Below are 124,285 nucleotides of genomic sequence, written 5' to 3'. Positions count from 1 at the left end.
TCAGCTTAATTACCCATTAGGCAAATTTTCATTCGTATTTCAAATACTTATGTTTTAATTGGTATGGCAGTATGATACGAGATTTCTGTGGTCTACGAAAGAAGGCAGAGCTTATACTGGTCTATCTCCATACTCCACCTTGCATTATAATGTAGCCTATTCTTTTTTTTTATAACTGAAGGTGTTTGCTTATTCTAAATACAAGTGAACAAATAATAGCTCTTCAGATCAATAAAGTTGATTCCTATATAACTTTCTATCATTCAGTTGAATACTAAGGATCTGTCGCTTACAACTAAATGTTCAATTTACCAACATTTAGAAAAAATTAAGTTACATTACGAGGTGTCTAGCAACATTTTGGATCGTTGAAAACAGATATAGAATGAGTGTTCATAGACCTGGTTATGTTTTATCTTTATTTGTCAACAACCTAACACATTAACCCATGCGAAAAGAGTGCGAATGAAAGGAGACATGGGGTCTCCGTTAATGAGAAAGCAACCTAACGATACAAATAACTCGACCAAAAGATATCGAATGAAAACATAGTCTCCAATAGTAAACAGATGTCTACTAGTAAACAACATGTCCAACTCTAAATCGTCCCGAGTCTATAAACGTTGCGAATAATTTAAACAGAAACGATCAAAGATCTGCCATAAACACACATTCTCAAAATAATGTAAACAAGAGTGCACACGCTGAATTGTCATGAGGGGGCGGACAGGGGGTACCTTTCTCCTTTCTCCCGCCCCTCTTCTCCTTTCTCCCGCCCCTCTTATCCTTTCTCCCGCCCCTCTTCTCTTGTCTCCCACTCTAAGTAATGAAAAACTAATGTATAGGAAGCTCATTTTAAAAGAAATCGATCAAATGTCTTGTTTTTATGGCTCGTCTCCGTCTTGTCCTTTCACGAGATAGAAGTGTTGTTTCTTCTGCTTCAAGAATCTCAATAAATTTTTCACTAAATGTTAAGATTTCTGTTTGCAATGAATTTGTAAGTCTGATGCACGCCGTTTCTCGATGATTTTTTTTTCAAAATAGAAATCCAAATTATAGAATCCGCATGATAATGTTTGAAAATACGGGGAATTGTTGTGCCACTATTAGTGCAATTTCGTTAAGAAACCCATTAGTTTTAAAATGGTTGCTAAAAACGCTGCTTGCAAAATAGAAAAATAGAATTCATTTGGAAAAGAATAGTTATACGGATACAATTTAGCGAAAATGCATAGCACAAGCAGCCGTGGAAATTCAGACAGAAAATGGTTTGTTGGAATGGAATTAACAAAGAAGAATAATTGTCTCTGAACTTGGTTATTTTGCCGCACAACATTTTCTATGTTCCAAGTGTAGCCAGTTTCTGAACATTATTGGACTGTACAGAAAATATGGTTCCGGAAGCTTGTCATGATAAAATAAATTGCCAACACTGTAATCGTATAAGCGCTAAGCATAGTTTACACAGGACAGCAACACCAGAATGAGGCAAAAGTTAACAAAGGCTTGACATTTTGGGATGTCAACACTTAATGTGCACCCGATGAGCCGAAATAAAATTAGATCTGTCAGATCCCGTTACATATTTTTCTTTCAATTCGGTATTTCAAAACAAATTATTTTTCGAAATTTACAAACACACGATTCATTAAAAAAACAGTGGCCAACAATAAATGAATAATCGGTGCTTTGATGAAGTTTAATCCAAAAAAGCGCTCCGAACGCAAAAAAATAAATTAAAGAGATACTTTTGTTTACATGCATATAGTCCGCAACTACGCACACAGCTCACACGTTTACATCATACAGAGTAAATGCTATATTAAAAATATGTATTATTTTATTTATCACTTTTACAACTGATGGAATGTTTTTATAAATAACCTTTTTTGATAGCTGCATTAAATTAATTGTGTCTTTTAGACACAACTAATTCAAATTGTATTGTATCGTCCTGATAATGCCTGAAATATTTGCCACCGGACAATTTGCAACCTCAAATCAATCAATTCAAACTACTTGAAAATCACAGTGTACTTAATCAAATTTTTAAAGCACTTTACCCTTGCATGAAAGTAGAGTGGCATTACCTTTGTCTAGTTTGATAGGGTTAAGTTGAAGGTATGTTTTTTTCTAAGCTGAATGTGCACCCAGTTACATGTAGGTCGAAATAAAATTAAATCAGTAAAATTGATAAGAAATTTACGAAACCGGACAGGGGAAATTACAACAAAATAACAAACACCATTCAGATCCCATTACAAATTTTTTCAATACCTCGGAGTAAAAAATAACGTTACTCTACATTCAGTAACGTCATCCCTTTTCTGTCAAAATGATTGCATATCAGTCAATTTTGAAGCAATTTGTCTAAAAAAAAGGTTTTGATATGTGTTTGATTTGATTTATGTGTTGTTAACGCCATTTTTAAGTACCGCTTTTGAGCTATAATTTTAGTGGCGGCAAGTTTTGATTGGTGGAGGAAGCCGGAGTGCCCGGAGAAAACCACCGACCTTCGATAGGAAAACGGACACTCCTAGTCAATTAAGATTGGAGTCGAGTGCACCCGCATGAGCGGGATTCGAAACTCACAACTTCAGTGTTTACTGGCTAGTGATTACAGTAGCAACTACTTAGACCACTTGACCGAGTCTCCTTTTTGACATGTGTCTCTATACATATAAAAAAGAAGATGTGATGTGATTGCCAATGAGACAACTCTTCACGAGAGACTTAATGACATAGAAATTAACAACTATGGATAATCGTATGGCCTTCAGCAATGAGCAAAGCCCTTTCCGCATACTCAGCTAACGGGAAAACTAACGGCCTTATTACTGTACAAAAAATGAACCAAAAACAAAAATGTAACACAGCAACAAATAACAACCACTGAATGACAGGCTCCTGACTAGGAACAGACACATGCATACAGAATGTGGTGTGTTAAACATATTAGCGGGATTCCCAACCTCCCCCTAACCTGGGACATTGGTGTAACAGTACAACATAAGAACGAACTATAAGAATCAGTTAAAAAGGCTTAACTCATCAGATGGATACAAATAGAAATACATATAACAATAAATTGCTTCGCCGAGCGCAGCTGGATACGACCGCAGAGGTCCAACCCTGAACAGTTGGGGCAAAAATGGAAACAATATTCGCGCTTGATACAGGTCTGAATTTGGATTGTAATTAAAAATATTTGACACATAATAGGTTTCTGACACAGAATAACTGTAGTCGAAGAACTTAGAATTGGTTATATGTTTTGAATTTATATGCAATTTTTTGCTATTGTGCAATACACTATGATGTTGCGAATTGACCCCTCCCCCTTTTTTTCGCCCCCCCCTTTTTTTACCCTCAAGATATGGTCACTAGTAATCTGAATTAAAATTTCCAATGGAATTTGTATCCATAATTACCCATTTAAACACATCATAAAAGTCTTAAAATAGAAAATGACATACATAATCATGGCTAAAATTAATTAATAGTAACTTCTAAATATAAATTGACAGCTAATCACATCAAGACAATACAACATTTCTTTATACATAATTTAAAAGCAGTGTAAGGGAGGTAATCCAAACATACACAACATTGTACTTTAAATGTGTTTGGATTATTTCCCTTACACTGCTTTTAAATTGTCCATTAACCAGGAAACCCTTGTTTTCCCCCTTTTTTGCCCCTAATTCCTAAACGGTTTGAGCCATAACCCCCCAAAATTAATCCTAACCATTCCTTTATGGTATGGAAACTTGTGGTATAATTTCAGAGACATTTAATTAACCGTTCCACAAGTTATTATCTGGAAACTATTGGACTGTACAGAAAATATGGTTCCGGAAGCTTGTATAAAATAAATTGCCAACACTGTAATCGTATAAGCGCTAAGCGTAGTTTACACAGGACAGCAACACCAGAATGAGGCAAAAGTTAACAAAGGCTAATTCCTAAACTGTTAAGACTAAAATCCCCAAAATCAATCCCAACCTTCCTTTTGTGGTTATAAACCTTGTGTTTTAATTTCATAGTTTCTATTTACTCATACTAAAGTTATTGTCCGGAAACCAAATGTCTTCGGACAACGACGACGACGACGACGTGATACCAATATACGACCGCAAATTTTTTTGCGGTCGTATAAAAACATAGAATGGACGTGGCCGGGTACTTGTACATCACAACAACACAAAGACACCATGTACAGATCTGAGAGTACTCACAGTTACTGACAGCTAGTTCAAAGCCACTTACAGCTAATAAAACAAAATCAAGCATCTAAGACTAAATTATCATCAGTACACATTCAACATCCAATGGAATTAGTGTAAAGATGTCACAAACAGCAGAGAAAAACATGTCCTTGTGCAATGCCACGATATAGGACATGCATCGTTGCATTGCACATGGTCATGTTTTCCTCTGCTGTTTATGACATCTTTACACGACCTGTATCGTTGCATTGCACAAGATCGTGATTTTCTCTGCTGTTTATGACATCTTTAAACTAAATCCATTGGATGTTGAATGTGTACTGAATGATAATTTTGAGGTATCGACAGATTGAAGATCCATGTAGACTCAGTATAATATCCTGGACATTGTTAGTCTTTAGTCTTTCTCCGAATATAAGATTAAGAGATCGTAATGAATGAGTGACGACGCTCAGAGTATTTATGAGGTCGTTTTCGTTACTACGACATTTATTAGCACTTTCATGAAGCTTTTTATTAACTAATTTAATAAAATACTTGTTTTCCAGCTCACTTTAATTAACTTTTATATACATTTTGTACATTTTTGTCTCCCTTTTCAATTCCTTTTCTCCTTTCTCCTGCCCCTTCTCTCCTTTCTCCCGCCCCTCTCTCCTATCTCCCGCCCGTGCTCTCCTTTCTCCCACCCCCTCTCTCCCTGTCTCCCTTTACCCTGTCCGCCCCCTCTGTCATGCCTGCTTTACTGACCATTGGTTTTATGTTGAAAGTCTTAAAGATAAAGCTTTTACTACAAATATCACATAAACTAAACATTTTTAAAGACACATGACAATGAGGTCAATGTCGTATAAATCCTGTCAGACATACATGTACACCTTATGCTTATGGTAATTGAAAAACAGACCAAAGTACTAAAACTTAACTGACCAATGAACCATGAAAATAAGGTCAAGATCAGACTGACATGTACCTGTTACGATCATTCCATACACCACATATAGTTGACCCACTGCTTATAGTATATGAGAAACAGACATAATCACGTAACTTTAACCTTTATCACTGACTCCTTGAAACGAGGTGGAGGTCAGGTGAACCCTATCTGACGGATACGTAGACGTTACAAGGAACTCCGCCGCCGCCGCCACCGGATAGTCTCGCTTACTGCGACTTTCTTCGCAGGCGAGACAAAAATACACTGAAAAAAAACTAGTGGATTTACTAGATCATCTAGTAACAGAGAAAACGGACTTATACGTTTGTTTGTTATAAATATTTTTTTTCTAATAAAGTTACCAGTCTTTTTAGTTGAATAACAATTCATTCTAGTAAATCTTCTCTCTACAGAGCCAGAGTTACTAAGAACGGCAGTTCAATCGAACATTGTTTGAGATATTAATGCGTACATTTCCAATAAAAGTTAGTTTGGGTAAAGCTCTCAAACAATTGACCTTTCACAAAAAGTACAAAAAGAGCGCAAACTGCTTCTTTCAATCTTTCTATTATTGAAAGATTACATGAAAGATTTGGATTTTTAATCACTGTTGTAAAACGATCGAAAGCCTTTTTAACACAAGAAGTTGATGTGATTTAAATAACTTTGGGTACTGTGTCGAATTTTACCAAATTAGATAAGAAGAATGTTGATTTATTTGGTTTAAAAATGACAGCTGTGACATGTTTAGAATGTTATATAGACAGCACAAATCGAGCATCTCTGTACCAAAATGCCGAAAATATCCGTCCAGTCTAAAGAGTGACGTTAAATCAGTTGCTCCGTGTAGTAAGCGAGTGCCGTGCTCTCTCGCATGTCAAAGAACCAGTGTGACAACTCCCCAAAAGGTCTGTAGTTGGTCTGTTGCAGACCAAAATTTGTTGCTATCACTATACCCTCATGTTCCAGTGGCAGTCCAAATTTTCCGCCCTTCATCGACCTACTTATTGTATTTATTCTTAATTTGCTACCTCCTGAATATGCATGAAGAATTTGCCACTGGACGTTTAACAAACAAAATAAAAAAAGAATACAAAATCCTATTCGTGTATGCATTAATCTATTTTGATTTTTAATTTTTAAACGATTGAATAAAATTAATATTCTTGCAATGTAGGGATGAACAGTGACCAGGGGACTAGAATATGGATTAAACCAGGCCATATACTGAAATAATGGGTCACTCAGCATAAATCAATATGAATTTTATAAAAGAAAGTGTGAACTACTAGTTTATTTTACTTTTTTTTTATACTGGTCATGTTGATTCAAATTACAGAAGCACCATAAATGCATAAGCCTAGTTCTTTATCTCAGAAGGAACAGCTTTTTGTGTCAAGTACATTTAAGACTGTAAAGTCTGTTGACAATTTATGTTAATTGGCAGGGGGGAATTGCCCCTCTTGTAGTCTAACACTGCAAGTAGCTGTAACTTTGATCTTAAAGGGGCCTCTTTCACACAAGGTGCATTATCCACCAGATAGGACAATATCTGATTTATGGCTCAAAAGATATTATATATAAATTTGTGGTAGGGACATTTTCCATGCCTCACTGTATTCAAAAGGGAATTTGCAAAATGAGTCATGTCAACATCATATCCATACTTTACATAATTACTGAGTTTTGTTGTTGATTTCTGACTTACCATTATGTAGGTGGATGTAGCTTATCTAGTACCACATACAGTTGTGTCATAAAACTTTATAATGAAGTTAGTTAAATGAGGCTGTATTATGCACAGGGTTTATTGACTGAGGCTGTGCCTAGCATAAATTTACCTTAATTCCAATTTGATAATAATTCCAAAATAATTTAATACACTGTTTTGTCCAGAATTGGAATTGTTGACACTCACACATCCAGTCATCAGACAGTATTCTCACACATCCAGTCATCAGACAGTATTCTCAAACATCCAGTCATCAGACAGTATTCTCACACATCCAGTCATCAGACAGTATTCTCACACATCCAGTCATCAGACAGTATTCATCACATTATTAGCTGAGTTGGATTTCATTGTATTTTAGCAAAAAAATGTGCAAAAATTTCAGTTTTGCCATTTTTCAAAAATGATTTTATCATTTACTATAATCAAAATATCTTTTAACAAGAGTGCACACGCTGAAATGTCTCGCCTTCTTTACTAACCATTGATATTATGTTGATAGTCCTAAATACAAAGCTTTACTACAAGTAACACATAATCTTAACATGATCCAAGAAAATGAGGTCAAGGTCAGATAAGCCAAACGAGAAATACATGTACATCTTACAATCATTCAATAAACCAAACATAGTTGACCTATTGCTTATAGTTTCTAAGAAACAGTCTTAACCAAGAAAACTTAACATTGACCAATGAATGGTGAAAATGAGGTCAAGGTCAGATGAACCATGCCAGACGGACATGTACACCTTACAATCAATCAATTTAGGCATTAAATATAGTTGACCTATTGCTTATAGTATCTAAGAAACTTAACCATGAAAACTTAACATTGACCAATGAACCATGAAAATGAGGTCAAGGTCAGATGATACCTGCCAGACAGACATATACACCTTACAATCCTTCCATACATCAAATATAGTTGATCTATTGCTTATAGTTGAAGAAAAACAGACCAAAACACAATAAAATGCTTCGCTGGGGCGCAGCTTGATACGACCGCAGAGGTCGAACCCTGAACAGTTGGGGCAAGTATGGACACAACATTCAAGCTTGATACAGCTCTGAATTTGGATTGTTAATAAATATATGACACAGCATAGGTTTCCGACACAGAAAGAATGTGGTCTAAGAACTTGAATTTTTTTAATTTACCTATTATGGTCCAATGTCCAAAATCAAAATACATGGTTAGATTCAGCATATCAAAGAACCCCATATATTCAATTTTTGTTAAAATCAAACAAAGTTTAATTTTGGACCCCAACTTGGACAAACTTGAAAACTGGGCCAATAATCAAAAATCTAAACACATGTTTAGATTCAGCATATCAAAGAACCCCAAGAATTCAATTTTTTGCTAAAATCAAACTAAGTTTAATTTTGGACCCTTTGGACCTTAATGTAGACCAATTTAAAAAACGGGACTTAAAATTAAAAAATCTAAATACACGGTTAGATTTGGAATATCAAAGAACCCCAATAATTCAATTTTTGATGAAATCAAACAAAGTTTAATTTTGGACCCTTTTGACCTCAATATGAACCAATTTGATAGCGGGGCCTACAAATAAAAAATCTCAATTCACGGTTATATTCAGCATATCAAAGAACCCCATATATTCAATTTTTTTTGAAATAAAAAAAAGTTTAATTTTGGACCCCAAGTTGGACCAACTTGAAAACTGGGCCCATAATAAAAAATCTAAACACATGTTTAGATTCAGCATATCTAAGCCCCAAGAATTCAATTTTTGTTAAAATCAAACTAAGTTTAATTTTGGACCCTTTGGACCTCAATGAAGACCAATTTAAAAAAGGGGACCCAAATTAAAAATCTAAAAACACGGTTAGATTTGGCATATCAAAGAACCCGAATGATTCAAGTTTTGATGAAATCAAACAAAGTTTAATTTTGGACCCTTTTGACCTCAATATGAACCAATTTGATAGCGGGGCCCACAAATAATAAATCTAAATACATGGTTAAATTCAGCATATCAAAGAACCTCATATATTCAATTTTTGTTGAAATCAAACAAAGTTTAATTTTGGACCCCAATTTGGACCAACTTGAAAACTGGGCCCATAATCAAAAATCTAAATACATGTTTAGATTCAGCATATCAAAGAACCCCATATATTCAATTTTTGTTGAAATCAAACAAAGTTTAAATACTGGACCCTATCTTGGACCAACTTGAAAACTAGGCCCATAATCAAAAATCTAAACACATGTTTAGATTCAGCATATCAAAGAACCCCAAGAATTCAATTTTTGTTAAAATCAAACTAAGTTTAATTTTGGACCCTTTGGACCTTAATGTAGACCAATTTAAAAAACAGGACCCAAAATAAAAAATCTAAATACACAGTAAGATTTGGAATATCAAAGAACCCCAATAATTCAATTTTAGATGAAATCAAACAAAGTTTAATTTTGGACCCTTTTGACCTCAATATGAACCAATTTGATAACGGGGTCCACAAATAAAAAATCTATATACATGGTTAGATTCAGCATATCAAAGAACCCCATATATTCAATTTTTGTTGAAAGCAAACAAAGTTTAATTTTGGACCCCAATTTGGACCAACTTGAAAACTGGGCCCATAATCAAAAATCTAAATACATGTTTAGATTCAGCATATCAAAGAACCCCATATATTCAATTTTTGTTGAAATCAAACAAAGTTTAAATACTGGACCCTATCTTGGACCAACTTGAAAACTAGGCCCATAATCAAAAATTTAAACACATGTTTAGATTCAGCATATCAAAGAACCCCAAGAATTCAATTTTTGTTAAAATCAAACTAAGTTTAATTTTGGACCCTTTGGACCTTAATGTAGACCAATTTAAAAAACAGGACCCAAAATAAAAAATCTAAATACACAGTTAGATTTGGAATATCAAAGAACCCCAATAATTCAATTTTAGATGAAATCAAACAAAGTTTAATTTTGGACCCTTTTGACCTCAATATGAACCAAATTGATAACGGGGTCCACAAATAAAAAATCTAAATACATGGTTAGATTCAGCATATCAAAGAACCCCATATATTCAATTTTTGTTGAAATCAAACAAAGTTTAATTTTGGACCCCAATTTGGACCAACTTGAAAACTTGGCCAAAAATCAAAAATCTACATACATGTTTAGATTCAGCATATCAAAGAACCTCATATATTCAATTTTTGCTAAAATCAAACAAAGTTTAATTTTGGACCCTTTGGACCTTAATGTAGACCAATTTGAAAACTGGACCCAAAATTTAAAATCTAAATACACTGTTAGATTCGGCATAACAAATAAATAAATGTGATCAAAGATTTTACAAATCTAATGCGCCATACTGTGCAATTAAAGATTACTTCTTGAAATTTTTCAATTTTTGAAATTTGAAAAAAAAAATAATATTTGAAGAATAATTCTTTTAATTTCTGAAATCTGAAATGAGAAAAAATTGACCCCCCACAATTTCTTTTTATCCCCCCCCCTTTTTTCCCCAAAAAAATTCTTTCCCTCAAGATATGGTCATAATCTCAATTCAAATTTCCAATGGAGTTGGCAACCATAATTACCCATTTAAATTTACCATAGTGCTAACTTAATCTTTTTTATAATAGAATTAAAAATATAGTGTCAAATCTTTCATATGGATTTTTTTGTAAAAAAAAAAGATGCAACATTTGCAGATATTTTTACTGGTCTTCCTTTATAAATATGCATTTCTTTAAACATAATTTAAAAGCAGTGTAAGGGAAGTAACCAAAACGTTCTATTTGGATTACCTCCCTTACACTGTTTTAAATTATCTTTATTTTTCATTAACCATTACTTTATACATAATTTAAAAGCAGTGTAAGGGAGATAATTTCAATGATGTATTTGATTTATCTCCCTTACACTGCTTTAAATTATGTTTTGTACTAAAGTATTTGTCCATTAACCAGGACAACCTTGTTTTTCCCCCTTTTTTGCCCCTAATTCCTAAACGGTTTGAGCCATAACCCTCCAAAGCAAATCCTAACCATCCCTTTGTGGTATGGAAACTTGTAGTATAATTTCAGAGAGATCCATACACCGTTCCACAGTTATTGTCTGGAAACTAGAAAATGCTTATTTTTGGCCCCTAATTCCTTAACTGTTTGTACCATAACCCCCAAAATCAATCCCAACCTTCCTTTTGTGGTATTTAACCTTATGGTCAAATTTCAAAAAGATCCATTCACTTAAACTAAAGTTAAAGTGCAAAAACCAATGTGTCTTTGGACGACGACGCCAGACGACGACGACGCCAACGTCATACCAATATAAGACCACAAAATTTTTTTGCGGTCGTATAAAAACTTAACACTGAGAAATGAACAGTGAAAATGAGGTCAAGGTCACATAAAACCTGTGAGACTGACATGTACATCATAAAATATTTCCATACACCATTTATAGTTGACCTATTGCATATAGTATTAGAAAAAAAGACCAAAACTCAAAAACTTAACTTTGACCACTGAACCATGAAAATGAGGTCAAGGTCAGATAATACCTACCAGTTGGACATGTACACCTAACAATCATTCCATATACCAAATACAGTAGACCTACTGCTTATAGTATCTGATATTTGGACTTGACCACGAAAACTTAACCTTGTTCACTGATCCATGAAATGAGGTCGAGGTCAAATGAAAATTGTCTGACGGGCATAAGGACCTTGCAAGGTACACACATACTAAATATAGTTATCCTATTACTCATAATAAGAAAGAAATTAACATTACAAAAAATGTTGACTTTTTTTTCAAGTTGTCACTGAACCATGAAAATGAGGTCAAGGACAATGGACATATGACAGACGGAAACTTCGTAACATAAGGCATTTATATACAAAGTATGAAGCATCCAGGTCTTCTAGCTTCTAAAATATAAAGCTTTTAAGAAGTTAGCTAACGCCACCGCCGCCACCTGATTACTATCCCTATGTCAAGCTTTCTGCAACAAAAGTCACAGGCTCGACAAAAATGTACAATAGTAATTTTGTAGTCCTGTACAGAAATTGCAAATGAAGACCCCATCAGACATCAAACATGAACCCTGATCCCAAAAAAGAGAAAATCTGACAAAAAGATTATAACTGTGAATATTTAAGTTATATTTTTCTATAGTGCTTACCAAGTTACAACTATGATAGTTAATCACCAATTTGCCCAATTGGGATCATCTGAAGAGATCAACCAGGGTTTATGGACATTGATTTTTTTTTTAGAAAAAACTACAAATTTTCTACAAATTTGTTTCAACATTTGTTATTACTCCTGTCCTCTTTGGGATAAGGTCGTGGTTAATGTTTTAATTCAAAGTTGTGATTTAATGTTGTGATTTAATGTTGTGGTTCAATGTTGTGATTTAATGTTGTGATTTAGTGTTGTGATTTAATGTTGTGGTTTAATGTTGATATCTAATGTTGTGGTTTAATGCAGTGATTTTATTTTGTGGTTTAATGTTCATTTTTCTATGTTTATTTGTTATTTTTGGTTGTAACTCATTGTTGTTGCAGTAGATATCTCTTTACATTTACCCAGTACATGAACTAGCTTTATTTTAACTTTGGCCTCAAAAGACATCAGATTATAACGATTCTTTATTACACATTTCATCAACAATAACAAATAATTAAAATGCTTTTTAAATTTGAAGTCTTACAAAGACTTAGGTTAGTATCCATGTTAAAACATAAATGATATACATGTACATAAATTCATATCTGACATAGAGATATGATAGTGAAAAAGAATACAATTCAAATGGCAAACTAACAATCTTATTTTGACTTTAATTCAATATAATTTAATTTTGAATGTAACGCATCTTCTGATTGGCTGACGTTGTTTTGTTTATCAGCTCATAGACATAATTTTGTCATGTGACCGTGGCGTCATCAACGTTTTTTCATGGTTTTCTCCGGTTTAAAATGAAATTTAGAATTAAAGAATAAGAAATGACTGTAATATTTTTTCTGTCTATTCGAAATAACATAAAAATGTGGTGCACACTTTAAAATAACCCGCTAAGCAGGTTATTCAGTGTGCACTACATTTTTGATGTTATTTCTTCATAGACAGAAAAAATATTACAGTCATTCCTTAAATGTTATTTAGAAGAGAGTATAAACATAATTAAACTTAACTGAAAGCTCCAATGGGAATACAGTACAAAACAGGTCCCAGTTATATTAATAAACCTATATTTAAACTTTTTATTTCAAAACATGGAACTACTGGTCATAATAGATTTGACTTGCAGAAATAAGATCAGAACAATTTTAGTAATGTCAACACTGCATATCTGCAGACTGAAAGGTCATCAAAGATGTCATCTTATAATTAGACATTACAAAATTTTCAAAAATAGATGGGTTTTAATGTGTCAGATGTAATTTGAATTTGAGTTATTTCCCTTGGCTGCTATGTCGGAGGTGTAACTTATGTATTTTCTTATTTGACTAACCAAATTGAAACAAGTCTTACTAGATCATAGTGATGAATCAAACAAAGCTTAAAGAAATCAAAATTGTTCAGAAAACAACATTTTCTAAAGTCTAAAAGTCAGTATAACAAGTTAGATTTGGCTGATTTATGAAGGAATTTGTGGACATTTACCCTTCAACAATAACAAGCTCTGGGTGTGGGATTTTTTTTTAGGGCTGTTTTCTGCTATTTGGTTGGGTTGTTGTCTCTTTGACGCATTCCCCGTTTCCATCCTCAATTTTATTTACCTCAATGAGACATTGACCAAATAAAACAAAAAAAAAACATTTGGTCTTTTTAATGCCATTTTGGGAAGTTTACACCAAAACAAGGTAAGTTAATAACTTTGGCAACTCTGCAATATTTCCTTTTACCAGACCTAAAGGAATGATAGAAACATGAAAAAAACATACAAAATCTGGATTTCTACTAGTGTACAGGTTTAAGCCTTTTCAACTTTCACTGTACTCGTAAAACCTCGTTCATTGAAAATATTTTCTGAGCAATGTTTTCTCTATTATCGTTTGCAATGTTTCTTTAATGGAATAAGTCTCTTGACAACAAAAATCATATATATATATAAAAAAAAGCTTAAAAATATAATACCATATATTTGTATAAAAATAAGTGCCATTATATGTTAATTCATGTAAGAATTAATAGTATTCTATTAAACACGAATCTTATAAAAATTCTACCTTTTTTTTGCTCGCTTTGAAGTCATTTTTATATCTCAAATAAAAAATGGAGAATACTAACTTTGTAGAAAAAGGAAGTTAATTAACAATGAAATGATACAAAAAATCCAAATATTGCATAACATCAACAAATACAAAAATATATAAAATTCCAATTCAGGTAAAAAGAAACATGTATAACAAGAAAATATAAAATAATTAGAGGCATTTAGAAGAATAAAATATATGAGCTACAACAGTTAGAGAATATCAAAACATAAAAGATAACAAGCAGCACTCTTTATTTCAGAAATAAAACATTTCAGAAAAAAGTCTGGAGTCTTTAGGTTAGTAAAAATACAAAATGACTCACTCTGGATTCATTTATTTCCATGGATACCAATTTTATTGGCTTAAGGAAAACAGAATTTTTAGTTTATACTTGATTTTATGGTTTTTAAAAATTCAATGTACAATGTATCAACGAAATCTATGAAAATTAAAACCCCATGAAATAAAATGAATCCTCCTAAGTATACTATTCAAAATTATTGTATTGTCATGTATAAAATTCCTATCACACGTTTTTCAATAAATACTCATTAACTAATTAAACCCCTACAAAAGTAAAATAACATAAGAGAGAAATTATCAGTCTATCTCCCATTTTTATCTTTATCAATCAGAAATACACTATTTTTTTGGGGGTTCTTTTTTAACGATTTCAAATCCAATGTACATATATATATGCATCTTACAAACACACTATGTCATGGCAAATTTTCAGGCAAATGAAATTTATAACAATTTTAGTAAAGGATAATTCTCTTTGGTCGGGTTGTTGTCTCTTTGACATATTCCCCATTTCCATTCTCAATTTAATTATTTATATTTTTCGGTGTACGGATCCTACCGACTAATTAACAGTTCCTGTCGGTAAATAGTTAGGCCTCTAGTCTACATATTGAACAAAATTTCAAAAATACTGTATGGACATATGTAAATTAAATGAATATGTATGTTGTTTCAATGAGTTATCCTTTTGATCCAAAAGACATGTCCTCTCTACATTAATATACATGCATATCCATTTCAAATAAATGCATAGTGAATTTCATTCAGCGGCAATTTCTTGAAGTTGTGGCGATTGACTTGAATCTAGGGAAATCTGACTGGCATTGATAGGAGTTTCTGCTTGGATTGGAGTTCCATCAGTCCTACTACCTGTGTCATGTCGAGAAGTTGTCCTAGATGTTGACCCCTGATCCCCTATTCGACCTTCCTCAGCATTGGTATTGGAAGATGATGTTGGTGTATTAGAATATTGGTCTATAGATATACCAGGGCCATCAGGTGGTATAAATCCAACAAGATTTGGTCTACCATCCCTGAAAAAAATATTATTAATTAATTAGACAAAACGTCTCAAAAATTATTTTTAATCATCTTTTTAAGTTTGAAATTTGATGTATTTTCAACTGTGTTCATGCAGGTCAATGAATTAAACAATTTTAATATTTTTCTGCTGGCATTAAATGCCAATTTATACAATTATCTTTATTTTGGTTGATAAACTTTTTTATCTATGAAAATAGTGAGAATGTATTGATTTCCATATTTAGTAAACCTCAAAATCTGTGTCAAAACCCTAATTTGGCATATGTTTTAAAACTTTATATCATAATGCACATGCAAACTTAAGTTTCAAGATGAGACAACAATTTCATAGACAGGAATATTCTTTTCTGCTTCTGTTTTTTTTTTTTGGCATCTGTCCTGTGTGCTTTACTGGTCTTGTGTAGTTAAACAAATATGTATATTTTAACATTTTCTTTAGCAGTTTCATTAATTTATCGACATTTCCTTAATTTACATACTGTACAGGAGGAAGTCCGACTTTCTTGTAATGTTGCCATCCCTTAAGGAAATCAGCACTGATTTTACTGTTCTTGGTATAATGCAGTAATATCCTCATTAAATATGGATCTGCTCTACATCTAGCAAAAATAAATAACATGTCATAAAAGACAACTACAATACTATTCCAACACAACCTCAAACTAAAATTCACTGGTATGAATGCTTTAAAAAAACAAATGATGCATATAGACAATAGTTGCAGATAAATCTATTATAACAATATGACATATGTGGAAAAAACAATAAAGATAAAATGTTATGCAGAACAAAAAATCTTACAAGTTACTTGCTATCTCTTAAGCCTCCTTTCCATTACAAAAAAAAAAATCAGCTTATATGACAAATTTAAATTTAAATTTTCAAAAAATAAAGTTTGGTTTTAACTGTTTTGTTTTACTTCTTAGTTCCAGAAGTATTTTTTTTCAGATTTATCATTCTGTTGTATGATTGTATGTGAGATAAATCCAAAGCTATGGCAGGTATCTTACCTGTTCTGAATTTGTCTTTCTGCTGTATGATTGGATGAAAGATATCCCCAAAGCACCGGCTGCTATCTTACCTGTTCAGATTTTTCTTTCCTTGCATGATTGTTTGAGAGATGATCCAAAAGCTATGGAAGGTATTTTTCTTGTTCAGAATTTGTCTTCTGCTAGAGATATCCACAAAATATTGCCAGCTATCTTACCTGTTCAGATTAAAGATTGAGATATATCCAAAATGACGGACGCTATCTTACCTATTCAAAATTTGTCTTTCACCAGCATGATTGAAAGAAAGATATCCCAAAGCTATGGAAGCACATCCTCTGATTTGTTCAGCCGGAGACAGAAGCTGTAGACAGAGGAGATTTACAGCATCTATAGAAACAATGGCAGCAGGTACTCCTGAAAAATATTTTTAAACATATAAACACAGACAAGACAAAAGCTAAGCCTTATTTATGCACTCATGTAGGGATATATACGTCAAGATTATCCATTTCATATCAAGAATTATGTTTAGAATAAAAAGAAATGTTGTGAGTAATATAAAGTAGAAAACAATTTTTTTTTAAATAATACATGTATATGTAAATACACTATAAATAGCAATATTAATATGTAAACTGATGGATATAACTATCTTAATGATTGAAGTTCAAGACCTACAAGCAAAACTTATAAAAGTTGCTAAAGTGAAAATTAGATTTAAATATTGTTGAATTTTGTTGGTACTAATTAGGAAGAATGAAGTAAAAAAATGTCATTGTCTGAAATCTCCATGTTTTTTAAGAAAATAAAAATATCTTGAAGACAGTGTTCCAAGCATAAAATGGTTGCCAAGGCAACCTGAATGCATTTGAACTGTCCTGGATAGGGAGTGAGATAAGAATTATCAGTCATATACACCACAATTGTTCTGTTTTGAAAAACTGACATAAGATAAGATATTTAACCAAATCTGATGGTTGTCTAAGTAAGCTGATTTCACATTGTGAACAGGACTTTTAAACATTTTTATCAGTTATTCAATGGTTTCAGTGATTAAATATTTACTTGGACAGGATCTAATAAAAATGTTGATAACCAACTCTTATGGAATAGATAAAATTGAGAATGGAAATGGAAATGGGGAAGTTGTCAAAGAGACAACAACCTGCCAAAAGAGCAGAAAACAGCCCAAGGCCACCAATTAGTCTTCAATGCAGCAAGAAAATCGCTCATCACTAGACAGGTTTCAGTTGGCCCCTAAACCATTATGTGTTTAGGGAAATGGACGCCACACTAAACTCCAAAACATATAAATGAATTAAAATTAAAAAACACACAAGACTAACAAGGGCTAGAGCTTACTGACTTGGGAGAGAATAGATCAAGTATTTGAAAGTAAAAAAATGGATACAGATGCTTTGTATATAAGATACTTTGTATATAAGAAAATTTATATATATCTATGGAAAAAAATTTAAAATAAATACATTACTAAAAAGCATAAATAATCGCTGTTTATGTATTACAGATATGTTTATGTAAATGAATATAAGTTTTTATTTATAAATGTTTTTTAGTTTTATTTAACCAATTTAGAAATTACTTTACTTAAGGTAAATTGTGATGTCACTTAGTTTCTGAGAACTGAATAATTTCAGAAGCCAAAAAAACTATGAAATGTAGGTTAGATTCCCTCTATTTATGAGAGGCTGTTGTACTTCCAGAGGGAGATTTAGATGGGACCAAGCCCCCACCCCCTTTAATAGAGCTACATATATACATATATGGTTAATTCATAAAATTTTTACATGTCCCATTCCAAACATTGTCTAGTTTGGGGGCCACCTTTTTCAAAATCCTGGATCCACATCTGACTTCCCCAGATATATCACTGCACTAAATATCAATAGATTCCTTTGGAATTTTACCTCAACTTTCTCTGATCTAGCTGTATATATATATATATATATATATGGATAATTAGCATGTTCCAGAGAGGTATACAGCCAGTAGAAAAATAAATTGAAATTGGTACTCCAGGAATTTATTCGCATAGCAACAATTTAAACCAATTTTACATCAAGCTTCTATAGCCTGCTGTACTAGTCGTTTGCTACTTAAGGAGGGAAATGATAACATTAAATGGAAGTTTTGTTTTTATTTCAACTTATTTCTATTTTTACTATTTACCAGAACGTTTTCCCGTGAATCCATAATTGATAGCATCCTTGCTAAAATGGGACAAACATTGAGAAGATCTAGTTTTCAGTGTTTACAGGGGAGGTAATATTTTGTCACTAGACTTCCCACTGAACTAATTAACCTTATCATCAAACTTTACCTACATCACAAAAACATCCAATATAGGTCAATGTGTCATAATTGTTGGTGTCTTAAATTAATTTATATGATTGTAAGTCACTTTATATCTTTTAAAATCTGATGTTTTGAAACTTTAAAGCTAGTGAACCCTGGAATATGGGGCATGTGATTATTGTCTGATAATACATGGTCAGTCATTTTAAGATGCACCTTTCAATATTTTTGGCATATTTTAAAAATCATATTTGCCAGTTATCTATAGATTTTTAATGACACAAAACAAACTTTCAAAGTTATCAATAAAATTCAATTAATTAGTTACAATTAGACAATTATTTTTGGGACTTCAATGACAGAGAGTCTTCAATTTTGATATAGTATTATTGGTCAAGATTGTGAATTTTGATTAAAGATGGTACATAATTTAAAAGCAATATGTTTGCCGATGTTCAAATGGTGAATGCAACCAACTAAGTGAACTACAAGCATTGAGACTGAAAAGACTATATGGCAAAGTATATCAATTATAAATGATGTGTGTATATATTTATCTATTGTACTAAATGAACAAAAATACTCTAATTACATGAAGACTTTTTGTCCAAACATTATGGAATTTTGTTATTTAAGGCCTCCACAAATGAATTCATTCTTTTCTTACTTTCTAAAAATGAATTGTTGGTCAGTCAGAATAAGTTTTTATATCGTTTTATTATTTTACTTTTTTTTTTATTATTCTTAACAAGTTACATGATATGTAAATTTGCCAGCATATCCACCTTTAATTTGATCTTATTTCAAGAACATGCTTGAAAATCCCCCCCCCCCCCCCCACACACACACTTTTACATTACCTAATTCATGAAGAAGGAAAAAAGGATTAACTTGAGAGCTTAAAGCCATATATTGTTTATCAGGCCTAAAATAACTCAAAAAGCTGTTCTTTTTGAAAATTTTGAAAATGATAAAAAGTTTTTAGACTTGTTATCAACTATTGATGCACTGCCTAACAATTATTCCCAGTGCTAAATTTAAATTATTGATTTGTGACTGGCTGGATATCTCATAAAAACTTTATATAAAGCACCTAAGTTGATTAAATTTATGAATGAGTATGTAATTGAATGTTTTGTTCAAATATAATGCATTCAGACAAAAAATGTTACATGCAAATATCAAATGTAACGCTAGTAATTAAGGAATAACTAAATCAATGAAGCCTTTAAAGTATTGTTATAACTCTGTTTAAATATTTGAATACACATTTGAATCTATGGCTAATCATTAACAGTGGTATCTAAAGCTTTATTCATAGTTATAAAAATACACAAAATAAGCATTGCTAGTATAATAAATAAGGCGTGATTTTGTAAAAAAAAAAAAAGAATAAATATTTGTTTTAGCATTTTAATTAATTATTTTTCATTTAGTTTATGCCTTTTTCATGCGTCCAAATGAAATATGTGAAATGTTCATTAGCAATGTCAAGGGGTGATCCAGGGTTTTGAAGAAACAGGGGGCATGATTGGTTGTTCTTTGTTTTTGTTGTCATAATGTTGCTGCCCCATTGACATATACCACAAATCTTCCTTATTCTTACACATTAAGAATGTTTTGAGTTTAGCTATTTCCTTTAATAATTTCCTGAAATATTCCTGATGTTTAAATAAAAATGTTAAAAAAATTCTAAAATGATGCATAAAGTATGGATTTTTTTTTTTCATATTTCTTTACAACATAAGATTAATAAATGTCTTGTAGACATCAAGTAAAATTCCACTATTTAAAAATATCAGTCTTAAAAAGCTTGTCAAAAATAGTTAACTTCTACAAAATATAAAATATTTAATTTGTTATATGATTGCATATAATTTATATATTTAAAAACATACCCCTCTCATACTCTAAAAAAGAAGACTCTATCACTATAGATCTTGTAGGTAATTAACAAATATGAAGATGAAAAAAATTAAGAACTGTGCTTTATATTTCTTATCTTAAGGGGTAGATCTAGCAACTATTGAAAAAGGAGAGGGGTCTATCATAGGAAAAGGGGTTTAAAGGTTAAACAATTATTTTATGTTAATTTTTACATGCTTTAACAAATTTGAGGAACCAAACCAGCCATTGAACCATGAAGATTACAGAGTTATCATATAACATTCCACCCTTTTTTTACAATTAAAGTCCCATAACTCTAAAATGACAATTCAAATAAAAACAATTGTCAGAAAAAAAACCGGGATATTTTCATTTCTATATTCAATCTTATTAAAGTGCATATAATCTTTTTAGTTAACATCACAAATATTCAGTGTTCATAGAGCTTTTTTAAAAATATATCATGAATGGCCTTAAATATTCTGGCAATTTTTTTAACAGGGAATATCCCAAAAATTTATAATCACAAGCTTATAAGGAATCGATAATGTTAATCAGAGCTAAAGAGGAATCTAATTTCCAAGTTGAATATCTTTAACAATTAAAATGTAACCAAAAAACAGATTATAACAATAGGAAAGATAATCCGTCTGAAACCATATAATTTTAACATACTAAGGATAATCCAATATATAACATTGCAGTACATATTATAATTGCTATGGACAAATGCCAAACTTTTCACCTCAGACATTGTAAACAAATTTCATAACTCCACAAGTTTGTTGTACTACATGTTTTTGTACTATCAATAAATACTGACTGCAGTAAGAGCATAATTTTATCTAAACTTGCAAATGTACTTTCTACAATTTAGGATCATTGTCCACTAAAATACATGCAATAGTTTAGACTTAGCTTACATTGTATGAAAAACTTTTAAAATGACAAGAAAATTTACCCAAAACTTTCATTTTTTTTTTAGCAGAATTGTACTGTAATCCTTGGAATGTTGCCATTAACTTTTTGTTACTTTCTTCATTCCATAAGAAATATTATGACGCTAAATTGTTTGTTAACTTTTTATTTTCATGGATCCCTTAAATTTATTTAATACCCTCATATAACTATATATATTTCATGCATTCATTGTTTAACTTCAACCCAATATATCTTAAATTCAACGCCCATCCCCCAAACAAAATTCATGATTACCGTAAAATGTGTTTTTAAAAACAAAATTACCATTCAAATTAATTAGTTACCTGCTCTTGTGTGTGATAATCTAGCAATGCAATCACATGCTAATGATATTGTCTCATTGGACATGGAGTCTTGAAGTATATCGACTATAAGTTTAATTCCAGCAGCAGACGACAAGGCCTGTTCCTCATCTGGTATTATTCTTGCTAATACTACAACCTGAAAATATTTTTGTTTTAATAATTACAATGAAGATGAAATTGATGATGATAGATGGCTGTTTAACGTCCAGTGGTAAGTTAAATGCATATCCAATATGACTCTTGCTTTGTACTAGACCAACAAGCTGAATTAACAAGATAACAGCCTGCAAGAAGATATGTCACCTTACCTAGACACAATACTGGACTCTGTGCCAACCAGTCTTTACTTATACTCCTAAATTTGTGCATAGCAAGAAGCAGCAAATACCAATTTTCAAGCTTTGGTTTGACCCAGCCGAGGATGAAACTCTCAACCCAGTGGCGGATCACGGGGATGGTGGTATAGAGGGCTCACACCCTAAACACACCTTTGGTAATTGTACAAAAAAAATGGATTTTAGGTATAATCAATATATGTTTTATGCATGTTATTTTCATGGTGAGATTTTTAAACGACTATTCACAGACTTGATAACAATCTGTCAACATTCTCCTAAAATGTATTCTCCTAGCAAATAACAAAATCAATGAAAACTGTTTTTATTCTCCTTATGATATCAAATCTAATTTCCTTATCTTATTAAGCGACAACATTTTTCTTTTCAAGAGAAGAAAACATCAATAAGTTCTTTAAATAACTTGCTTCCAGTTCTATCAGTCTGATATTTTGTCGTATTTTTTTTTTTTTTATCTTTTAGTAAATTTAAATGAAATTGTTTCAAAGAAGGCTCAAACTTTGAAAACAATAGATCTAAGCCCAAAGATAAAAACTATATTGAAGACCTTAATAATATTGGAAACAGTATTGCCGATCAATAGAAACAATAAAACATTTCCTGTACAGAATCATTTACTGACAGTTTTGTCAATAAGTAATTAGGATATCAAAGAAATAAAACTGTTATTATTTCTAAATGATAAAATTGGTTGTTGAAGCATTCAAATTAATCTTTTTTCAACAGATTTTTTTACAGCTGCAAATCTATTACTAGGATCCTAGTAACAGACTTCAGGTAAAATAGATACAAGTCAAAATTAAAAACATTATCTGTGCTTTTAAACAGCAAACTTGAGTTGATTACTGTTTAACCATGTTTAACACTGGCAAATATAGGCTATATTTCAAACATTGGTTTGATTTTGTATTAGTTGTAACCAATCATATTGTAAAAATTAACCTTGTATCTTTTTAATCATTGCAATTGATGAAACAAACTTGAAACTATTTTTTCAGTGTTCAAGGGATATAACTCAGAAAAATGAATGTATTTACCTTGCATCTTTTTCATTTATAATTGGAATGTATTAAATGACATGCTCGTCCTTAGTAGGGAAAAACATTTTGATTTTTGAAAAGTCAAAATACTTTCAGACTAGCAAACTTTATTTCATTTTGTTTCCAGATTTTTATACAGAACCCCAGTAATTTGTAAAAATTGATTAAAGATTTGCATCTTTAAAAAACAGTTTTATTTCTTCAAACATCCTTTCTTTTTAATGAATCCTTTGACTGAATGACACTTTTACTGATATCAGAAAGTCAGTAGCATTAAAATAATTTTCTCAAGAAAACATGTGAAAATTTGATGGAGGTAAAATTGAAAGAACTATAATCCAAAGTGGCATGATCAAAGTGGTTGTAAAGATCTATACCTGAAAGGCTGCTAGACATCTGTACATCTCATCATTAGACTGTAAAAATGGTGCAAAACAGTTAAATCTAACACCACCCTGATCTGCTATCTCCTTCTGTTCAGCAATGTTATTGTAGGCAAATGTGGCAAGAGCTAGCCCTGCTAACAGTCGTACCATTGGGTCAGATGAGTACATCAACTTGAGGATTCTGACATAACTAAACTCTGGGTATTTCTTTATTTCATCTAACACTGGCTGATTACCTAAATAGTAATATTTTACCAATCATTTAGAAAAGTAAGTACTAATAATTTACTAGTAAACTGACTGAATACTGTGGATTCATTCAAGTGGGATACCAATTTTCTTGTATTTCGTGGGTAGAGGCAATAAAACCACAAATTTAAATGTTCAATGAATTATAAATTTTCTATAGGCTTGTATACAGACTTTGGCAATTACATGAAATCAACAATCCACTAAAATAAAAGAATCTGTAGTAACATGTTAATGTGTATAAGATTCGTAATATTACCATCACTTATTTTGTGTTATCCTTTGTTCTTGTCCTGAATGTGCATGAAATATTTGCCACTGGATTTTAAACAGAAGAAAAATCAATACATAATATTCAAACTCTTATCCTATTCCTAACCTTTCTAGATTATGAAAATTACAAATACAGTGTATATGATTTTTTCAGCAAATATCATAAAATGTTCCAGGGGAGTCATTATGATTTCAGATTTAACACAACTTGAGTGTTGAAAATTGTTGTATAGCTAGGGTACTGCTGGCAATTCCCAACCTGCTCATAATTGGAGCCATCAAGTGTCACCTGTAATTGTTCACATCTTTGTGGATGGACGAATGGATGTCTAATGTTCAATGACAAATTAAATCCATATTATGGACAAGAACATGTTGATATGATAATATGAGCCCAGTGCTTTGTAATAGACTGACAAGCTGAGCTGGATTTTTTAATGTGCTAATTCACAAGATAACAGTTCACAGGGAGACAAGTAACCCTACCTGCACACATTATTCTTACTTTGATTGACCAATCTTGGCTCTTAATCCTAAACGCTGCGTCCTTAGGGGAGAAGCAGCAAATACCAATTTTCAAGTCTTTAGTTTAACAAGGCCTGGGGATTAAACCAAGCAAACTTCCATTCTTGAGGCGAGTATACTACAAAAAGACCAGTGACGTGGTACTTCACATCTTTGTACTTTTGGTCTTTAATGGATAGTTGTCTCATTGGCAATCAAACATCATCTCATTATCTTATAAATAAGCAACCAAAATCTAGCTATTTAACCTTGCTGTTGATCTCAGTCTCACTAAATATCAAACAAGACAAAAACTTTTCCAGAGCTATTTTTGTTTAGATTTATCTGAGTGTTTAAAGTCATCACATTTGATCTAGCCTAAATTTGTAAGTTTTCTGTACATGAAAAACTCTGGAGAATCTTATAAAAATTATACATTGTGACATTGTGTCATTGTCATATATTAGCAAGAACTTATTTGGTTAAAGCACATTGAGGAAATAAGTAGATTTTTGGAAAGATTTATGAAAATATATCTATAATCAATACTGTCTGACAACACATTTAATCAGCCCCAATAAAGTCTTTATAAAGTATATGATTTTTAAACTGCATAAAATTGCATGCAATAAAAATTGTTAAACCACAGCATGAGACCAATGGTGCACATAAAATACAAATTTATATACTATCAATATTGACTTTCTCAAGATCAATAAACTTTTGGATGTTGCTCAACTTTACTGACAATCACTTTACAAACCTGGATAAAATTGTAATTGAAAAAGATTTACAAAGTTTATTGAGAAAAGTGTTCAAGTGTTCAAGTCCTTTTAACCTTCTCTCAGTAAATGACTGTATAAAGAAAGATTTATTAAAGTTGAGATAAAAGCCAAATTTTTAAATATGCTTATGCATAAAAATATTGAATTTCTCATGCAGTTTTAAAATTGAGCTGAGTACAAAATAAATTAAAATCATTTATAAATAATTAGGACTGTAGAATTGTGAATTTATTCTATAAAGAAATGGAAATGTTTATTGAAATCATATTATGTCAATGTGCATTTATGTGTAAACTTTGTTTGCTCCAAGTAAACCAAGCATAGTATACAACCTACCATAGCAAATTACTTTTCATACATTACATTTTAGATTACAAAATGCTATCATAAGTCAGCAAAAACTGAAAGAAGCTTATTCTGGCTTTAAAGGCATTTTTACCCTTTTCTTTATTATGATGTATCCAATTATTTTGGTCTGTCTGCTTAATTTTATAAGGTCAATACCCTTACACTGACAATATCTAAAACCCTGTTGTCACTATTAAAGTTAACTTGGTGAAATTTTCTTTGACCAGGTAAACTTGGTCCAACTCATCTGTTGTCACTATCAAAGTTTTTCATCAAATATTTGGTCAAAGAAAAAACTGCACTGTGATTTGATAAATGCTGTCCAAGTCCATCCAAGTTTCATGAAAAAAAGGATGAGATTTTATTCCATCTAAGTCTGTCTTAGTTTTTGATAAAAGTTTTCTTTGATGGTTGTCACTGTAAAAAAAATCCACCAAATACTTTGGCCAAGAAAACTTGTACAAGAAAACATTGATAGTGATAATGGGTCTGGAGATGATGACCTGCCCAACACATCCTAAGTCAAAGACTGATATCTTATTATGAAAAATGTTTCCATAGAATTACCATGAAAAGGCTGTATCTAAAAAGTAGTTAACATCTCATTCACAAATCAAAAGTATAATAATAAGTATCTTTGGTAGGAAAACATGATATATACTGTAAATTCAGAAATTAATGCGATGTTTTTATTATTGCATAAAATGCGACAGGGTTATAATCGCAATAATTTAAACTCGCATTTTGAAATTTTTTATATGAATTAAACAGGATTTTTCTCAATATCGCAAAAATTAAAATCGCATTTTAGTCTAAAATGACAAAATCACAACAATAAATGCACGCAATAATTTCTGAATTTACAGTATTTAATTGTTGAGAGTAGAGAAACATTGTATTGCACCAGATTTAGTGGTGGAATCTGTTTCTCTAATGATTTTTAGACGATATGCAGACAAACATTATCCTTCTTTTCCAGCGATCTGCAAAAAAAGATGTGCTCTTTCTATGTAACGTCATCAGGCATGGTCAACTTTTTAGTGACGTCACAATTGAAGTTCAGAGGAAACAAGAAAATTTGACGTCATAATTGAATTTGGACCAATGAAGAACTGAGAATCAAACAAACCACATGTTGATTAAATAAAAATAATCAACAGGTCTGGAATAGGATTAATTGGCTAAGAAAAAGAGAAATATATATACATGTATCTGTAACAGGACAAGACTAAAATCTTTGAAGAGTCAGTTTAACCAAGCTTATAATCTAACTTCTTAGTTATCAAGTTGAAATTAACGTATTTTCACTGTAGTTTTGGTAAAAGAATTATGAAAAACAAAAATTTGTCAGACACATCCCCATCCTAGGGTAGTGGAGCTGCCAGATTATTAATGCCACTGCATGAGCCCCAAAATATAATGGAAAAAAAACATGAAGTGCTTTCAAAAGTTTATGCAGGCAATAAAGAAAAGATTTTTTTTTTAAATTTCAACGGCTATGGGTGTCGGTTGGTAAATCTAGATATGAAATACCTTTATCAGAACACTATTGTTGTAAAAATTTTGAAAGAGTATTAAATGCAGGGACAATGAGACTATACAACTAATCTGAGGAGTAACCATGGTAACGTTGGTATATTTCTCAACTTGTCCACTGAAGGCAAAAGCTGACATGACTCCAACATGTCTCTTTGGACCAGAAAAGCTAAACAATCCACAATGGCCTAAATATTGCAGGTTGTAACAAAAAACTATTGGCACTATGACATTGAAGAAAGATTCAAAGGTAAAAAATCAAAGGGATAAGATGTGCAAAACAATTTGACAATCTTTTTTGCTGGAAAATATTCAATACAAATGCTTTTGATTATTTTCTACCCCACTTGATTGAAATATTTATCTGGATTACCAATTTTTAATCAAAGATAAAGCTTGCTTTGAAAGGTTGACAGGTTTGACTTTTAAAGAGAAAATATGAAATCATTTGAACGAACATTAAATGTGGGCTACAGTTCACACCAACCTTTCACAATTTGTCAAATTAATATAAATGCCATTTTATTTATGCTAAAAAAATCGTTTTGTTCCTGCATTCAATGCAACATCACATTTAGAGGTATTAATTTTGAAATATATTTGGTAACCAGTGTTTAAATTGGTATTTCATTAGTTTTTTATTCTAACACAAGATTTATTTAAAGCACCTATAATTTGAATGTACCAAATTTAACTCTACAAATTTCTTCAAGCTTTATTTTACAACGCTTTATATTAAACTTAGTAAAAATTCAATGCAAAAGACATGCATTCCTTCCACCTTGGTGACACTGTCAAACTGAACTTATTCTCTGTGAAATTATCCATATCCTTACGAAAAACATGCAGATGTTCTCCATCCATGTGCAAATAAATGTATCTGTCACCAACCATGCTTTAAAGTTTTTACCTTTACTGGAAAATAACATTGTAGATTTAATATTGCTACAGTGCCAGTTCATCTAAAACATATATACAATGTATTCTGACTTATGGATTAACTGGAAAAGGGAACACGTCATTGCATGCAATATATTTGATCACAAATTCATGTTTTACATCATTTAGTTTATTACTAGCTATAATTCATTGTCTCCAGCAAAACTTCAAATTTTGCATCATATTTGTTCACTCTATCCAGGGATTTTACTCTCACAAGCATTCTTCCACATAAAACTTTCTATCTATGCTTCATGATACAATTTCACAACCAACACAGTGAAATTAATGTGAAATGATTTTGCTATACTACCCAGAAACATTAGGCAAATAGTTTTCGACTGAAGAAGGCCTGTCAGACCCATACATCTGAAACAAGTCTAATAACATAACAATTGTGACTGACTGTTCCTTAAAGGATGTTTAAAACAAGGATATACACTACTTTATAATTAACTAACTGACTAATTTCCGATTCTTCATTTCTAAAATCAAAGTTAACTCACCTAATGATACTGCCGCCAGCGTTAAAGCTGATTCAATCTGAATCTCTTCAGATCTTGAATGAATCATTAAAGCTACTAAAGATTTGATTCCTGTCAACTGTAATATCATGTTTTGATTTTTCTTGTGTGTCACATATCCTACTCCTAAACACAAGTAACGTATGGTCTTGATAACACTCAACACTATGTACTCCTTGTCTGATCCTAAATGCTTCCGTAATGGAGTAATACCATTTGAAGCAGATATTTCAGACTGGAAATTTAATGGTCCCTGAGCTAATATTCCAAGACATTCTGAACCCATATAATGTAAATTGTCTGACAGTGTATTGCAAAACTGAACTAATAAATTTACTCCAATCTTTTCAGCAATGTACCGCTTTACGTCAAACTCTGTTCCCGCCAATGCCCACAAAGCAAGAGCAGTTTTTTCCTGAACCTGCTCTGCTCTACTGTCTTTTAATAGTTTCAACAAAAGTTCTGGTATTTTCTCAGAAACAATGATTTTTTGAGTATCTGGATTGTTATTTGCTAATTTATGAATAGCTTCCACGGCGGTTGTTTGAACGTCTTTATTTTTCAGTCGTGTAAGTGTAACAATATGAACTGTCACCCCAAGACTAACAAACATGTTTTGATTGTTTTGATCATCATTTGCAATTTTTCCAACTGCTCTTGCTAGAGCGTGTAATAATTCTCTTTCTCGATTTTCTTCCAAAAGAGTAACAATCTGCTGCATACAACCTTGGGCATTACCAATCTGTGATTGATATTTGTTATCAGCTTCTGCTAAATTTCCAAGACAATCCGTAACTGGAATCAACACTTCAGGATTGTGAATTGTTTGCAAAACTTTCACAAGACTTGGTATTCCATTGTTCTGTGTAATGGGTTCAGCAAAGGAAGGAATAGGGGCTAATTCTCTGAGAATTTCTGCTGAAAGCTGTACAACAAAATGGTTGTTTGACTTAAGTAATTTGATAAATACTGGAATTCCCCCAGAGCTTGCTACCTGTTCTTTGACTTCATTCCGTTCAATGATATTCAGCAAAGTTCTGAAAGCTGGTATCTTTGCTTCATCACTAATGGAGCTTTTGGCAACCTTGACAATAGTAGTTACACCACCATGATTATAAAATGGCTCCCATTTTGGATTAATACCATCTTGTTTGCTACCAAGGGTTAAAATTTCCAGGCATTTTCCAGCAGACTCCGCTTCTTCCTCACTTTCTGAGCTCAAAAATCTTATGATATTCTTCCATACTGGTATCTGAGGATGTTCCAGTTTGATCAGGTATTCTAGCATCTCAATGTACTGTTTGAGTGCACATAGTTCAACTGCTCCATGATTATGAGTATTGATGACATCAACCTTTGCTCCTGCTTTCATCAGATGCTCAACAGCTTCAATCTTGTTACCATCTATGGCACATAAAAATGGGGTCATGTGAAGTTCATCTCTGGTTTCTAACTCTATAAACTCTTGATCCTCACTCAGGAAGAAATCTATTGACTTAAGAAAACCTCTGTGGGCAGCATTATGGATTGCTGCCCAACCATTGGATTCAAACTCGTCAGCCATTCTCTTTTTTCTGCTTCGTCAACAATGTCCTATAATTCTGAAACGAAAGATTATCTATTTATTTCAACCAATGTACAATTGTGTAAGATTTCCTGTGATGGTATGTCACAAGGAATATATGTGTAACAAAGAGATCATGTATAATCTAGCCAGTTCTAATGCTATTTCTATTATATCTATAAATTAATTATAAACATGGGATACTATTTCATTTGGATGACTATTGAACATTAAATTTTAATACAAAATTTCCTTATTTTCTATTCATTAAATGATAAGGGAATTTTACTTTGGGTTACCTACCATAGCTTAAATCAATCTAACTGACTTGCTTCAATCATAATACATACAACCTTTCCATATGGTGGAATAAATTTGAATTGATTGAATGACATTTTGTCCAGTCTTGATGTTTACAATTAATCAAATTTAGATGAATTCAATAAATGTGCCATCTATTATAAATTTAGAACATGTACTTAAGGTACTTTTTGAATATTTACTAATTCAAGAAATTCCTTTTTTTACAGAATAAACAGTTAAATATGACCTAAGATTTCTAGTACCTTAGTTTTGAATTATTATATTTCCAATAATGTGAATCAGTGCAAAAAAAAAAAAAACAAGAAAAAATTTCAAAGATTACATTTTTTAAAAGAATACTTAATAATCTCAATCATAATATTAGTTTCTGATATTTTATTACAGGTACATGTATACAGATGTCAACTCAATAAAATGCTAAAGTTGATAATTTATGGATATAAGTCCTTTGGAAATTGAAGTTTAAAACATATATATCAAAGTTGAATAAAAATATGTCACCATAATTAATCTATTCCAGAAATTTGGGGTTCAAAATGGAAATATCTTATGCAGGTTTTATAGAGTAGGTAGATCATAGTTAAACGGCTAATTTCTTTTTTTAGGTTTCAGGTAATAAAACAAAATGGAAATAGATATTCTTGTTTTCTTGCATTTTTACAAAATAAGGTAAAATTTGGATGACTTGCAGAAATGTTAAATTCTATCAAATCAACTTTATTTCCTCCTCCACATCTTGGCTAAATCACTATCGAAGATGATCCCTCTTTGAATTGCCCATGTTAATCCTTAAATTATCTCTCCTGACAAAATCACAGATTCTTTAATTCATTAATATGTAAGTAAATATAGATAATTTTTCCGAGTTTCTACAATATTGAGATCAAATGTTTTAAACTTATGCATATCTAAGGAAATTATGATTAATTCTTGGTTTTGTCATGGATTTATTCAGTAAAATCTTGCTATATAAATCCTTGGATTTTTTATTGTTTGAAAATTTTAAAAACATACAAGACTGTCACAGTGTGACTTATTAAAAAAGTAACAAAAAGGATGCCCCTTTTTCTCAACTTATCGTTACTTATCTACTTTTAGATTCTAAATGTAAAAATCTATTACATGATACACAACTAAGACAACTTCACAAGACTGGTTGAAATCTGATTCCAAGGCTAAGCTAGCCTAGTGGATTGAATCTAGCATGTAACAAAGGGGAAAACCCTTAGAACTTTGGAAAAATTTCACCTGAATAGCATTTAATGTAAAATTTTATACAAAAAACACAACAAGGCATAAAACAAATAAGTATTTATAGTTTGGCTAAAATCAATTCAGTTATTTGTGAGAGGAGGTTTTCGCTATACAACCCCCAAAAGGAAAATGTCCACAAATGAACTATTAATTTAGGCCTTGTTCAATGTATACAGACACGTTTATAATAAATAAAATTGCTCTAATTGTTTAGTTAAATATACATGTATATAGAGTACATGTAGTCTATTGACAAAACTGAATACTTCCCTAAACAAATATTCCTTTTTATTGATTGGTATCATCTTACTATTTTCAAGTATTTATACATTTTTATGTGCAATATCTATTGGAACACAGTGGCCAGACAATTTGAACAAAATTGGTACCATAATAAGGTTTCTTATTAAAGAGTTCATAGTCACAACATTAGTTATAATCAAATCATATAAATTAATATTTCTAAGGGACATAACTCTTTTTAAAATGGTTGATCAGCACTGATTTTCAAATTTGTCCAACGACATTTGCTGATATAAACCTATGATACAAGTTTTATTAAAATCTGACAAGAATTGTACATGTGAGAGCACTAACAAGATGGGACGGAGAGAATCAGATCAAAGACGGACAGACTGAGGCCCGGTATTTCTGTTCGTTGCAACATGTTGCACAAGGATGCATGTACAATAAGACTACATATAGAGGTAGTAATATAATTTTGGCTGAATTCCATTCAGTAGCTTCTTAGATGTAGATTGGATGTAATATTATGAGACAATGGGAGTGTGTTGATATAATTTATTATTTGTTAATATTTTTTTTAAAGACATCTCTTGAATCTACCAGCAAAGTGTTTTATCAAAACATTAACCATGGACCTTTTGAAATCATATTTTCAAAATGTTTACCTTAAACTCGAGTGAACATTTTAAAATCCTTATTTTTTCTTCTTTAATCCAACAATTTTGATGAACATTTTGAACCTTTATTAAATCATATTTGACAAAAGACTTTACATATCTTCAATTCACTTTGTTATAAATCTTTCAAAGGGATATATATACATATAAGTTAAGACGAAAACTAAACAAAGCTTTAAATAAGTATAATTCTATATATGTACATATTCATTAGAACAATAATCAGCTGCTTTTTAAATACCATAGTTTTACAATTGATTTTAAACCCTGTGTGATATAATCTATGAAATTCAAAAGAATTACTTGAAATGCCCTTTGTTCTTCACTAAAATGCATATGTAATGGCAGACAAATCCATGAGTTCAAATATATGCGTTTGTTCCAAAAATCTTATCAATTATTGACAATTTTTTACCCATCTTTTCATTTAATGCATGAAAAAATATTGTTACATTGTAGATTGATTTTGTATTAAATAACATGTGCATGTATCACATGGTTTTAAAAAACACACAAAACTTTAAATGATTTCAAAATAAAAAGCCGTCAAATGAATGTATGACTTTGAAAATAAATAGCTCTGCCATGAGTGCATGATACATCCGTCGCTTTTTCAACGAATAAAGTTCCATAACTCCTCAATGTCATACAAGAAATTTATAAAAAAAAACTAAAGGGAGCTTATTCAAATAGATATAAACCAGTCACCAAAGTTTCATAAAAACTGCTCAAAGCATTTTTGAGATATTGTCCGAAAACTGGAAAATTCCCCCTTTTTTATTAATAAAATTTCCGTAACTTGGAAACGTAAAATCTAAAATTTATAAAAATTCAAAGGAAGGATATGTCAACAGATATAAACAATTCACCAAAGTTTCATGAAAATTGGTAAAAGCGTTTTTCAGTTAATGTCCAACATGTTGACGACAGATGGACAATGGTATACCATAATACGTCCAGTAAACGGGCGTATAAAAAGTACTACAGAAATAGTTGTCAACAAATCATAAAAGTCTTACAAACTTAAGCGCTTAACCAAAAAATTCTTTTCAGTTTTATCTTATACAAGATCCTTATCCATATTAATGCAAAAAAAATACAGCTAACTCTAAAATTAAATAGAAAAGCCATTTTCTTCTACCTTTGATCTAGCTTCAGATCTAAAATATGACTGAATGTGAAGTTGCCATCTATTAAAATTGAATTTTCCCCTACTGTTCCAATTGAGCTTTCTTAAATTTTAACAGATTTAGGAAATTGAGTATGTAAATTAAATTTGTAAAAGCGATAGTCATTCATTCCAAATTATTGACAAACAATTTATGAAGAGTTTTGGTAGCCGATAGATTTGTTCAAACCTTTTTATATTAACTTTGGTACTAAAATTGATCTTTGTTCGTGTCTCAATTCATTTAAATAGCTATTAAAAAATATGCATTAAACTTATAGCCAAAAATTTTATCAGAGCTGCTAATACAAGTACAAAAATGTTGTTGTAGATTTGAACATTTCAAAATTTTATTTTGATAAATAAGTCTAATTCATGTACATTATTTAGTAGGATTCATAAATAAGCATAATCTTTTTGATAATTCTATTTATTTTGTATTGTACTTGATAGTCTGTACTGTCAGCCACTAGTCTGATGCCCCAGACTAGTAAAATTTTATTCAGACTAGTAAACTTTTTGCAAAACTTTTAGAAACATAAGGAAAGTGTCTGAATATTTGTCTTCTGACTAGTACAACAAATGTAGTTGCAAAAGATTTTGATGCAGATTGCTATAAGCAGTATTACGTTTGGAATAAAGAATATATATACATGTATTATATGGCTTGCAAGAATAATAAAATCAAATTGCATAATTGATATACAATACCATACATCTCCTTTTATTCATAAAGGTAGTCATTGCGCTTTATTTTTGATACCTACCTAGTTCATTGTTGTGAGCTTTTTCTACAGTTTCTGTTTTGTGTTTTCTATCTTTTTTTTTCAAAGAAGGTTTGGCAATACATGTATCAAATATGCTACCAAAAAGCCTTGTTCTAAGCTGTCTGCAGGAACTCAATCTAGAGTGACAAATTTCAGGACCATCCTAGAAGTCCATCTACTTTAACCTATATGTATGAAACATTAACCACTGGACCCTCAGAAAATAAGCAATACAATTAATATGCAATTGCCTAACTCAAGAATTACAATACCCATTAACTTAAGTGCATATAGTACACTTACCATTTAAAACTTCCACCCTAGGCCCTAGACCTCTCCTGTCTGGCAGTAAAACCCTAATGCTAAAATAGGGCTTCCATTTGGTTGAGCCATATAAGTTAAATAGGCAGGCACATTCGGTTGGAATGTGTACATTAAATCTGTTGCCCAGTATGGGAGATTGCAGGGCTCTTTACAAGTTAACGAACACTTGCATTAACTCTCTGAATGGTCCGTAGGTGACCTGTTGCAAAAATTTCTGCATGCCCGGCTATCCATTCAACAAACCCTCATTTTCCAATCTGTGGCAATCCAAATTTCCCATCTTTCATCCTGGACACACTTCCTTGTAGAACCTACCTATTGTTATAATCGTTAATTTGTTCTTGTCCTGAATGTGCATGAAATATTTGCCACTGGACATGAAGGAAAGAATGGTTCCCTTTTCAAGGTAATTTGAAGATATGCACTACTGTTAATCTTTATATTGTGACAGACCGAGAAAAGTTCTCTTCTTGTTTAATGGGAGTTAAAAGCAGAGTGTTAAAAAAGATTTGTTTTTAGAAGATGCTTGATGCAATGCTCCAAGACATACAACACAAATGCATCTTAAATAACACTGTTAATAATTTCTAATAGTCATTATTTTGTTTGCAGTTTATTTACATAAAGTCACACTCTGTTTATTCTTACCGTTAATAGAAAGTAGTGTATCCATTCCAAAGTGTGACAAACACCACTGTTGAAAGTGATAATTCACTGTAGGTGTGTAGTATTCATTTTACTTGCATGCTTCGTGTGCTAGAAAATACTGCAATACGATTGGTTGCTAAGCGCGCACTTGTTAATCGGAAATACTAATTGTTCAAGGGCGATAACTCAAAAAATAATTCTAGCCCGAGAGGCGAAAAATATGGGACATTCACCTAAGTTGATAGTTTTTGATTTAGGTAATAGAGATAATTTTGTAGATTAATTCTTATAAGTCATCTACGAAAAACAACAACACTGTTATTGTGTGATACCTTTTCCAGAAAGACTAGCTATTGAGAAAATAAATGAAAAGGAACATTATGACGTGTACAAGTTAATTTAGGTCAATTCGACACCTGGTCAAATCGCACCTAATCTTATTTTATGCCTTTTTTTTATGTCTGTCTTTTTTTTGGGAAAAAGGTTTTTTTTGGTTGGAGGGGGGGGAGTTGATTGATTTTTTGTACGAAGAATTATATTTTTGAAAGATGCCATTAAACATAAATTTGAAATTTAACATGCCATTTAACATAGTTTTGGTTCATATTTTTGTGGTTTTCTAAAAATTTTGAATTTCACTTCTAAACACATGAAATAGTTGCTCTTCTTCCAGTAAGAGGCCACTGTCACCTGGTTGATTATCCTGCCACATTTTTGCTTAGTTGATATTATTCTTAAACTTGTATTGTACCTTCTTATAATTTCCTAAAATAATTAAATTGAGTACATTGTTAAAAAACATCACATGTAATAAAGCAAGAATGAATAAACATGTTTGTTGTTTTTTTTCAAAAAGCAAAAATAAAAAAAATAATGAAGCCAAGGTTTTGACTAATTATCCAACTTGTGGATTGTCAATCATAAATATATAATAAATTTAGCAAGTTAGATTTGAAGAAATCAAAACTTTTTAGAAAACTTTCTAAAGTTTAGCAGTCAGCGTAACAAGTTGAATTTATGTGATTTAGGAAGGAATTTTCGCACGTGCATGTAGACATCCAACATGACAACAAAGGGAAATGCTCAAACTTTGTCAATCGTAAGCTACACTGTATCTGTAGACAATTTTCTTGAATAAATAGATTACTCATGAAACTATTGATTTCATCATGTAATTGAATTTTCACACCTTGGTAGTTGTAGTTGGATTATTGCTTAATCACATTACAGTGCAACTATTGGTTTCATAAAATAAACTAGTCCAAATAATTTTGACGTCTTAAAAGGCTATTTTATTTATTTTTTTGCTTTGACGCCTTCCTTATGGAATTTTCTCCTTATTATATAAATATATTATAAATATTAATCCCAGCTGCATGTAGGATGGTCCTCTATAAATGCTAATTGAATCCAAAAGCAAGGGACATAAGTGGTCGAGTTGTCTAAGTAGTTTATCAGATGCAGATCCAGGATTTTGAAAAAGGGGACTAGACAAAATTTGTAGTGGAAGTGGTAAAAAGTCTGGATTAACCATAAATAAAGCTCTGTAAAGGGGGGGGGCAGGCACCCCCTAAATCTGCCCCTGTTCATCTACGGTATCTCTAGCCTGTCAACACTGAGGTTGTAAGTTTGAACCCTGTACATGGCAGGTGCGTTCCTCTCCAATCTTAATTGACTAAGATTGTCATTTTTAGTGCAGAAGGACATGGTTCTCTTCGCAGTCTTCGGTAACTTTTGCTTCCTCCACAAATAAAATCTGGCAGCCACAATATAGCCCATAGTGCTAAAAGAGAATTTAAACACCAATCAATTAATCCATAATTAAAGATGCTCATAACTGTGAAACATATTTTAACATGGGAGACAATGGAGATTCACCCAAACATCTTCTCATCAGTCAGGGGACTTATTGAAATAAGTGATTTTTAAATCACTAATTTAAGTAGCAAATTCAAAGTTTTGTCACAAATTGTGATTTTGTAGTTTTACCAAAATTTTAAACACATAGGTTTAGATAATATCTTTTCATTAGTAAAATTGAAAAAAATGAACTTTTTGTTTCTTTTAAGCAGCAAGGTTTATGCCTTTGATGCAATCATTTAGCTGCAAATTCTATTTTAGTTGAAAAAATGCTATAAAAATGGCTTAACATGATGAACTGATACTTTCTTAACAGATTTTTCCAAGTAGTGGGAGTATTTTTCCTGTAAAATTCAAGGTTTCATCTTATAGATTATGTAATAAAATTCTACTGTTCGCAATCAAAATTTCACTGTTCGGGGGTGTTGAAATTAGTGGGGGGGGGGGGGGGGGGGGGGTTTATTAAAATAATGATACTTAAAGAAGTGATTTTTTGGAAGGAAATTAAGGTATGATACTTAAACAAGTGATTTTTATGTCATTATCCTAGATTTAGTACAAGGTCATCACCTGACATGACCCGGTCATCCTAGCAACACAGATGTTGGTTCTGATAATTTTATCAACATAATTAGTCCCTGGATCATTAGTATTCTATATTTAAAGCTACAATAAAATTAAATCACTTAGTCTAGTGATTAATTTGTACTACTTAAATAGATGATTATTAAAGAAAGACAACTCTTACTTCTAACCTTTATGGACATAATGTTACTTGAATCAGTGATTTAGAAAATCACTCATTTAAGTAAGTCCCCTGACTGATCATGTATCATTGATTTAAGTTATGTGTAAATGGTCTAATGATAGACCAAAGAATCATCAAGTTTGTGCTTTTAGTGCTGATCCAAAATCCAAAATGACGACCACTGAGGTAGTTTGTGAATTATTCTGGAATGAATATGATATGACTGTTTACCATTAAAATAGTTATGTATGTACTGTGTTACAGGTACTTGTTCCAGTTTGAATGATTGTTAGTCTTAGAACTTATTTTAAACTAACTCACTGTTTATCTATATATAACATAATTTTTCTTTGTCACTCTGATAATTATTTCCTTGTAGTAACAGCAAATTCAAATTCAAATATTTATTATTCTATGTAAGGTCCCAGGAGGGACATTTACAAGCAACAGTTGTAAATCAGATGTAAGCAGCAATCATGATACATTATGTAGTATGACATAAAGTGACAGAAATTGTAAAGATACAGTACATAATAAGTACAATTGGATTGTTATGTCCAATGATGGTCCGAGTACACAGTTATTTCGTAGTGCATTTCTTTTAGACAATAAATGGAAATTAAAAAAATCCCACCTGCGCTTTCTCAATAATATTTTTACAGTGTGTTGTACTACTTTTGGGACAAATTATATCAAAATTATAGAAAACTTCATCGGCTCTAACTCAAAATATGGACAATTTCATGCTAAGGGGGTCTTCAAATCTTTTGACAGCTTCCGATGTGCTAATTTTTAACATTTTTCAGCTGTACCAAATCACTACTTTACTTTAAAATTCATGACCCAAATTTTTTTACAGTGTCATTTCACCCCCCTACTTACTATTTGAGTCATAAAACATGGAGAAATAAATTCGGAAGGTGTATAAAAAAAATCGACAAGTAACACACTGTCCACACTAGGGACTATATTCGTGGACAACGAAAATCAAAGGACGATAACTGTGTACCCGGACCTAATAGGGTAGAAAAAGTTGACCAATCTTAATGAAACTTGGTATGACTAAAGCTTATTAAATTATAAGACTGCTTACAAAGTTTCATGGCAATAGGATATATATTATAGACAATATGACTAATTCTATATTGAACTTTGAGTGTTAAATTTAGACGTTAAAATTGAAAATTTTCAACTATCAACAATTGAGGCTTAAAAAATTAAAATATTGCAAAAAAATACTTTTGAAATGCCTTAATATATAATATATTATGTATTAAAAGCAATAGAGTACTCATTTGATTCATCAGACTTATCATAATTATTAAAAAGTCAAATTTATATGAGCCTGTGGCTAAAAATGGAGGTTTTCCAATGAAGGGGGGCCTTACATGAAGATGTAATATTTTCCAGCAATTTTAAATTTGTAAAGCTTTTTGGTTATAAATAATCCTTACATATGTATTTAATGTACTTTAAATAGAAAGAAAACTTACAAATAACATATCACATTAGCTTAAAAGGGTCTTAGGCCAAGTAAGACTGAAAATAATTTAGGGTCAATTTAGGCCGTATCACATATTTACATTTAAAAATGCATATTGAAGCTATATGAAATAAAATTTTGTGTCTTTTCTATCATTTCTATACTCAGGTGACATGATACAATAAATCTGAGCACAAAAAGACTCTTGCATTCAACTTTTTTTGCAGACAGTATGGTCTGATACAAAGATTTTTCACTTTTTAGTGAAAAACATGCATGCAATTTTAGTCTCAACAGGCTTATATTTGAACCACTTGCTATCCTACAGAAGAAAAGAAAGGTATTTTGTGACATAAAACAGGTACAAAAGACATTGTTAAGTGCTTTTTATACAAATTTAGTGAGGTCTTTATAATGGACTTCAACTTTTATGTTCCAAGCTCCTCACATTTAACTTGATCCAAACAGGGCGTTAGACGATGATCATATATACAACACATTTTGCGCATATTGTCTGAGATAATCTTCTTTTCTGTAGATTCAGAGTTCACAAATGAGTAATACAACTGGATTGAAACATAGAAACACAAATATTGACACATAAAAACCTGTCAGATAGAAAGTCAGAATGTCACTTATGCATCAAAATTGAAAAAGCTATGAAATGCTTATTTTGACCATAAAATGCCAAAATTGGTCATTTTTGCAGAAATTCTATCAAATAAAAGTTTAAATCCTTTAGTTTTATGCTATTTGATAAATTGACACCATCAAATCATTCAGGGATGTTGCCAAAGTACAGATTCTATATTTCCTGATTTCACCTCTTAGGTCCGAGTACACAGTTATTTCGTAGTGCATTTCTTTTAGACAATAAATGGAAATTAAAAAAATCCCACCTGCGCTTTCTCAATAATATTTTTACAGTGTGTTGTACTACTTTTGGGACAAATTATATCAAAATTATAGAAAACTTCATCGGCTCTAACTCAAAATATGGACAATTTCATGCTAAGGGGGTCTTCAAATCTTTTGACAGCTTCCGATGTGCTAATTTTTAACATTTTTCAGCTGTACCAAATCACTACTTTACTTTAAAATTCATGACCCAAATTTTTTTACAGTGTCATTTCACCCCCCTACTTACTATTTGAGTCATAAAACATGGAGAAATAAATTCGGAAGGTGTATAAAAAAAATCGACAAGTAACACACTGTCCACACTAGGGACTATATTCGTGGACAACGAAAATCAAAGGACGATAACTGTGTACCCGGACCTGATGGGTTCACATCAACATCATTATCATTGGAGATTTTTACCTGTGATTCAATTTTTTCATCCCTCATCAAATCAGAAACAGAAGAAACAAAGAAAAAAAAAACTTTTCACTTTATTTGTCATATTATCTGTTCAATGACTTTTGTCTTTCAGATTATACACTATGGCCTTTTTGGGTTGATACACATGTAGATCCTCCTTTTAAAATGCACAGGTAATTATTTATAAACACTTTTCCTTTGAAATAATGAATTTGAGAATGGAATATTATTATGCTTCTTTGATATGCTATTACAGCCAATACAGGAATTTTGTTACTATTGTTTGAGTAATAAAAAAGCTTTTAAAAATAGAATTATTTGAATTTTACATACATCAATTTTGTTTTAGAATATAAAAGAAGAAGGTTCAAAGTGTCAGTTTTCAAATCAAAATTAATTTTAGTGTGTGCCCAAAGAAACTGATAGCGTGTGTATACTATTCTTTTAAAACTTAAATGTATTTGACTTTTTAAAAGAAAATTGATGAAATTACCATCATTTTATAGACAGATTTAAAGATAACTGAATAAAAAAAAAAATACTCATTTTGTTTTTCTTGATCTTGAAATGACACTTGGTTTGCTAAAAGTAATAAAACTTTGAGTGAACTTTCATATTAAGAGGACACTACAAAATAATAAATGAAATTAAAAATTGCTAATTTAAACTCACTGAGCAAAAATTTTGTATTTAAGCTTTTGTCATCAGTTTGTGATCCCTTGTCTGTTTAATGATAGCTATTTCAAACAATTTTTGCTTGGAAAAAGTTATTTCTCAAATTATCAAAGTTTAATTAAAACAATGTGTATAATACATGGAAAGGATAATAGGAATTACAGATTACAACAGACCACTCCAACTACCATGGGCCTCGGTGGCTGAGTGGTCTTAGTAGTGGAATTTACTGTATCACTAACCTGTCAACACTGAAGTTGTGAGTTCTAATCCTGCACATGGCAGGTGAGCTCAACTCCAATCTTAATTGACTAAGATTATGAGTTTTCCTACTGAAGGTCAGTTGTTCTCTTCAGGCACTCCCCTTCCTCCACCAATAAAAACTGACTGCCACGAAATAGCACAATAGTGCTGAAAGTGGCATTAAACACCAATCAATCAATCACCAACTACCAACACCTAACTCCTCTGAAAAATGGTCTAGATAGTCGGACTTGGTTCAGACACAAAATGTGATGGGGTTAAACCACTAGCTAACCCACCAAAAATTTTCAATTGACCAGTATTGACCACTTGAGGATTATTGACTGGGAGGTAAATACATTTTTTGTACTGGTAATTTCTGGGGCAAAATTAACTACCCAACCTTGTTTTTGTCTTGCCTTGACAGAGTCAAAAAGCGAGACATAGGTATGCTGTTTCCGGCGTCGGTGGTGGCGTCAACAATGTATTAGTTTGTGATTAGGTCTAGTTCTTGGTGAACCACTAGTGGTAGGTCAATGATATTTGGTATGCAGTTGTATTAGCATTGGCACATCTCATTACCATGGAGATTATTTGGCCCGCCCCCTCAGTCAAGGTCTATTGACTTTGAAACTTTGCTTAGTTTACATGTATTAGTTTGTGATTAGGTCAGTTTATGAGGAACCAATAGTGGTAAGTCTATGATATTTGGTATGCAGTTGTATTAACATTGGCACATCTCATTACCATGGAGATTATTTAGCCCTACTCCATTAGTCAAGGTCTATTGACTTTGAAACTTTGCTTAGTTTACATGTATTAGTTTGTGATTAGGTCAGTTTATGGGGAACCACTAGTGGTAGGTCAATGATATTTGGTATGCAGTTGTATAAGCATTGGCATGTCTCATTTCCATGGAGATTATTTGGCCCCGCCCTCTCATTCAGGGTCTATTGACTTTGAAACTTTTGCTTAGTTTTCATGTATTAGTTTGTAATTAGGTCAGTTTAAGGGTAACTGTTAGTGGTAGGTCAATGATAATTGGTATGCAGTTGTATAAGCATTAGCACATCTCATTTCCATGGAGAATATTTGGTCCTTACCTTTCAGTCATGGTCTATTGACTTTGAAACTTTTGCTTAGTTTACATGTATTGGTTTGTGATTAGGTCAGTTTAAGATGAACCACTAAGGTTAAGTCAATGATATTCGGTATGCAAATGTATTAGCATTTGCAAGTTTCATTTCCATGGAGATTATATAACCCCACCCCCTAATTATGGTTCATTGACTTTGAAACTTTTACATAGTTTACAAGTTAATGTTTGTGTTTAGGTTTGTTTAAAGGGAACGACTTATGAAAAGTCAATGGTATTTGGTTTGCAGTTGTATTAGCATTGGCACATCTCATTTCCATGGAGATTGTTTAGCCCTGTACCTTCAGTCATGGTTCATTGACTTTGAATATTTGCATAACTTACATGTATTGCTATTTTAATTTCAACATTTGAATTATCAAAATAACAAATAGGCGAGACATATTTCTGTGTTAACAGTTTATTACTACAAATAGAACATAGGGTTAAATCACAATTTGTGATTATTTTCTTTGAAGTGCTGGTTATTTTTAGATTAGACCTTACATGATAGAACACTGAGAAATCTTCAATAAATTCGTAAATAACTACATTTCAAATGCAACATTAAATCAAACTGACTTGTTGCGGACAAAATGTGTATATGCATTGATGAGGCCTTCCAGTGCAGAACACAGTATTGTTATTTTTTTTTACCAGATACCAGCTAGTTGAGCAATAAAGGCTCCCTCATTGCCTCTATTTTTTACAAGTAGATGAAGATGAATTAACTTGAATTTTCAGAAATTATGTAAATTTTTTTTAGTGATGGAAAAGTTTATGACAGATCTGGAACACATGTAAAATATTTTGAAGATGTACCAAAAATTCTCCAGGACTTGAATCAACAGGGATTTCAGCTAGGTATTGCATCAAGGTATTTTAAGTTAAAACAATATTAGGGACTGTCATTCAATAAAGCTGCCAATTTATAGAACTCCAATTAATTAAATTGACAAATCTTCTGTGTTGCAAATTCTATTTGTTTTTGTATGGCCTGCAACAAAAGTGACCTTGACCTAATTTCATGGATCAGTGATCAAGGTTTAAGTTTTTGGGGTCAAGTTCCTATCTCAGATACTGTAAGTACAGGTTTTATCTGACTCTGAATTCATTTTCTTGTTTCATTGCTCAATGTTTAGTTATTTAAAGATACTATAAACAGAAATTGGCTGGTAGGCAGATCTGTAAATTGTTTAATATACCATATACACACTGGGATCCTGATCCACAAATCCACAGAGGGATCTGAATCCCGAAGAGCAATTAATGAAAAGTTTGGCAAAGGTGGGTAGTTAAATCACGATCTGATCCAGATTTTACTTACCCACCGTCATAAACTCTTCATTAATTGCTCCTCTGGATTCTGATCTCTACCTGGTTTCGGATAAGGATACCCAGTGTGATATAAAGCTTTTTTTTACGTTCCTTTTCAATCATGTAAAAAAAACCTAAAAACACAATAATGTTTACTTGGTGCCTTTGTAGATCTTGTTTCAAATAGACCTTATGATTACAGATATATTGATGGAAAAGTTAGTTCCTCAACACTTTTTGGCAAAAAAAATAATTCACAAATTCCTGTGGTTAAAAAGTGTGTGAGTATTATACATAAATAAGAAATATACACAATTTATTAAGGGCAAATGAAATTAAATAATTTGTTTAAGACATCTGAAAAGGAAGATAGTTATTTTACTAAATAATTTATAGACATTTTGTTTTACTTGCAGGACAGCATCCATTGAAGAAGCAAAAGAATTAGTCAAGTTATTTAAATGGGAAAAATATTTCCATTATAGTGAAATATACCCAGGATGTAAACTCAATCATTTTAGGAAGTAAGTTATTGTATCAAATCAAGTTTAGTCTGTCAGTTTGTCTGTTTGCTATCACATATCACATTGTTAATTCCTAGATAGCCACCTCAGTATGATCTCTTTCTAATTTAAATCCAGGTTTACTTTAAAGAGAATCTTGGATGATTTGAATTATCTGAAAGTTGAAAATGGGGATTTAAAGATAGTTTTACTCTTATCAAAATAACATTGGAAAAGTTATTTAGAAATAAGTTCAAAGGAAATACTAGTACTGGTAGTATTTTTTAGGAAGTGCACTTCAATCATTTTATCAATGTGCATCGAGCATCCCGATCTTTAATGATTCAGTCAAGCTTGTGGCTCCAACATGGTCAAATACAACCTGTGAGCTTAGATGGTATTTAGACATTTTTAACACATATCTCTGGTAGTGTTAGTTACAGTAATCAGATCCAGATTACATATCTTAAGATTACACATTTTGTTAAAAACATGTCAGTATGACATACAAAATCATTATATATATTTTAGTTTGTAAATATTACTGTATGCCCCCAAGAACCCTGGAAAGATGCTTTTCATAAAAAAATTCTGTAATACAGCAAACATTAGAAAATTTGTTTAAAGATGCCTTTGCAATTCTCGCATCTTCATAATATGCACAACTGGGCCGAATTTCATTGGCCTGTGACCCATTCATTTGGAGTTTTTGCATTTACAAAAACTATTTCTCAAATTTTGTGATTTTTAAACGAAAAGTACTTTTTTTTTTCCAAAATAAATTGTACCAAAAAATAACAGACACATCTGCATATTTTGCAAAACAATTTTTGAAAATTTCATTGGCCTTCTACCCATACTTTTTTAGTTTTCTATGTTTACAAAAAAAAATGTTGATAGAAAAAGTGAAAACTATAGGGCTCCCTTATCCTCCATGTGGGCTCTTATTATAATATGTCTTTATATAATGCACATCAACTGTGCAAAATTTCATGGGTGTACTACCAATACTTTCGGAGTTTTGTGTTAACACCAAAATTATTTTCTCATAAAAAGTTTTTTTTAAATTAATTAGCCAATTTCTACAAAAAAATAAAAGACACAACTAAATAATATGCACAACAACTATGAACAATTTTAATTGGTGTCCTTCCCATAGTTTTGGAGTTTTTGCATTTACAAAAATTGGTGACAGTCTTTCTTAGAAAAATATTGAAATTATTCAAATACAAAAAAATTAATGATAATGACTAGCAATTCAATTTTATTTTTCTTAAAATAATTTAAAAAGGAACAGGATCTGCTGTCAGTAGTATGCATGTATAGTTTTTATACGCCCGTTTACGGGACGTATTATGGTATACCGTTGTCCGTCTGTCTGTCCGTCCGTCCGTCTGTCCATCTGTCCGTCCGTCGTCAACATGTCGGACATTAACTCAAAAACAATTTAACCAATTTGCATAGAACTTTGGTGAATTGTTTATATCTATTGACGTGAGCTCCCTTTCATTTTTAATAAATTTAAGATTTTACGTATCCGAGTTATGGGGTTTTATTCATTAAAAAAAGGGTGATTTTCAAGTTTTCGGGCAATAACTCAAGAATGCTTTCACCAACTTGCAAGAAATTGTGGTGAATTGTTTATATCTATTGACATGAGCTCCCTGTCGATTTTTGTATATTTTAGATTTGACGTTTCCGAGTTACAGGGTTTTATTCATAAAATAAATTGCTTCGCTGAGCGCAGCTGGATATGACCGCAGATGTCCAACCCTGAAAAGTTGGGCCAAAATGGACACAATATTCACGCTTGATACAGGTCTGAATTTGGATTGTAACTAAATTTTTGACACATAATAGGTTTCTGACACAGAATAACTGTAGTCAAAGAACTTCAAATTGGTTATAAGATTTGAATTTATATTCAATTTATTGCTTTTGTGCAATACACTATGCTGTTGCGAATTGACCACCCCCCCCCCCCTTCCCTTACCAAAACAAATTTATTTTACCCCAGTTTTTTGCTTTTGTGCAATACATTATGCTGTTGAATATTAATCCCCCAAAAAAATATTTGAAGAAATTTTCTTTTAATTTCTGAAATCTGAAATGAGAAAAATTGTCCCCCCTCCAATTTTTTTCACCTCCCCCTTTCCCTTATTCCCCAAAAAAATTCTTTCCCTCAAGATATGGTCAGTATCCCAATTCAAATTTCTAATGCAGTTTGCAACCAAATTTACCCATTTAAGTACATCATAAAAGTTTTAAAATGTAAAATGACATAAATAGTCATGGCTAAAATTAATATTAATTAATAGTAACTGCTAAAAATAAATTTACAGCTAATCACCTCAAGACAATCATCATTTCTTAATACATAATTTACAAGCAGTGTAAGGGAGGTAATCAAACAGTGTTCTTTAATTTGAATTGGATTACCTCCCTTACACTGCTTTTAAATTGTCTCAATTGTCCTTTAACCAGAAAAACCCTTTTTTTTGCCCCTAATTACTAAATGGTTTGAGCCATAACAACCCAAAGTCAATCCTAACCATCCCTTTGTTGTATGGAAGTTTGTGGTATAATTTCAGAGAGATTCATACACTTTAACACAAGTTATTGTCTGGAAACTACAAAAATGCTTATTTGGGCCCCTTTTTTGTCCCCTAATTCCTAAACAGTTGGGACCATAACCCCCAAAATCAATCCCAACCTTCCTTTAGTGGTTATTAACCTTGTGTTAAAATTTTATTGATTTCTATTAACTTATACTAAAGTTATTATCGGGAAACCATCTGTCTTTGGACGACGCTGACGACGACAACGTGATACCAATATACGACCAAAAATTTTTTAATTTTTGCGGTCGTATAAAAAGGGGGATTTCCCAGTTTTGGACAAAAAATCAAAAATGCTTTCAGCAGTTCTTATGAAACTTTGGTGAATTGTTTATATATCTATTGATGTAAGCTCCGTTTAGGATTTTATAAATTTTTCATTTATCATTTCTGAGTTATGGGGTTTTATTCATTAAAAAAGGGGGGATTTTCCAGTTTTTGGACAATAACTCAAAAATGCTGTCAGCAATTCTCATGAAACTTTGGTGAATTGTTTATATCTATTGATGTAAGCTCCCTATAGATTTTCATAAATTTCAAATATGACATTGAGAAGAAATTGAACTTTATTTGTTTATGGTCTGACAACAGATTTACTAAGTATTGCGCAACGGCACAGTGTATTGCACAACAGCAAGAAATCTTTAATTGAATATAAATTCAATTCATATAACCAATTTCAAGTTCTTTGACTTCATTTATTCAGAAACCTATAATATGTCAAATATTTAATAACAATGCAAATTCAGACCTGTATCAAGCTTGAATATTGTGTCCATTTTTGCCCCAACTTTTCAGGGTTGGACCTCTGGGAGCGTATCCAGCTGCGCTCAGCGAAGCAGTTTATTTCAAATATTTTCAGTAATACATAAAAGAGACAAATACATTGTATATACATGTATCTCTTTATTACAGGACCAAACCCTAAGTTCTTTATTAAGTCTCCCAAACGAAGTTTGGGAAGACTTATTGTTTTTGCTCAGTTATTATTATTATTATTCTTCTTCTTCTTCTTCTTCCGCCGCTTTTAAATTTGAACTTGTCCGCACCCGTTCTCCAAAACCGCTCGTCAGATTAACTTAGGGTTTCACAATATGTTAGACTAACATGTCTAGTGGTGCAATCAGGGTTTTGTTTGTGCAATGGGATTTATAAAGGGGTACTTTGAGGGGCAAAAAGAAAAGAGGGTTTTACTATAGAACCCTATGGGATTTTATTTTTTTAAATTTTCAAATGAATATAAATTGAAAACGGTTTGTGATAGACACAATCTTTTTAATTGAAAATGTTCTAAATGATAAAGCCCATTAAATGAAATACAGGGTTAGTCTCCAGGGGTCACCCCCACCCCCAGCCATTTAAGAAAGTTCTAATACCTTGTAAGTGGTCAAGATCCCCCCCCTAAACCATATATATTCTGGTTTGTCATGCTAAGATGGTTTGAATGATATACAGGGTTAGTCCCAGGGGTCATCCCGACCCCCTGCCATTTGAGAAAGTTCCAATATCTTGTAAATGGTCGAGATCCCCACCCCTAAACCATATATATTCTGGTTTGTCATGATAAAGCACATCAAATGTTACACAAGGTTAGTCCCCAGTGGTTACCCCCACCCCCTGCCATTTAAGAAAGTTCTAATATCTTGTAAGTGGTCAAGATCCCCACCCCTAAACCATATATATTCTGGTTTGTCATGCTAAGATGGTTTAAATGATATACAGGGTTAGTCCCCAGGGGTCATCCTGACCCCCTGCCATTTGAGAAAGTTTCTAATATCTTGTAAATGGTCGAGATCCCCACCCCTAAACCATATATATTCTGGTTTGTCATGATAAAGCACATCAAATGAAATACAGGGTTAGTTCCCAGGGGTCACCCCCACCCCCTGCCATTTAAGAAAGTTTTAATATCTTGTAAGTGGTCAAGATCCCCACCCCTAAACCATATATATTCTGGTTTGTCATGCTAAGATGGTTTGAATGATATACAGTGTTAGTACCCAGGGGTCATCCCAACCCCCTGCCATTTGAGAAAGTTTCTAATATCTTGTAAATGGTCGAGATCCCCACCCCTAAACCATATATACTCTGGTTTGTCATGATAAAGCACATCAAATGAAATACAGGGTTAGTCCCCAGGGGTCACCCCCACCCCCTGCCATTTAAGAAAGTTCTAATATCTTCTAAGTGGTCAAGATCCCCACCCCTAAACCATATATATTCTGGTTTGTCATGCGAAGATGGTTTGAATGATATACAGGGTTAGTCCCCAGGGGTCATCCCGACCCCCTGCCATTTGAGAAAGTTCTCATATCTTGTAAATGGTTGAGATCCCCACCCCTAAACCATATATATTCCTATTTGTCATGTCTCGAACATTTGAATGACGTATTTGGTCAGTCCCCAGGGGTTCCCCCACCCCCAATGTTCTAATATCTTGTAAATGGTTGAGATCCCCACCCCTAAACCATATATATTCCTGTTCGTCATGTAATGAACATTTGAATGACGTATAGGGCCAGTCCCCAGGGGTTCCTCCCCACCCCCAATGTTCTAGTATCTTGTAAATGGTCGAGATCCCCACCCCTAAACCATATATATTCTGGTTTGTCATGCCAAGATGATTTGAATGATATACAAGGTTAGTCCCCAGGCATCACTAATGCATATAACTTTACTGGACCAAACCAATTTTCACTGGACGTTGCCCAATGTCAGGTGACCCTGGGTATTACGAATTATGGGAGCTTCGTTTGGGAGACTTCGTAACAGCATCCTGTTACAATCATTTCTTGTTTATTTGGAAACAGATCGTAAAAAGAGTGAAATATAGAGGTTTTGGTCACTAAATATATTTTGCAAAAATTGTAATTACACTTTAAATTGAGGGATGAAAAATTAAGTTGGTGAAAGTTTTATTTAATTGTGTTTTTTTTTCTTTCAGATTTCATGAAAAGAGTGGTTTACCGTATACTGAAATGTTATTTTTTGATGATGAATACAGAAATATAAAAGATGTTGGATCATTAGGTAAATACCAATTCAAATATATATTATTTGTTTAATAGGCAATGGGTTGGATATTTTTAAAGTCTTAGTCAGAAGGACTAGTCCATCTTGATACTTGAGTTGTCCTTCTAAGATGTAAATGGTCCTGTATAATGTTTGTCCAAAGTGGACAAAGTCAGATGGACTATATATTTTTGTGAAAAATATTGTTTCATTAAAAACATGTGTATAATTTTAGACCTTTGAAAATTTGATATTCACTTTGCTTTTTGGACTCTGTAAAGGAGTTGGTTCACTAACTCATAATTTTGGCCCTAAAAATCTGAAAATTTTTAACTGCGATAATGTTTTGAAAACATATATTATAATGTCCAATAGTTTCAGTTAAAAAGATTTTCACCAATTCTTCGTTTATAGTGATGTATTTGTGATGTCATAATTTCTTTAAAACCTGTTTTTTTTGGGGCATAACTTTGCAAAGTTTGACAGTTGGTCACTAACTCATAATTTTGGCCCTAAAAATCTGAAAAATTTTAACTGCGATAATGTTGTGAAAACATATATTATAATGTCCAATAGTTTCAGTTAAAAAGATTTTCACCAATTCTTCGTTTATAGTGATGTATTTGTGATGTCATAATTTCTTTAAAACCTGATTTTTTTTGGGCATAACTTTGCAAAGTTTGACAGTTTTCTGAAAAATTTACAGTGGCGCCACATATAAAATCAAGAAAAACGGTTGATAAAGGTGAAAAACGTTTAGAAAAAAGGTCTTACATGATATTTATTTCTTTTTCAGGCTAATATATTTATAATATATGAAGCAGATATACAATTTTTCTTATTATACTTTCAAAAACAAAACATTTAGCAATACATACAAATTAAATTTACTAAAACGATTGAAGTTTTAAAAATACACGTTTACATGGCTGCTTATTGGGGTTTCAGGCTCTAGTCCTTAACTTTTCTTTAGTAAACAAAGATCACACATCAAAAGACAGTAAATGCATATGTCCGTTTACATTCATATTTCAAACATATTCACAATTGATTATTTGGTATTTTCCATTTAAAATTTTGTATCTAACACTGATATTATTTTTATTGAAACACCTTGCTTGATATAACAATATTAAACAGAGATTTTATGATATTGGTAAATGGTTAGCTACAATTCTGACTGTCCACACTTGCTTTAAATACATAGTATGTTCAGTTTTTGTCTCCCTTTGATGTTTAAAGAGGCGAGACTTGGGTATGCAGGTCCCCATCCCCACAGTCATGGTCTATTGACTTTGAAATTTTTGCATAGTTTACATGTTAAAGGTTGAGATTAGATCAGTTTAAGGGGAACCACTTATGATAAGTCAGTGATATTTGGTATGTAGTTGTATTGCCATTGGCACATCTCATTTCCATGGAGATTATTTGACCCTGCCTCCTCAGTGTAGGTCTATTGACTTATAAACAATTTCATAGTTTAAATGTTAAAATTTGTGATTAGAAAAGTTTAAAAGGAACCACTTATGGTATAGCTAAGATATTTGGTATGCAGTTATATAAGCATTGGCACATCTCGTTTCCATGTCAGATGATATTTTGTCCATGCCCTCACAGTCATGGCCCATTGACTTCGAAACTTTTGCAGTAGTTTACATGTTAAAGTTTGTGAATAGGTCAGTTTATGGGAAATCATTTATGATAAGGCAATGATATTTAGTATGCAGTTGTATTAGCATTGGCATATCTTATATCTCAGAAATTATTTTGCTCTGTTCCATCAAATAATGTATTATATGTCTCTGGTTCCATTGACCCTTGAGTTTTTTCAATAATTTACATGTTATTGCTATTAGAACATTTGCATTTTGCTATCATATCTGTGGGTCAACAGTTTATTCTTTGTAAACATGCTGTTGTTGTATCATACTGCATCTAGCATAGCTCCTTATTTTTTTGGGATGTCCTGTTTGAAATATTATATCTGCTTTTCCTTCATTTCTGAAATAAGGGGAGGTAATTGTATTTCAATTTTTAAATTTAAATCAGTCATAGTTTTGGCTGCTGTAAAAGTTTATTTAATTGTATAAATATAAGTTGTTTTTATATTGTCACATATTGTTGTTTCCCAGAAATTTTCTTCTTTCCAAACCATTTCTAAAATTTAAAATAAACATATGATATATATTTCCAAATGATCTAAGAAGTCAAACTGTATCGCTAGCCTGTCAACACTGAGGTTGTGAGTTCCAATCCTGCACATGGTAGGTGCATTCGACTCTAATTTTAATTAACTAGGATTGTCAGTTTTCCTACCAAAAGTCAGTGGTTCTCTCTCGCTTCCTCCACCAATAAAAACTGACGTCCACAAAATAGCACAATAGTGCTGAAAGTGGCAATTAACAAAAATCAATCAATTTTTCTCCATTGCAAACAAAGGAATTGACATATACTTGTTTTCTGTTTCTAGGTGTTACCTGTATCCATGCTGATAAAGGAGTATCAAGATCTGTTGTGGATGAAGGACTTGGTGCCTTTGCCATGAAGAAATGTTGACACAGTTTCAATTAATCTAGTCTTGACTTATAACTTGCCGAACAAAGCTTTTGTTTTTCTATTTACATACTTTTTTTTATTGAAAATATCAAAAAGTATAATAAAATCCATAAAAATTTGGATCAAGTTATACCAGTTCTCAGGACAAAATTTGGTGATATATATTTAATGCCAGATTTTGATTGGTTGATAGGAGGGAGACAATTTACTCTATCCCATGGCAAACACTCTATTACCCTTCACGGAGACGCTTGATCAAGTGAGTGCTTTAATAAATACGGATGATTGCTATGTACAAGCCGTCACAGTATAAACCTTGGCTTCGCCTCAGTTGACAATGTTTTCTCAGGGTAACAATCTGCTCTATCACCCTCTCAGATATGCGTTATTTATATATAGTCTAGTTTTAAAACCACGACCCTGCCACCTAACCAACATGACTTGTAACTAACTGTAAATAGAACAAAATGATAACAAAACTAACAATAATAGTACTTCAATCAAATAACAGCCTTCACAACATGTTTTAGAAACAAAATTAATTGTCATTACTATGCAGCAAGGGTCTGGAAACGGTCATATTTGCCAGTCATGTCCTAAACTGAAAGCTATATGTCCTAAACAAGTAATTGAGATTTAGGACAAATTTTATGTTTTAACAGAAATAATTTCGGTCATTTCATTGACTCAATGTTTGAAATCAGATTTCTGAATCGCCATTATGCACTTGTGATCACTTGTTTTTGTTTATAATCCCTTTCCTGTAATAAAACTGCCACTCCATTATAGTTTGATAATCCTGAGGGCCCTCTTAATAACTATATTAATGCATCTGGGAACATTGGCTAATGATCGCTAATTACTTTTTACCTATGTTTTTTATTCACACCAGACATTGATCACAAGCTCAGAATAATATCTTAAAGAAATTAAAATTCCGTGACAAGTGTATGCACCATGTAGTTTTACACTGAACATTCAAGGAAAATTTACAAAAAAAAATACTGATTTAGATCCACAAGGTCATTATAAATTGACATTATAATTAAAAAACCTTACAAGAAATTATATTTCTAAGAAACCCATGTTCATATGATTAGTTGATTCAGTAATTTTCAGCCAATATAAGATCTAAGATATATGCTATTGTAGATCAAAGTCTCACGAGATGTGTATTAACTTAGTGTTTATACTAAATACATTTTGTACCGGATTTTATTTATCTATATCTATAACAGAAACAATGATATTACAATGACAATTATATTTTTAAATTTGTTTCATGTATTTGAACATTTTTAATGTGTAACTGTAAATAGTTCATTATTTATTACCATTCTGATATTGAATTCAGACAAAATAAACTTAACTGATTTAAATATTCATTTTTATATGTTTACTGGAAAGTTGTCTCAGTAAACATCATGTAGAGCTCAACTTTTAGCTGGCCATGCCCTATGGGTCAAAGTTTTCTTATATTACCCATGTCTAATAACAAACGTGGATGCCATTACTAATAGAAGCATTTTTGGAAAATAGTCACATTGAAAATAAGATTACATAGAAGAATAACCATGTACCAATGATGTTAGGAGTATGAATAAAAATAATGAAAGAGAAAAAAATTAGTAAAATAAAGGACACAACAGGTTAAATATGATGGTAGTATACCAAAGTTGGTAAAATCTACAAAAATATAGACATAAAATAGTTAGAAGTGAAAGAATTCTGAACAATATAAAAAAGAAGATGTGGTATGATTGCCAATGAGACAACTCTCCACAAGAGACCAAATGACACAGAAAGTAACAACTATAGGTCACCGTACAGCCTTCAACAATGAGCAAAGCCTATACTGCTCAGTCAGCTATAAAAGGTCCCGAAATGACAATGTAAAACAATTCAAACTAGAAAAATAACGGCCTAATTTATGTACAAAAAATGAACGAATAACAAATATGTAACACATAAACAAACGACAACCACTGAATTACAGGCTCCTGACTTGGGACAGGCACATACATACGTCTAGAAGCAATTGATAGACCATTTTTCTCCTGTCATGCCATTCCAAACTCAAATGGACAAAAAATAAGAAAGACTAAACAATAATAAAAAATAAAATTCAGGCTATGAGAAGCCCCTCCACTTTTCCCAAATGTCCTGCTGCCTCCTGCACAAACTATTGCAAAATGGTCAAATCAAGTTGAGTTTTGAGAACAAGAGATGTCTTGGGGGAACAAAATGGAATACATTTATTCCTAAAGGTTATCAATTTAACACATTAAAATCTTTGAATGTTGTCTTCATCTGGAATAACATTATGTTTGTTATCAATAAATTAACACATAACTAAGTGTATATTGCTACATGTATACAGTTATGAACACTTATGGTCATGCTTTTCACAGACTGTTTATGACATTTTTACAGTTTGTTCTTAAGTTGCGCTATTACACCACTGTTCAAGGTTGGGGAACGGTTGAGCATTCATAACAATAAATAACAAGATGTGGTATGAGTGCCAATGAGACAACTATCCATCCAAGTCACAAGTCACCACTGAACAACAGGCTTAGGACAGGTGCATAAAAATGCAGCGGGTTTAAACGTTTTAACAAACATGTTTAATCCTACTATATTCTATATGTGCCTGTCCCAAGTCAGGAGCCTGTTGTTCAGTGGTTGTTGTTGGTTGGTCTCTGTCATATTTGTTTTTCATTTATTGTATTATCATAAATGTGTAAAAAGTTAACAATTATAGGTCAAAGTATGGCCTTCAACACGGAGCCTTGGCTCACACGGAACAGTAAGCTATAAGGCATGGACCATTTGACTTTGGGGGGGGGGGGGGCTGGGTTTTTATATCAAGCCAGATTTTTTTCTTATCATACAAACCGAGCAAGAATATTTTTTTTCAGTCAATCCAAAGCAAGAATATTTTTTTTCAACATCATACATGTCATACTTGCTGAAGATGAAGCCAGAATATTTTTTTAGCAACTGAATAGGCCAGATTATTTTTTTTCAAAAAAACCCAGGCCCCTCTAGAAAGTCAAATGGCCCATGCCTAAAGGGTCCCAAAAAGACTAGTGTAAAACAATTCAAACAGGAAAACCAACGATCTAATCTATATAAAAAATGAGAAACGAGAAACACTTATGAACCACGCCAACAAATGACAACTTCTGAACAACAGGCTCCTGACTTAGGACAGGTGCATAAAAATGCAGCGGGTTTAAACGTTTTAACAGGCGCATGAACAACATGTTTAATCCTACTATATTCTATATGTGCCTGTCCCAAATCAGGAGCCTGTTATTCAGTGGTTGTTGTTGGTTGTTCTCTGTCATATTTGTTTTTCATTTATTGTATTATCATGAATCTGGATAAAGATTTTCTCATTTGAATTGTTTAGATTTTGTCATGTCAGGCCTTTTATAGCTCACTATAAGGCATGAGTTTTGTTCATTGCTGAAGGCCATACTGTGACCAATAGTTGCTTACTTTCACTTTATTTGGTCTCTGGCTGATAGTAGTCTCATTGGCAATCATATCATATCTCCTTATTTTTATATGACAACAAACTTTATCAATATACATATTTAGTACTTATCAGCATCTGTCTTCAAGACTTTTTCTATCAACATAAGCTTCATTCTTACATTTCACTCTTTTCCAACAACATTTTCTCCCCTATTTCAACTAAAGAAGTGGTTTAGTTAAGTTTAATATACTCTTAACCCCTAAGAGGTTTTAAATATTTTTTTTGTCATGCATTCAATGAATGTTAGTGAAATGAACAACAAGTGTTTTAACTGTCATGGCAGAAAATACCTGTCCAATATCTGAACTATTGTAACTGCTTGAGTTGTCTCCCTTGCATAACTTTTAAAATCCATTCTGTTTAATTAATGTCACTTATTATCAAAAATGAAATTCAATGAATACATGACATTTTCATAGATGTGATATAGCTATAGCCATGTTACCTATATATTGTCAAGATAAGTTTTCAGGATTAAATCTGCTCCTTGGTAACTATACATGACCAACAGTATTTAGTTGGTGGATTTGTGTCTAGCATTTACTTTGGTTATCATATAACTTGGACCTTACATTTTAGTGGTTAGGTTAAACTTTTTATATATTCACAAATTATAAAAGATAATTTACCAATATTTTATATGTTGATTTATTATAGGAAGTATCAGGGCACTCTGGAAAGTTCTTTTGACCTTACAGGTGGTACTTACTGTCAAGAGTACATTGATCTTTACAATGGTTCAGTACTTCAGAATACAGTTAATTAACTCTCTTGATTTTAGTATTTATAAAGCCTAACTATTTTTAACATCTTGCTACAGCTATTCCCATGTTTTGCTTATCTGACCCAAAAGGCATTATGAGCTGGCGTTCCTCTTCGTCTGTAGTCATCATCCGTCTCCATTTGTTGTTGTAAGCTTTTACAAAAATCTTCTCTTCATCCACTAGACTGATTTAAACCAAAATTTAACTGAATGATCCTTAAGGTATCTAATACAGAGTTACTAGTGTTTTGTGTTCCTGAAAATCAACAAACATGGCCACTGTGGCTAAAAATAGAACATTATGGTTTATATAGTGCCACTACAAATATTGTTAGATCTTTTTATGTTCAGAGAAGGAAATCAGATATTTTTTTAACCCAAAGCAAGTTACAGAGGAATTTGTGTATAAAGAACTATGCAGTTTAAATACAAGTAAGAGCATGGGCCTAGTTGATTCCAGCAAGGTTTCTTAAGGATGCAGCCCCAATTCTGAAAATACCCATTACTTTCTTGATAAATTAATCTATCTCTGAAGGTACGGTACCTGATGATCTGAAAATGGCTAAGGTCAAGCCCCTTTTTAAGAAAAATGACAGACTTAAGCCTGAAAATTACAGACCTGTTAGCATTTTAAGTATTGTTTCTAAAATTCTAGAAAAAGCTGCCTATAAGCAACTTGAAAAATTTTTGATTTCAAATAATTTATTATTTGAGTTTCAATCAGGATTTAGAAGTTCATATTCAACTGATTCTTGTCTCATTCACTTGATAGATCACATTAAAACTCAAACAGCCAAAGGTCTTTTTACAGGCATGGTCCTTTTAGACCTACAGAAGGCATTTGACACAGTAGATCAAAAAAGATATTATGTGACAAATTAGAAGTAATTGGGGTTAGATCTATACCTTGGTTTGAGTCATATTTGACAAACAGAAAAAAGGTTGTAAGTGTAAATGGGGTGATTTCAGAAGTATGTAATATTACATGTGGTGTCCCACAAGGTAGCTTACTGGGTCCACTATTGTTTTTGATATATGTCAATGATGTTCAAATTAGCATGGACTCAGATTGTAAAGCTTTGATATATGCAGATGATACTGCAATTTTATTTTCCCATATAGACCCTGGGGTCATCTTGCATAAATTATCCAGAATGCTGGAATCATGCCATGATTTGTTAACTGACAATAAATTGTCCCTACATTTGGGAAAGACGCAGAGTATAGTTTTTGGTCCTGGTCGAAAAACTTCGGTCTTTAATACCGGGTGATTTTGCTATCTCCTGTAATGGTATTAATATTGAATCCAAAACTTTTGTAAAATATTTGGGAATAATAATTGATCAGTTTCTAACTGGTGATTTTAATGTCAACTCTATAGTGAAAAAAGTCAATCAAAGGCTTAAATTTTTAAATAGAAACAAAGAGTGTCTAAATTTTCAATCTAGGAAAACATTGTGCTCTTCTCTGATTCAATGTCATTTTGACTATGCATGTGCATGCTGGTATGAAGGTATATCAAAACAAATGAAGAATAAACTTCAGGTGGCACAAAATAAGATTGTAAGATTTATTCTGCAATTACATCCCAGAAAGAGTGTGACATATATTGAATTTAAGAAATTGGGCTTTTTAAGTATTAGTAATAGAGTTAAACAACTAAGACTCAATCATGTTTTCAACATTTTTAACAATATATGCCCAAATTATTTACATACTAATTTTGAAATGAAACATCTTTTAATACAAGATCTAGTAGTAAAAACTTTTATATACCAGGAATTAAAGGGTGTGAATCCGCCACTTTCTTTTATAATAGAATAAAAGACTGGAATTCGTTACCAGACATGATTAAAAGTTGCTCTAAAAAATATAATTTTAAAGTACAAGTGAAAAAGTTTTTGATGGATAAATTTAAATCCATCTTTAATAGTGAATTTGTTTTTTATTAATTATACTGGGGCTTTGACCATTTATCTGTGATAAATTCTAAATGATTTGTGTTTGTATTTTCTATGTGTCAACCCTTGGTGTAAACTGGAAGTCTCGTCATAAAAGGACCCCACTGGAAATAAGTTTTAATAACTTTTGTGGGTCATCCTAATTTAAGATATTAGGCTACAGTGAAAATCTAGTCAATTTAAATTTCATTCATTATTTAATCTAGTCTATGCATATTATCAAAATATGATGAAAATTTTCATAATTTTATTTTTTAAATTAATATTTTTAGTAAACATGTAAATCATTTTAGTGTCTATAAATTATGTCTAGTGCTATATCTGTGTCTTTGTAATATATTGTATCTGTCAAATTCATGCCTTTTTATCTTCAATAAATATATATGGTAAAATGCATTTATCATCTAATATCTTGAAAACCTTAATAGAGAAAATCTGATAAGGCATAAATGCTAAGAATGTCAATATCTACTAACTTTTTATTAAAACTGAAATTATAAAATGATTCCTGAAAGGAGTTCTGGCCATAACATGTCGATTGTTTTGCCTGTTTAATCTTGATAGATAGGTGGAAGCTGTGATGAGCTGACAGTGGCGGATCCAGAACTTTTCATAAGGGGGGCCCGCTGACTGACCTAAGGGGGGGCCCGCTCCAGTCATGCTTCAGTGATTCCCTATATAATCAACCAAATTTTTCCCACGAAAGGGGGGGCGGGCCCCCCAGGCCCCCCCCCCTGGATCCGCCTATGGCTGAATTAATCAAATCTATCAAAATATGAAACTATTGAATGACTTATTATAAGAGTTATTGCCCTTAAATGACTACCGGTATTTTTTTTTCTCACTAATTCAAGTGCATATATCTAGAATATATAATAGATGATCTATAAACAGCAAAAATTATCAGCTGTACGAGATCTTCAAAAACGCCTATATTACTGAAACTATTGTATGACCCCTTATAGAAGTAATTGCCCTTAAAAACTATTGTTTACTTACTTTTCAGTTTTTCTTATTATCTCTAAAACTTTAATAGATGGGAAGAAACTGAAAACCGCAAAAATGATAAGCATTCCAAGATCTACAAATGTGCCAATATGACCAAATCCATTTGATGGCATCGTATATAAATTATTGCCCTTAAACGATGATTTTTGACTCATTTTCGAGTTTTGGCTTATTATTTTAATTTCATCAAGTGGGCGAGCCTCTTGTTGAAATAAATGGATGTTTGTACAATGTTATGGTGTCCTGTAATAAGTTTGCGTATTCCCCTTTAAAATACATCTCTTTTAACTACATTTCCAGTTGATTTCCTTATGCTAATGCTAGTGCGGCATCTTAATTGTTTCATTTAAATGGAAGCCACATCTTCTTCTATACTATATAGTGTTTTCTGAGAAAAAAATTGTTGATTCCTTCCAAATGACTGAAATATGTGTTACTGAACATAAAGTGACCAAACGATTCTCCTGCATTGCAATACTTTAGACTGGCCTATTTGCACAGTAGAACACCCACTCGCTGGTGTGTGGGATATATAAATAGTAATCTGTGTGTTGGCTTTTGTTGCTCTCGTTGTTATTTACCCGCAATCCGTTTTATTCATGTTGGCTATAGGAGCCATGATTTTATTGGGCCTGTTCAATCAAAAGGAGCATGTTGTATCCATTCACCGTGCCTGTAATACTTAAATTCATGTTTTCGTTTTTTTTGTACAATAGATAAAGTATATAAGTATGTTAAAAATTGTATCGAGCAGAATATTAATGCCTTATTTTTTATTTGAACGTCCTATTATCACATGTACTTGGGGACAATCATTTCCGGGAATATAAATATATTGCAATCATTTTCAATAGTATTTGATAAAAACTGCTGTCCGTTTCCGCAGTTTATGCCACCTCTCTAAAATTCTGGGAAAGTTTAACAACAAAACCGTTCATTTTCCACAAAGTTCAGTGGACGCCCTCGGACAACGTGCACACTTACTTAGAATCTAACAAAGCAAGTAATAGCTTTTTCTAAAAAGCTAGCCGTCTCATAACTGATGAAATAGAAAATGTTTTTCCATGCAGAAAAGCATTGTATAGTGAAATACAAAAAATAAACGGAAAATACTAATTTTGAGATTTTCCTATTTCTTTCTTTTGGGGAATCACAGGTACTTATCTCTGATTTTTCCATATATATACCTTAATTAACATTAAATATATATGACATTTTTTGTGAGAGACGAATGCCTGTCGGGGGGTGTATAAACACCGAAAAAAGCAGAGGACACTTACTCAATCATCTGCGTTTACATCTGTATATCGATTAGTTTTTTTTCTCAAAAAGATATGTTATTCATTTACTTCTTCCTAGATCAGTGGTTTGTTTCTTAAACTTTGTGTTAGAAAAGTATGGCCACTTCTGCCTGTATCTGTTGCATTCATTGTAAAAGTCTCCAAAAGTGTACCGAGTGTGAAATGAAGTACAATTTAAACATTAAAGACCACGAAAATATTTTTTCAAAAGATTTTTCACATCTTTTCAAAATGATTCTTAAAACTTATATTGAACAATCTTTTATCTGCCTGAAAAATCCACTCATCAACGTTTTAAGGCTATAGGAAAAAGGAGTAAGTTGGACAAGGCCACAATATTATTAGTATATCGAGCTTAAAATTCAACTTTTGATTGATGGCTGTTATAACAATAAAACATTTCATAAAGTATACAAAAATAATGAATTTTAATGATGTATATTTTCCTTACAATATTATAAGTACCTTAAAGTATTATAGAAGTTAATGATAAAGTGAATTACGAAACAGAAGTGTGAACTTTTTTACGGGAAAGTACAGAATGTTACCAACAGTTAAGATATTAGCCTCGGTGAATTCAAGTTCTGCTAAATAACATTTTGCATTTAGCTACATCTGAAATTTTAAGGTGTTGCATTCAATTTCTTTTTGTAAATAATAATTGTTAATTAATATCTTCGATAGTACAAGTTGATCAAGAAGACACTACGGGTTTTCTCATTGGTGAAGGTGACCTATAATTGATCTTCGTCATTTGAACCCTTTGTAGTTGTCTCATTGGCAAGCATACCACATCTCCTTATTTTGATATGAAGTACCTCTAGGAAACCCGTGATTTTTATCCCCCCCCCCTCCAAAAAAAATAAATAAAATAAAAATGTCACAAAAATATGTATGCTTTTCAAACGTTTAACTCTCATGGTGATTGAGATCAAATATTTTGTCTTCTTCTTTCTCTCAGATTGTCATTAAACTTCTTGGTGTTCTAATATTTATAAATTTATAATACTAGGTTCCAATACGATGGGAATATGTGTGATCCTCATGAACATATGTTCGTCTGACAGTTTGCATATAGTAAAGCTACATTGTAACCTAAAGAAATAACTTTTTGTTCGAGAAAGATTCTTTTCTCGACACTTGAAATAACCTTCAGCTCTGTTCTATAATTCATGTGTGAAGTTGTGGTTTTAGTCTCGCCTGCGACAAAAGTCGTAAAATGCAAGACATAAAGATTACAATCCGGCGGCGTAAACTATATTTGTATAAAACTTTATATTTCAGAAGGTAGAAGACCTGGATGTTTCATATCTTGTATACAGATGTCAAATGTTACAAAGTTTCCATCTGCTTTATGACCATTGTATTTGACCTCATTTTTATGGTTCAGCGACTGCTTAAAAATTTGTATAGTATTTTAGTCCTGTGTACGTTTTTCATTTATTATGAGTAATAAGATAATAATAGTTGGTATATGGAACCCTTGCAAGGTCTACATGTCCGCCAGACATGGTTCACCGTGACATCGATCTCATTTAAAGGATCAGTTATCAAGGTTCCATTTTCCAGATACTATAGGAATGATTGTAACGTGTACATGTCACACTGGCAGGTTTCATCTGACCTTGACCTTATTTTTGTGGATCACTGGTCCACGATGTTAAGGTTTTGTGTTTTAGTGTTTTTCTCATATACTATAAGCAATAGGTCATGCAACTATATTTTGTGAATGGAACAAGTGTGGACACATATCAGTGTGGATAATAATTGTGTATTTTTGATAGTGTTTTGTCCACTGAGTGTATGCAATGATTCTGCCCCACCAGATATTTTCTGATCTTTTTCTATGTCTCTCAAAGAGCCCTATATCAAACTGTGTTCCACAGTGACAGCCATCTTGGATATTTTTAAGATAGGTAGCAAAAGCTCAAAATTAGTAAAGTGCAGTGTGTTATCTCTATCCAATGAAAACAATAAAACATGTTTTGCCAGGCCACTGTGCTTAATCTGTGATCAATACAGATGCGGCTCTGGTATAAATTTACCTACAGAAAGTGCAAACCCTTTCCTTAATATAGAAATAAGGAGATGTGGTATGATTGCCAATGAGACAACTAAGTAAAGTAAAGTAGAAATGTGCTGAAATTTGAGAGAGCTCATTCAGAATTAAAGGATTAAATTTATACACATATATGTTCCTAAATCTTCCTATATTTCACTTCTGCTAAGTTTTTTTGAAAATCAATTAATTACATCTATAAAGGTGTTCTTGAATTTATATTAATATGTCTCGGATAATTTTCCTAAAATATCTAAGTCTTATCTGTTGGTTCATCAAATAGTGTGTTTACAACAGAATCATACTCTGATTGACCAATATTTTAAAAGTGTCTATGGTTACACAGTGAAAATACTAAAAATCGTAAACTTGTAGATATTCTAAAAAAAATAAGTGCTAATTGATATCCTGTTTTATTTATTTGCATTGGAATGATTACAAGGTGTACATATTTGTCTGGAAGGTATCATCTTACTTTAACCTCATTTTCATGGTTCACTGATCAATGTTGAGTTTTTGGTGTTTTTGGACTGTCTTTTTTCATTTATTGTCAGCAATGGGTCATTTATATTTGGTGTGTGACAATAATTGTAAGGTGTACATGTCCATCTAGTAGGTATCTTAGATTTATCTTAAAATCATCAAATCTCAAATTACAAAACGATATCTTGATGATGCATAAATTTCCGTTTGATTAATCTAAAATAATCACAGGGCAACCAACATCGTTATTAGCGTATTAAGCAATCTGTTACCTTGTTGGTATTAAAAACGTCAAAAATCGACGTTTAACAGCTTTTAAAAGTACAATTCGATGACTTTACGTTTATTTCAACGTTTTGTGGTATTTATCACATAGAACACCACTTATGGTCGCCAAAAACATAAAATAAAAAATCTTTATCGTCGATTTTTTTTCACTCGTCCTGAACATGCATGAAATATTTGCCATAGGACGTAAAGAAACCAACAATCAATCAATCGCCGTGTTTTTGTGTGTTTTCTTTACATATATTCACCTATTTTGAAAGAATTCATTCAGTAATATCTTAGATAATAAAAGGACTAATTAAGTTTCAGGCAAACGTTTACCAAAATATGTGGCCTGACCCATATCCTGTACCTTGACCGTAATTCGTTCCCGAGAAATGATTAAAAATATTTATTTTTTACACTTACGCGTTTTATTCCTTCTCAACAGTAACCCGAATAATTCAATCGTTATATTCCACTGCTCTGCGATGGCTATTAACCCTTCGCGAGTGAGATAGTCGATCACCGGGAGGGACTGAATTATTCGGGTTACCTCAACAGATGTTTGTTCTGTTTCTAGAAATAGAAATAGAAATTCTTTAGTTGACCAATTATGCAAAGGACCCCTGTGGGTTTTAAATTTCATACAAGGATTTCAATGATTTTTACACAGAGGCAACGAAAGTAGTTTCGCCAACATGGTTTATCGAAGTGTAAATCTAGGAAAGAAAATCTAACAGACCAATCACATTTATTGATATGCTAATAATATAACAATTATTTAATAATGACGAAAACATAATAGGAGTGCATGTAATTCAAAAACAAACACAAGATATAAAGAGGAAGAAAATAGAATATAAGTGCACAAGTAGATAAGGCTAGCCTGGAGTGAGTGTGTTTGGAATCACAAGATTTACGTACTGTCTATTTACATCAAAATTGTAAGATGACTATTTATAGGAATAATTTTCCTTTATTGACGTTTTTTTATTCTGTGTTTTGTCTATTATTTTGAAAATTATAATAGATAGAGAGAATCTTTCAATCAATTATTATAGCGAAAATGATCACTGAGAAAGCGAAGATCTACAAATAATTCCACATGATTGAAAGCGGCAATTGACCCTTTTTTACCCTTATGTTCTATTTTTGGCCATGTTGGCCATGTTGTTCCGCAGGCGGGCTCATCGCACAAATTCTTTATAGTAGATACCCTTGTTTATTTCTCTCACTTCACTACATTCCAGGCTAACCTTATCTTATATATACTTTTGCACATTATATTCCATTTTCTTCTTCCTTATATCTGTTGTTTGTTTTTGAATTGCATGCACTCCTATTATGTTTTCGTCATTATCAAATAATCCTTAAATTATTAGCATATCAACAAAAGCTTGAATATGATTAGTCTGTTCGATTTTCTTTCCTGGGTTTTACACTTCAATAAACCATATTGCCAAAACTACTTCTGTTAATTTGCCTCTGTGTAAAATATAATCATGGCCGGGCGATACACACGAAGGAAATCGCCGGTCTAAAAAGACTTTAAATAAAAAATAATGAATGATAATGTATCGGTTACGAATTATGATTATTAAACACATTTTGTATGCCCCTTGTCTGTCAGTTCAGTCCAGTCCGTCCGTCGCGTACGTTCCCAAAATTGGTTCCCATTCTCTAACTTTAGTTTGCCTCAACGAAATGTTATAAAACTTATACACTATGCTTATTACCACAAAACACAGATCAAATTTGAAATTGAATGGCGTCACTTCTACCGTTCTTGAGTAATGCCCCTTTATAAATAGACAAAGTGCTAAATCTGTCGTTTCCGTTCTCTACATTTAGTTTGCCTCAACCAAATGTTATTAAACTATTACACAATGTTTATTACTTCAAAACACAGATCAAGTTTGAACTTTTACCGTTCTTGAGTTATGCCTCTTTACAAAAACAAACAATATCCCTAATTAAGTGTCCAATCCCTTTTTCTAAATTTGCAAATAAAATTCGTTAAAACTAAATTGATTATGGCCAAGTTTGTTTCACTTTGGACATTCACAAAAGGTTTAAAAAAGAAGATTTTTGTAAAATTTAATGAACAGCGACGGGCGCAAAGTGAAGAGAAAATCTCACTTAACCCTGTGGGTCAGATGAGCTAAAAATCTGTGATAATAAATTTTAATCCGAAATCACAAATTACCAAAAAAACTGTGATAACGAATTCCACAAATTCGTTATCACGAATATAATCCGTTATAACAAATTGTACAATTCGTTACAACGATTTTAATTCGTTATCACAAATTACAAAAAATTGTGATAACGAATTTAATTCGTAATTACGAATTATAAAATCTGTTATAACGATTTCCAAGGATTTGTATAGTATCACTATACAAATCCTTGCGATTTCCAACAATTCGTAATCAAAAATTTAATCTGTTATAACAAATTATACAATTCGTGAAAACGATTTAAACTCGTAATTTCGAATTCAAATTATATTTTTGGAAGGTCCTAAATGGGCTTCCGTAGCTATCAGTTTAATAAATAACAGTATTTTTTAAATATCTTGTTGGTTTACGGACCAACCGTCAGGTAAACCGGAAATTGTATTTACCTGAAAAGACAGGTACGACAACATAGGTGTGTGTTGTTTTTTTTTTTTTAGGTGGAAAATATATGTTGGCATACATCTTTGTTTGAAAAAAGACAACATGTTCAAGGTATTGCTTCACATAATCTTTATCAGTTTAAATAATTTCTAAAATATAAAAATGAAGGAAAAAAAACAACGATACAAACAAAACGATGACTTCATGCAATTATAGATCAGGGACAGTCTATACAATAGTTAGTATAGACTGTCCATGAATAGATGTACAAAATGAATCAACAGATAAACCCATAGGTTCATACACCCATGATACAATCTATATAAGGATTATTACAGTATGAAATGGTAATGACAGAGGCGGATTTAGGGGAGGGGGGGGGGCCCCCCCTTTTGAGGGAAAAATTTGGTTGATTATATAGGTTTTTCCTGAAGCATGACTGGAGCGGGCCCCCTCTTAGGCAGTCAGTGGGCCCCCACTCATGAAAATTTCTGGATCCACCACTGAATGAAATCAACTTAGGGTCAGAAATCGGCAATACAAAAGTGTTATTTAATAAAGCAAGTTAAAAAAAAACAGTAAAAAAGAGACTAATGCAAGTTTTAAAAAAAACAGTAAAAAAGATACTAATGCAATGAACACAATAAAAAGTCTATTATGTTAAAGACCATAAGGTATAACATTAAGCAAAGATTGATTGATTGATTGGTGTTTAAAGCCACTTTCAAACACTATTGTGCTATTTCATGGCGGTCAGTTTTTATTGGTGGAAGAAGCCAGAGTGCCCCAGAGAATCACATACCTTTGGTAGGAAAACTAACAATTCCAGTCAATTAAGATTGAAGTCCAGTACACAACCTCCATGTTGACTGGCTATTGATACAGTAGTTCGACAACTTAGACCACTCGGCCACTGAGGCTACTCATTAAGCAAAGAAGACAAGTTTGAAACGTATACAAAACATTATTAAGCAAAGAAGACAAGTTTGAAACGTATACAAAACATTATTAAGCAAAGAAGACAAGTTTGAAACGTATACAAAACATTATTAAGCAAAGAAGACAAGTTTGAAACGTATACAAAACATTATTAAGCAAAGAAGACAAGTTTGAAACGTATACAAAACATTAGCATGCACCACAAAATAAAAATCTTTGACCTAAAGTGTTCTATATTAGTAAGCCTGTGTTAAACTTTCAAGAAAATGCTCCAATGTACTTGAAAGTAATTGAAAAGTGATTCATAATCAAAATGTAATTCATTACTTTCAATTACATCATTTTACATGTAACTGAAAATATGTTCAGTTACACATTACCTTAAATTAATTTAAAAATTTGTAATTACAGGTAATTACAATTACATTTTCAATAACCCCAGGTCTGTATAAGATATCTACAGGTAATTACAATTACATTTTCAATTACCCAAGGTCTGTATAAGATATCTACAGGTAATTACAATTACATTTTCAATAACCCCAGGTCTATATAAGATATCTACAGGTAATCACAATTACATTTTCAATTACCCCAGGTCTGTATAAGATATCTACAGGTAATTACAATTACATTTTCAATTACCCCAGGTCTGTATATAATATCTACAGGTAATTACAATTACATTTTCAATAACCCCAGGTCTGTATAAGATATCTTTTATTTTTTATTAGATATCGTTTATATTTTATGAAATTAATAACATATCTTTGTTCTATCAGATTTATTATAAAATTAATAAATTAAGTTTATAAGATGTCTCATAACAGAAAAGAAGATATATTGCACTTTTATAACATATCTTATACAAAATAAAAGATATCTCATAAGATACCTTATAAATAATATACATGTAAGATACATTGTGTATCTTATGAATAATATAAGATATATCTGATATAATCAATGAGATATCTCTTAAGGTTTAGAGAATTTGGTGGTAATGGCAGTTCTGTGCTGGTCTGTTCATTTAATCACAACTTTTTTAGACTGTGATTGAAATCTTGACAAATTGTATATACATTGGTCTATTGTTGAAGACTATTTTGACCTGTAGATGTCTTTTGGTTATTGTATTGTTTGGTTGCTGTCTGATTGACATGAAGGCCTCATCTCCTTTAATTCATAAGTAATTCTTCAAAATGTTGATCACCAATGATTACTTGGTGAATTTTTGCCATGACCTCATAAGGCTTAGGAAACATCTTTTCCCAATAGTAATTTTATGATGGACATTGCAAGTGTTTTTATAGAAAAGATCATATGTATGAATAAAAAGATATGTAGGGTGTATGTCACTGAGACAGCAACCCAATAACACAAAACTAAAAAGACATCTTTAGATCAACATACAGTTTGTGTCTGTACAAAGTCAGGCTATTTGGACCATCTTTTGTACCTTGTTGTTTGAATGTCTAGCTATCTCTAATGAGTCCAGTGTTGGTGGATGTACTGTCCAATATTTTGGTCATTCCTGATATCTTTTTCATGTATGAGGGTCTGGATGGGGGGTCCTTCATTTCTGTATTTCTTTAGTTTTCTAGGCCATTTTTCTCTATTCTTTATACTTTTTGCCCATTTTATTATCTATTCTTTATATTTTAGCACCTCATTATTCTCTATTCTTTATATTTTTGATCCATTTTACTCTATTCTTTATATTTTTTGCCCATTATTCTCTATTCTGTAAACCCCCATCCACACCCTCATGTATTAATCAACAATAGACATGTGTATACAATATGTAAAGCTCTAAATCACTGAGTCTAAAAAAGTTGATTTTTTTATGGAGACTGTTCACTTTATGACACAAACATTTATATATAAAAATAAAGAGGTGTGGTATGATCACCAATGAACAAAGGACAAGGATGCAAGCAACTACAAATCCCAATAAAGCCTTAATTTTTGTATATTTGTTTATTCATTTGTATAGTTCATATGCCTTCAACCTTTGAGGTATAAATGTGCATTTCTTTAATTAAAAAAAAGAATACCACGAAGAAAGCCATACTGTACAGCTGATCTTATCGTTCACTACATCTAATTATTTCATTCAATATTTGGTTGATCTGGTTTGGTCCTTTTGTCCATAATCATGAGCTATATTTTTCTCTTATTTTGACTGACATTTCACTGGTTAAGTTTCACATCAAAGCAAATTTGATTTCAGGAGAGCAGATTACCATCATATCAAATTTTATATATATCTGGGTCCAAGAGTTTGTGTATAAAACACTAAAATCCTTTACTGTACAGTACAACCTGTGACTTCCTCTTAGTTATGTCCACCCTCTTGTATGGTCACCATCGAATGGTGGCCATTTATTGGGGTATTCAATCTTGGGATGTTGGCCATTTATTGGGGTCATAAAAACATAGGTTTATGTTTTATCTAATTATGTTACCTGTTGAAATTAATCAGGGTTGAAGTTTTCAGCTTGTATGTTTCATTAAAATTTACCTGTACAGGTAACTCAGGTTTCTTCTCAAATTGACATTTCACCTTTTCTTGAAAATGTAGAATAGAATGTTTGTTTTAGTCTTTGTTAATTCATATCATTTGTTGATTTTTCTGTCTTTAAATTTACATATTTTCCTTTTTTTCTAATGTTTTTGTTTTTTTATGTTATTATTATTTTTTATTTGTTTTTTTGCTTCTTATTCTTTTAATTTCTTCTTGGAAAGAATCTTGAGTAGAAATGACAAAAATTCAAAGATAAGTTATTGACTAGCATTTGAAAACAAAAGAGAGAATCCTTTAAATAATTATTTTCAGTAAAAAAAAAGTTATTGTACATGATGTACATGGTATTCTATTGTTCGTTTGCATTATTAAATGAATTATTATTACTTATAACTTATAATCATGCAAATGATATGTTTAAAGGAACCATGAAGCAAGTAATTTAACAAGCCAGTTTATTCAAAAATTTAAATTATCAATATCATGAATATCAATCCTTTTACAATAATTTATGTTAACAAAGTTGTACAATCTATTATCATGATTATTATTCAGGAAAACTACAAATATCATTATATGGAATAGGAATAAACTATTTTTGTTTATCTTTGAAATTTTTCAAATCTCAAAATTAGTTTTGCATGAAGAATCACTAAAGAGACTTACAAAGAAATTATTTAAAGAAAAAATTGTCTTGCTTTTTGAAACAATTGTAAACTTATCAAATATGTTATCTTCAGTTTGGCTAATTTTGTCAGTTAAACAGGCAAAATTTGTCTCCAGAAAAAATAAAGTACACTTCTATATAGATTGTGACATTTTTATGGTCTATTAATTAAATCACTTTTTGTTCTGTGTATTATATGGTCGAAACTGCAGGACTGACATATGCATGATACATATTCTTGGTAAACATTTGCAAAGAATATTTCACTCAACTCAGGCCTTTTAGATAAAGTTAATAATTGCAGGGACTTGAATGAATTAGATTCTTTAAAGACCTTGATTAAAAATAAGTTTTAAGAAAAAAAATAAGAATATTTTTGAAAATGAAATAAAAACTTATGATGAAAACAGTAAACTAAAATGCTTCACTAAGTAAAGAATTAGTGGTCATAATTTAGAAATAGAAAATGGTGAATAAAAATTCCTATAAAGGATAGAATTGTTTGTAAAATTAACATAACAACTTAGAGATAATCAATTTGAAAATTGTTTACCTTCTCATAATAATGTCTCTGACCAGTTTATGAATAAAATCTTAACCAAGAACAAAAAGTAAAAGAAATGCTAAACCTCTATAACATGGAACATGTTTCAAATATTGGCTCCTTTATAAAAGAAAGTCATTAGAACTGAGGGCAGAAACCTATCTTTTTTCCATGTGTTTTGATTTCTCATAGAATTGTTATTTCTTTGCATTATAATGTTTGTTTTGGGTTGTTTTTTGTCAGAAACTTGATTAAATTGTAATATGTTTATATGACAATAAAAAAATTATCAAATTTTTCTGTAATGAATATTTTAAATATACATGTATTTATTCAATAGAGAAATAATGAATTGCCTAAATTTTATTTAGAATAAGTCCTAAAGATAGTCTTAAACATTTGTTAAACAATGTTAAATGCAGTAAGTATAAACAGTTTTGATTTTAGAAAATTAATTTGAGAACCCCATTTTCAATGGGAAAAATGGGAAAAGGCAGGCGTTGTGAAAGTTTGCATTATATTAGAAGATGATATTCATTTATTATTCACTTGCCAAAAAATACATATAAAAAATAACTTAAATTGATAGAATTATTTAAAAGTTATAACATCAAAACAAACATTTGCAAAAAGTCATGAGAACATTTTTACAAAAAAAAGTTAGGAAGCTATATGTTCAACTAGTTTTATTATTTCATTTTATTTTAGAATTTTCTTGTCATAATCACAGTTATTAAATTTGACAAACACAAAAAGTCGTATATTTTCCCTGAGACACTTTACCTGTAAGTTATGTAATTTTAACACTTCAATGCAGTCATGATTTCTCATTATCCTTGACTAGTTTTTGATTAATACCTTGTGTATTAATTAAGCAGCAGGGGGTATAATGATGGACATTTAGGGCCATCATGGTGACCATATTTTTTATGGCCACCATTAATAAGATAATGTCACAGGTAGTACTGTAACAATTTAGAATGTAGGGGAAATAAAAAGAAACCTTGACGATTGCTAAGTGTACAAGGATGAGAAGATGAACTTTAAAATATGATCTTCAAAATTTCAACTTTAAGAATCTTTGTATCCTCAAACTTACTGAGTTTGATGATAAATATTGTATTAACATAACTTTACTCTTTACTTTTCAGAACTGTTCAAACTAAATGCAGATGATTACTTTTGTAAAATTCAAATGTTACCTGATTAGCCATCTGTATATCAAGCTTCTCGACTATTATGAGTTATAAAACCAAGATAAAACATTGCTTCATTAAGTTATGGTAAACGAAATCGGTGGCATTGATCCTGGTAGTGTGCCACAGTCCACAACTACCTCAACAACCCAATCACCTCCAGGACCAAACAAACCATTAGACAACGAAAATAGACGATCTACAACAGATACCATTGCAGCCTTAACTGTTGCCATATTATCTGTTATTGTAATTATAACTATTTTATTGCTGGTCAGAGCTATCAGAAAGAGGCGACAGGCTAGACAGGGGAGGGAACTCAATCCAGTTGCAACTATATCTACAGGCGTTATGGGCACAGGTATAGTATAAACAATGTAGCCATTTTAATGTATGAACACAACTTTGGCTCATTTGACTATAACTGAAAAATCTATGGATTTGAAATAGGAGATTTGATGACTTTGAGAAAAAATTAATCATTTTACGTGCTTTCTATAGGAATGTTCACCTATTTTGAAAGAATTCAATTAGTAATTTTTCAGAAAATAAAAGAGATAAATGCATCATTTTTTTCGATTTTCAGATATTATTCAACGAGCCAAAGTTGTACGAAAAATTTACCAAAATCTGTGATAAAGCCCATTTACTGTTCTTTGACCTTAAAGCTACATTTTCACAATTTCATTGCATTAAGGCTCACCCGAAAGAGGAGAATATGTAACACATGTAGGTGATTTGCAAGGATTTCTGTGAACACAAATCTGTGGGTTCACTGCACAGATATTACAATTGTTTCCGGATTATTTTTAATTTCTTATAAGGCAATAAGTAATTTTAAAATTAATTGTCAGAGTGGAGATATACATTGTTGTACTGTACCACAAAAGATAACTGTGGTTGAATCGGTTTCTCTTATGAGGGTCTGGATGGGGTTTACAGAATAGAGAATAATGGGTCAATATTATACTATGTAAAAATAGGGCCAAAAATTAAGAATGGAGAAAAATATGCCCCCCTCCCTCCAAAAAATAAAAAGAATAAAGAATAATTTGGTGCTATAATATAAAGAATAGAGAATAACTGGCAAAATTTTTAAAGAATAGAGAAAAATGGCCTTTAAAAAATTAAAGAATACAGACCCTCCCTAATGTGTATTGGATAATATATAAGCAAAGTTTAAATTTTTTAATAATCTGCCAAAAATATGTGATCTTTCTATATGATGTCACCAGGCATGTTTGAGATTTTCATAGCAGACTATACGATATGGGTTTTTCTCTTTATTGAAGGCCATTACAGTGACCTATAATTGCTTATATCAATGTCATTTTAACTGTGGTGGATAGTTGTCTCATTGGCAATCCTACCACATCTCCTTTTTTTATATGGTCACCTTTTTTGTGATGTCATAATAGCAGATTCAGAGAAAGCAAGAAACTTGGAAGTCATAATTGAATTTTGACCAATGAAGAACCGAGATCATCTTTGATCATAAAAAATAATCAACTGTTCAGGGAAGGTGTAAATCAGTTAAGAATGAGAGAAATTGATTTACAGAATTTCAATTAACAGGTGTAGCAGCTTACAGTAATGCAGCCATGGATTGGGAACCAGTGAACCATGGCCAAGAAATGACAGTTAATCCTTCATCTCAACACAGGAGGTAGCATTGTCTCTCAAGAGTAAGTATTTTCATAAATAATACTAGGAAAAAATGCAACAATATTAATTCAAAAAGTGGGAAGTCCATAAAGCCTGACAAAACCGAATGTTAAGACTTTGTCAACCAACGAAACAAAACCAAATGTTAATTTGTCAACCAATGAACAAATGGAAAACAACTGTAACATTCCTGACTTGGTACAGGCAGTATATCTGTTCTTAAATGAAAAATTCAATGTGGACTTGATGAAGAGTAGAAAATGTTTTCACTGTATCTGGATGTTCACCTCATTCCTTAATGAGAGGAGTACAGAATAGGGTAAATTTACAGAGGGTCTGAGTCACTCAGAAACCGTCTAGTTGAAAGTGTTGTGCTAGGGTTTAATGTGTAACTTCTATTATGTTGTCTGATACGAACATGCAATGCAATATTTATGAAAATTGCGTTTACTGAGGATTTGACAAATATACTATTTTGCTAATTACAAAACTAAAAACTCTTGTAAAAGTGTATTAAATGAGAAATACTATCATATTGGTTTGTGTTCTTAGAAATTTCCCAAAAGAAGTGGTTATTGACTTTGACAAACCATTTCCTAACCCAGAATCTTATTTCAGGTGTTATAGCATTTTCAAAAATGATAGAAATTGGCAATGCTCATTTAAACTCACTTACTGGTAATTGTAATTTATGGTCATTTAAGGGGCACTTAATAACTTTTTTTTTAAAGACTGTCAAATAAAGTTCTGAAGATAAATTTACTTTCTATTTTTAGGTTTTTGAGAAGGTGCTTATTTACAGCTTAGTTGGAATAGAATAGAACAAGGCTAGGATCAAAAGATCTTCATATTTATTCAAAAGCTGATCTCAACCATATATCAGTATTACAGTACACACACACTTTCTTGGTGGTGTATTGAGGAATCTCTGTGAAACAATGATTGGGGTTGATAGTACTTTGATCCGTGGCCATGTCTTATCTAACCTATTGAATAAACAGAGATATTTCAGTGATTTTCACACATGAAATGTCATTTACTAGCAATCACTTTTTTAAAAGTGACTTATAATAAATCATCTTGTGTGTATTGTACATATCACAGAATTGTTTCAGTAATAATTCTTTAATTTTTGTACATTTCTTTGCTTCATGCCTATTCAGTCTATCTTAAAAAAACAACAACAGTGAAGTCAGTGTTTTTCTTTCTGAATAAAAGGCAAGGTATAGAGAATTGATATGTGTTTCATGAACTAACAGTCTTTGTAAGACAGTTATTTAAAAAAGTTATACTTGGACCTTGTAACAAAAAAAAATTCAATTTTTGTTTAAAAATGGAATTGGAAAGAGAATGAGCTTTAATTGGTGATTAATAGAGTTGTTTCCTTTTTACATCTCTCTAATAGCATTGTTAAAATTTCACATGAAAGTCTGTCAGTACTTAAATGTTTTGTATTTTCTGTGCATAATGACCTAAAGTTACTATATGTTCTATTTTCATAATTTGTTATTTTTGTTGTTACAATTTGTACTATATGATGATCATGATGTTGTATAAGTATATAACCATCCATGTTTATATTCCATGTCTGTCAGATGCTTGTTAATAAATTTATATATTATTAACATACTTATTTGTTACTGTTAGAATGTGTTTATTTTTACATTCAATCCCGACAGTATGGTTGCAATTCCCAGTTCAACTCACAGGATTGCTTGGCTTAAGGGTGTCTGTCCTCTTCTTGGAAGTTTTGATGTAAAAAGTATGGAATGACTGACTGCAGATCATAATGGGTTGTGTTTGGACAGTGCAGTTGTTTATAACTTTGTTTATTGTAGTTACATATTGTAATAGAAGCTACACTGACTGCACATGGTAAAAATCTTCATTTAAGGACTAACTCCTATAAAGAGTTGACCAAAAATTTCAGCAATATTGGCTAATTTATTGATCATGCCCTGTAGATCATATTTGCTAATAAAAACTGACCGCCACGAAATAGCCCAAAAGCGGTGCTTAAAAGTGGCGTTAAAACACAAAAAATCAAATCAAATTCATATGGATTTTTTGGTAAAAAAAAAAGATACAACATTTGCAGATATTTTTACTGGTCTTCCTTTATAAATATGCATTTCTTTAAACATAATTTAAAAGCAGTGTAAGGGAGGTAATCAAAACGTATTTGGATTACCTCCCTTACACTGCTTTTAAATTGTCTTAATTGTTCATTAACCATTACTTTATACATAATTTAAAAGCAGTGTAAGGGAGGTAATTCAAATGATGTATTTGAATTACCTCCATTTCACTGCTTTAAATTATGTTTTGTACTAAAGAATTTATCCATTAACCAAGACACCCTTATTTTTCCCCCTAATTCCTAAACGGTTTGAGCCAAAACCCCCCCAAATCAAATCCTAACCATCCCTTTGTGGTGTGGAAACTTGTGGTATAATTTCAGAAAGATCCATACACCGTTCCACAAGTTATTGTCTGGAAACTAGAAAAATGCTTATTTTTGGTATCTTTTTGGCCCCTAATTCCATAACTGTTGGTACCATAACACCCAAAATCAATCCCAACCTTCCTTTTGTGGTATTGAACCTTATGGTAAAATTTCATAGAGATCCATTCACTTAAACTAAAGTTATTGTGCGAAAACCAATGTGTCTTCAGACGACGAAGACGCCAACGTCATACCAAAAAAATTTTGCAGTCGTATAAAAACTTGTCTTTTACCCTATGTTCTATTATAAGCCATGTCAACCATGTTGGTTGGCAGACAGGGTCATCAGACAGTTTTTAAACTAGACATCCAATTGATGATTGTGTCCAAATTTGGTTAAATTTGGCACAGTAGTTTCAGAGAAGATTTTTGAAAAGGTTAATGGATGACAGATGAAAGAAGCCGAGTGATTACAACAGCTGACACTAGCACAAAGGCCAGGTGCGCTTATAAGATATCCAGGGGGCAATTAAAATCACTAGTTAAAGGACAAACAAAACCTTGCCTAAAAGAAAAAAGAATAACACACTAAAGAAAACATAAATTAACCAAAACAAACCTCATTGTCAATCAGTGGGTGATCCAACATGTTAAGCAGTTCCTGCTCCACTAGTAACACTTGTCATGTGGATTATTTTAAAACTGACGAAACATCCTAATCATCAAAAAAAGACTTCAGTGGATGTCTCTTGAAAAATAATTTCAACAAATGTTCTTTGATAAATGGAAATTTCAATAATTTGAATGAATGTTGGCTCATTTATATCTATCACCATGAAGTCGTTTGATTCACATCTTTCCACAAGCAGTATTTTTTTTTCTATTGACAAGTTTTCTCAATTCCAAAACAATACAATGCCGGTTGTAAAATTGTATGAATGTGTATGAAAGGGCATTAAACTCAAAACAAACATAACTTTGAGATGAAGAACAGCAATAAAACCCTTTCCTTTGCTTTCGTTAAATGTGTGAATAATAATACACCACATCCTTTCTTTTCCATTATGTGTTTTTAATATAGAATTTGATTTTGAAACATAGAGCGGTGTATATGTGTGTTATATGAATAAGATTTTTTTGTTTTACAAGTTAACATTTATTTTTAGTGTTATAAATTAGTATATGTTTGTCATTTAACAAATGTGAATAGTCTTTTCTATTATTTTGCAGCTCCAATTCTTTGTCTTCTAGTTTTTTGCAGCACCAATACTTTGTCTTCTACTTTCTAAATTAATAACCTGTCAAAATACATAAAAATAACAAACTAATTTGATAAAAAGAAAATATTTACATGTACTAAAGATAATGACGACAGAATGAAAATGATCTGTCCAATGTAATTGTTTACAGAGATACCATCTACTGACTGCAAAACCATGGAGCTTTAGAAGCTTCAAATACTAAATTTGCTATTGCTTTTATGCTTAAGAAAATGAATCTAAATAGAACTGCAATCTAGAAACATGTTAAGAAAAAATTGACATCTAACAGTCATTAAGAGGTCTCCTAGAACAAGCCATATCCGAAATCTAATATCAAGCTCTAAACAGTGTACCAAATTGGATAAAAAATCAACAAGCATTGCACTGAAACATCAGCCATACAAATTTGTATTTTAAAATAATGATTTTTAAAGAAATTTATCCATGCTTTAAGCAACTACTGTATGAGCATTTGTATACAATATTTTAGTGACATGTTTTCATATAGTTATGTTTTAATGTGCTAGACTGATATAATACAATTAAGAGTTTTTTTCTGGTTTGATTTTGTTTGTTTTTAACTTTATTCCTCCTCCCACTGATCAAGAAAATCAGAAAGAGTTAAGAACTTACAAATAAGGCTACTGTAACATTGCAACATGTTTATTAGCCTGTGTCATCAATGTTTGCCTTATTCTCTTTCCCCGTCTTTCTGTATTTGGTACAGAAGTAAGATCATTGGGGATCAATCAAATTCATTCAAAGCTAATTATAACAGTAGTAATTTTAAGCTTGCCCTAATATTTAATGCCATAATTAAAAGTGGTATAATGACATTTTGATGACTATCTTTGTTTTTTTGTAATTTGAGTTACATGATTTCTATCCCTATAATATTTACCCTTAATCTCCTCGGAGACATGATATATGTTGTTCTTGCTTTACACACAGGAATTGTAATGTATTAATCAATATTTTTAGGTAAGACCCTTACCTGTTGCACCTGACCTTCAGCAATGTTCTTCATTTCTTCTTTCAAATTCTGAGATGTTGGAAGATCCTGAAAATATTTTTGTATGTGTAAGAATGAAAACTCCCTTAAAAAAATTTAACATAATGTGCAAATAAAAAAATCTAAATTTCTGATAAACACAAGTTTGCAAGAATTGCTTTCAAAAACTAATATTGTGTATACTGATACAGGAAAAATTCAAAGGGTTAAATCCTGTAAAAATTATTTACTTGAAATGGCCACTTACACATTATGATAAAATACTGTAAATTCAGAAATTATTGCGTGCATTTATTATTGCGATTTTTGAAGAATGGACAAAAATGCAAGATTAATTATTGCGATTTCAAGAAAATCTGCATAAAGACATATGTACCATGTATCAGAATAAGAGTTCTTATTATTGCTATCCTCACCCAGTCACATTATTCGCAATAATAAAAACCTCACAATAATTTCTGAATTTACAGTACCTACTATGCATAACTGCTTTTAAAGGCATACAGTACAATAGCAGGGGCAGTTAAATTTTATACCATTGCTAATGATAAGATTCCAAAATTCATGCAAATTGGGCTAACCTCATCAAATCAATAACATGAATTTGAAAGCAGTTGCAAAGGAAAACAAATTTACAGTTTATTAAAACATGTACTGTTGAGGCATTAAATTCAAGGCAAATGAAGTCTGTAAAATTTATCAATAACTTCCAATTGTTTACAGTTATTCGTGTAAAGTTTTAATGACAGGAATAGCAGCATGGCGATGTTGTGACATACGTTAGAGCCAAAAAGGAAAATGAGATTGCCATCATTTAAATAAACTAGAATTTCTGTTTTTAGCCAATAAATAAGCACATGGACTCCAAAATTTTAATTTTAATGGAATTTAACTTTCATTTTGGTAAATAGTTTTAAGGCCTATAAACTAAGAAAGACAGTGCAAAAAGCCAGGTGAAATTATCTCTGCCCATGTAAAAGTTGTGCAATTTTTGGGGAAAGGTTTTAAAAAATGTAAATTTGTGTTTTAAGGTGGTACCTAACACTACAGGGAGATAACTCTGTAAAAATCAGCTAAACGTTTTAATCACGTTGTTTTGTTAAGGAAATATTACGCTTCTCAATGATCAAAATTAGTGTTTGTCAAACTGCTATACACAAATGTATAACCAACGAAATTTTTCTGATAAAGTGGTTGGTTCAAATTCTTTGAAATTTTTATATTTTTATCAAAGGGTCAAAGTAAACATTATGTCAAAATTTTATGAAAATTAAACGAGCCAAATTAATTTTAGTCAAGGTGTTGGGTACCACCTTAACCTAAAATATATTGAAATCAGACTGAAATATCTCTTCTGCAATATTACAATCCAAAAAGTTAACACATACCATTAAAATTCTTATTAGTTTCAATGAAAAAAGGACAACAATTCAGAAATATATGACAGTCCCCTGCCATCAAAAAAGTTAATATATTATATTTCAAAACATTATCATATGGGTTCATGTGAATTTGTAATGTGTGGCTTACTGTAGATTCATTCATTTTTATGGATACCAATTTTAGTCAATTAACGAAAAATTGTATTTTCGTGGATACTTGATTGTGTGGGTTTTGCCAAAATAAATAAGATATGGTATGAGTGCCAATGAGACAACTCTTCATCCAAATCACAATGTATAAAAAGTTAACAATTATAGGTCAAAGTACGGCCTTCAACATGGAGCATTGGCTCACACCGAACAGCAAGCTATAAAGGGCCCAAAAATGACTAGTGTAAAACAATTCAAACAGGAAAACCAATGGTCTAATCTATATAAAAAACGAGAAACGAGAAACACCTATGAACCACACTAACAAACGACAACCACTGAACAACAGGCTCCTGACAAAGTCTGCATACAAGCCTATAGATAATTTACTTTTTGTAGAACGTAGACCTTTGTGCTTAAACTATACCCTCTAAATATAATAATGAACCCACAGTGCTACATATATGACATATATCATCAGGCTTTCCAGTATTTCAGAACTTACATATTAGAACTCATTTTCAGCCTACATGTTCTAGTGTCTGTGTAATAACATCCCTAACGAAGCTAATCAGATATTCAAAAGGGTCACCTAACAAAACAGTCTATTCCACATACCATCACAAAAAGTTTAGTAACTTTGAAGAGTTTTGTAGCACACGCCTGATAAATACTGCTATCTTTGTCCACACCTTGTTGTTTTAAAACACTATGCACTATTTCTTGTAGCCTCTGAAATATACAAATAAAAATCATTCAGACAGATCAACAATTGGTTAATTAATAGTATTCATATTATATAGTTTCAATATCATATTTTAATTTTAATTTTGGAACCTCTGGAAAAAGCCATAATGAAATGCACAGCTATTTGAAGGACTGCTGTTAGTAATTATTGTTTAAACATCTAAAATAATGGAAAAGCACAAAAGAGTATCAAAGATAAAATAAATGGACAATGTGTTAATGGGACACAGATGATGCCCCCACTTGCATATAACGTTATAAAGGGGCATAATTGAAAACGGTAAAAGTGATGCCACCCAAATTCAAACTTGGTCTGTGTTTTTTGGTAATTAACATTGTGTACTAGTTTCATAACATTTGATTGAGGTAAACTTAAGTTAGAGATCGGAAACAAAAAATTCAGCAATCTTTCCATTTGTAAAGGGGCATAACTCGAGAACAGTTAAAGTTACACCACCCACATTTGAACGTCATCTGTGTTTTGTGTTAATAAGCATTGTGTATACGTTTCATAGCATTTGGTTAAGGCAAATTAAAGTTAGAGAATGGAAACCAATTTCGAGACTACGTATGGACGGACGGACAAGGTTAACACTTAATGCCTCCTCCAGTGACGGCGGGGGCATAAAAAAAAACCCACCATTTTGATTAAAAGTAGAACTTCAACTAAAACATATGTCTTCTCATCTACACCAATTTTGGGCAGATATTGCTCTGAGAGGAGTATGAGAATAAAAATTTTCACTGGTTAAATACATATCAGTTAAAATATTATGTCTCAGGTTTCCAAAAGGAAGTTCAACCAAATTTCAAATTTCAAAAGTCTCTTAAAGACAAAACGTTTTGGCCTTAACAAAATTTCCTGTTCAACATAAATAACCTTAAGGTCAAAGGTCAAGGTCATATATAGTGATCAGAATAACATGCAACACACTGTCTGAAGATAAGCAAATTCTAAATGTGTTTTTTCAACTTTTTAAAAATCAATGCCCTAGCCCATTGAATTGGGAAATTTGCATGTGAAAAAATTCTGATAAATTTCAACATTTATATTCAATTCGATCATAGTAAAGTTTTCAGTCACTTTGCCATTTTCCTGTGCTTAGCTTCCTCCACTTGAAATCATCAATCACAGCACAAGGCTTCCAAAACGGTCATATATTCCGGACAATTGTATAATGTCCGGTAAAAGTCCGGCTGGGCAAAGCATGAAACGGTCATCTACTTTTTAGTTGTCAAGGCTTTCTTAAGAGACGGTCATTTTAGCATAATTCGCGATCTTTTTGACCCAACCTTTTGCCTTTAACAGCCACACATTTCCGGTCATAAAAGTGACATGATGATTAATTACTATCAAAACAACCCCTACTTCAATACTTTCTAATTTTAATCAAGGCTAATTAGTTGTTGACAGCTGAAATCTACCTGTTCAGGTGACAGGTAAACTATTTCCAGTACCGGACATTGTCTAAATTGATCGGTCTATTCAAAGTTAATTTCTTACATTTCAGCGGTTTCTATCTAATTGATTTAGTCCAAAAGATTGAAATTATAAGAAATACGTTTATAAACATGATTTGATGAAAAATTTAAAAAGGTTTTAAATGAAAAATCGTAAGAACTATGTTGTATGAACTAGAACAAGTGTGTGCGTGTGCGCAGTAGGGAAATTTAATTATGCATCCTACATTTCTTAAAAAATGATAAATATTATCATTGATACCTGTATCTAACGTTCATTTCAAGTATTTTGTTGAAGAAATAACGTGGAAAGAGCTTCTTCACTCAGTTGTGCTTTCAATTTCAATCTGTAAACGTACATGGATTTTACGTATCCGTTTCTGGTCCATGTTTTACCATTGTCAGGTCAACATCCGGTATTAGGAAAATGTGATTTTAAAAACGAAAGTAAAGTTTTTGACAACGTAATTTTGCACAAATAAAGAGTCTAAGGCAATTATGAGCACGCTGATGTGCACACTTCGAATTATGCACTGCCAATTTAACAGTTTACGTCCGAACATCAAATTCACATCAAAGTAAAGTTTAATATTGTTTTTTTTTTAATCTAATGTCAATCATTGGGATGGCCATCTGATTACCATAATTGCCTTTTGTGACTTAGTCTTAAGGGATAAAAATCGGGATAAGATATAAAATGTCCGGCTGGCTCAAATATTTTTTGGAAGCCCAGCCACAGCATCCAGAATTTTATCAGAAAGACCATCTGTCCCCTCATGGAAAACCTCATAAACAAAAAATCTGGATAACTGTTACAGTTTTAATTAATTGAATTATGGACATGAGCCAAGGCTCCGTGTTGAAGGCCGTACTTTGACCTATAATTGTTTACTTTTTACACATTGTGACTTGGATGGAGAGTTGTCTCATTAGCACTCATACCACATCTTCTTATTTCTATGAGTAAGTCAACCTCCACTGAAACTCACGTGGGGGCAAACAAAAATGCTACAGTTATTTATTATTTGATATTATAAATATATACCCTTTTATGCCTTTCAGATCTTGATTCTTTTAGCTTCTGTGAAGTAATAGAATCATCCAGACTAGCTGACATGTTTAATGAATCATTAGCAGATGACAGTGACTTCCTGCCACAGTTCTCTTTTCCTTTCTTTACTATGTGAGCATCACCTACAGAATGTCGTCTCTTGGACCTCTCAGCTTCTGACAGCTTCAGTTTATCTATAGCTGTTGATGGCTTAGCAAAACTGAAATAAAAAAGTGTTATATATGATATTCTCTAATTCTTTGGCAATTCAATCTTTTCTGGCGTGTGGTTGCAGATGATCTCAGTAGATGTTTGGTCAAGTTAAAAGGTTATAACCTATATCAGCTCTCATGATGAATGAGCAGGTGTTAGAAAAATTAACATCTTTATAAAAACTTTTACTATGCCGAAATAGTTCTATTTTCAGAAATTGTTGTTTAAGTTGTTTACTAATACACATAAATATATAGTTCATTAAAAGCAATGTTCTTGATTAAAAGTCATCTTTTATTAATGTTTGCTTCCTATTGATTCAGAAATACACAAACAAAGTGTTTATGCATCAATTTCGTAAGTGTATGACCTAATCAGGAATGTGGAGGCACTCAAAGGGGATTTTTTGGTTTATCAAATATGAAAATTTTTTTGATAATCATTAGAGAAAGAGATTCTTACATAATTACACGTGGATTATCAGATTTATCCAATCTTGATAGTTAAATTATTCAATTTTAAAGTCCTCCCAGAGGCTTTGACTTTAAAATTCAATAATATAACTACCTCAATCCACTGGTACAAATTTAAGAATCCATATTTCTACATTAAATAATAACAAACTTGATAAGTGGACTAAGTGTTTGACTTTTAGGTACTTAAAAGTATCTAAGACCGTCAGAAGCCATTAGTACATGACCTCTAGATTTCTTTTCAATTTTATTGTGTTTTTGGTTGTTATCTGACATTTACCCCACATCTCCTTTATTCACTTCACTGAGGTATCAATAGAGACTGAAATAAACTGTTGACACAGTGATATGTCTCAGCTTTTTGTTATTTTGATAGTAAAATGCATATGTTGAAATTAAAATAGCAATACTTAAACATGTAATACAACTGCATACCAAATATCATTGACCTACCACTAGTGGTTCCCAATTAACTGACCAAATCAGAAACTAATACATGTAAACTAAGCAAAAGTTTCATAGTCAATAGACCATGACTGTGGTGTCGATGCTAAACAATCTCCATGGAAATGAGATGTGCCAATGCTAATACAACTGCATACCAAATATCATTGAACTACCACTAGTGGTTCCAGTGGTTCCCTATATACTGACCTAATCACAAACTAATACATTGTTGATGTCGCCAACACCCAAACAGCATACCTAGGTCTTGCTTTTTGACTTTGTCAAGGTGAGACAAAAAGCAATGCATGGTAAAAATCAAAAGTATAAATTTAGGTTTACTGCATTGGAAATAAATTAGACCTAAAATTAAATGTTTGTGCTGAACCAATGATTACATTTTAAACCATTTGCACATGGACATTAATTTTCACAAAATTTTATGTTTTTCTTTTAAAGTCATTATTTTCCCTCTATTCTCATAATTTGAAAACCAAACACTAGTAGGGTAATAAACATATGTAAACATCATGTACTTAAAAAGAAAAAGAAAAAGAAGTAACAACTTACCTTGTGCTGGGTAAACTTGTATTCAGATCACCTTTGACATTTTTCCTAGGTGACCTTCTAGTTGGAGACAACATATGCTTTGCCTTAGAAACTCCTCGTCTTGGAGATAAGAGAACAGACTTCTTCAATGGTTTCCTTGGTGATAGCAAGCCTCTTCCTGCAGATTTACGAGGTGAAAACAAAGCTCCCTTTGCACATTTTCTTGGAGGTGTAACTTTGCTCACAAAAGATTTTCTTGGAGATTTCCTTGGTAACAGGTCAGCTGGCACTTGTTCTATTCCAATCATACTATCATTACTTTTCTTCTTTGGTAATTTAAACACAGTCGTTGGACCTGATGTCAAGGTTTCAGCTTTTACATGCTTTTCTCTCAATTTGTAGTTTTGAGTTTCCAGCTTTTCTGTCTTTTTGCCTATATTATAACTGAAATAAAATGATACCTTAGCAGACAAATAATTGATGAAATATCTTGATTTGCAGTCATGTGAGGGAACGTTACCAATCGAAAGAAATTCAAATAATCAGGAATATGCTCTGACAGCAATTGTCAAGTGAAAGGGTAAGTTTTTTTGTTTTTGCTGAGTTATTATTGAATCTGTCTTTGTTTTTAAAATGGCCAATAAAATCTTCAATGTGTCCAATCCGGAGCTTTAAACAATACATTTCAATGGACAATGAAATATTTGTGAAAGGTATATTTCTCTGTAAAATGTCTGCCCCAAAAATATTGAAAAATTGGACACACTCCAAAATTTCTTGATATACAATATATGCACATGAAGTTCAGTAGGCATAAAACTAGTAACAGAGCATTAAGTGAAAATTCAGTTCAGTTAAATTCAATCATTAGTGGTCCGAATTGGTTCTGATAAGGACAGACATCATGTAAATAATTGTCAAAAGTAAAGTTAAATGGTACTTTTTTTTCGTCACATTAGAATTAGATAACCACATTGTATTTGAATATTTGCAGGCATCAATTTCTAATTTGATGGTTGCCAATTGACACTTATCATATACTGTCACCATATACTGGGATATCCTAAGTGCAATGATATACTCACTATATGTCAAAGTGGGGCATATAATGACAATCTGGCCAGGATGCTTTCTGCATATCGGTTGAATTTTGCAGTCTAAATGATCGACTTGGATGCTAAAAAATAAACAAAATGCAATAATGATTACTTAGGTTGAATATTTGCCAGCATAAACAGGGCAAATTTTTTTTTTATATCATAGTATTTTTAAAATTAGAATAAACCCCTCTAAAAAAACTGTTTTCTATCACAAAACAACATAACAATTAATCTCACCAAAATACAGAAAAAAATCAACTACTGGAAATTCAGAAATTTATGAATGCATATATCATTATGATTGTTGAACAATTGCCAAAATGTGATACTAATAATTGCGATTTCAGGAAATGTTGCAAGCAAATAATGCTAGCGAAATTCAAATTGCAAGTTTGTTTTTGCAAAACTTATTCAGTCGCAATTTTCACAAAAATAAAAATCATGGCAAAAAATTCTGAATTTACAATAATCTGCTAAATTCAATTTGAAGTAACTTAGACATAATAAAAAGAGCTTTTAAAGTAATAGGATAAAGAAGACACGGAACATTTACCACTGTTATCATATTGAAAAATAATTACCCTTTTTCTAACAGGGGACAACTTTGTTGCTGCTGGATTTCCATCTTGTTGAAAAAGTTTTAGAAACCCAGTAATATCTATGGTAGATGGCACTGTAAATAATAAATCAGAGTAAAAGTTGGTACTATTTATCAGAATGAGGTGGCAAGGTTGCATGGCCATTGGAAAACTTTTCCTAAATATTTTTAGGACAATCAACAGCTTTACTACTCTGTCCTCATTGTTTGGTTTAAATTATTTCTTCAACTATTAACAATTAATAACAAAATGATGAAAAAAATCATTTATTTTACTTTAATTCTAAACTTGTGATATTGACACAAAACAAGTGATATTGAAATAAACAGCTGCGCCATGAGCGCATGATACGCCCGTCCTCTTGTGTGTGAATTTTTATGCAATAATCATAAATAGTTTCTGACATACGGCGCGACATGCGAAAACCCCCCTTTTTTTTTAACAAAAAACTCAATATCTCTAAAATAAAATTTTGAATCAAAACCAAAAAGTATACAGATCTTAAGATTAATATAACTAAGAAGTGTGTAAAGTTTTAAGCAATAATCATAAATTGTTTTTGAGATACGGCGCAACATGTGAAAAACCCCTCCCCCTTTTTTTACAAAATACTCAATAACTCAAAAATAAAATTTTGAATCATCACCAAAAAGTATACAGATCTTAAGATTAATATAACTAAGAAGTGTGTAAAGTTTTAAGCAATAATCATAAATTGTTTTTGAGGTACGGCACGACATGTGAAAATAAACACACACCTGTTTTAGTTACTAAGTCCTGTAACTCAAAAAGTTTTAATCTTATTTTCACCAGAAAGTATACAGATCGTTTGACTATCATAAGAAACAACTATGATATGTTTCATGAAATTTGGATAAGTCGTTCTCAAGTTACGGTGCAACATATTTACGCCGGACAGACAGATGACATTTGTATACCATAATACGTCCAGTCAAAATTTTGACGGGCATATAAAAATTACAGTAATCTTGAAAATTGACAAAAGTTTCAAAGTCAATGAACAATGACCAAGGAGAGCTGGCCGTTTTAATATCCAAGGAGATATTATATGAGATATGCCAATGCTAAATCAACTGTATATCAAATATCATTGACTTAACATTTGTGTTTCCGCATAAAGTGACACAGTTACAAACTTTAACATGTAGACAAAAGTTTCAAAGTCAATAAACCAGGACTGAGGGGGTGGGGCCAAATTATCTCTTATTAAAGAAATGATAAAGGTCATGTGCCAATTTTAAAACAGCTGCATACCAAATATCACTGACCATTAGTGGTTCATCTTTTATCTTAAAGTGACCTAATCACAAACTTGTACATTGTTGACACTGACAATGCCATTCTATCTGTTAAATGTACACTATGAAAGGATTTTCTTTGTCCATACTTACTATCCTCAGATTGAACAGGAGATGACAGGGCCATACTATCTGTTGACTGTAGTCTATTAAATGATTTTCTCTGAGACTCCTGATATACCAATAAACATCTCTCTGACCAAGATGATGGAGATTTCTCTAGCTCTGAAGTAATCCATATGCATAATTGAACACAGTATTGAACAATTTTTCATTAGTATTTGAATTCACTTACTAATGATACAATTCATTTTTTAAGTTATAAATGGACACTGTAACTATTATACTAACTTAGTATAAGTATAGTATAAACTAGATATCATTGAGATGGGAGCCATCTCTGTGGGCCCCGCTATGAATACTGTAAATTCAGAAATTATTGCGTGCATTTATTATTGTGATTTTTCAAGAATGGACAAAAATGCGGGTTTTATTATTGCGATTTCGAAAAAAAGTGCATACAGGTCTATATTTCAGTTATCAAAATGCAAGTTCTTATTATTTCAATACTCACCCAGTCGCATTATTCGCATTAATAAAAACCTCGCAATAATTTCTGAATTTACAGTATATGTGGTAAAAAATTTGTATCTTTATCATTGGACATGGGATTGTCAACTGAAACCGAAATTTATGACCTTGACCTTTGACCTAGGAAGTTGTTCATACATTATGACACACCCTCTGGTGTTGGTTTATATACATGTCAAGTATAAACTTTGAAATCATAATGGTTCTCAAGATATAGAGCGGACACGATCTTTACCATAGGACATGGGGTTGTCAACTAAAACCAAAGTTTTTGACCTTGACCTTTAACCTAGGAAGTTGTACATACATTATGACACACCCTCTGGTGTTGGTTAATATACATGTCAAGTATAAACTTTGAAATCATAACGGTTCTCTAGATATAGAGCAGTCACAATTTGTTAAGGACGGACGGACAGACGGATCATTATAGGGCGTCCGCCAATCGGCGGGGCCCTAATTAAACCAATATAACACTATAGAAACATGATGCGACCACTGTAGCTTGAATATAGAGCAACAATTTTTATTTTAGTAGAAAGTGATGTTGAAGTACAACTTGAAATGGTAGTGTATGAAAGGCACATTTGATGCCTATCTCCATGGTTATGATTTATTCCAATATGTAGAATTCATTGTTGTTGTGCCTTTCAAATTAAGGGCTCAAGAATAGTAGTTATCTTGTGGTAAAAAATGTGAATTTAAAAAGATATATCTAGTTAAAAACAGATCTTGGCGAATAATGTGGGACTGAATATAACTAAAAATTCTATTTATCACATGAAAAGTCATCATAAATGTATTTGTTTCTTCATTTTGAAATGACAATGGTGAACTATTGGACTTTTTCACATGAGGAATTAAAATGATTATCTTCATCATCCTGTCCTTTGAAAAAATTAGAGGAAAATAAAAATCCTTAGAAAACATACATCCTTCGTATATGAACAAACAATCTGCATAATATAAAAAGTTTTAGCTTGATATCTGTAGGAAAAGTAAGCCTGACACATGCATAATTTCACAAATAAATGACCAAGTTTACCATCATGTCATTTGCAGAAAGTTTGACAAAAATTAAAATCCTCATAATATACATAACCTTAGGAGAACCAACCATCTACCCTTATGTGGGAAATACAGAAGGAAATCCTACAGTTCACTCATCTGCTTTGTGTTCTTTTAATTACAATACATTATAGCTCTTGTAAGTTACAAAAACTCTTGTTTGCCTTAATCACCTGAACAAGCCTGAAGTTCTGGGAGAGGTCGTCTTGGAATGCCAGTGACTGGTAGATTTTCTTTTACTTGGTTTAGGAATGTCTTTTGCACTTCATAAAGGAAAGCATGAAGATCATCTAATTTTACAATAGTAGGACTGTCTGAATTCTCTTTATCATCTAAATAAACATTTGAAATACTATTAAATGATATAGTACAATAAAATGTGACATGAGCTACTTCTCTCTTGAACACACACTTGTCTTTTTTCTAAAATGTGACATGAGCTACCTCTTTCTTGAACACACACCTGTCTTTTTCAACTATAATTTTTTGGTAGATATGTTTTTTTGAAATTTTTGTACATTATTTTTATACTTTATTTTTACACATTTCAGAGGTGAGGGAACATCATTTTGAAATGAAATCCTGTAATTTTTGTCTGTTATGAATGACCTCATTAAATGGATTTACATCTTGCCTGAATGTTCACTCCATTCAGAAAAGAAAATTCTTGTTTGTTCAGGTGATAGACAAAATGGTAAGCATTCCAAAAACTTACTATCTGTGGTGTAGAAGGTCCTTGTAAAAAATTGCTGATCTAAACTGGTTGAATCATATAATTTACACATCATGACTAATATAAAAGAAACAAGAACTATGGAACAAATATCTGAGGAGTTGCAAATACAAGGTGAACAGACTGACGCTAACTTTTAGTATGTCCTTTATGACCATTACTGTGCCCCTCATCATAAAAGGAGATGATATAAAATTTACAATTAAGAGGCTGCTGTTCATTGTAATGTACAATTTAAGCTTGATGCAGAATCTTATTCATAAGGAATCAAAGTTTGTAAATATTCTGAACTTTAAATACCTACATATTGTGCCAAAAGTAACAGTTCAGACATCTCATTCTTAGTAAAGTTCCATATAATAACAGTCCAGAATGAAAGAAAATATGAAAGAACTTACTGAGCCATTCTTTTAGCAACTGTACTTGTATATCCTTTAATGAAATCATCATTAGATTCCAGTTTTCTTCAGAAAAAAATGGTAACTCTGATATAAAATCTAAATTGTCATCTACTCCCAGCTCATCAGATGGCAGCAGTGAATTATGGTAAATAAAATCAAACACTTGTCCATTCAGCTCATATGGTGATCTGAGTTGACACATTATAATGTCTTGACTGTCCTCTTTACAATAAGCTTTAAAATGTATGTATTCATGTCCCAGAAGTAGTTCCTCCTCTGGTTCTGTGATGGAAATTTAAGTTTATTACTTACATAGGGCATTTTACCAAAACATATATGAAACATTACTTATGGGTTTAAACAGTTCTCCACTTCAATGATTTAAAAGTGTTCCATTTCACAGCCTCTTATTTTCAAAGTTATATTCATCACAAAATATTAGAAGATATTTATATCTCCATTTTTCTATCAAATACACACATAATTTCAAAGTACTATTTAACTACTTTTCATGCTGGTGATGGAATTGCAAAAAAGTGAAAAATTAGTACATTGTGTACATTCTGTTTAAAGAGAAGTAATTTTGTTTTTAAATTATCAATTTCAACATTAAAGCCTCAGGGAACATACATTATCAAGAATTTTTTTTTAGCTCCTATCAAGAGTAAATCTGACAGTTTGACTTAACATTAACTTTTATCGTTAAAGCTTTATGCAATGTAAGGTTATATCCAGATCTAAGTAATTTACAGAACAGATAGTAAATATGGATAGCTCTACACTATTATTGAAACAATGATTGGGTTCATTTTTTCTCAACTTGCCAAGAGTAATTTTAAGTACACCATACAAAATAATTTATTGAAGGTACTTAATGAGATTTAAAAAAAAATGTACACATGTTTTCAGTAAAATTAAACAAATATTCTATCTATCATAATGTTTTTTTTTAATCTTTAAAAAGTTTCCATCAGCTTGGTATTGTTACCTTGTATAAATGTTATATCTGCAATTATACTCTCTTTCCAAGATGTTGTATTCAGGTATTTCTCTCCACATAACGTCTCTAATACATCACCATGGTAACATAAAAGTCTCATCAAAATTCCACTCTAAAATTAAAATTAAGTTTTGCTACTTCAATGTTGTTATCCAACATTACAACACATTTATCATTCTGATCTAAATGATGTGGTCTATTTATTTATAAGTGATAAGGGGACATAACTCTAGTGTCTAATATCTTAACAGACTATGTCATTAAAATTGATGCATGACGGTAGGACAGGATTAAAAAATAAACCAAAAACTTATCTCCTTTCCATTAAATGTAATTTTGTACACATTATATGAACCTACAACCATAAGTGACCAACATGACCAATGACCCGTGTCTACAAATAAAACTTCCAATTTTCTTTTTGTTGGATTAGCCCTAAATATGCATTTGAAGACGAGCATTCTGAGAGTATTGCATGACAATACATAGTCCCCTACAGGTTAAAAAGCATTGAACTAGAACAACGACCTTGATCTATAACTTGTCATGGAGTTAAACTATATAACTAATATCAAATCAATATCTTCAAGCATGATGAAAAAAGTGTGGAAAACAGATTGTTTGCGTAAATTTTTAAGTCTGAGGAACATAACTCTGCAAAATAATATTCCAAACCAAACAAAATTCTAATTTGATCTGTAATTGTCATGGTAAAACTATATACCAAATATCAAATCAATATCTTCAAGCATAACAAAAAAAGTGTAGAGAACTGATTACTTGCGTGAGTTTTCTAAGTCCACAGATCATAACGCTGCAAAAAAAATCATCCAAACCAAACAAAATTTAAACTTGACCTGTAACTAGTCATGGCTAAACTATTTAACAAACTTCAAATCAATATATTCAAGCACAATGAAAAATATGCGGAAAACTGATTACTTGTCTGAATTTTCAAAGTCCAAGGACCATAACTCTGCACTAACCATCAGACCGCAACAAAATTCAAACTCGATCTGTAACTAGTCACGATAATGCTACATACCAAATATCAAATCAATATCTTCAAGCATGAAGGGAAAAAGAGTTGAAAACTGATTTGCAGGACTGATGGATGGACAGACAGATAGAGTGCAAACCTTAAGTCCCCTTCAACTTCGTCGGTAGGGGACTAAAAAAAACATCATGAATATTCCAATATGAACTACATTGACTCGTGTTTTATTTTTCTCATCCTTAGGTCGCTAGTTATGATATGTCTCACTGATGATCTAACACCATTTTATTTTTACAAAAGATGAGAACAAATGACAGACGTGAAATTTTTTGATGTATACTGCTTCACACCAAATTCCAGCATTTCACATTCCAATTAACTGTACTGCATATTCTGAAATCATTGTAATGCTTTAACTAATGTAAAATTTGAAAAAAGAAGGAACATTGCAATAATTAAAACATAATATATAAATGTTTTGTTGTAAAATACTACTATCGTCTCGTATTGTGTTTTCGACCGTCTTACGTTTTCGGCCTAATTCTACATCCACTTCCCGTATGCTGCGCATGTCCGTGTGACGTCATATTCGGCTGCTATAATTAGTAATAATATCAAATAATACCACGTGGTGGTTAAGATGTTCCAAGTAAAGTAAATGTAATTAAGTATTTACGTTTTATTATTTGATATCACATTTGTGTACCCTTTTACTAATACTATTTTTACCTTCAAAAAGAATCTATAAAAAATAAACAAATATTCTAGAAATATGGCAGGGGGACTTTTTGCACGTGAAGTTTACATCCAGGTCATTAAGTCACATGATTGTCAGGTGGTTAGTTGTAATACTTAAAGTTATTTTTGATACGGAAATCTGCATGATCCTTACAGCTTTTTACTAAAAAAATAAAATATAGATTAATTTTAATTTACAGAAACAACAGTCTGTCAGTGGAAATTACAGACAATACTCACTCCACAATTCCTTCACTAAAGTATTGAACAAAACAATGACTGTATACAAGATCAAACTTGCTTCCAAAGTGCCTCATGTGAAATGTGTACAACTAGTCAAATAAAGATATCAAAATAATATTTTTTATCTTAAAGTTGTATATGTAACCATTTAATTCATAAGTATGATCGCCTCCTAACAATTTAAATAATTTGATACAGACATTTACATCAAATTTTAACCAATTCCGGATTTGTGCGACATGTCATTTCCGACTTTGGACCAGTTTCTTGGATAGGTCGAAAACACAAGACGCTAGTTTTTGTCAACAAACGTGCCATCGATCTAATGAACTCAAATAAAAAAATAATTTAAGATCGAAATATATTTCAGATACAATTATTTTATGCACAAGTATACTAGTGACTCTCAAAATATTAGGCATGTCTATGTTCAAACATATAAAAGGGAAATTCGGAGAAATATGTTAGTAGGTCGAAAATACAATACACGAGGATACAAAATGTATGGAAATTGCTTTAATAAAATCAGCCAAAACCTCCAATCATAGAAAATTCAGAAATTTCGTGCCTTAAAAACTGAATTTACAAAATTATCACATATTCATCAAACAGTGTCAGATTAATTTGAAGGTAATTTGAGGGAAGTTGAATTTTCTGAATGACCCTTGACGATTTTTAGGTTCAAACTGATCAAAAAGAGTCTGCAGATTTTTGAAAACTGAATATTCAGATAAGATTGATTATCGTTTTATCGTCATTATATCATGAGCTCTATAGTAATACAAACCTGAGAAGTTCTGATGTGTTCCATGAATACCATGGCATGTGGATGCTGGTATCTCTGTGTTCTTTAATGTTAAGGAAAAATAGCCAAAATTGAATCTTTTACACACTAAAAATTAAAACTTAAACCCTAAAAATTTTGAAGTAAAAATTGTGTTAACCAAACCCTTCAAGGACTGATGTTTTGTTCAGATAAGATAAGTGTTAGGTTAAAAAATCTTGAAATACTAAAAATTACAGGAAATTTACCAATTTTTACTTGCAGGTTCAATTCTTGTATTAAATTATGAATAAAATCAATAGAATCAGCTAAAGCCTTGTTTGTTTTGAGTTTGTCAAAAAGAAATATAAAAAGAAAATAAACCTGATCTTTGATATACCTATAGTATTGGAGATGTGCTCAAAAAATCACATTACTTATTTTTTTCTTCAATTGAAAAGGAAAATTTTAATATTTCAAGACGATTCTAATTTTTTAAGAGATGACACTAAATTTTATGTTCTGGTACCTAAACAACAACAGGCACAACTTCATCAACATCTAAGTATAAAATGTATAAAGGATACAGATAAAATACATTGGATGTTAACATATAAGGTGGAATACTCTCCAAATCAACCTCATCTAAAACTTCTAACATTCTGCCTAATACAACATCTTCCTTTTCCTGAAGAGCAAATAAATAAGTCTATAAAATAAATAGTTTAAACAGCCAACTAATATTCATCAAATACTGTAAATTCAGAAATTATTGCGTGCATTTATTATTGCGATTTTTCAAGAATGGACAAATTTGTGAGATTTATTATTGCCATATCATGAAAATCTGTGTACAGATATATGTAACAGAGATCAGAATGCGAGTTCTTATTATTGCGATAGTCACCCAGTCGCATTATTCGCATTAATAAAAACCTCGCAATAATTTCTGAATTTACAGTAGTACATGCATGGTTTTGTTCTATTTTCAAGCAGATGTATGTTAGTTGTCTACATTTTGTTTATAGTCTGCATGGAATTCCTGCTTGCTTTTGCAAACTTGAATTAACCATATTTACACTTTGTGTATTTAGCTGAATTTGCTCCGAATGATCCTAGATCTGTCTCTGAATATCCTCCTGACATTTTGCAACAATTATGACATCAACTGCTTTAAATTGTGATGCCAAATTTTGCAGAAAGTTAGTGCTGTCAATTAAAACATACATGGTACCCAGGGAAGGCACTTTAAAATGGGGTAAACGCCTATAGAGGCAAATTAAAATTTCACTTACATTTCCACTATGCAAAAACATAGATGACATCCACCCATAGTTGAGATTAGGAAGTGCCTTCCCCAAGTCCCATGTATGTTTTTATGGAACAGCCCTTATGTGGTTTTAAGTAATGACAGACAAAGGTCTATTAATTTTATTTTTTTTATACATATTCAAGATACAAGGAGAGAAAAAGAGTTTTACTTTGTGTGTTATCAACCTTCCTATTAAATTCAATATAAATTCTAATTGAGTTTTATTAGCCATTATTACCCCTTTCTTGGAATAATTCTGTTTTGTTTGTATTATATTTAGGCAAAAAGACTGAGAACATTATCAAGTTTGATGGAAAAAGTTGTTAAAGTCAATATTTTTAAAAATAAGAGCTGCATGTTTTGTGGGTTTGAAAAAAGAGAGCCTTCAAACCCCAACCAACAGCTTTGTAATTTTTCTTCAATAGCTTCAGATGTTCTTAAAATATAAAAGTCTGGATATTCATCAAACATGTAACACTAAATAGTCCTAAAAACATAAGCTATCTCACTTGTGATCTTGGATGTGTAATTACTGATCTTTCTTTGTACATGCTGCTTTGTCTTAATTCTAAACCAGGCAAAATAAATCCTTTATTGACCTGAAATAAATTTGCTATAAATAAATAAATAACAAGAATGTGTCCATAGTACACGGATGCCCCACTCGCACTATCATTTTCTATGTTCAGTGGACCGTGAAGTTGGGGTCAAAACTATAATTTGGCATTAAAATTAGAAAGATCATATCAAAGGAAACATGTGTACTAAGTTTTAAGTTGATTGGACTTCAACTTCATCAAAAACTACCTTGACCAAAAACTTTAACCTGAAGCGGGACAGACAGACAAACGGACAAACGAATGGACGCACAGACCGAAAAAGGTGGGGCATAAAAACTTTAAAATTTTCAAAAGCAATAAAAAATCTAATACTTAAAGTCAACAAATAAACTTTTCCATAGGTTTTGACTATCCAAAGAAAATATGGAAGCCCAGCTCAAACTCACACCACTTACTTAGAACTTTCCTATTCTAGGATTATACTCGACTGGTTTTGGATAGAGAGGTCAGTGCATTTTTTAATCTGAAAATGATCACATATTCTCAAAATCATCAGTACATATAGTAAAATCAACTGATTTCAGACTTTGAATGATTAACTAAATTTTTCTTTTTCAATCAGACTATGATGACAGTTTTTGAATTATTCCTAGTTAATGAAACATTTTGTTTCTGTCTATTTTATCTCCCTGTTTACAGTTCACAATTGGTTTATAATAAAAGATCTGTGAATACCTACTGTTTTATCAACAACTGATATTTTCCCTCTCCATATGACCTTGTCAGGAAAGTCAAGGTCATCCATCCTACATGTTTGTATACCAGGTATAATATCAGTAAATTCATGGTCTGTGGAGATGTTGTCACCCTGGTAAATGGAGATTACAGCAGTATTATGCCAATCTTTGAATCTTCTTACTGCACCATACAAAGGAAGAAAGCCTTCACAACTGTAAAACACAATCAACAGTCATATCAAATATACATGTAATAACGCAGTTGTTAAGGAGGGATGGACAAGGGGGTCAAATATTCCAACTTCCTTGTCTCTGCGCTTCCATGTTACTAAAATAAAAACCCATAACTCTTAAGTTTCTTTTCTCCAATTGCTATGATATAGCCTTTTTGTGCTGATGCATTGTAAAGCAAACATCAATCAATCTTTTCTCCAAAGTCTGAGTTCCTGTTTTTCAACCTCCTGGTTGTAATTTCAATAAATTCTACCTCCACATTCCATCACTGGTCAAACATGATATTTTAAGAGACCTAAATCATGTAAATATTTTTATATCTTCAACTGACAAAAAAACATATCCTCTTTCTTGACTGAAAAGTATCATAAAACTAACATAAATGTGATAACACGCAACAAATATCATTGTAAAAGATCAAGTTGAAAAAAACCTTGCTAGATCTGAGAAAAAATGATGGCCTATACAGGAAAATCTACCTTTCAAATTGTTTATTCCAACCTTTTTAAGAAGGCATCTAAAATAGTGAAAACATTATTGATTAGCCATTTCAGCTGGGTGTTAAATGCATTTACAATCTCTGCTTCATGAAAAATGTTAAAAGCATCTGGTTCTCAGGAAATCTTGTAATCATTGGATTTGTCTCTGAATAAATGATAAAATAGTTTTGTTCCATTACTGTGGTAACCATACTTAAAATGTTTTATATGACAATAAGTATTTTACCTGCTGTCAAATTCTTCCGGTACGTCAACAAATATATCAATGATACAACCTAAATGGGAAAAAATATAAAAACAAATTTATAGAAATTGGTAAAGGTCTAAATGAACCAAAAGAGTGCCACTAGTGTACTCCTTTTCACATAATATTTTATTAAAATAAACATGTTTGTTGGAAGTTATCGGCGGCATGCCACATACCCCCCTATAAGTATTCGGTAAACTAGAATTTGCTAATCAATGGATGTGAAAACTCTTCACAGTATATAGCATGCTCACATGAAGCTTTCTATCAAATTTCAGGAAGCTCTGACTTGTAGTTCCTGAGAAAATTTCATGGGACAGATGGGCAGATGTAAACCTGTATGCACCCCCCCCCCCCCCCCCTTTTTTTAATCCTTTATAGAGTAGAGGCATTAATATGCCTTATTTGATAACTGTTATTCGGTGCAACCTTTCATTTAAGTGGCATTATTATTTTACTATTTAAATTCTGGATATAATTTGACTATTTCGCTTTTTTTATCCTTCAAAATTTAATAATCTGTGGAACGTTCTTAACATTACATTACACTACAATTAGAAACAACGTACTTGACAACAGAAAGTAGAAATTGAGAAATTTCAATAAAAAACAAATTATATATTGTACTGACTTTGACATAAATGAAATTGTAGAAATACTATGTTAACATTACCTGCAAATGGCATTGAATCAGCAAGTTCATGTAACAAATCACATACTGTTCTCTGTGGTCTGCTAAAAATAGTCAATTTATAGAAATTGTTTTAATTTAAGCGCTAGAGTTGTTCTTGTTGCATTCGTTCTAAATGAGTATACCTGTACATAAGGCTATTAAGAGCTTGCAATATGGCTTGAGCACTTGTCCATCCTTTAAGTGTTCATACTGGCCACTAGAGGTCTATTATTGGAAAATACTGTGGATTCATTTATTTTCGTGGGTAACAATTGAAATGGGTTGAGGAAACATTTGTTTTCGTGGATAAGAGTAGATTTGAACAATTTGTTTTTGTTTGATAGAAGATAAATATGTTACAAGGGAAAGCAGAGGATCTTATTCCCCTGCAGACAGTTATAACCAATAATGATTACAGTGAAACATTTTGTCTGAATTATACAAGTGATTGGTATTTTAACAAGTTTGTTCTAACACAAGAGTTTTTTTGTTAATGTTTCTCTAGTTAACATAAAGTTTAATGTACATTTAACCACAAACCTTTCAACATCATCCTCAGATTCAGTGATTATTGTACTTTCATCACCATTCATATCATTCCATTTGACTCTCTCTCTGTTTTCCTTTACATATAGCTTAATAAAATAAAAAAAAATATAAATAGAACTCAGGTAATTCTTCCCTGCAGAAGTAACAGGTTAATATTTTTTAAGTGTGTACATGCATCTGTGCTCATTTTGTATTACATGCAACTGATAAGCATGCAATTATAAACAGCAAAATAAATGTCATTGGTCAAATCTATCAAAAATTCTTTAATACTCTGAAATGATCAAAATCTACAAACTTTACATAGAATATTGATGACAATGCCAGAAAAGTAAAATCACTGGCTTAACACTTGCAACTGATGTATCAGATGTGATTTTTTTTTAAAACACTTCAATAAATAACTTAAAACATCTGTAAAATAGAAATACCAGGGTAAGGAAGAAAATCCATGTTGTTGTATTTGATATACAAGAATACATACAGACCTATCTACAGACACCCCAAGAGGTAAAGCAACAGCTATCAGCAGGTCAGACATTTGCCATTGTGGGTTGAAACGTCCATCTAATGCAAATGTAAAATAATTCATAGTTGACTTAACTAAGAATGTATTGTTTCACCACAAACATTGTATAATAAATTGCACTAACCTGCTGATTTGATCTTTCTACTTCAATACAACAGATCTTACATTTATCTTTAAATATATCTTTTATCTTTGTTTTCACTTGAGGGTATTGTAATCTGCATTCTTCTGCAAGGAAAACAAATTGATTGGTGAAATATTACTAAAACATTCATAAGGGGTTCCACGGAACCATGTGTCTTGCCTATGATTGCTGCTGTCAGTGTAAAAGTATAATGTTGACTTAAAAAGTGAGTCCATTTATCAGTAAAATACAGATTTTTTTTAAAAATCAGATTATTCTTTAGATGCTATTTCTTGGTCTTGAAGATTAGCTTCTGTCCAAGTTTCATAACAACCCATGAAGGTTTACAAATTTATCATGTTTATTGTGTCAAAATTTTTTAATCCCAGACTGTCTGTAAATGTAAACCAGTCAGGGGCATAACTCAAACAAGTAACTTCCAAATTACCTATACAAGTAATGTTGAAAATGAGGCTATTCTAAAAATTACTTATATACATGTAAGTAACTTTTGTAAAAAATATTTTTATAGGTATCCATTCATACAGATTGTACAGCTTTAACAAATTTTTACAGACATCTGGTTATTTATCCCATACAATACTGAAACTAATCCTCCTGAAACACTAATTGCCCTTCTGAGTAAAAGATTGGTCTCTTGCCACTATTAAAATATCATTTTCCTTGAAATTTTGAAGGTAGACAGATATAAATAGATGGAAACTTGTGATTTAATCAAGACTTGTAGTTATTTATAATTTGCAACCAAAACAATAATATATGTTCCTTGAATAATTGAAATTACTAATTCTTTCAAAGATGTATGAAATAATTAAACAAGTAATATTTTTGTCATTATTTTTAAAGTAACCCATAATCTCTATAATCCTCTCGAATTTAAAAAATTCTTAATTTCATGTAATAAAGTGATGTAAAAAATCATAAAAACTATATTTAATCCATGCTTCTATTGAAATTTAAAATAATTCCATTGAGTAACTTAATAATTTTTCAAAACAAAAATTACCTTTCTAAGAAACTAAAAAAAAAAACTTGTTTAAAGGGGCACTAGCTGTCAAATTCATGTTCACCGATTTGACTCAAATTCTCATATTTGATTTATAACAATGTAAAACATTTATCCAAACTATTAAAAGTCTAAAATAAACAGTTAACAGGACATGGGCATGATAACACGTAGCTTCATTTCGTGTGTATTTAAGTCTAGACGCCATCTAATTAACTATCGAGTTGACCTCCAAAGTGATCCGTTGACCAGTATAAGCGATGTAATCATGAAGGTTTGATAAAGTTATTGATGTCTAAAACAACTTCAACCTCAGACTAAATCTGAATGTTAAATGTAAAAAAACTAAGTCCAGTTATTAGTAAAATACAGAAAAATGAAAATATTTTTTCAAGATTTTGCTCTGGATACTCTTTTTTTGTCATAAAGATGATAAACAAGCTTCTGTCCAAATTTCATAAAATTCCATTTAGGTTTGACCAAGTTATTGATGTCTTTAAAAACTTTAACCATAGACTGAGCCTAAATGCTGCCGACGCCGACAACAGAATCTAGAATCGCTATGTCTCGCTTTCACGAAATAAATTTTGCAGGCTCAACAAAAATAATACCCCACTATATGTATTCCGACAGGTTAACAGGCATTTTTTTTTCATCACTGCAGATGGTAAAATAATCAAACACTTGAATTACATTTGATAATCATCCTTTAAATCACCTGTTGTGTAGATATGTGTACATACTTTATTTTATTGTCCACATCAAATACAAAACAGTTGTTACCTGAATGGGGACATCTCAAACATTATACCAAACTTAGTTCATTTTTTCCTGTACCCTGAATACCGGAAATCTGGTTTAAAACCTAAAAACTGATAAACATTTCCTGAAAACAGTTTTTTTTTTTTTAAATATATACAATTTTATGTAAACTACACATGTATCATGTGTATACCACTGTTTATATATATAATTTGGCTATGTATTTGAAATGATATGATCTTTATATCTCATATTTAATATATCTAGAGGTTGATAAGAAACAAATGTAATTGTGGGCTGTGGTGAATGATTCCTCAACATATCAACAGGTAAGTTAAACCAGTATACTTACCTGAGGAAATCAAGAAAAGACAATAATAAGGCATCTTCACATTTGTGAATTTGGCGGGTTAGACAGGGGAGATAACTGTATGTGTAACCAATACGGGGAAAGATCAGAATATATTCCGTATAAATCATAGATAGATTTATCACAGCTATGTCTTTCCATGTCTGAAAAACATTAAGCTTATGTGGGTTTGGTAATTTCAAGAGATTGTTTCATTTTCAAAAATGTTTGTTTGGTCATTAGACACTTCAAAAAAAAAGTTCTTTAGACTAATATTCTAGCCATTAGTCAGTTTTCTCTATCGAAAAGAGGGGCTCCACTTTTAGTTGGTCTAAGTACTTCATCTACAGTCATCACTAGCCTGTCAATACTGAGGTTGTGAGTTCGAAATCCGCTCATGGCAGCACGCGTTCGACTCCTATCTTAATTGACTATGACTGCCAGTTTCCTGCCGAAAGTTCGTTGGTTCGACTGTGACAACCACTGACGGCGGATACTACTAGCCTTTAACATGTTCAACAGGAACCTAAAGGGGCATTAGCTGTCAAATTCATGTTCACCGATTTAACTCAAATTCTCATATTTGATTTATAACATACTAAAACGTATATCCAAATTACAAAAAGTCTAAAACAAACAATTAGCAGTGCATGGGCTCAATAATATGTATCAACATTTCGTGTGTATTTTTTTGTCTAGACGTCATATAATTAACCATCGAGATGACCTCCGAAGACTACCGACGGTCATATAACTCGATATAAACATACATATAAATACAAATAGATAGCGACCACGTTCAATTGGATTTTTTTTAAGGTCTGTTTGATTTCATATTGTAGGTCAAAAAGTATGTTATCATGGTTTTTACCTGTATAAGAATGTTTTTTTTGTGGATCGAATCAGTCAACCAAAATCCTTGTTTCACTTTCAATGTTGACTCTCTTTTCCTTTTAATAGCTAATTATATGCGTAACCCATGTCCGGCTAAGGGGTTAAATTGAAGGTCACGCGAATACTGATTCAATGAGGTCGAATTATTCACCTGCACGTGAATAATTCTTCAGCAATGTTTCTAAGCTTATTTTGACAAAATTGAACCAAATTGGCTGCTATAAGCGATTCATTATTTCACTTTCATTAATGATTGAACAAAAAAATAATCAAACTTTATAATTTTTTTTTATATCTCGTAGCTAATGCCCCTTTGATATGTGTCAGAAATTTACAACCCACAAGAATGAGCCATCTAAACATTCCCATTAATGTAAGAAAATTAACAATAGGAAAGGAAACTCGCCTTTTTTATCGCAAATTATGGTATGAAGATTATCTTCTTCTTCGTAACAACTTTATAACATTGCAGATTACGTCGTTACGGTACTGGTGGCACCCGTGAGGAGATTGAAAAATAAAAATATATCAGAAAAGTTCAAATGAAATAATTTTACAAGTTTTTATAGCTTTTTATCCGTTGTCAAAGGCTTTTGATATTTTGGTATATTGGTACATCGCCTCTACACAATAAGTTTAACATGGCCTTTGATCTTGATTTTACCTCAAACTCAACTTTTTTACACTTTAGTGCTCTATATCCAAAACGTTTTAAGTCCTATCTTTTCTATCGATTAGCACTCGTGAAGGAGACGACTGATTTAATTCAAAATTTGGTGACTATGTTGAACGCATCTATCCCATCGAACTTGAGATAAAGGATATAAAAGATACAGTTAAGTCTGCCTCATATCTTGACTTACAGCTAGAAATTGACAGTGAGGATCGGCTAAAAACAAAACTTTACGACAAAAGTGATGATTTCAACTTCCCAATTGTGAACTTTTCATTTCTATGTAGCAGCATTCCAACAGCGCCTGCATACGGAGTATGTATCTCCCAGTTGATACGATATTCCAGGGCATGTATTTCCTATCATGATTTCCTTAATAGAGGGTTGCTGCTCACAAGGAAGCTATAAAACCAGGAGTTCCAATTTGTGAAGTTGAATCATCTCTTCGTAAATTTTACGGACCCCATTACGAGTTGGTTGACCGCTGTGGAATATCCGTTTCACAGATGACAACAGATATATATATAAGAAGATGTGGTATGAGTGCCAATGAGACAACTCTCCATCCAAATCAAAATTTATAAAAGTAAAACATTATAAATTTAGATAAAAGTAAACCATTATAAAGATATGTTCCAATTGTCGTAACTACAATCCCGTCCCCTTTCCCCGAATGTAACCTACCGAATTAGACTTACCACCGGGTTTGTACTAACATGAGCAACACGACGGGTGCCACATGTGGAACAGGATCTGTTTACCCTTCCGGAGCACCTGAGATCACCCCCAGGTTTTGGTATGGTTCGTGTTTAGCAGTCTTTAGTTTTCCATGTTGTGTTTTGTGTAATGTTGTTTGTCTGTTGGTATTTTTCATTTTTAGCCATGGCTTGGTCAGTTTATTTTCGACTTATGAGTTAGAATGTCCCTTTGGTATCTTTCGCCTCTCTTTTAGTCTACTAAAGAATTCTAGTTACTGAATATTTGCAAGACATCTTTTTTCAGCAAAATGTATGTAATACACATATCATGGGCATTAATTCACACCCAAAATAAATGTTCTCAATTTTGCAACAAAACCTCTCTCATCGAAATTACAAGCCTTATTACAGTATCAATACTAGATAAATTGCACGGCGAGTGTTCGTATGGAGATTCATCAACAATATGGTACCGCAAAGTACTGACGGACGCGTCAATATGACCATAGATGTAGTACTTTCATCTTTTTATTTTTGTCATAGCTCATTAATAATGATTATTGTTATTGATTTATGAAGCAAAGCTTATTTTCATAGAAATTAATAACTAGAAGCTTCAAGTTGTCTGTATTGCTCACCAGATATTTTTGCAAAAAAAATAAGAATATTATACAACACAATATGAAAAATAAAAATGTGTGTTGAATGGAAGCTATGTGAACCAAAATCGTTATTGCTGATCATTTGGCTGGACCATGTTTCTGTATATCCATTATATTATACTTTGATAGATAACAAGCAGAAATGAAAAAAATAGTTAAAATTGAGATTCAGGGGTACCAAATTGTGTTGTCATGGAATAGAAGTTTTTAATATTATTTCCAAATGGAAGACATATTTTGAAATATTATTTTCACTGGTAGAGATATTACAATATTAGTTTCTTACGGAAAAAACGGTATTGCATAAAAATGCAAATAACTACCGAACTCCAAGGAAAATTCAAAAACGGAAAGCCCCTTATCAAATGGCAAAATCAAAAGCTCAAACGAATGGAAAATGACTATCATATTCCTGACTTGGTACATGCATTTCCTTATGTAGAAAATGGTGGATTAAACCTGGTTTTATAGCTAGCTAAACCTCTCACTTGTATGACAGTCATATAGAATTCCATTATATTGACAACAATGTGTGAGCAAAACAAACAGACATAATATTAGGTAAAAATGTCTAAAATTGGGGAACAGCAGTCAACATTGTGTTATAATCTTGATCTTTATCACTATAAAAACAAATAACTATTTCAACAAAGAAAAACAAAATGACATATCGACACTCTATAGACAAAGTACATAAGCAAAAATGAAATACAAAATAAAAAATGACCATATAATGGTTTACTTTTACAAATTGAGACTTTGATGGAGAGTTGTCTCATTAATACTCATACCACATCTTCTTGTATCTATATAGAACATATTTATTCCAACAGGAACAGATATCATAGCTTTGTTTACAACAAAGTTTCCATACTTATACGTTGCCACTGTAAGGTGTCAATTAACAATTACATTCCAATTGGCTTATTTGTAGCTCTTTTGTCGCTGGTCATGTTTGCTATTCACAGTTTTCCTACTACGAGGATGTTAAATTATATTGAATACGCATGAGGGTCTCGCGCGGTCGCCGGGTTATTCAGTTTTAGTCTAATCTATTATACAGATAGATTTCAAGATGTAAGGTAAAACGCATAAATTGGTCAACAATCATCATTTTGGTGCAGTTAATTCTGAAACAGTCACCTGACAATTTTGGTCACTCTAAATGTTTGTAGATCTTATTTTTTTTTATATCATTTTTACTTTTTATTGATTGATTGCTGTTTTACGCCACTTTCAGCACTAATGGCTATTTCGTGGCAGTCAGTTTTTATTGATGGAGGAAGCTGAAGTAACCGGAGAGAAACACCGACCAATGTTAGGAAAACTGACAACTTTAGTCAATTAAGATCGGAATCGAACGCACCTGCAACGTGCTGGAGTCAACTCACAACATCAATGTTGTCAGGCTAGTGATACAGTAGTTGGACTACTTAGACCACTCGATCACCGAGGCCCCTTTTTGTGCTTTTTACAGTTTCTCTCTATAAACTATATACGAAATAAAATTGAGAATGGAAACGAGGAATGTGTCAAAGAGACAACAACCCGACCAAAGAGCAGAAAACAGCCCAAGGCCGCCAATGGGTCTTCAACACAGCGAGAAAATCCCGCACCCGGAGGCAGTCTTCAGCTGGCCCCTAAATAAAAATGTGTACTAGTTCAGAGAAAATGGACGTCACACTAAACTCATAAACATATAGATGAACCAAAATTAAAAAAAAAACATACAAGAGTAACAAAGGCCAGAGGTTCCTGACTTGGGACAGGCGCAAAAATGCGGCGGGGTCAAACTTGTTTTGTGAAATCTCAACCCTCTCAGTAAAACTCAGTTTAAAGGAAGTCTGAGTCCGATGTTAGAATAGGTAGCTGAAGAAACTAAGCAAAATGACAATGATAACTTAAATTAACAAAGAACTACTAGCAGTTACTGACATGCCAGCTCCAGACCTCAATTAAACTGATTGAAAGATTATGTCTTCATCATGTGAAAAGCAAGCACAATCCCTCCCGTTAGGGGTTTAGTATCATACCATCATAAAATATATGAGAAGAACATAACCCGTATCATGCCAACAACTGGTTTTAGAATAAATGTGTTTATTTCCAATGCAAAGACCCTATGAGTGAATCAATATTTATTCCAAAAATGCCATCTTTAATGACCCGACAACAGTATCGTAACTATATCCCTTCTGAATAAGTCTATTTAAAGGTTTGGTTAGCTTTTAAGGTGAATGACGACATTTTTGTGCTTTGTATAAAATATTACCATAAAAGATTGGATGTGAAATACCTGAACGTATAAGATGTATATACGTTGATTTATATTTACGAATAATGTCCTTGTTCCGATGATAAAATTTAGTAAATGTTTTGTCAAGTTTGTGATATCGAAAACCCTGGTGTAATAATTTTTCTGTTATACAGCAATTTCTTTCGTTAAAATCAAATACGTTGTTACATACACGAGCGAATCGAATAAGTTGAGATATATAAACACAATAAGATGGTGAAAAGGGAACGTCACCATCTAAAAAATGGATAATTAACAATAGGAAATGAAAAATCTTCTCTTTTATCGTAAATTTTGGTATTAAGCTTCCCGTTAAAGGTAAAGATATCAAGATCCAGGAAAGGGCAGTGTTCGTTGTTAGTATTAGCTTTATTCAAAGTCAGTTCAGCAGGATAAATCTCTTTAGTGTACATACTGAAGTCGTCATTATTGAGAGCCAATATATCATCCAAATATCTAAAAGTGTTATTAAATTTTTGTATCAGATGTTGTTGCGATGGGTCTTTGCTGATTTTAGTCAGAAATTGTAACTCGTAACAATACAGAAACAGGTCCGCAATAAGAGGTGCACAGTTAGTCCCCATTGGAAATCCGATAACTTGGCGATATACGGAATCTCCATAGCGAACACAAATGTTATCTAGTAAAAATTCAAGTGCAGTTATCGTATCAAGCAGGTCCAATTGACATAGTTCTTTTGTCTGTTGTTACTAGAAAATGACCTAAAAAAGTTTTAACATGTATATTCGCTTATGTTCATTTAATTAGATATTTAATTTTTTTAATGAGATTATGAGGCAAAGTGGTATATTGGGTAGAAAAATCAAAACTTTGAACACATTCGTATAGTTTCCGTTAAATATGCAACACAATGGGTAACATTTTTTTTTATATATAACAAACTATACATAATTCACCAAGAATAGTAAATACTAAAATAAAAGCCTAAAACAAATGTGACACACGGCAACCAACGACAACCACTGATAAACAGGTTCCTGACTTGGGAAAGGCACATATGGAATGTAGCGGGGTAAAATATGTTTTGAGCACACAACCCCAAAGTTTCCGCAAAGAAAGGTAAACCATCATTCAAGGGCGAACATTGCTATGAAGAGTCAATTGACGATTTCAGCCATGTTGACTTATTTGCAGATCTTACTATTCTGGTCGTTTTTACTATGTAAAATCTTTCTTTATCCATAACAGTTTTCAAGATAGTAACCAAAATCTTTGAAATTTGCTAAATAATTACATTTCGGTGATCTTAACTCCAAATTGGGTTGATTTTATTGGAAATTTCCTGGTAGCCTGATAAAATTTGACCTGCTTAATTTTGCAGTGTCAGTTTTGTTATATAACTGCTTTATTTTTTTCACATTTAAGCAAAAAAATGTAGTTTTACCCCTATGTTCATTTTTTTTTTGAAAAAGCGTCCATGTTTCCTGACAAATCAAATCCCAGATTCAGTTAGATAAAAGATTCCCTGATAAACATTAATAAATTTTGGTAACATTAGAACCAGTTGTTTTCAAAGAAGTGTTTTTAAAGTTTATGACGGACGGGCGGACGACGACGACGGATCACAAGTAATGACAATTGCTGACATGGCCCCCATTTGGCAAGGTGAGCTAAACATATGAAAAGTACAGTTACATGTATTTACATACCAGTTAAGATGTGTTTGGTACGATTGTTTTTGAATTCATAGCATAGTTCGGCTGATAGATACAACAGCAAACTATTCCACGAACTATAAACACACATCAAACATAAAATGTAAATATCTCTTCCAAATTGTTTATCTAAACACAATTTTTAGGAGAGACATTTAACCCATCGAATCGAAATCTAGGATCTATGTTTCACATATAAATCAATAGATTTTGGTTACATATGTTCGCCAACAGAGGAGGATTTAGGGTGGACAGGGGACCCGGACCCCCGTATAGAGCTACATATATGATAAATGCATGGACTTTTCACAATTACCACTCCAGACGTTGTCGATCTATCCCACCTTCCCCCCCCCCCCCCACCCCCACCCCCCACCACCACCATTTTTCAAAATCCTGGATCCGCATCTGGTCAATGCAAAAACATGTAAAATCAGTATGCTTCATTAGAATTGGGTTTAACAATAATGAAATGTGTAGGGCTGAGTAAAAACTCAGTTTTAATTTACGTTTATTGGACCCCCTCCATATTAAAATCATTATAGACTGTTTGATATACAAATTCCATTAGGTTTCATCATCTTTCCCGTTTTTTTTTACCATTTAAATAAACAAAAATTATTACACCTCTTTGGAGTAGGGATTCTACAGGTTTGTAAATATTAGACACACAAGAAAACTGACACACCGAAGAGAGCGAATGGCTGTCAAACGGCAACATAACGAACCGAAGATTAGATGATATACTTCGACTGTCGGATAAGTTATAGATATTTCATATCTTTTGAATAGTTTTGTGGTGTTTCGTAAATTATACCATAGCTTTTGTTGAAACCCCCGGCAATAACCTCACGATACGAAGTCGAGTGAGGTTGCCGAGGGGTTTCAACAAAAAACTATGGTATAATTTACGAAACACCACAAAACTAACCAAAATATATGAAATATCTGTTTTAACCTATTGCATATGTTGTTGTTTAAAAATGTGTATTTCATATATTTTTGTTTATTAACTTTAAAAATAATTTTGATAAGAATCGGTCAAATTTCCCTTTTAGGACCTTACACATTAAGCTCCGCCTACTTTCTAAAATACGCACGGGCTTCTGAAACAGCGGGAAAATCAGTTGGACAGGATTTTTCGACAGCGATGGATGCATATCTACATTGGTGATAGTCTCGTTGCACCAGAGTTATCGTTCTTACTGCGAACAATAACGTCTGGTAGCAATTGTTGAGATATATGTTATATTCATGAGCCTCGACTACGATCTGTAGGTTTTTTCCTAATACGCGATTGGATGGCATTTACATGTTGAATAATAAACTCCTCCCATACTTCAATAACAACAACATAGTCGAAGAGCACATGTATCGTGCTGTTTTATTTTAAAGACGAGAGTTTTATCTTTTATTTAGATGTATTTAGTAATGATTTGTTTTAAAAGGGAGATGAACAAAATATTTTCAATGAATGTGTAAAACTCCTGTTTTTAGATATAAAAGAATCTTAAACAAGGATTTAAAAAATATTTCTATATAAATCTTGGTTAAAAAATAATATATTTTGTTTTTTGGTATAAAAAAAAGCATTATAAATCTCGAATCCATTCTCCACCTTATCAAAAATTAAGATGAATGATCGAACTATTTATTAATAGCAAGTTTTGATTTCAGCTTATTGACACCCCTCTCGGATTTTTTTGTGGGAAAAAATGGGCTGATTATACTAGGGAATCGATAGAGCAGACTGCAGCGGGCCCCTCTTAGGCAGTCAGTGAAAATTTCTAGATACGCCATTGCCACTTCATGTAAAATTACGTACATGCTTTGTTTATTCTATCAACAAAATTGGGTTTTCGTGGGGTGGGTGGTACACGAATCTTTTGTCAGTATCAATACAATAGCGAATATTGTGTTTTAATAGCTTGACAACAACTGAAGCGAGTGCTTTTACTTCCCCCTTTTCTATTTTTCTTTTTTTTTAGTTTGGGAAGTTGATTGATTTGTTGCTCGAAAAATAGTTTATTCATATTCTAGAAGACTGCAAGCTGTATACCAAGCAGCTATATATATTAACAGATTGGTCACTATTGGTATCAAACATATATTAAATGTTTTACATTTGATTTTTTTTTTTTTTCTTTCAAATTTCTAGATTTGTCATGATAATTTGAACGCTGAACCAAGGATTTGTATAGTTACTATACAAATCCTTGGTTAAACCTCATAGATTTAATCATACCTTTATTTAATTTTCAGTTCTGCTCTTATCCTGACACGGTAGAAATTGGACATAACTGCTCAAATTAAACATGATGCTTTTTTGTATATAATCAAGTGAAAATAATCCGACCGGGGAAAATGCATATTTTTCACATTAACATATATATTATAAAGATTTAATACAACTCCTCAATATTGTAAATCTTTAATTTTATGAAGATTTTAATTTTTTTTACTAAATACTAACATTGTCTCGCTGTTTTACACGGCTAATAGTTTCATGCGATGGTAAAGGCCCCTGTCTATTTCTTTGGAAAGAACGAAGGGGCTTTACCATCGCAAGAAACATGCCTTTGTTGCTTCTTGTTGACGGCGTCACTGGTTTTGAAACGAAAAAAGCGCTGTCCATTTGTTTTCATATGTGTGTAGTTATTTTGCAAAAAAAAAAAAAAAAAAAAAAACATACAGAAAAAGTAATTGAAATTTGTCAATGATGACCACGGAGACAGAGTAGGGAATTCATAAACAAGACACATTGGTGGTCTTTGGCTGTTTTATGCTCTTTGGTCGGGTTGTTGTCTCTTTGAAACATTCCCCATTTCCATTCTCAATTTTATAAAAATAAATCAGTATGACTGCTGTGGATAGTAAACTTGAAATTGATAGTAAATAGCAAATACAAGTTATTTGTAGTATATTCATGACACAGAAAAACGGAAAAATTTTGAAATTTTTAGGGAAAAAATTTACGGGTATTGGAAAAAGGGCGGGGGCTAAAAAATTGTCCTGTCCCCAATTACCTATGAAATGACGTGGGTTAAAGCAATTGTAGTCCACCATACGGCCTTCACTGAACAATCGGAGCAAAACCATTTCCGTATAGTCATCTAAACCATGCCTGACATAACCAAATGTATAAAAATTCAAAAGGAAAGACCAACGGCATGATGAATGACAAAATAATAAACGAGAAAAAAATTACAGGGAGCAACCTTCTCCAACTACTGAATTACATGTTCCTAGCTTTCATTAGCTAATGGCGTACATAATCGTGCTGTGGATTGCAAGACACACATATAAGAGCTTATCTAAAAGTGCTGAAGCATCACAAAGTAAGAATAAAATGTAGAAATCAGTTGGAAATTGCTGAACTCGTTAAGATCGACACGATACATAAAAATTCTGCAAGTCATATCATCTAAGTCTAAAGATTAAATTAGTGAAAATTGTTACTGTTGAACAATTAAGAAAACCACACCAGTGTCATTTATCAGCCATTTTTATAGATGAAGATCAATGCATGGAAGTATGGGGCACTGAGGCTGGTCAGAATGTTAATAAGTATATGGTGACACTCTTAATACAGTTGCGGATCCAGACCTCTTTTTTTGGACGATCAATGCATTTTAATGGGTACATATGGAACCCACCTATTTAAAATGGCTGGATCCGCCCCTCTAATGTGTACCTATAGATGGTTGTTATATTTGATGCTGCACAGCCATACATTAGACTGCTAATGACGTCTTTACACTTAATCCATTGGATGTTGGATGTGTGCTTATTGATACTCAAGTCTTAGATACAGATTTTTTTACAAGTTGTTATTGGCTTTGAACTAGCTGTCAGTAACTGCCAGTACTATTATATCTGTACTTAGTTTCTTTTTTGTTGTAGGGATGTATAAATACAATATGAGTTCAGCCGTAATCAACTGATTTTCATAGTTTGTTCATATATTGTACTGTTAAACCGCTGTCTCAGGTTAGAGCAAGGGTTTGGCGCTGACCAACATGTTTAAGCCTGCCACATTCTGAATGTGCCTGTCCCAAGTCAAGAGCCTGTAATTTAGTGGCTGTATATCATATTTGTATTTCGTTAATTGTGTTTTTTTAAACATAAACAAGTGTGGACACAGATCAGCGTGGATAGTATGATTGGATGTTTGACAGTGTTTTATATGACAAAAGGAGTTCTATGTTTTATGTTTTCTATGTATTAACTGTGTTGCACAATGACAACCAACATGAGCATTAGGGGTGTTGTTTATGTAATATTTAGTTTTTTATGTTCAACACGGGCATGGATGAGATACTAATTGCATTAATTACCAAATGATTATGATAGAATATATATGTTCCACATCTTTGATTTTGGATACATTTTGTAGCTAGGAGAGGAACACATAATAGGTTCATTTTTTTCTTAATGTGATTTTTTTATATGGGAGATGGTATCTGAGAACATGTATTTGCTTACTATTTGTATAGTTCTATTTATATTACTTTGTGGGGGATTGTCAGTATCATAAGTAAAAGATTTTGGTTAAATGTGGAAATTGTTTCTCAGTTTAGAAGACATTTAATGTTTTTTAGTAATGACAATGCCTGACATGATGATTGGGGCTAGATGAGCTAGAACGTGAATTTCTATGTTATTTTTTATTAATTCTTTGAAAATATCTCCTCCAAAGCTGGTCAAAGCAAAAAAAAGTTTTGACCAGTATGAAAATGATATCAACAAAAGAACCTTTGTGAGCATGCTTCAAAGACTCATAACTAACTACAGAAGTCATATGATAAAATGTCAAGTGGATATTATGAACATCTACTTAATATGTCTAAATATCTAAAAAGTTTTAGTATTCAATATGAAAAAGCTATTGCAAAAGTATTCTCTTTTCAGTTTTTTTTGTTATATGGGTACAAATATAAGTGATACCAATACAGTAAGGCAGTTTTGTTATGGTATGAAAGTGTAGTAATTAACATTTACTGTTAATTCACACAAATTAAGAAATAAACAAATGAATGATAAATGTTGAACATGTACAATGAAATATATTTTTGAAATCAATTAGGCCAGATAGGCCTTATAAATTTTGGTCTTTTTCTTAACATACTGAATGACCATTCACACTCAGGACTGAGTCGCCAGTAGGCAGTACAGATGTAAAAAAATGTGGATAGTGTCCACATGTGGACACAGATGATGCCCCCGCTTGCATATCATATAGTTATAAAGGGACATAACTGAAGAACGGTAAAAGTGACGCTACCCAAATTTGAACTTGATCGGAGTTTTGTGGTAATAAGCATTGTGTGTAAGTCTCATAACATTAGGTTGAGGTTAATTTAAGTAGAGAACAGAAACTCAAAATTCAGCAATTTTTCTATTTGTAAACACGCATAACTCTAAAACGGTTGTGTATAAGTTTTATAACATTTGGTTGAAACAAACTAAAGTTAGAGAACGGAAACGAAAAATTCAGCAATTTTTATGTTTATAAAGGGACATAACTCAAGAATGGTAAAAGTGTCGCCACCAAATTTCGTACTTAATCTTTATTATGTAGTAATAAGCATTGTGTATAAGTTTCATAACATTTGGTTGTGGCAAACTAAAGTTAGAAAACGGAAACAAAAAATTTGTACTTGATCTTAGTTTTATGGTAATGAATATTGTGTATAGGTTTCATAATGTTTGGTTGGGGCAAACTTAAGTTACAGAATGGAAACTAAAAATTTAGCAATCTTTCGATTTATAAAGGGGCATAACTCAATAATGGTTAAAGTGACCTTACCCAAATTCAACTTGATCTGTATTTTATCAGTGGAAGTCAAAATTAAACATTGCATTGTATAAAGCATTGATTGTAGTTGATTCAACTATAATCATGGACAAAGGAAGATAACTCCAATTTTAAAATTACTTGATATTTAGAAGAAAATAAAAATTTAGCAACTTTTCCATTTATAAAGGGGCACAACTCAAGAACTGTTCACCAAAATTCAAACTTGATCTGTGTTTTGTGGTAATAAGCATTGGGTATAAGTTTCATAACATTTGGTTGAAACAAACTAAAGTTAGAGAACGGAAACGAAAAATTCAGCAATTTTTATGTTTATAAAGGGACATAACTCAAGAATGGTAAAAGTGTCGCCACCAAATTTCGTACTTAATCTTTATTATGTAGTAATAAGCATTGTGTATAAGTTTCATAACATTTGGTTGTGGCAAACTAAAGTTAGAAAACGGAAACAAAAAATTTGTACTTGATCTTAGTTTTGTGGTAATGAATATTGTGTATAGGTTTCATAATGTTTGGTTGGGGCAAACTTAAGTTACAGAATGGAAACTAAAAATTTAGCAATCTTTCGATTTATAAAGGGGCATAACTCAATAATGGTTAAAGTGACCTTGCCCAAATTCAACTTGATCTTTATTTTATCAGTGGAAGTCAAAATTAAACATTGCATTGTATTGAGCATTGATTGTAGTTGATTCAACTATAATCATGGACAAAGGAAGATAACTCCAATTTTAAAATTACTTGATATTTAGAAGAAAATAAAAATTTAGCAACTTTTCCATTTATAAAGGGGCACAACTCAAGAACTGTTCACCAAAATTCAAACTTGATCTGTGTTTTGTGGTAATAAGCATTGGGTATAAGTTTCATAACATTTGGTTGAGGCATACTAAAATTAGAGAACGGAAACGAAAAATTCAACAATTTTTCCATTTTTTAAGGGGCATAACTCTAGAACGGTAAAAGTGACGCTACCAAAATTCAAACTTGATCTGTGTTTTGTGGTAATAAGCATTGCGTATAAGTTTCATAACATTTGGTTGAGGCAAACTAAAGTTAGAAAACGGAAACAAAAAATTTGTACTTGATCTTAGTTTTGTGGTAATGAATATTGTGTATAGGTTTCATAATGTTTGGTTGGGGCAAACTTAAGTTACAGAATGGAAACTAAAAATTTAGCAATCTTTCGATTTATAAAGGGGCATAACTCAATAATGGTTAAAGTGACCTTACCCAAATTCAACTTGATCTGTATTTTATCAGTGGAAGTCAAAATTAAACATTGCATTGTATAAAGCATTGATTGTAGTTGATTCAACTATAATCATGGACAAAGGAAGATAACTCCAATTTTAAAATTACTTGATATTTAGAAGAAAATAAAAATTTAGCAACTTTTCCATTTATAAAGGGGCACAACTCAAGAACTGTTCACCAAAATTCAAACTTGATCTGTGTTTTGTGGTAATGAGCATTGGGTATAAGTTTCATAACATTTGGTTGAGGCATACTAAAATTAGAGAACGGAAACGAAAAATTCAACAATTTTTCCATTTTTAAAGGGGCATAACTCTAGAACGGTAAAAGTGACGCTACCAAAATTCAAACTTGATCTGTGTTTTGTGGTAATAAGCATTGCGTATAAGTTTCATAACATTTGGTTGAGGCAAACTAAAGTTAGAAAATGGAAACCAATTTTAGGACGTACGTACGTACGTACGTTCGTACAGTCGGACAAGGGTAAAACTTAATGCCCCCTCCGCTATGGCGGGGGGATAAAAATAAAGTGTAACAAAAGAACCTAGCATCATATTGCTAGTAGCGCCAGTAGCATTGTTTGGTGAATTTGTGCTTTTTTTTTTTAATTTGGCTAATGGACAAAAAATGTTTGGTTCAAATCTAAATAAAATGCTTTTATCTCCCTATTACTTACATTGTACATAGAATGGATACTACTTTGACAATTCCTTGTACATGAGAGTTGTCAGTCAAATCTTTATTTCACAAAGAATGAATTGCATAACAATGAACTGAGCTCAAAGCAAAGCACTTTAATAATACACTTAGACAATGAGCTCAATCCAGTGATATACTTTGTACTACAGGTCCTTCATGAACATCCTACTGGCCAAAACCATATCTCACAAACATGCCATACTACATGGTTGGATCAGAAGTCCTGAAAAAGACATGAACTTAATTAACATATTTTGAGTATATACACCGGTTAAAACTTTCACAAATTTGTGGTAAAATTATTCAGTATCTAGCAACTATCAATTCCTTCATGCACAAATTGATATAGGTTGAGTACCCCTCTGTCAGAAATTTTAGGTGGAACCTAAAACTCGAAAGATTTTAAACTATGCATTTTAAATATTGCAAATATACATGTAATAATAATTCTTCTCAAAAATTCGCTATATTTTTCCTTACACAATGTATTTTGTCTTTTGTTTTCGACTGTATATTGACCTCTAGATGTCTTTCAATTACATCCAGTTTGGCGTGGGTTGATGTTTGATTGTTGTACATGTTATATATCGACGTGGGATTTGTTTATATAAATTAGGTGTGAAATAATTTTGGTTAACTGAAATCCTTTAACTTACTTCCAAATTAATGTTAATACTGAGGGAAAAAATTACATTGCTAAATAACCACTTTAAAACACATGCAAACTTTTTGAGAGGAAGGCATAATGCATGTAACATCTATTAGATCTTTTTTTTAAACCATTCTAAACTACTGCATGGATTTTTCTAGCATTCCACAAGGTCCAATATTCGGACCCATTCCCAATGGCAAATACCCTACATTTTTCCCAATTTTTGGGAGCAAAATTCCCAAAGGATCTCAAAATTTATTTTCATCTTTATTATTCATGACAGCCAACCGCTAGCTTTATGCCGAAAATCGCCAACAAATAATGTGTAAATCCGAGTAAAATCCTACCTGACTGACAAAAACAACATTGAAAAACAATGGATGTCATAAACAGGAAATGAAGACAATTACAATACGGGGTCAGATTCCGGGGGCGGATAAGGGTAATTCCGGGTTTGCCGATCAAATACAATAAAAAAATATTAATAATTCCAGGCCAGTGACAAAATACATGTTGATGATGAAATATAAACACTAGGATTGAAAACCAAAAGATATATGGAAAAAAAAGAGAAAAATCAGGAAATATTTTATACAGAAACTCAAAATTACTTTTAGTTCACAAATTTTCATGTCAAAATCCAATTAAATCATATAAATGTGACAGTAATTTTCCTTATCATTAATAAATGTTGATATTACATGTAGATGTTTTTATAGTGTAAACATATAACTACAATTCCAACAGGTAATTTCTTCTCAATTTTGAAAGGCCAGTAAAATTCTGGAAGTTTCTTACTTTATTTTCACAATAAAAGATAACTTTTAATGAACTAAACACACTAAAACTCAAATCTGGTATAATTTTGCTATTTTCCCAATTTCATTGAAAAGCGCGTGAAAAAATTCCCAAAACTGGCCAGGGTCCTTTTTCCCAAAATACCCAGAAAAACCCCTGTACTGATAAGTGATAAAGTTTGTAAACTGTTACTTACCTTCAAAAAGGGGGTTGCATTCACTTTACTACATATACATATAAATATAATCAACAATACTGAGTGCAACACCTAGGATAAATATAGGATTGTTTTGTAAGAATAGTTGCTGAAATAAGCAGGCAATATTCAAAGTAGAATAAAAAATATTACAGGACTGTGTTTTAAAGTAATAAGCATTGTGCAGGGCTCACGTTACCATGCTACTGGGGCGACAAAGTCTCTTTCCCGGTCGCCACTTCGCTTTGACCGACCTTCAAAAGCGAAATGAAGTCGCCCTGTTGTTTACGATACTCAAATTCAGTCGCTTTCGTCATCGGCAATATTCATCATTTACCAAGTCGATGAAACAGAAATTTTTCATTTGAAAGTAAAGAAATTCAAAGACATAAGCGATTTATTTTCTTAAGGAGGTTAAAGCATTGATTTTAAAGTTGGTTGCATGTTATTTTCATAACGACAACTTTTTTATCACTTCTGGTACTTGTTACTCAAGCGTAGATCAAATCATTCTAACTTTCGGCAAAATAAGCTTGTTACTTCATTAGAACGTGATGAAATTAAAGATTTCTTGCTGTTGTGCAATACACTGTGCTGTTGCGCAATACTTAGTAAATCTGTCGTCAGACTATAAACAAATAAAGTTCAATTAATTCCCAGTCATATTAGAAATTTGTGAAAATGTAAAGGGAACTTGCATCAATAGTTGTAAACAATTCACTTCAGTTTCATGAGAATTGCTGACAGCATTTTTGAGCTATTGTCCGAAAACTGGAAAATCACCCCTTTTTTAATGAATAAAACCCCATCACTCAGAAATGTAAAATGTAAAATTTATAAAATTCTAAAGGGAGCTTACATCAATATAGATATAAACAATTCACCAAAGTTTCATACAAACTGCTGAAAGCATTTTTGATTTTTGTCCATAACTGGAAAATACCCCCTTTTTTCACGAATAAAACCCTGTAACTCAGAAATGTAAAATCTAAAATATATAAAAATCAAAAGGGAACTCATGTCAATAGATATAACAATTCACCACAATTTCTTGCAAGTTGGGGAAAGCTTTTATTGTCCGAAAACTGGAAAATCCCCCTTTTTTTAATGAATAAAACCCCACAACTCAGAAACGTAAAATCTAAAATTTATAAAAAACGAAAGGGAGCTCATGTCAATAGATATAAACAATTCACCAGTTTTATGCAAATTAGTTAAAGCGGTTTTGAGTTAATGTCCGACAGGTTGACGACGGACAGACAGACGGACAACGGTATACCATAGTACTTCCCGTAAACGGGCATATAAAAACGACAGGGTGTCATACCACACCAAAACCTTCTGAAGGAAACACAAACTTGGCAAACAAATTTTTTTTTTTTTCATTGACAACCCTGTATAACCTTGCAGCAGTATCGAGTCTACATGCATTACCTTGTATATTTCACGTACATTGAACTTAAAAATATGTGGTCATTGTCAAAGTTAGTTATGTCAGTTATAATTTACACATTTACTGAAACATGCCAGAGAAGTGCATGTACAAACTTTTGAATTTGATCTGCAAACTGGGAAAGCCATCTTTTTTTATGAATAAAATTCCACAATTTATTAAATTGAAAGGGAGCTTGCATCAATAGATATATATAAACAATTAACCAAAGTTTCATGACAAATGACAACTGCTTAAAGCATTTTCGAGTTAATGTCTAAAAAGTAAAACATGGAAATCCCCCTTTTTGAATGAATAAAACCCCTTACATTGTAACTGGATAATGTAAATTCTAAAATTCCAAAACAATCTAAAGGGAGCTCACATCAATACATGAGTATAATCCCATATAACTCTGAAACGGGAAACCTAAAATTTATAAAATAATCAATTCACAACAGTTTCATGCAAATTGGTGAAAGCGTTAAAGAGTTTGTGAACAAAGCATTTTTAGAGTTAATGGGCGTTAACATGAAAATCCCCCTTTTTTAATGAATAAAACCTCACATTTTGAAAATGTATATTATAAAATTCCTAAAAATCTAAAAGGGAGCTCATGTCAGTAGATATAATCAATTCACCAGAGTTTCATGCAAATTGGTGAGTTAGTGAACAACATGCTAGAAACAGACAGATCAGGGCAGACAGACGGACAAAGGCATACCATAATATTTCTCATGAACAGGCGTATGAAAACTGCAGGGTACCATTCCAGGCCAACACCCTCTGAAGGAAACACTATAAGGGAGCTTCCTTTCCATTTTTATGGGGGAAAAAGGGGGGGGGGGGGCTAGGATGAAAAATTTTGTCCTGCCTTTTTTTCTATTAGTTTATCCAGACTTGTTTTTACATAAATTGTCATCCTGCCTTTTTTTTCAAATTTCATCCTAGACCCCCCCCTAAAAATCAAATGGTAGCTCCCTAAGTTAGCAGACAAATTATTTTATTTTTACATTGACAAACCTGTATAACCTTGAAGCAGTATTAAGTTCATGTATTATCCCGCATATTATTACATGTACATTGAACTAAAACAAATTGTGGTCATTGTCAAAATTATAATTTACAGTTTACTTTTCCAATGCTTTTAATTTAAGATTAGGGCATTAGCTGGTCCCATATCAGATATATGATATTTGCCCGTCCAAAGTGGATGTGCTGCTTCGTTGCTTCTGGAGTCGACTGGATCCATATAAATCAAGCCTCAATTTATTCATTTTTCTCTTCATTTAAGTAAGTTTGATCAACCTGCCACCCGTTATCTTCTCATATTTGGACAGTTTTCACATTGACCCATCCAGTGGCGGATCCAGAATTTTTCATAAGAGGGTGCCCACTGACTGCCTAAGAGGGGGCCTGCTCCAGTCATGCTTCAGTGATTCCCTATATAATCAACCAAATTTATCCCACAAAAGGGGGGGGGGGCTGGGCCCCCTGGTCCCCCTAAATCCGCCTCTGCCATCAATACTGACATTTTAGAGGGTATGAATGCCCTTTACCGTTAGGCGTCTAACGGTCATTTTCGGCTACCGTTAGCGTCAAATATATTAACATTTTACCGTGATTTGTCAACATATCCTTATGATTCATCAGAGGTCTCAAATAATAATCGTTACCTTATTTTTGGCAAAAAATTAACGTGATTCGTCAAAATCTGTCAGTTTTTTTATCATCTTGAAGAAAGTCTTCATTTGATCGTCATGCACCAAAAATTACCGTTAACGTCATTTGGCAAGATTTTTCACCTTTATTCGTCATGAAGGTACCCCCATTACCACCCTCATTTTAACTTTCACTTTATAAGAATGTCACATGACCAACATTATGGGAACTGATTTATGCAATTGACCCTTATTCAATAGGAAAACAATCTATAAATCAAGCCTCAATTAGTTCATTTTTCTCTTCATTTAAATAAGTTTAATTGACCTGCCACCCGCTATTTTCTCACATTTGGACAGTTTTCACATTGACACATCAATACTGGTATTTTTACTTTAACTTAAAAAGAGTGTGACATCAGGGGTGAAACTTAACTTTGTAAGGCCAGTAGCCAGCTGGGTTACTAGACTTGAAAATCAGTTAGCCCAGACAAAAAGTTAGTAGCCCAATTTATTTCACTTTGAGTATCACTGGTGAAGCCCGCGTGCGGGCTGAACTTGCTAGGGGGGTTTGGGGGCATGCCCCACCCCCCCCCCCCCCCCCCCAAGAAAATTTTGAAATTTTAGACTCAAAACCCTGCATTCTGAGCATACCTGGAGGTGATTTAGATGCTTGGGAAAATGTAAATTTAGTCTTTTTTTTGTTGTTGACTTCAATCAAATTTAATAAAAAAAATAATCATTTACAAAATGGGAATCTTCATACCCTGTGTACCAGTTTTTTTTTTAATATTTTTAATATCTTTTTAAGACAACTAAAGAATTCTCTGTCCTTAAATACATGTAGATGATCGATGAAATATTTAATTTTATTTCTTTAATAATCTAATTTATTAAATATCTTGATCGATTTATTTTTCGTAACTACGTACATTTGTAAACAAATGACCCCCATTTTTTCTCAAAAGACTTGTACACTTATTTCAAAAGCATTGTCATAAAATTGATATCTCCTGTGATTTTCTCTTTTTTGTAAACTGTTCAGTAAGTAGGAAACTAAAATCATTTTGAACTAATGTTATTTATTTGTGGTCGACAATATTCTTCTTTCGTTTTTGACCTTCATTCTCTGAACACCACGTGGGCTTTGAAAAGGGAACTACAAAAGGTACTGTTTTCTAGATTCTTATATATAATATAACATTATATATTATACATTCTTTTATTTGACTGATATTATTTCATAACATGCTATTGTCATCTTCTCTGAATTTCTTCGCTTTCTTGAAGCCAAAACCGAACAGGGTATTTGATCGCTTCATATTGTAAATGACCATCGGAACGTCTCTCTTGTTATCCTTGCAAACATACAATAATTTCCGGACTTTAAATAGACGACCAATCAGTGACCTGAATTAATGTGAACTATATTTAGTCAAAGGTAAACTCTGCTTTTACATCCTTGTTTATCGCAACCGCGACTTTGCGACAATACGACTCCAGACACTTGCCTGTATACATTTTAAAAAGATTTTTTTTCTTTTAGAATTTATATTTTTGTCAGTGAAGTAGCCGGCACTTGGAGCCACGGTAAACAGCTGATT

At 31.9% G+C, this 124,285-nt stretch overlaps 3 protein-coding genes and 1 long non-coding RNA gene across 6 annotated transcripts; 2 read left to right on the top strand and 2 right to left on the bottom strand.

Annotated features, from left to right (window-relative positions):
- Positions 1 to 12,533: 12,533 nt before the first annotated feature.
- Positions 12,534 to 36,036, bottom strand: LOC127701479 (ankyrin and armadillo repeat-containing protein-like). Of its 3 annotated transcripts, none has more exons than XM_052205352.1 (8): positions 35,901 to 36,036; positions 28,911 to 30,529; positions 23,762 to 24,006; positions 21,968 to 22,124; positions 20,714 to 20,725; positions 16,766 to 16,913; positions 15,987 to 16,106; positions 12,534 to 15,497 (listed from the first exon to the last, which is right to left on the bottom strand). In XM_052205352.1, the coding sequence occupies exons 2-8, from the start codon at positions 30,490 to 30,492 to the stop codon at positions 15,224 to 15,226; spliced, it is 2,538 nt and encodes an 845-aa protein (XP_052061312.1). In that variant the 5' UTR covers positions 30,493 to 30,529; positions 35,901 to 36,036; the 3' UTR covers positions 12,534 to 15,223. The 3 variants fall into 3 exon arrangements, with proteins under 3 accessions (XP_052061312.1, XP_052061313.1, XP_052061314.1); XM_052205353.1 differs by lacking the exon at positions 35,901 to 36,036 and adding an exon at positions 32,982 to 33,102; XM_052205354.1 differs by lacking the exon at positions 20,714 to 20,725 and having other exon boundaries at positions 35,901 to 36,035.
- Positions 36,037 to 36,073: 37 nt separating this feature from the next.
- LOC127701522 (magnesium-dependent phosphatase 1-like) lies at positions 36,074 to 54,752 on the top strand. The gene is made up of 6 exons (XM_052205420.1): positions 36,074 to 36,157; positions 41,427 to 41,487; positions 44,134 to 44,244; positions 45,101 to 45,208; positions 50,750 to 50,835; positions 53,288 to 54,752. Exons 1-6 carry the CDS (start codon positions 36,121 to 36,123, stop codon positions 53,371 to 53,373), a joined length of 489 nt encoding a protein of 162 aa, XP_052061380.1. The 5' UTR covers positions 36,074 to 36,120; the 3' UTR covers positions 53,374 to 54,752.
- A 12,634-nt stretch (positions 54,753 to 67,386) lies between these two features.
- On the top strand, positions 67,387 to 76,557 carry LOC127701528 (uncharacterized). The gene is made up of 4 exons (XR_007982089.1): positions 67,387 to 67,497; positions 73,215 to 73,620; positions 74,835 to 74,944; positions 75,701 to 76,557. It is a non-coding gene; the product is annotated as an uncharacterized LOC127701528 (long non-coding RNA).
- A 1,945-nt stretch (positions 76,558 to 78,502) lies between these two features.
- On the bottom strand, positions 78,503 to 103,328 carry LOC127701477 (mdm2-binding protein-like). The gene is made up of 20 exons (XM_052205350.1): positions 103,273 to 103,328; positions 101,132 to 101,235; positions 100,470 to 100,564; positions 99,930 to 99,991; positions 99,236 to 99,284; positions 98,278 to 98,488; positions 97,488 to 97,577; positions 96,254 to 96,354; positions 95,691 to 95,751; positions 92,914 to 93,037; positions 91,923 to 92,207; positions 90,965 to 91,123; positions 89,226 to 89,357; positions 87,796 to 87,887; positions 87,200 to 87,291; positions 86,136 to 86,558; positions 84,430 to 84,655; positions 81,795 to 81,908; positions 79,627 to 79,692; positions 78,503 to 78,668 (listed from the first exon to the last, which is right to left on the bottom strand). The coding sequence occupies exons 1-20, from the start codon at positions 103,304 to 103,306 to the stop codon at positions 78,618 to 78,620; spliced, it is 2,571 nt and encodes an 856-aa protein (XP_052061310.1). The 5' UTR covers positions 103,307 to 103,328; the 3' UTR covers positions 78,503 to 78,617.
- Positions 103,329 to 124,285: the final 20,957 nt, after the last annotated feature.

Source organism: Mytilus californianus, unplaced genomic scaffold (genome assembly GCF_021869535.1).
Source record: "Mytilus californianus isolate M0D057914Y unplaced genomic scaffold, xbMytCali1.0.p SCAF_5, whole genome shotgun sequence".
In the NCBI taxonomy this organism is placed as follows: Eukaryota; Metazoa; Mollusca; class Bivalvia; order Mytilida; family Mytilidae; genus Mytilus; species Mytilus californianus.
The sequence above is the reverse complement of the archived record's forward strand: the minus strand, read 5'-3'. Positions and strand labels throughout refer to the sequence as shown.

Coding starts and splice junctions, on each gene's coding strand:
- LOC127701522 (XM_052205420.1), top strand. CDS start 36,121: ATGGGACATTCACCTAAGTTGATAGTTTTTGATTTAG. Junction 36,158..41,426: donor GTTGATAGTTTTTGATTTAG/GTAATAGAGATA, acceptor TTTGTCTTTCAG/ATTATACACTATGGCCTTTT. Junction 41,488..44,133: donor CCTCCTTTTAAAATGCACAG/GTAATTATTTAT, acceptor AATTTTTTTTAG/TGATGGAAAAGTTTATGACA.
- LOC127701479 (XM_052205352.1), bottom strand. CDS start 30,492: ATGGCTGACGAGTTTGAATCCAATGGTTGGGCAGCAATCCATAATGCT. Junction 16,107..16,765: donor GAAAGACAAATTTTGAATAG/GTAAGATAGCGT, acceptor TATTTTTGCTAG/ATGTAGAGCAGATCCATATT. Junction 15,498..15,986: donor GTCGGACTTCCTCCTGTACA/GTATGTAAATTA, acceptor TATTTTTTTCAG/GGATGGTAGACCAAATCTTG.
- LOC127701477 (XM_052205350.1), bottom strand. CDS start 103,306: ATGCCTTATTATTGTCTTTTCTTGATTTCCTCAG. Junction 99,992..100,469: donor TCTGAGGATGATGTTGAAAG/GTTTGTGGTTAA, acceptor GACTATTTTTAG/CAGACCACAGAGAACAGTAT. Junction 99,285..99,929: donor TGATTCAATGCCATTTGCAG/GTAATGTTAACA, acceptor TTTCCCATTTAG/GTTGTATCATTGATATATTT.